The sequence below is a fragment of the Diabrotica virgifera genome, chromosome 2, assembly GCF_917563875.1.
Source record: "Diabrotica virgifera virgifera chromosome 2, PGI_DIABVI_V3a".
Taxonomy (NCBI): domain Eukaryota; kingdom Metazoa; phylum Arthropoda; class Insecta; order Coleoptera; family Chrysomelidae; genus Diabrotica; species Diabrotica virgifera.
In genome coordinates, this window is record NC_065444.1 from 201,592,071 (window position 1) to 201,736,249 (window position 144,179).

The 144,179-nt window shown below is 33.0% G+C and overlaps 1 protein-coding gene across 1 annotated transcript; it reads left to right on the forward strand.

Annotated features, from left to right (window-relative positions):
• The first annotated feature begins 20,037 nt into the window (after positions 1-20,037).
• LOC126880370 (dihydrolipoyllysine-residue succinyltransferase component of 2-oxoglutarate dehydrogenase complex, mitochondrial) lies at positions 20,038-98,957 on the forward strand. The gene is made up of 8 exons (XM_050644192.1): positions 20,038-20,306; positions 20,433-20,518; positions 22,020-22,133; positions 52,037-52,323; positions 73,850-74,123; positions 84,495-84,787; positions 88,255-88,412; positions 98,470-98,957. Exons 1-8 carry the CDS (start codon positions 20,217-20,219, stop codon positions 98,602-98,604), a joined length of 1,437 nt encoding a protein of 478 aa, XP_050500149.1. The 5' UTR covers positions 20,038-20,216; the 3' UTR covers positions 98,605-98,957.
• The last annotated feature ends 45,222 nt before the right edge of the window (positions 98,958-144,179 follow it).

Below are 144,179 nucleotides of genomic sequence, written 5' to 3' on the forward strand. Positions count from 1 at the left end.
TAGTTGGCCTTGGTTTAGAACTAAAACCTTTGGCCACGTAATTGTATAACTTATCACTAACTCAGGTGTAATGTGTAGTGTGTGTGTGTGTGTTGAGTAAGTGTCTTGTTACTTTGCAAAGTCGACGTCATTGTCTTTGCTAAGATACAATTAGCGTCTCTTTGCAAAGACAATGACGTCGACTTTGCAAAGTAACAAGACACTTACTCAACACACACACTACACATTACACCTGAGTTAGTGATAAGTTATACAAGTACGTGACCAAAGGTTTTAGTTCTAAAGCAAGGCCAAAATCAGAGAAAAAAAATTATTTGTGACAGAAGATTTGTGTTTGTATTACATACCATATTTGTTTTTGAAAGCCACATCAATCTACTATTATTGGAACATAAATTATTCATCAATAAATTCATCGAGTTATAGAGTAATAATTGATTTAAAGAGTAGAATAATTCACCTATTAAAATAAACTAACTTCAAATTTATTTATTTATTTAGCGTATGGCTTAAGTATATCACAGAATATATTTAGATTTATGCATTATACAATGCATCACAAACAGATGTCCAATTTTTTTGTATATTCGATTGACCCTTCGGTTGCCATTACAAAGTCTATAGGGTCGCCTGTGTATGCTCTGCGTGGGCAGTCCTGAACAATGTGACTGATCGTCTGTCTTGCAGCGCCGCAGTCACAAGAAGGCGAGGGGAGTTTACCCCATCTGTGGAGGGAGTCGGTGCATCTTCCACAGTTTGTTCGAATTCGATTAAGGGCTGCCCAAATCTTACGGGGACGTTCAAATTCGCCAGGTTTCCCTATGATGTCCGGTAGACTATGGTAATGCGGATCTGTCCTACTTTCCCAATCTTCTCTCCATCGGGTATTTAAGTCAAAGTTGGATTGCTGCAGCGCTTGAGCAGATTGTAGAGGGGGTAACCTGGATCGGAGACGGTTTCCAAGAATATCGGGGATGTCGTTGTGGACTAGAAGCTGGCGACTGTCCATTATTTTGTTATATTCTTTAACCAATGCCTGTTCGCGGCGTAGGTTGGGTGGTGCTATATTACTAAGGATAGGTAGCCACATTGTAGGGGTGGGCTTAATTGTGCCTGTTATCATACGCATAGTACGGTTTAGTTGGGTGTCGACCAGGTGGGTATGCCTGCTATTTAGCCACACTGGAGCACAGTATTCTGCCACCGGATATATCAGGCCAAGAGCAGAGGATCTTAATGTTGATGCTGTGGACCCCCATGTAGTGCCGCAGAGTTTCTGTATTATATTGTTGCGTGTTTTCAATTTTGCTGCTGTTTTCGTCAGCTGTTCTCTGAATGTGAGCGTTCTGTCTAGAGTAACCCCAAGGTATTTCGGGTATTTATTGTGTTTTAACAGCTTGTTATTAAAATACACTCGCAATTCTCTGTTTGCCAACTTGTTGTTTAGATGAAAAGCTGATACTTCAGTTTTTGTAGTACTTGGCTGTAGTCTCCATTTCTTAAGGTAAACTTAAGGTAAAATTTCTTAAGTAACTTCAAAAAATTAGCATCAGAAAATTTATACAAAATTAATATTTATTTTTTTTAAATAATAATAATTATTATAATAGAGCAATTTTCAGATTCAATTAAATAAATTTTATCCACAAAGGAGATAATAAAGTTAAAGGTTCTTTTTATGATTAAATAAGAAATTTTGCACATGATACAGGTTAGCGAAAATTTGATTTTTTTATGTGTTTTATGGTATAATAAATAAATATTATTTAAAAGTTTATAATATGTTGTGTGTTGATTATATTTATTTTACTTGTTTTTCCTGTATAAAGTACCTATAAGCAACCGAGAAATACTAGAAGCCACAATATAACGGTAATTCATATGATAAATTAGCCCTGAAAATTTTTATTTACTGGAAAATTTTATTAAATTTTGATTTGCTTTATCATTAACAATTAAAGTATTTAATTAATTAATTCAATTAATAAAAGTCAGCTCAATCAGATAACAAGCGTAAAGCAGATCATAATAATACTAACCCACAAGGAAAAATGTTTTCCTGTAGCTGGCTGTATACCATATATCACAAGAAAAAGTAGAATCCTTTGTAAAAGGTATATAAATTATTAAAATTCCCTAAAAAGGGCTACATTACATATGCAGAACTAGTTTTCGATCTGATTACAGATCATCATCAGTGCTGAACAGGATGCACACATGCTAAGCCACCAAAATTGAAAATATTTGGGTAGAAACCCTTTAAAATTATACAGTCATGGAAACATTGACTAGAATTGTTATAAATAACATGGATGTTTTAAATATCACATGATTGGGCGCCGGGCACCATTTGACCCTCACTTGAGTTCAAAGGTTCTGCTAACTCACATTTTGAACGGTCGATGGCAACTCGAGTTGCATGTGAGCATCTCTTGTCAGCACTGATGATGATCTGTAATCAGATCGAAAACTAGTTATTACATAATATGTGATATAGCCCTTTTTAGGAAATATTAATAAGTTATATATCTTTTATAACGGATTTTACTTAAATTTTTTGTATGTTACAGTTCAAGTTGGTTCTCAGTTAGAGTTGACTTTTCCTAGTTCGAGTCAACTTCAACTGAAACGAGCAGTAAAAGTTGATTTGAAAAATTTAAATCAACTTTTTAATAGTTAAAGTTGACTCTTCCTAACCCTTGTTAGCAAAAGTAGATTATACAATTATTTATACGAGTATAATCTCACGTGCATTTTTGATGAGTGTGCATCTTTGTTTTGACCGTTTCAACTACTTATTAGTCCAGCCTGTAACGTCGCCCCCGTTAGGTTAATTATTCTGATTGGATTTTTTTGCACAAACTTACTCAAACAAATAAATCCTTATAACAAATACACAGTGTCAGGTCGAAAAATTGTTTAACCAATTTTTGTTAACCAAATTCATAAAAATAATTCTTATCTACTCTACCTCATATTATGTATGTTTTTATTGTGTGAAAATTGTAAATATAGATAGCAGTACATGAAGGGTTTAAAGTGTGCCTGAAGTAATAATGTATTTTAAATGGGATTTACTTTTTCGCACTGTTTTTTAGCACACTTTCATATAATCAAATATCCTTAACTTTCGCCTTGTCATGGTGATGACATGTGAGCAATAAATTACAAAAAAAGTTTTGACAGTTTTGTGGTTTGACAGAAGTTTGAATTTTTAAATATCAAATTCTAAAAAATTGTAAAATAGGAATGTATTCCAGTGACGAAGAGTTGCAGTTTTTTTATTTGATTTTTGGGAAATAAAATATTGTATGAAACTGTGCGTGAAGTACTTTTTGCGCACTTAGACGATGTATAGCACTCGGCCCGCTCGTGCTCTAATAGGCTATTGATTATGTACTATAGAAAGGAACTACAACGTTAACGGGGTTTTATTATTTCATATGGTCAATGAATATATATGAAAAACCGCGGAGTGCTACCATTTAAAGGGGTGCGTTTTTGAGAAATGGGTGAATTAGTCCCTGGGCACAGGTTACATTAGGGTGAGTTCTATGCACTTTTGGTACAAACACGTCTACATAAAAATTGTTTCTGGTTAAATTTCCTATCTAAATATAACTTTTTAAAGTCAAAGATATTTTTTTTACAAAAATATATTCAAAAGAAAAAGCACAAAGAAACCCAAAAGAAAGAAATTTTGTTTTTTGTCCCATAACTTTTGTCCTCGAGGATATAGGTATAGACATTGCTTCACAGAAAAAAAACTTACATATTTTCTCTTTAAAATGATGTTTAGTAAAGGTCATTAGGATTTACAGTTTTCGAAATATGATTTTTCAAAGTTCGCCACTCACAGCAATTTTGGGCAATTTTCCTTGTTATTTCGCAAATATTGTTCTGTAACTTTTTTCTACGTAACTTTAGGTATATGCAGTGGTACATGTAAGAGGAATAGAAATCATTTACCTTTAAAATGGTCTACTGTATAATGTTGTACGACTTCTTTTAAAGAGGTTATCTTTTTCAAGACTTTATACTTTTAAAGAGTTTTTATATTTTTTACGATTATTTTTTAAATTTCCCATTATAACTTTTTTTCTATATGGTATATATTATATAATAAAAAAGAAAGCTTATTCTGTTTACTTTAAAATGGTGTATTATAAAAAATTCTAGGGTTATTTTTGAATAAGATATGCTTTTTCAAATTGTAATAAGTACTTGCAACGATTTTTGATTTTAGGATTATTTTTTAAATTCCTCATTATAACTTTTTTTATGTGATTGTGTGTTGTGATTGAATCTTATTTTTATAGGTAATACTTTGGATCCACTTGACTCGGCCGGGCAAACTTCAAAATATGGATTAATTCCAATATTTACTGTCAAAGCTCCTGCACCACAAGCTTTGCTTGAAAAAATAGCATGTAAATGTACCAAAGGATGTACAAAAAACTGCGGTTGTAGGAAGATAGGAATTAGATGTTCAATATTATGCAAAGGGTGCATGTGCATGGGTACTAATTGTGGGAACTCTAAGATAACTGAGGTGTCAGAGGAAGATATTGAAGCTAATGCTAACGAAGAGATGGACTTTGATTTTGAAAATTTTTTAAATGTCAACGTTTAAATAATTTTAACTGAAGTGATGTTTTTTAAGACTAATGTTTATGTAATTTTTGTAAAAGAAATAATTTTAAATAATACAGGTAAAAAAGATCAAAGAATAGCTCCGTTTCCATTATGTATTTAAATATAGATGATACACCATTTTAAAGAACAGAAAATAAGCCCTCTTTGTTGCGCAATATATAGATAGTATGTATATTCATTATTCATGTACAAGAAAAAAAAAGTTATAATGAGAAATTTCAAAAATAATCGTAAAAAATGTAAAAAATAATATTTTTCTTATATTAGGTATTATATAATATATAAGATATTACATAATAATTTTATTTTATGTTTATATTATATTATAAAAAAATCGTTAAAAGTATAAAACCGTGAAAAACTATAATCTCTTTAAAAAAAGTCGTACAACGTTATACAGTAGACCATTTTAAAGGTAATTGATTTCTATTCCTATTACGTGTACCATTGCATATACCTAAAGTTACGTAGAAAAAAGTTACAGAACAATATTTGCGAAATAACAAGGAAAATTGCTCAAAATTGCTGTGAGTGGCGAACTTTGAAAGATCATATTTCGAAAACTGTAAATCCTAATGGCCTATACCAAACATCATTTTAAAGAGAAAATATGTAAGTTTTTTTTCTGTGAAGCAATGTCTATACCTATATCCCCGTGGACAAAAGTTATGGGACAAAAAACAAAATTTCTTTCTTTTGGGTTTCTTTGTGCTTTTTCTTTTGAATATATTTTTGTAAAAAAAAGTATCTTTGACTTTAAAAAGTTATATTTAGATAGAAAATTTAACAAGGAACAATTTTTATGTAGACGTATTTGTACCAAAAATGCATAGAACTCACCCTAATGTAACCTGTGCCCAGGGACTAATTCACCCATTTCTCAAAAACGCACCCCTTTAAATGGTAGCACTCCGCGGTTTTTTCATATATAGATGTCCATTGACCATATCAAATAATAAAACCCCGTTAACGTTGTAGTTCCTATTAGCTATCTTATTTTGAATATAATCAATAGCCTATAAACATCGCGTGCGTACGCAAAAAGCATACTTCACGAACTGTTTTATAAATAACTAAGTATTTCACTCCAGACAAATTTTTTTAGATTATTTTGGTCATTCGGAGCAAAAAAGGTCTCTTGTGATTTTTCTCTAAAATTGATAGTTTTCGAGTTATACGCGATTTAAAATTTGAAAAATGCGAAATGACCATTTTTAAGGCCTAATAACTCGATTAAAAGCTATTATTATGAAAGTCAGAAAGTCACCTAATCAAAGTTTAAAGCCCCCCTACAAGATCCTGAAGAAATTTTTGTCATTATTTTATTACTAAGCTGTTATTTTTAATTATCAACAATGAGCGCTAAAAGCGTATTGAGGCGGACGTCAATGTGAGTGCAGTAAGATCCTCCATTCCGACCGTCCAATGGTGCATCTCAGTCGCACTCACATTCGACAGCCGCCTCAATACGCTCCTAGCGCTCATTGTTAATAATTAAAAATAACAGCTTAGTAATAAAATAATGACAAATATTTCTTCAGTACCTTGTAGGGGGGTTGTTAAAATTTGATTTGGTGACTTTCATAATAATAATTTTAACTGAGTTATTAAGCCTTGAAAATGGTCATTTTCGCATTTTTCAAATTTTAAATCTCGTATAACTCGAGAACAATAAATTTTACAGAAAAATCACAAAAGACCTCTTTTGCTCCGAATGACCCAAATGATGTAAAAAAAATGTCCGAAGTGAATTTTTTTTTGTGAATTTGTTTAAAAATATTGTTTAAACAATTTTTCGATTACGGTATCACCTGACACCCTGTGGATTCGTTATAAGGACCTCTTTTTGAGTAAGTTTGTGTAACGGGGGCGACGATACAACCTGGACTATAAATATCACGATTTGAACATAATATACAGTAACATTTAATTTCTAGAATCGGTTGTTTGTGTGAATCAACTTTTACTAAATGGCATGGGAAGAGTATACTTTAACTAGTTGGAGTCTACTTTTACTAGTAAATGTTGAATAAAAATCTTCATTTTATTTTATAATCAACTTTTAATAAAACCAGCCGTTTGAGTCGACTCGAACTAGGAAAAGTCAACTCCAACTGGATAATCAACTTGAACTGTAACATATACATCCTATTCGATCTACTCCATGTTAATAGCCCGTATACACGACAATGATTTAACGTAGCGATTTGCGTCCACACGTTCGATAAATCAACAGCAACGAATTGCACAGTCGCATCGCTACGTTAAATCGGTGTCGTTCATACGGGCTATAAGTTGGTGAACAGCGATAAAGTGGGCGAGTTATACAGGGTGTTTCACTGGGAAACGAATATACTTGAATAGTGGATAGTGAACCATTGAGGCGGTTCTAAATACATATACTACATTCTCATCGTTTTTATAACCGATTATTATAGGGTGTTTTATCGATTTTGCCCATTTTTTTCTGGATTCATAACTTTAGAACTACGCTGTATATTTTTTTGATATTTGGTACACATATATCTCATTTAGAACCAAAATCCAGGTCCGGAATAAATAAAAATTATAAATTCATTGTAACCTTGAGACAACACCCTGTATTCTTGAAATTTTTAATATTCGTTTGCATAATTGAAAAGAACACAAAAACTAAATTTACCTAATGGTTTGCTTCAATTTTTTGGCCAGACAGAAATTTTATTGAAATATAAATTATTGTCTGCGTAAAAAATTTATGCGAGCCATTAAACTTAGTTTTTTATGCTCTTTTCAAATGTTCAAACGGGGTTTGAAAATTTCAATATACAGGGTGTTGTTTCAAGGTCACTATTAGGTACTTTATATGTGATTAGTAAATGGGTTGTTTTAATGTAGTTAATAACTATTGATTATTTTTAAAATGAGTATTTGTTCATTAACTTTAATAATTATTTATTACTAAAAGTTTCTATTTTAAAAAGTTTTAATTCCAGAGTTCTTAAAAATTTCAATAAACTTTTAAAATTAAAGTCATTAAATTGTCTGGCCAAAAAATTGAAGTGGAACCAATAAGCTTTAGTTTTTTGTGCTCTTTTCAAATATGTAAAACGGATTTTGAAAATTTCAATAAACATTGTGAATTATATTTCAATATAATTCACAATAAATTTATATTTTTTTAGTCCAGACCTGGATTTTTCTTGTTATTAATTCTTTCATTAGAAAGAAATGGGTAAAGTCGATAAAACACCCTGTAACTCGGTTATAAAAATAGGTGAGGCAATAAATCTAGCATTGTTCAAATTTTATATATTTGTGTATTTTTACTAATACTCGACAAGTTTAGTATGTATTAGTAAAAAAACGAAACTGTGCCTTTTCCAGACAAATAATATGAAATCAGTCTTAGTACATGGAGGTGAAATATGGAAATATAACACAAAACGTTTTCAAAAAATCACATTTTTACATTTTATTGTTTTATATTTCACATTTTATTCACTATTGTTTTATTTTATTCTCGCCAAGTAATAAAAATAGTTATTGAAAAGTTTAGCGTTTTGGTTCTCTTTTTCTTCACATTAACTTATTACGAGGTTGTGTAAATCTGCTTGTTCATGTTCTTTAATCTGGGTTTGTGCCATAATTCTAAATATTGATAAGATTAACTCATTCATCTCCATCTCCGTTGTTCTAAATTTTTGTACTAATTATTAATAAAAAAAGGAACGTCGTCATGAAATGAAAACAAGAGCGTATATTATATTTCAGTTTGTTCAGAGAGTGCCCTAAACAATCTTACAAGTTTCATTCTTATTATAAATCATCAGATTGTATATAGTCGGTTCGCTAAACTCGGACACAACTGGCTAGTGATTTTAGTAAGTAATTTTGCCAATGTTTAGTAAAATTGACAAAAAAATAATTACTAAATGATTAATAATTACTAAAGAGTTAGTAATTTTGGCAAAATTGGCCAAAAGCAAAAAAATTACCTACTAAAATCACTAGACAGATGTGTCTGAGTTTAGCGAACCGACTATATCATATGGAAAGGTACGTTCTAAAGAATCTAAAATAAACGGAGGCTGCTATGGTCCGTTTTTAAACCAAGAGAAGCAATGCAAATTTTACCACGCCGTAATGCTTGTTTGTAATTGGTCCAACCTCAGGCAAGTTTACTCCACTGTTATCAAATTTTTACACTAATATTTATGAAATTTTCACAGTACTGGCATTTCATAGGTTAATTAAGTTATATCGGCGATTTTTTGTGTTTTATGCGTTATTCCTTTAATTTTTAGTCTGCTTTTATATAAAAAACAGTTGTTTTTAGAACTCTAGCGACGTGTACTAGTATAATATAATATTTATGGATTACCGTCCAAGGCCGACATGATCGACCAAAAAAGAAGATGCATTTGGTGATATTTCTAGTGACTTTATTGGGTGTGAATCTGTCTTTTTAGTTTACTCCTCTTGGTTTAAAAACAAAGCTTACTATCGAATCACGATAAGAGCCATAGATAAATAATATAGTATTACCGGATAAGAGCGAGAGTAACGATAAACCCACAAAAAGACAGAAAATATGATAAACAGTTGCAAATGCATAGCGTTGCAAAATGTAGACTGTAGACGAAACTTTACAGAATAATACTAATACTCGCAAACCTCCAAGTATCGATGATTACAATAAATTAATAACAGACTCGGTTAGAAATGCACAACTCAAATGTTGCAAGAAAAATGGCATCAGAAGTGAAAAGATTAGCAAAGATACAAAAACTTTATTGGAAATGCGATGAAACCTAAGCGAGAAAGAAAAGGGAAACAAAAGAGAATATATAAAACTAAATAAAACAATTTCAGCAGATATTATTAAAGATCTGAGAAGATATAATACTATTGTATAGAAGAGAACTAAGGTTTAAGTATACTGAAAAGAGAACTCGCACAAAGTAAAAAAGAAATATACAAGCTGAGAGATAAAGACGGAAAAGCAACAACAGACAAACGGAACATTCTGAAAATAAAAAAAGAGTATGTACTTTGTACGCACGTAAGAAGTTATGCTTCTATTATTATGAGTTTAACGAAATAAATATATTTCGAACAGTTAAATTATATTTTTATTTAAATATTAAACTAAAATACTTAAAATAATACCAAAACTTAAAAATATCGCGAATACCTACATAATTTTTTATGAACTGTAACTGTAGCCTCCCCGCAATTACTTTTCCCTTGATGCATCATAGAAAATCTAAAAAACGGTTAGCTTTTTTACACAAATCTTTAATTTTCTTTTCATCATATTTAATACTAATTATCCTATTCCCAACGAAGACAAATCTAAAGACACAAAAATTATAATAAATATATTTACTAAAAACACCAATATATTTTTTTCACGCTTTATTTGCATTGAGACATACGTAACTTGAAAGATTTAGCAACTAACTTCATACTGTCAGTATGCGCGTACTTCATGATGACGCTTTTATAAAAATTCACTCTCAACATTTTTCCCAATCAGGAAGTGTAACTTCAATAATAGAGAGTTTTATAAAGACCTCCATATGAGTCAAAGACCACAAGATAACTTGGACTCTCATAAATCAGAGGTCTGAAGTACTTTTACCCATTATACAGGGTCAGAAATAAGAGCAGATTTAAAGGAAATTATCCGCTTGGTGATGATGGACTCGTTATTGAGGCACTAAAAATAAAAGGAGAAATATACTATTAAAATCAGTCAGCGAACTATTCTATATAAATGTTTACATGTGGGTACGATTCCAAAAGACTGAAACAATGTGATAGTCTTATACAAATGTTACGCGATTGACTCTACTATTTTATTTATTCATATCTTTAGGCACTAAGTTTAATTTAAATAAAGGAAGACTTACTTATATTATTTTATTTACATCACTTATTATTTATTTTAATAATTACAAATAACATCAACTAACACATCTAATTTATTTACAACTCAAATTTATGATTTAATTAACTAAACATAATAACTACGATAACTAATAAATACATTTCACTAAATCCGATCGAATACAATTATATCACGCGTCGCGGCTCGTTCATTGACTGACTGGCCTGTGATCGGATTCCTGTTCTTAAATACTCTGGCAGCGGTCGCCTCGAAACGCCGTGGAAGATCTGGCCTTTACTCGTAACGCGGAGAAATATCGAGAAGAATTAGGCCGGGTTGTGAGGCGTCACACTGCCCCCTCCTTAAAAGATGGTTCCTCCTGGAACCTTGTCGGGACTGGAACTGGATGCTGGTATCTGCAACTGGACCCTCTTTTACAACTCCCAGTTGTATAAAAGTGACAGGGGACGGTCTTCTCTCCGACCAGTAACTATGCGGATTGCAACAGACTAACACCTGGACCTCGGTGTCTTTAAAAATTTCTTCTACCATATTTCGGATAACTCTCCAGTCTAATTGGCGGCATTCTAACTTTGGCATGGCTAACTTTTGCACGTCGGACTCCAACACGTGCTCTCTCAATTGAATTAATGCATCCCATACATCTTGGTAGGTAGGTTGGTCATGGACAGTGTCTTTTGTTACCAGATAGAATAGGTAACGTGATGCATCTTGGAGTTTCAATGCTTTGCCAGGAGCTGGCAGTTGGCATTGAAGTTCTGCAACTCGACCAAACTTCCTTCGGAAGGCGGATGCCAACCCTCGTGCGTCTTTGATACTGGCCGGGATGGTATGGGCCAGCGAGTAGTCATCGGGAAGTGAGAGAAGATCTCGCTTTTCTTCAGTGGTAACACCATGTCTTGCTTTACCGGTACCTCCGTAGGCACCCATGAACTCTTCAAAGGTAAGGTCAGGTATTTCTCGAACTTGGTTGACTTCCACTTCTTCATCTACGTCGTGGTCTCCCTCGTACGGCGCCAACCGGTTATGGTGGACTATCATCGGCTTTCCCCTAGGAATCTTGCTTATTCGGTAGATAACGTCATTGATTTTCTTGACAATGAGGTACGGACCTTCCCAGAACTGCTGCAACTTGGGAGAACAACCTGTTCGCTTCTTTGGATTATAAAGCCAGACTTTGTCGTTCTCCTTGAAACATCCCTTCTCAGCTTGGGTATCGTATCGTTTCTTCATTCGGTCGCTAGCGATCTGAAGATTAGAACGGACCAACTCATGTATATCGTCCATTCTTCTTCGTAATTCATTCACGTAATCCTCACCAGCAACATCTTCTCCAGGTCGACATCCAAACTCTAGATCACAGGGTAGACGCATCTCACGTCCAAATAGGACTTTTGCTGGTGTTTGGCCAGTTGATTCGTTAACAGCAGATCTATAGGCCATTGCGAAGAACGGAAGGTACTGGTCCCAGTCTCGTTGATGATTGGACACCATCTTTGTCAAATACTTGCCAACTGTCCTATTCATACGCTCCACCATTCCATCCGATTGCGGGTGATAGGCCGTGGTTCTTGTCTTCTTCATGCCTAGTTTATCACAGATTCCTTGAAATAGATCGCTCTCAAAGTTCCTTCCTTGGTCACTATGGATCTCCAGAGGTACTCCAAATCGGCTGATGCAGTCTTTGATTAACACATCTGCAATAGTGGCGGCCTTCTGGTCTGGAATTGCGAAGATCTCCACCCACTTCGTGAAGTAATCCATTACCACCAACATGTATTTGCATCCATTGTCACTTTCTGGAAATGGCCCGGCAATATCCAAAGCTATTCTTTCAAACGGACTTCCAACATTGTACTGTCTCATAGGAGCCTTTCTTTTCCGGTAGGGTCCGTTACTTGTAGCACAGGTAGTACATTTCTTACACCAGTCCTTCACATCGTCGGAACTATTCATCCAATAAAATCGTTCCCGAATTCTCTGAAGGGTTTTCTTTACACCAAAATGCCCTCCTGATGGACTGTCGTGTAACTGACGAAGTACTCCGGCTATTCTGCTCTTTGGAATCACCAACTGTGTTCTCCTCACTGAACCATCATCATTTTCTATTACTCGTTTGAGCAAGCTGTCTTCCAAGATAAATGAGTCCCACTGGGCCCAATACGTCTTAACTACTGAGCCTAGGCTTGATATTTCTTGCCAAGATGGTCGACGATTTTCTTCTTTCCATTTTCGAATCTTCTGTAAAACTGGATCTTTTCCTTGTTCTTCCTTGATCTTGGTAGGCGTCCACTCGTCGTTGACCACTGTTGTTCTTAGTACTGCTGCTTCCTTTGACTCTGTTTTGTTACAATGGGAACATTCTGCTGGACACGGTCTTCTAGATAGAGAATCAGCGTTCCTGTGGCTAACTCCGGCCCGATGCTCGATCTTGAAATCATATTCTTGAAGTCGTTCAATCCATCTGGCTATCTGGCCCTCTGGATTCCTTAACTGCATTAACCATTTAAGGGCGGCATGGTCGGTTCGGATTAGAAACTTCCTTCCGTAGAGGTATTGATAGAAGTGTTCCACTGATTTGACTACTGCTAGAAGTTCTCTTCTCGTGACGCAATAATTTCGTTCAGGTTTTGAAAGCACTTTACTAAAATATCCAAGTACTCGTTCCTGTCCTCCTTGGATCTGCGACAGCACTCCTCCAATTCCCACATTACTTGCGTCCGTATCTAAGATGAACTCTCCTTCTGGCAGTGGATACCCTAATATTGGCGCTGTAATTAAATGCCTCTTCAAAGTTTCAAAGGCCGTTCGGCAGTCTCCATCCCAGCAATAATCCCTTGCTTCCTCTGTAAGTCGCGTTAATGGCTTAGCGATATCTGCGAACTTCTTAATGAATCTCCGGTAGTAAGTACATAGTCCCAGAAAACTTCTCACTTGATGTTTATCAGTTGGTTCCGGCCATTCCTTAATGGAATCGATTTTTCCTTTGTCCACGGCCACTCCTTCTTTGCTGACTATATGGCCCAGATAATTGACTTTACTTTGAAATAGCTGTCATTTCTTGGGGTTTAACATTAACTGGGCAGCTTTAAGTCGATTAAAAACGTCTTCTAAATTCTTCAGGTGGTCTTCAAACGTCTCCCCCAAAACGATTATGTCGTCTAAATACACCAGGCACGTTTTCCAAGATAACCCTCTCAACACATTTTCCATAAGCCTCTCAAATGTCGCAGGAGCATTACAGAGTCCAAACGGCATAACGTTGAATTCCCATAATCCAGATCCTGTCGTGAAGGCCGTCTTCTCCTTGTCCACTGGATCCATTTCTACCTGCCAATATCCAGACTTCAAGTCCAACGTAGAAAACAATTTACTTCCAGCTAATGTGTCCAACGTGTCGTCGATCCGAGGCAGAGGATAACTATCTTTCTTGGTAACATTGTTCAACAAACGGTAGTCCACACAAAACCTCGTAGTTCCATCTTTCTTCTTGACTAGGACCACTGGAGAGACCCATGGGCTCGTAGAAGGTTCTATCACTCCGTCTTTCTTCATTTCTTGAACAATCCTTTCAGCTTCCTCTCTCTTCGCCTGTGGTAATCGTCGAGCTGTTTGACGAATTGGCCTAGCGGTACCAGTGTTAATTTTATGTTTGACAACTGTCGTTCTTCCTGTCTTTCCTCCTTTCGGTACGAATATGTCACGATATTGCCGAAGAAATTCCCTTAATTTCCTTTTTTCTACTTGGTTTAGAGACTGGCCTGCAACTGCAACCATTTGGTCGAACTTGTCGTTGGAATTATCTGATGTTGTCGTCTGACGGATTATGGACGTCACGGGTACACAAGTTCCTACTTTTGTCTCCTTCTTGATGGTCACCGGGTAGTCATTGATATTAATCAATCTCACGGGAATTTCGTTAGCAGAAGTAACCAATTCCTTTCCAATTATGATTCCTCGGCCAACCTCCTCGTCGTGGTTCCATGGCTCCATCATAACAGGTGTTCCTTCTTCTACAATTCCCTGTAGCCGCGCTACGATGATCGTTTCACTCCTCGCAGGCACAACTGTATCTTCTCTAATAGCTGCTAGCATAGTGCTGTCATCATGTGGATGAAGAAATACCTCCTCGTTGCCAACTTTGATTACCCTGTTCTTAAAATCCAATGGAAATCCATGCAAATTCATTACGTCCATTCCTAATATAACATCTTCTTCGATGTCTGCAACTATGACAGTATGGACGAACTTTTCTGCTCCAATCCCTAATTGTATCTGGATTTCTCCGTGGGTGTTGGCATTTTCACCTGTGGCAGTCCGCAGTCGCAACCTCGTTGGTAAGAGTTTCTTACGGCTGTTTATAACTGACGGTCGTATAATGGTCCTGGTCGCTCCGGTATCCACCAACAATGTATACTTTTTACCATTTATTTCTCCATCTACATATACACTATCTTCACGACATTTCAAAGAAGCTATTAGTATGAGATGGTCTTTAGAGTAGTTCTGAGTCGAGGCTGCCCCCCTAAGGTCTGTGCGCTCTCTTATTTCCTGCTGGTGAGTTTCTTGATTTGCGTTCTTCCTTAAACTCCGTGCGTACCCCTTTTCACCACAATTGCAGCAATTCATGGTCTTCGTTTTCTTCGATGTAAAGCCTTTCACCATATTTACCAGCTGGTCAAGTTTGTCTTCATCCTCTTCCTCTTTCACGGTCCTAACTTTACTGTACCCGCCAGAGGCCTGGGTAGCTGAGTCGTATTCGAGGGCGGCAGACAAGACATCGACCAGCGTCTTGTGACGAGCTAACCGCAGTGCTCTTTGCATTTCATGATCACGAAGGCCATCAATGAATGTTTGAACAGCCAACTTTTCCATCATGTCTTCGGGAGCTGTCGGATATGCATACCGTACTAACCTGGAAATATCGACCTCGTATTCTTGAAGAGCTTCATCTTTCTTTTGGCGTCGATTTTTAAGCCGCGCCTGATAGACATACTCCAAATGTTCCTGCCCATAGCGCATGTTTAGTCTCTTCATAAGTTGTTCATAATCATTAGTTTCCTCTACTGCTATGGTCTCAAGTACATCTAAAGCCTCTCCTCGAAGAGCAATAACCAGGTTTACAGCTTTGTCTTTTTCAGACCATCCGTTCGCTCTTGCACCTGCTTCGAACTGTTTCACATAACTGTTCCAGGAAGACTTTCCGTCGAAATTTGGCACCTTAACACGAGCAAGACTCACACTCCCTTCAACTATCGACTGTGGCTCCAATTTGTATTTGGTTTCATCATCTTTAATATCTGTTAAGATGGGTTCCACCACTTTGACCACTTTTTCAGTTTCCTCCAGTTTCTTTTCTATTTCCTTGATCTTTTCTTCAAAAGTAGATTTTATGGACGATATCTTGTCGTCAAAATCCGAAGTTACTTTAGAGATCTTGTCAGTCATCTTGCTTTCAAGGGATGAAATATCACCCGAAACTTTCTTCTCTAACGATGCAATGTCTGTCGAAACTTTCAAAACATCCGAGGAAACTTGGGAAATTTCACTAGAAACCTTTTTCTCTAACGATGTTATGTCTGTCGAAACTTGGAAGATTTCACTAGAAACTTTGTTCTCTAACGATGTAATGTCTGTCGATACTTTGTTCTCTAACGATGTAATGTCTGTCGATACTTTATTCTCTAACGATGTAATGTCTGTCGAAACCTTCGAAATCGACGAGATCACAGCAGCATGCTTGTCTTCAAACAAATAGGTTTCTGGATCTTGACCCTCTTCCTGAAGAGCGTTCTTTAGACGTTCGACCAGATCAGCCTTTTTCCCAGTAGAACTCAGATCTCTTTCTTCCAATTCAAGTCTCAGGTCTGCAATTTTTAGCTTACACAAGGTAGACATGATCACACACTTTATTTATTACGATTTATATTTTATTTATTTTTAAAGGTTCCACACTTTATTTAAACCGAAAATTTACGTTGATATTTATTTCAAGTATCCTCACTTCTGCACCATTTTGTTACGCGATTGACTCTACTATTTTATTTATTCATATCTTTAGGCACTAAGTTTAATTTAAATAAAGGAAGACTTACTTATATTATTTTATTTACATCACTTATTTATTTTAATAATTACAAATAACATCAACTAACACATCTAATTTATTTACAACTCAAATTTATGATTTAATTAACTAAACATAATAACTACGATAACTAATAAATACATTTCACTAAATCCGATCGAATACAATTATATCACGCGTCGCGGCTCGTTCATTGACTGACTGGCCTGTGATCGGATTCCTGTTCTTAAATACTCTGGCAGCGGTCGCCTCGAAACGCGTGGAAGATCTGGCCTTTACTCGTAACGCGGAGAAATATCGAGAAGAATTAGGCCGGGTTGTGAGGCGTCACACAAAACATGTGATAAATATTACTAAATTAGAAAATTCTAGACCTATCAGCCTCTTAATACATATGTATATACAAACCCTTGAACGTACAAATTTATGGAGCAGAGACTTTAACACTGACGTAAAAATCCGCAAATAAAGAGTTACAAAACGAGCTATGCAACGCGCAATTCTGTATACGTGAGTCTTAGAGACCACATAACAAACCAACAAACTAGAACTAGACAAAGATCAGGAGTTCAGGATCAAGAGTCAAGACGCTTGAGTGAAACTGGTTATAGGGTACTTAGATGGAGCACAAGCTGGACGGTAAACAAGACGAATCAGAATGGAGGCTCAGAAGACGACGTAAAAAGAGTATCGGTAAACTAGCTACAAAGTGGCCCAGTGTAGAGAGAGAACACTGGTAAGAACTGAGGGAAGTATATGTCCAGCAATGGACGTGATTAGCTGATTGATGATGATGATAGGAAATATGTGCAGACTTAGAATAAAAGCAGAATAACGCACTACTAAGAAAAATCTCAGACAATTATACGACCAGAACCTCACTCAAAATACGGATGTAAAGTTACAAAGTAGGCACGCATTTACCCTTTTTAACGAAAATTTTAAAGAATTTAAAGTCTGCTATTATAAAACCGAGTCTAGTTTTTTGTTCAACCGAATTTTGATTTGACCATTCAATTTGGATATCGAATAGTGATAGTACCCCATTTGGTCTGCCTTTTTTATTATGTCTATGGTTCAACCACGCCCATGTTAAAATAGTTGCTATGCCAGTAGAAGTCACTTTTACGCTTTCAAACATATCCCGACACCATTTTCTTGAAAATTAATAATGTACTCAATGTTATTTCATTTATTTCCAAAAATTATAATAATCTTTTTGAAGTTATACTTCTTTACGCGCGATATGAGGGTGAATTTTTATATGTTAAAACCTACGATCCGGGCGCATGCGCATTATAACTTTGTTCTGATTGGATGTTCAAATGACATGTCAAAAATTATTCAATATGGCGGCTGTGGCTCAGCTGTGGTTTCATAGAGAAATAAAAAGAATATTGTTTTTATTTCTCTATTTGTGGTTTGATTATTTATGGTTGTTGCGTTTTGAAATTTGTGGGAAAAGAAACAACAAACAAAAGTTAGTTAATAGTTATACTGCTTTTTAAATAGTTTTCATATGTATTTTTGGACCTTTGGACAAGGAAAACTCATTCTAATTTGGTAAGTAGTTTTTATTATAATCATATTGTAATTATACATTTGGATTAGGTTGGAATAAATTTATTTTCTCAAGAATGGGGATTTTAGAAAGAAATCCGAAATTAGGTCCGATTTTTATTTTTAAATTATGATTTTTTGGCGTAGATTTATTTATCTAGTAGGTATGTAATGCTTTGATTTACATACTTAATTTGATTACCAACAAAAGTTCTACCAATCTTCATCTAATATATTGTTTTCTTACTGCTTTGTCATATTTTAATATTTGATTCCTCAAAAATCAAACTACATAAATTGATTGGGTAAATTCAGAACAACTGTCAAACAGTAAAACGTTCAGTTGCCCTATTTTTCCACATGACAAATAATGTGTAATTGGATGAGTGAGTCTAGGCTTCGATTACGAATCAAAGCGTCCCCAAATTCGCGGGTTCGAATCTCGATGCAAGTTTTTATTTTTTTATGCATTTTATAGTATATTTGTTAAATAATTTTTTTCAGAAAATGCGTATTTAAAATTTTTGCCAACAATTATTATTATCGTTCAGAAATCATTTTTTCTTTGTGGCATTTTTCAATGTGTTTGTGTGCGTTTTATTCTTTTATTTTTTTAAATTTTTGGTATTGTCTTAATAAAAATTTTTGGAAAGTAGTAAGTATTAAAATTCGTTTAATATTTAAATGAAATATAAATAAACTGTTTCTTCTTAGCCTTCTATCGTCCACGTTTGGACATAGGCCTCTCCCAACTCCTTCCATCGGTCTCTATCCTGAGCAACATATTTCTAATTCGTTCCGGCTACTCTTTTAATATCATCAACCCATCTCATCTGTGGTCTTCCTCTCGGTCGTTTACTTTGGTAAGGTCTCCAATGTTGTATCGTTGCATTCCAACGTTGGTCTTTTTGTCTAACAGTGTGGCCTGCGAAGCTCCATTTAAGTTTGGCAACTTTTGTTGTTATGTCCTCGACTTTTGTTTTTGATCTTACCCAGTCGTTCCTCTTTTTATCTGACAGTCGTATACCTAACATTGCTCTTTCCATAGCTCTTTCTGTTGTGGCTAGTTTATTCATATTTGCCTTGGTTAGGGTCCAGGTTTGACACCCACATGTCATGATAGGAAGGATGCACTGGTTGAACACTTTGGTCCTCAAATATTGAGGTATTTTGCGGTTCTTAAGTATCCAACCAAGTTTTCCAAATCCTGCCCATGCTAGTCTTGCTCTCCTATTAATTTCCGCACTTTGGTTTTCTTTGTCTAGTTTCAGGATTTGGCCTAGGTAGATATATTCCTGGACTTTTTCTATCTCACTGCCATTTATAGTTATGCGTCTGGGGTCATCTGTGTTTGTCATTATTTTTGTTTTCTTCATGTTTATTTTCAGGCCGACGTATTGGGAGCTGTCTGCGAGTTCCTCCATCATAATTTGCAGTTCCTCGAATGAGCTCGCTATAATCACAATGTCGTCAGCGAATCTGAGGTGGTTTAGCTTCTTGTCATTAACGTTAATGCCATAGGTTGACCAATTTGTCGTTTTGAAGACGTCTTCTAGTTCTAGGTTGAAAAGCTTTGGCCCTAGTATCGCCAATAAACTGTTTAAAGTACATTATATCAATTTCGTTAAAATCACATAATATGTAATAGAAGTATAACTTCTTACGTGCGTTCAAAGTACACACACATTCGTTTTTGTTAATAAATCTATATGTCTTTTAATACCCTTGAAAACCATAAGTTACTACGCCCATGATAAATACTGTAATAAAACTGGAAAGTTCACAACAATTCCCATAGCTGGCGCGATATATTTTTTGACCACTGTCTTTGACGTCTGTCATTGTCATTGTCAATACACCTTGAATATTTCTTTTTACTTTTCAATTTTCTCCTACTCCTACTCTGAATTTAGTGACAGGTTAATAGCACATGAGTTGTTGCTCATAAAATCTGGGCCCCCTAAAAAGAAACATTTTTGTAATATAAAGGGGGTTCGTTGAATAAATACCCCGAAAATGTCAAGTATGTTAAATATAATTATTAAAAGTGTACCCCGATCAACTCTTCGGCATATACTAAAATCTGTAGAAAAGGGTATTCCTGTGGTAAGTGTTAACAAATAGGTATTTAAGGAAGTAACTATTACCAGTATTTTATTTGGTTACATAATAGTTATTAAAATAAACATCCATAGTTAAATGCGATACTAGATTATGTAATCTAATTTACAGGTAACTGCAAATCATAGATGTGTTATTCAAGGGGAGCAGATAATCCGAAAATATGGTATTAATATTAATAGTTCCCACACTTTAAGGTAATGTGAAATTTAAAAATATACCTATCAACAACATACAGAAATATTTTATAAAGTTTTTAATAGCATTATTTGTTTTAGAAAATGATATATTGATAACATTTTTTGTACTTATTTGCCATATACAAGCAGACTTAATCTACCTACATCTTGAATTAAACAGAAAAAACAACAAATCAAAAGTAGTTAAATATTTGCAGTAAGTTCCTTTTCTTAATTACGTCTAAAAAAGGGTTTTTAACACCTCCGCAGCGATTATGAAAAATTCAATTATTATGTTGTAGTATGCTTCCAAGTTGTAATTGACTGGTACTATAGAATTCTGTATTTATATACACCAGTTGCAATAGACTGGTAGTTCTTAAGAAATGTAAGTGCCATCTATGTGTAAATTTTTAAAGATTTATGTGTAGTAAACATATACAAGAAATATACAAACTTGTCGGAAACTCTATCAGTACCAGGCTATTGCATCTGGTAAAGCAAAAACTCAAATTTTTAAGAAATGCATATACACTAGAACCCCAATTATCCGTGCTCCTCGGGACCGGACATGGCACGGATAATTGAAAAGCACGGATAATCCGAACATGTATTTCTTATACATAATACATATGTATTTACGTATACACATACATTATGTACCTACCACAAAAAGATAAAGAAAAAATAAACCTTTCATTACGAGTCTCCCTCTCGGCATATAGAGTTTCCATCAAGTGATTTATGGTGACGTTATTTTGATAAAACCTCAAAAATGGAATTTTAGTAATAGAAGATCATAGCACGGATAATCCACAGCCCGGATAATTCCCACACTGATAATCGGGATTCTACTATAATATTTTCAAATAAAATAAAACCAAATTGAGAACAAAATACATATTTTTCATAAAGTATAAAAATAACAAATGCGAATATTGTTAGCAAGTATAAGTTTTAAAATTTATGCATTGTGTTTAAAATTAAAACATGGTAAACATAAATCAGGTTTTTCCTCACATACGCTGTATGTAGTAACTTTAGTGACCTTTTTATTAGCTTCTTTACTTTTCATTGTATCCCTCAGCTTTTTGAAACATTCCATACAATTTCGTCTTTTTTTTTGCACCAGGCCTTCGGGTTTGGTCAGTATGTGCTTTCTTTTTGAAGACTGAACCATTGTTTGGTCCGTAGACTTATTGGCTAGCTGAAATGTTACTCCTTCACGAAATTTTATTAAAGGCAACTTTGTGTTGTTTATCATATTATAAATTAGAGTTCACTAAAGCTCTCCCAAAAATTAACTCAAAATCAACAACTATCAAAATCAAATTTAAACCACTTTAACATCTTCCTAAGAGCAGTGTAGTAAGCTGTACAATTGTATGTACAAATTGTAGTAATCAAATAAATTAAAAGTCTTTTTGTACAATTCTAAAATAAATATGGATGCTATTAAAACTTTAGAAAATATCCTTTGACTTTTTTGACAGTTGCATCTTATCTTTTCATTTTGTAGATGCAGAAAGTCTACTTCTAGTAGTAGATATTTTCAAACATCCAATGCCTGCTGGGACGTACAACTTGTAAAAGTGCCACCTTTTGCGGACTCTATAACAGAAGGAGATGTTAAGTGAGTATACCATAATAAACACTTCCAGTTGCTTTTTAGTTAATTCACTAATTAATATTTTTTACATATTTTTAACAATATTCAAATCAAATATCTCCAACAGTATTATGTACTTCCATTTTAATATTTGCCTAATTATCTTTTTAAATGTGAATTTAAGTGTGAATCATGTGTTAACAACCCTGGACTGACTGGTGATGCTTTTTATAGAGATTTCCATGCAATGAACGTCCTAGATGTTACAAGTTCTCTTTCTCAATTTAATTGGGATAATTTGTTTAAAAATAAGTCTCTTGATGACATGATCAGTATTTTTTACGATATTATATACTTAACAATTGATCTTTATGTTCCTGTTAAAAAGTATTCAGCAAAGAAATTTCCGGTGTGGTTTTCTCCTGATCTCAAAGTTACGATTATTCAGAAAAAGAAAGTTCACAAAGAATATCTAAGAACTAAATCCCCCACTCTCTTTAATGAGTTTTCTGCATTAAGGGCTCAATGTAAACGCTTAAAACAACAATGTTATCGTGATTACATTGCATTAACTGAATCATCTCTCAGGGATAATATTAGAAATTTTTGGAAATTTGTTAGTAATAAAAATAGCAAACCTAATATACCATCAGTTGTACACTATAATAATATCACTGGTTCTAGTGGTACAGAAATTGTTAATTTGTTTGCTGAATACTTTTCAAAAACTTATAGTGATAGAGATTGTGATTTGCAGGATAATATTTTAGATTCTGGTGACATCAACTTATCACAATTTACTATATCTCAATTTGTCATTTCTATTTCGTCTATATATGAAAAACTTTCCATTTTGGATAGCAACAAGGGGCCAGGTCCAGATGGTCTTCCACCTTCTTTTCTTAAACACTTAAGCTTTTTACTTTCGAGACCTCTTTTTCACATTTTTAACCTGTCATTAAAGACCGGGATGTTCCCAGACTACTGGAAAACTAGCTTTATTACCCCAATACTAAAATCTGGAGATAAGTCTCAAGTGAACAATTATCGTCCGATTAGCATTCTGAGTTGTATTCCCAAAGTTTTTGAGAGTCTTGTTTGTGACTATTTGTCAGCAAGTTTAAAATGCTGTTTTATCGACCAGCAATTTGGATTTCTCTCTAGCCGCTCCACTGAACTTAATTTATTGTCATTTACCGACTTCCTTGTGGAATCTCTTGAAGGTATCCAGGCTTCTGACCAGGTGTGTATAGTGCACCAAAACCTTCAATCTATAGGAACAAGTCATGATGCTCTTCAAGAATTTCTAAACGATGAAAAAAATGTTCTTGCTATGTGTGTGAGCGAACATTGGAAAACCATCGATCAATTGTCCGCATATAATTTGGTGGGATATTCACTGGCATCAGCATTTTGCAGGCAAAATGGATATGGAGGCACAGCAATTTTTTTAAGGAATGGTATAGAGTATGTACATAGAAGTGACATAACCATATTTGGCGATGAAGAATGTTTTGAGTGTTCTGCCGTAGAACTCTCATTTTATAAAAAAAAGGTCATAATCATATGTATATACAGAACAAGCACAAAACCTGTTCATGACTTTTTAGTAAAACTTGAGTCAGTTCTAAATATACTACTGAATGAGCAATGCACATGTTTTATTGCTGGAGATTTTAATTTAGATATAATGAATGTTAAGGACAGTAATGCTAAAGATTTCAGTGAATTGTTGCAGTCTTTTAATTTTGCTCCTTCTATTTTAGAATATACACGGGTAAGTAGGACTTCTCAAAGTTGTATTGACAATATTTACACTAATATAAACGTTTTTGATGCAGAGGTGGTAGGCACTCATATGTCTGACCATACTGCCCAGAAGGTGTCCTTTACTTTGCAAATAAGTGGAAAACTCAAAAAAGTTAAAAAAAGAATTTTTTCAATTACAAATAAAAATAACTTCAAGTCTATGCTTTTTAGTCAAAAATGGGACTCAGTGTTTTTTACCCCTGAATCACTGGTAAATGAGCAATGGGATGCTTTTGTCAGTATTGTTGGGTCTACCTTTGATTATTGCTTTCCTATAGTCTCAGTTCAGCAAAAATGTACGGCAAAAAAAATACTAAAACCTAATCAGCAGGTTGCTGCATGTAAGAATGAGCTAGACATCCTTCTAGTGCTTAGTAGGTCTGACAGGGTCTATAGTGAGGCTTACAAAACAAAGAAGCAGGAATACAATCGTCTCCTGAGCGATGCAAGAAGTGCTCATTATGAAGAGCGTATAAATAACAGTGAAAGCAAATCAAAATGCGTTTGGCAGATTGTTAGGGAAATTAATGGTACAGTTACAGAATATGTCGATCAAACTTCGAATATTAGTGGTAAGCCTGAGGATATTTGTAATAATTTTAACAAATTTGTACTTCATGCAGGTCCTAATTTAATAAAAACTCAACCTCAAGCCACTTTTTCATGCAGTATTCCATATAACACCAAATCTTTTTTTCTTATACCAGTAACTATTTCTGAAATTCTTAATATCATCTCAAAGCTAAAAAATAAAAAAAGTGCAGGTTATGATGGGATCTCGGCGAATCTGTTGAAACATTGTGCAGAAGAGATTGCAGAACCATTGTGCCACATTATTAATAACTCTTTTAAGTATGGTATTTTCCCTAACCAACTAAAGTTAGCTCTAGTGAAACCTTTACATAAAAAGGGAGATAAAACCAAATTGGAAAATTATAGACCCATCAGTTTACTACCGACATTTTCAAAAATTTTCGAAATAGCAATGTGCACAAGACTTATAGCCTTTTTCAATGATGACCACCTAATTGCTGAATCACAACATGGATATCTCAAGGGAAGGTCTGTTGAAACAGCTACATACGAATTCGTGGATAAGATTTTGAATGGATGGGAGAACGGGGAGATTTCCTTGGGAATGTTCCTGGACTTATCAAAAGCGTTTGACAGCATAGATCATCATATTTTGATCAACAAACTAGAAAGATATGGAATTCGTGGCCCTGCTCGGGACTGGATAAGAGATTACCTCACTGACAGACGACAAAAAGTTATTATAACTCGAGAAGGACAACAGTTTTCTTCAGAAGAAGGGAATTTACAACTTGGTATTGCTCAGGGCAGTGTCATGGGACCACTTCTTTTTGTTTTCTACATTAACAATCTTGGTAGCGAAATACTGAGCAGTGAGTCTCACCTTGTAAATTTTGCAGATGATGCAAACTTATTAACATTAGCATCAACGTTTGAGGATCTTCTGAGTATTTCTTCAGATCACTTAAAAACAGCTCAGAATTGGTTCTTAAAAAATAAATTGGTTTTAAATACTGAGAAGACTAACTGTGTTTGTTTTCACACAAAGCAAAATAATGAGATAATTCCAGAGGAGATTGAGTTGGATGATCAAACTGTTGAATTATCAACAAATACAAAATTCTTGGGTATTTACATAGATCAACATCTAAATTGGTCAGAGCATCTGTGTGTTGTTCGCAAGAGAATCAACATGGCATGTTATTCATTACGAGTAATGTCTAAGTATTTGAATTTACAACACCTTAAGACAGTTTATTTTGCAAACATCTACTCAGTGCTCAGATATGGTATTATTTTCTGGGGAGGAGGAACTGATGTTGATAGAGTATTCATTGCTCAGAAGAGAGCAATAAGAACAATGCTCAAGATAAAAGCTCGAAGGACCTGTAGGGGAAAATTTAAGGAGTTAAGATTATTAACTGTGGCAGGGCTTTATATATATGAGTGTTTACTGTTCCTGTTCAAGAATAGGGATAGGTTTACACATTCTGAGCCAAAACACAGCATACCCACTAGGTATGTAGGGCTCAATTTTCCTATACATAGGCTAGTCGCAACAGAGAGAGGACCTACATATTCGTGTATAAAATTTTTTAACAAATTGCCTGTTAGAATTAAATTGCAACAGAATTTTAATATATTTAGAACTGAAATAAAAAGCATTTTATTGGATTTAGAACCATATTCTGTGTATGAGTTTTTAAATCACACATTTTAACTTTTAACTCATAGTATTTGTAATTGTAATTTTGTATGTATATTAGACACTTATTATTCAATTGTGACAATTTGCTGTAAGTATGTTGTTTACAATTTTTTTTAATAAAAGATAAAAAAAAAAAAAAAAAAAAAAAAAAAAAAAAAAAAAAAAAAAAAAAAAAAAAAAAAAAAAAAAAGGTGGCTTCCAGGTTCATGCTGTATACACAGACTTTACAAAGGCGTTTGACCGGGTAAATCACAAGATTTTAATCAATAAGTTGGGGGGTCTGGGTATCCAGGGTGAACTTTTAGAATGGTTGTTATCCTACCTATCTGAAAGAATACAAATAGTGCGTGTTCAGGGTTTTCAATCGTTTGAAATTAAGGTACCTTCGGGGGTGCCACAAGGGTCACACCTTGGACCCCTTCTATTCAATATCTATGTTAATGATATTGCCTCCTGTTTCCACTTTGCTTTTTTCCTAATGTTTGCTGACGATTTAAAATTATATTTGAAAATCGAGAATGATGGTGACTGTCAAAAATTACAATCTGACTTGGATCGGTTGAGCTATTGGTGTGAAAACAACGGAATGGAACTTAATGTTAAAAAGTGTCACTTAATGGTTTTTGGTCGAAATAGAACTCCTGCAAATCATGTCTATACTATTAAGGATTGTCCTTTAGACTCTGTATCTCAGATAAAAGACCTAGGTGTTGTGCTCGATTCCAGCTTATCCTACATCCCCCATATCTCATCTATTGTCTCAAAATCACTTCAACTTTTAGGGTTTATCAAACGTTGTGCAAAAGACTTTCTAAATATCCCATCCATAAAAGTATTGTATTGTTCACTTGTGAGACCTCACCTAGATTACTGTTCATGTGTTTGGTCTCCACACTATAACACCCATATTCTAGTTATTGAGAGAGTTCAGCACAAGTTCTTAAGATTTGTTGCATTTAAACAAAATCAGAGGGTTGATGAAATTAACTATTCTAATATAGAAAAGTCACTCAACATAACCTCTCTCCAAATCCGACGCATGCATAAGGATCTCACAATGTTTTATAATATACTACACTCCAATAATTTTAGTCCTCAACTATTGGAGAAAATTAGCCTCCATGTTCCCAGTAGACAAACGAGGCTAATTCAACCTTTTTACATTAGACCGCATCGCACTAACTACGGACACAACTCCTTCATGTCCAGAACACCTACATTTGCTAACCAATATTCGGAAGGTTTAGATTGTTACAGTTTTCCAAATAAATTTAAAGCTCAGCTTAAAAACTGTGCGTGATAACTTGATATCCTTGTGTTTTGTACATTTTTTGTTAATGTTTGTTATTTATTTAATGTTCTAGTTTGTATGATTAAAGTTTTTAAATTTACTTTAGGTTAGGTTATAAATCTCCTGTGATTAATGTTTATACTGTATTTTAATTGGGTGATTGCCCGTTGATAAATAAATAAATAAATGCTGTTAATTTACACTTAGTCCGTTTACTCACGGTTTTTGATCCAGATTTTAAAGAACCGCTTGAATTGACATGAAGTTTGCCATCGTCAAAGAAAAAAAAGTGATATTGTGCCGATGTGTGCTTTTGTCTTCAGGTTGAGTTTCACCCCTTCTCGGGGGTGAAAAAATATATGTTCCAAATAGGTCTGGAAGCGGAAAAATTGACTAATTCTAAATAACTTTTGTTCTATAGCGTTTTTTCACCAAGTCAATACTTTTTAAGTTATTTGCGAGTTAATATGTTAATTTTTCCACAAAAACCACGTTTTTAGATGGTTTCTCTTAAATTACTCAAAAAGTAAGAAGTATTTTATCGAAATAAACATTCTCAGCAAAAATATAGCTTATTAAAAAGTGAAAAAAAAACCGGTATAATATATATGATGCCTCTAGACCCAGTAATAGCAGAGTTGCAGCTAATAAAAAATAGTTTCATATTCGTCAAATTCCAAATCGAATATTTCAATGAAATAACCAAAAAATGAAGCACTTTTGGGAAAAACTAATTATAGCGAAATTAATCGGTACCGCTTCACATGTTGCTTTACTATGCACAATTTATATGATCTGTAAGTTTCATCCGTTCAAAGTGCTTATTTCTGAAAAAAATTGGTTTTATCATAATTTTTTTTTATTTTGAGAGAATTTTTTTTCAAAATAATTTTAAATTATTTAGGGGAGTGCAATTAGAACGAAAACATGTATTGTTTCGGAAAAATTCAAACAAGCTTATATTTTTCTAAAACTTTTTTTGTTAGTTTATATACATGTTAAAGTAAAAAGTTTTACTAGCAGATTTGGCTGCTAATTGTTTATTAATTGTTTAAACAATAACAATTGTTTTGTATAAGTAATTTTAAAAATATCGTTAAATTCATCATTTTACTTTGATCAAATATGTTTTTATTTTGTTTTTGATTATGCTGAATCCGAATATGGCATTGCAATTTGAAAATTCTTATACAGAAGCTCTTATACAGTGTGTCTGCGTAGCTAGGAACCACATGGAAAACTTTTTTATTATCAATTTTACGAAAAAAACTTATTCTTAATAAAATGCTCTGGATAGTCAAAAATCTAAAACTCAACCATCAGATATCAAATTTTATCAATTTTATACGAGTTAGGTATGTCAAAAATATGAATTTCGTTAAAGAGTAAAGTACCTTTATATTCCAGAATATCAAAAAATGCTATTATGAAAAGTTGTTTGAAATTAGAAACTATGTCTAAATATACAATTACATCATTCTAATCGAAAATTTTTTCTCAAATTACGGATACTTTTCATTTTATTACAATTATGATAACATATTTTATTATCACTTTTACGCAAAAAAGTTATTCTTCATAAAATGCTTTCCCTGGTCTAAAATCTAAGATGCAACCATCAGATATCAAACTTTTTTAATTTTATATGAGGTATGTAAAAAATATGAATTTTTCTTAAGAGTTAAGTGCTTTTATTATTCACCATATTTTAATTAGAGGGATGTAATTGAACACTAAAACAAAAATTTAAAACACCTTTTCTTAATAACAATTTTCGATATTGTAAAATGTAAAGGTACTTAACTCTTGAGTAAAATTCATATTTTTTGACATACCTCGTATAACATTAATTAAATTTAATATTTGATGATTGTATCTTAGATTATATACGATGCAGAGTATTTTATAAAGAATAACTTTTTTTCGTAAAACTGATAATAAAAAAGTTATCAATAGGTTCCAAGTTACGCAAACATACTGTATAAGTGCTAAAAAAAATTTTTTTGCTGAACATTTATTATTGTTGAAGCTTATTATTAAATGTATTTTAGGTAAGTTTTACAGAAAAAAGTTTTGATCACTTTGTATAAACATTTTTTTAGCTGGTAATTTTCGGTTTTTGTATTACATTTTTGTTATTTTTCTTAATTTTCTTAAAAATAAATAATTTATTTCATTTCTAAAGTAAAATAATTTAGTGAATTTTAAAGATTATATCCTAAGCTTTAAAAAAGCACTTATAAAACTGTAATAGATCTGTTCAAACTTGAGTAATACCGTCTTAAAGTGGTGGTAATTCTATAAATCTACGAAGATTGCAAAAATTACATTTTTTGAGACGTCATATCATTTGAATTAAATTTTTGAGATTTTTTTTTAATAAAACATCATTTAGTAAGATGCTTGATAGGTAAGTTGTGCAAAATTAAGAGTTCTATAAGAGAAATTGTATTAGTTACACATTTTTAAATCATTTTTAAACAAAATTCATGTAAGGCTCACTTTCCGCCCACACCGTACTTATGCCCATATATTTTATTTCTTTCTATTATAACCATAAGATAGCTTAATTATTCTTCTTTCATGTTCAATTTGTAAAATTTCATTTGATCCATTAGTTAAAGAATTACATTAAAATAACTCAACCGTGCACTTCTCCGAACGCTAGTTTACAGTGAGCCAATGTTTGTGAGAAGGGTGACTTTTAGCGTTGTAAATAAAAATTATAGAAGCTACATATTTAATTTTAGAAAAATCTTTATATAAGGTTTTTTTGTAAAATTTTCTGAATTTTTCAATGGTCAAGTCAGTTTTTTTTTTCTAAAGTTTATTTAAAAAATCATCTAATTTCGCAGTTCATTTGTTTAATAAAAAATGAAGCACCCACTTCGCGATTAGAACTTTTTGATTTGTTGTTTATTAAACATTTCTTAATGAAATTACAAAAAGTTCTATCTTGTTTGATTTTTTCCGAAGTGAAAATCTATATGCACTCCCCTAATTAGTCATATCAAAAATCTCAAACAGTAAAAAATTGTAAGCTTTGCTTTTCTGAATATTTTGGATTTTTTGTTTTTCTGTAAGATAAAAATTGATATGGGTGTTCAAAATTTGCATACTCTTGATTAGTGGCTAGTTCAAGTCCTTTTAATTACAGCCCTTTCAAAAATTACAGCCCTTTCACCAGTGAAACTTACAGATCATATAAATAATACATATATTTTAATGTAATTAAACAATGATTATATTATAAACAATACATACACGAGTAAAGCAACTTATGAAGCGATTAATTTCATTTGGGATGCTAATTAGGGGGTGATTTTCACGATTTAAAAAAGCCACCCATTTTATTTTGATAGTAACTTGCTTACTTTGATACTCGAAACTTTTTTAAAAAACAAAAATAAACCTTTTTTAAATACTTTAAAAAATTGTATTTAGTTTTCCTCGAACAGTGCTTCATTTTTTTTTGTTATTTCACGTTGAAATATTCGATTAGGAATTTGGCGAATATGAACCTTTCATTAGCTACAACTCTGATTCTACTGGGTCTAGAGACCTCATATGTACATAATTTTTTTTTCTTTTTTATAAGCTATATTTTCCTATGAATATTTTTTCAATAAAATACTTACTTTTTGAGTTATTTGCGAAAACTGTCTAAAAACGTGTTTTTTTTTGTTGAAAAATGAACATATTCACTCGCAAGTAACTCGAAAAGTATGAACTTGGTGAAAAACGCTATAGAACAAAAGTCATCAACGCTAGTAGTCAGTTTATCAATTTCTAGACTTCTTTGAACGTATATTTTTTCACCCCCGAGAATTAGTGAAACTCACCCCAGGGTAAAAGAACAGATCGGCACAATATCACTTTTTTTCCTTGACATGTTAGCTATGTGTATGCCAAATTCCATGTCAATCCGAGCGGTTTTTTTTTAATGTAGAGGTTGTGAAATATTTTACCGTGAGTAAATGGATTAATTACTGAAACCCCTTCACATCCTCATTAATATCACTCTTTTAACATGCAGTTTTTCAAATATTAGAAAATGTAGTTATTCCTATGTTCTAAATTACATAATAAAAAGAATGAACAATAATTATGTTATCTTCCAGCATATCTTCAGCTATTCCAGATCTCTTTGCCATAGAGAACTGAACCATTATCTTCGTCTTTGCCTACCTTACTACTTACATCTTGCACGCCACATTGTTCCATGAGGTTGCTTCATATTCCACCCCTCGTCTTAACTGCTATTGCTCTTAGTGTCTTCATTTCGGCTGTACGTAGCATGCTTTTGGTTTTATTGGTGTCTTCTCTTGATTCAATACCATTGGTCATAACAGGTCTGATGCAAAACTTTGCTGTCCATTCTCATATATGATTTATTCCAGACCCTATCTCTCAAACATCCGGACATGACTGTAGCCTTGTTTATTTGTCCTTGTAGGTCTCTGGCTGGGTCATGATAACTTGATAAATCTACACCTAGATATTTCAACTGGTTTAGCTGTTCTATAAGTTTTCCCTCTACCACGAGCTTGCATCTAATTGGATCTTTTGCAATGGTAATGCATTTTATTTTCTGCGTGGATATGTTCATGTTGAGTCGTCGACATGCTTGGTAGAATCGATCAAGTTCTATTATTTCATCCATTAGCATATTGAATAGAAATGTGCTGAGGCTGTCTCCCTGCCTGATTCCCCTTGGTGTTGGCTGTAGTGGTATCTTTTGATTTAATTTTTGTCGTGTCGTTATTGTTCATTAATTTGTTTTATGACTTCCACAATGTTTGCCGGTATCCTTTTTTGCTCCATTTTCTGTAATATATCGCTAAATTTGACTCTCAAATGCTTTTGTTAGGTCTATGAAGCAAATATGTGTGGGTTTGTTATATTCTATCGACTTCTCTTTTCCTTGTTTCATGACAAATATTGCGTCCGTCGTCGACCTGTCTTTTTTGAATCCTTGCTGTTCTGCTCTGTTCTTTATCTGTGATTCCAATTTATCCTTGAGTATGCCTGTGAATAACTTCATTGTCGTATTTAAGAGAGTTATTCCTCTGTAGTTGTCTAAACATGTTCTTTGTCTTTTTTTAAAAATCGGTATTGTGATACTGGTTTGCCAATCTTGTGGTATCTCTGCTCTGTCTAAGATTTTTTTAAACAATGTTTAGCAATATGAAGCTAAGTTAATAAAAATAAACATGTATACCATTTTTATTCAGTTGCAATGCGAAGGCAAAACAATATTATTTTTCACTTAGAATACGGAGCGCAGTCCAGCACTCTGAATCGACGATTTTCGACTCTTATTGGAGTCTCATCGGAGAGACGTAGGCCTGCTGCTCCATACTCTAAGTGACCAACACCGAGAGTTTATCCCCACACCTCAACTGACGTGAATGGATTAGGTGACTAGCGTCATCTGGCCATTGAAAGGCAAAGTTAAGTTTCCAATCCTAATATCAACATTAATAATATTGAAAAATATTAAAAATATTACTAAAAGATTTTTAAATTGAAAACTTAAGTTAAAAACCTAAAAGTAAATTTAGACAAATGCTTTTATCTGACTGACCTTCAGAGTTGGTCTGTATCCTTCATATGATAAGCACAACTTTTGTTTTTCAAGCTGGGAACCATGTTACCCCATTAATTAATTTATTAACATCGACCTAGTGTCGCTTCAAAATTTAATTGTTAATTGAAAACTATGTAACTTAAAGTTTTATACACAAAATAGTGGGCTAGTTTCAACTACAAAATATAATGTTTCACTGATGATGATCTGATAATGTCTAAAACGTTCTGAAGTTTTATAATCCATTTGGATGATTTTTTAATGTTCTTAATAAGACAATATACCGTTATACAAACAAACTTTTTACTTCTCTGTGTATAGTGTAGGAAACAGAGATTGAACCTTGCAAAATGGACACAAGTCCGGTTTTATTTTTTTTCTGTTATATCAAGGGGTGCTTATTATAAGACTAACTTTTTCTGAAAAAACTTCGCCCCGGAACCCCTCTTTTCACCCCTTTAAAGGGGGTAATTTGTGGTTTTTGCGCAACGTAGCCCTTCCTGTACCTTTTACAAAAATTTTTTTTTATAGAAATATGAAGAGGACTATATTTTCTACGATTTAGTTCCCGACAGTATGTGTCTATCATCCACCGTTTAGCGGGGGTGGCGCCCCAAAGTTGACAAGTTTTTAAAAAAGATGTTTTTAAAAAATATATATTTTTCCCTAACTGTAACGGAAATTAAGAAGAAATCCTGCGGCAATTATTCACAAATAAGTGACTAATTTTTTGGTATAGGTTTCACTTAATTGTAATTGTCCTATTTTTAATTACAGGGTATTACATTTTAAAAAACCCCTTTTTATACCATCTGAACCGTTTATGCTAGAGTAAAAAGACTTTCAGCGATTACCCATGTACTGGTGCTATTTACAAATTTGTATAATGCACCCCCATTTTTCCCCAGAATCACCCCAAAAAAAAGAAGAATTAATAAATCAAGTGATTTTCTTGGAATCCTTCACACACAATGCCCTTTATTAATATGCTTTATATACCATTTTGTGCACGTTATTATTACCCACGCATGGACACCAAAAGCAATTTCCTAGTGCAACCCCTGTAGCCAAAAAATAAATAAATAAAATGGGGGGTTGAAATTTTTTTTTGTTGTTTGCTTTTTGATCCATATGGGCATATGCTTCATCAATAGTGCTTTTCAAAAATATATATGGTTATTGCAACATCCCTGCGGAAACCACCCCTATTTATTTACTCTATAAATTAGGTCCTATTCATTTTTTTCGTATAAGCAACCGTTACGGCACAGTGGCGCCGCGAACCTCATATATGCTTTGGCGGGCTCCAGTTTTTGTTTTTTTTTTCGTCATCTGTTCGTTTTATTGATAAAGTACGTATGTAAAATAAAACAACACAGTGTAACCTACAAATTATGACCTATGCACATTTTACATTCTTTGCTCCCCAAAGCCACAGTGGTGACCCAAAATCAATTTTTGCATATTTTCGCCACCTACACCAATTAATTGCATTAATGCTACCTTAATAGCACAATATTCACCCCTAAGTGGTCGATAAGCAGTGGCGGATCCAGGGAGGTGTGATGGGGGTGATTACCCCCACCCCTCTCAAACCTAGTGATATTATATTTAAAGATTATAAAAATATTAATTTATTTTTATAGAAATACTTATATTATAATTATATTATTTTTATAAGAATGACTTTTTATGCTTTAGCGACAGTGGCGGATCCAGCAATGTTGCCAATTGGCTAAATTTCTATAAAAATAAATGAATATTTTTATAATCTTTGAATATAATATCACTTGTTTGTGAGGGGGGAGGTGATCACCCCCATTACCCCTCCCTGGATCCGCCACTGCTTAGCGACCACCTAAGGGTAAATATTGTGCTATTAAGGTAGCATTAATACAATAAAATGCGTGTAGGTGGCGAAAATATGCAAAAATTGATTTTGGGCCACCACTGTGGCTTTGGGGCGCAAAGATTGTAAAATGTGCATAAGTCATAATTTGTAGGTTACACTGTGTTGTTTTATTTTACATAAGTACTTTATCAATAAAACGAACAGATGACGAAAAAAAAAACAAAAACTGGAGCCCGTCAAAGCATATATAAGGTTTACGGCGCCACTGTGCCGTAACGGTTGCTTATACGAAAAAAATGAACAGGACCTAATTTTTAGAGCAAATAGTGGTCTTTAACCTTGTATAAGTTTTGTTTAAAAATAATGCATAGGTAATGAGAAAATCGTAAAAACATGCTCGCCAAGGGATAGGGGTAGTTTATGCAGTATATTTTCAAGGATAGGGGTGGTTTCCGCAGGGATGTTGCAATAACCATATATATTTTTGAAAAGCACTATTGATGAAGCATTGCCCATATGGATCAAAAAGCAAAAAACAAAAAAAAAATTTCAACCCCTAATTTTATTTTTTGTTTTTGTGGTACAGGGGTTGCACTAGGAAATCGCTTTTGGTGTCCATGCATGGATAATAATAACGTGCACAAAATGGTATATAAAGCATATTAATAAATGGTGTGTAAAGGATTCCAAGAAAATCACTTTATTTATTAATTCTTCTTTTTTTTGTGTGGTTCCGGGGAAAAATGGGGGTGCATTATACAAATTTGTAAATAGCACCAGTACATGGGTAATCGTTGAAAGTATTTTTACTCTGGCATAAACGGTTCAGATGGTATAAAAAGGGGCTTTTTAAAATGTAACACCCTGTAATTAAAAAAAGGGCAATTACCCTTAAGTGAAACCTGTACCAAAAAATCAATCAATTATTTGTGAATAATTGCCGCAGAATTTCTTCTTAATTTCCGTTACAGTTAGGGAAAAATATATATTTTTTTAAAACATCTTTTTTAAAAACTTGTCAACTTTGAGGCGCCACCCCCGCTAAACGGTGGATGATAGACAGATGCTGTCGGGAAATAAATCGTAGAAAATATAGTCCTCTTCATATTTCTATAAAAGAAATTTTTTGTAAAAGGTACAGGAAGGGCTACGTTCCGCAAAAACCACAAATTACCCCATTTAAAGGGGTGAAAAGGGGGGTTCCGGGGCGAAATTGTTTCAGAAAAAGTTAGTCTTATAATAAGCACCCCTTGATATACCAGAAAAAAAAATAAAACCGGACTTGTGTCCATTTTGCAAGGTTCAACCTTTGTTTCCTACACTAGTAAGTTTTTTAAAAATATATTTTTAAATAAATGACAAATTATACAACCAACTTTTTCTTTGACTTTTTGTAAACTAAATTTAAATACATACTACATAAATAAAATATTATCTGCCAATGTTTTTAAAGTCGATCTTGATTTCCTATACAAACATTAAGTTTTCTAAAAAGTGAACAAATCATTATTTAATGGTAAACATAATTACGACATAATTGATAATTTTTTGGCTACTATATATCTAACTTGAAAATATATATTAAAATATTGTTGTTTATGTCGTTTCGAAATGATATTTTAATTATTATAGATATGTACAGTTGTTAAGTTAAAGCTACATACTATACATAAATCTATTACTTGTAAAGTATATACAGGGTTATTCATTAAGAGTTAAAATTTTACCTGGAGATTATAGTTCATTTATTTATTTATTTACGGGAAACCCCCATTAACAGTACAAAAACATAAGTTAAATTTTAAAACAGGTTAGATCTTATAACTAGGTATATCCAAGTTAAAAAACTCAAACTAATTATAATTGTATCTAGATTATATAATATATAATTATATAATAATAATTATAATTGACTTAATGAATCTAGATCATTGAGATAACTAGTACATAGGCTATTAAAAAAATAATAATTTTAAACTATTAAAACAAAAACATTTAAAACAAACCTAATACTATGTAATACAAGATAGGTACCTCTTTAGTTGGTTCAAACTGTATTTAAATAAGTCAATCTGCAGATTATTGGCCAAAGACATGCATCTATCAAGAGGATTATTCACACCATAAGTTGTTCTATGAAAGGGAATTCGAAAAGTTGGTTGTTGCCTTAGATCACGACGTGGTATGTGGAAAGTAACATATATTCTAAGATTCTAAGATTAAATTTAGTTACACTTATATCTTGTGGTTGCTTAAAAAATACAAAGATTTAAAAAAAATTAACGAATTGTCAAAAAAAAATTATACAAAAAATGGTGCGTTTTCGCACCTTTGGCGCTAAATGGGTTAAGAATCTATGTTGAACTCTTTCCAAATAAATCATGTGATTTTGAAAATAAGGAGACCAAATTATTGCACAGTATTCCAAAATTGATCTGACCAAAGAACAATAAACAACCCTGACAGTATGAACTGAAAAGTATTGGCAATTTCTTAGCACAAAACCAAGCATTTTACTACTCTTTACAGCTATTGAATTAATATGATTTATAAAAGTTAATTTCTCATCAAATATGATACCCAAGTCTTTGACAGTAGTAACATATTTAAGTGGTTGATTGTCAATGGCATATGAAGACTGGTATTTGATTATTTTACGGGTAAAACTAATAAAACAACATTTTTTTAACATTGAGATCCAGCTTATTAACCCGACACCAACTGTGTAATTGGTCTAAATCATTCTGTAAAAGCAACTGATCGTCTGGGCCCTCAACAATCCTCCAAAGTTTTAAATCATCTGCAAATATTAAACAGTGACTATGTTTAGAACATTTAACGATATCATTAACAAAGACATTGAACAGTAAAGGAGAACAGTGTCCCCATTGAGGAACACCAGAAGTAGCGAATATAGTTTCAGAGAGGTCGCCACCAATTTTAACATACTGAACCCGGCCAATTAGTGAACTTTGAAACCACAAGACAATCTGATGATGGAACCCGAACTTTTGCAACTTTTGCAAAAGGATCCGATAGTCCACCCGATCAAATGCTTTCGAGAAATCTGTGTAAATGGAATCTATCTGCTTAAACTGTTCCATGTTTTGCAAAAGTCAGTTTGATAATAGAGTAGATTTGTTAAAGTTGATTTATTTTGGCAAAAACCATGTTGTTGATCGGATATTAAACATTTGAATAGCCAACTCAACTGCTTGCTGACTAGGGAATCAGACAGTTTCGGTATTGAAGATTGTATACAAACACTACGATAGTTTTATATAATACTTGATTTTTTTGACCATTTTTAAAAACAGGGACAACATAACTCACCTTCCAAGCATCGGGAAATACAGATGTTTGTAAAGATTTGAACGTGTAAAATATGTATAATCAAATTGATTTTATATTGATTCAAAACCGATGACGCACATCAATGAAGTCAGCCAAAACCTTGCTAGATGCGGTTTGCAATAGTGACCACAAATAAAAGATACGTTAGTTCTGAAAAACAATATCGCAGAAAATATATCCATACTTAACATATTCGCTGCCACCTGACAACTTAAGGCGTTTTGCGTGTGTTATATGCCTGTGCCTCTAGACGTTCATAACCTGTGTAATTAAATAGAATTCTTTTCGTAGTGGTACCATACGAGAATGACTGAATATAAGATGGCAGCGAATGTGTTACAAACGTTTATACCTCTGCAGTAAAAAATTGTGTCGCAAACAAGAATGCCCTCATCCAGGCATTGAAAACAATGCAACTAAGATCATCAACAAACAAACGCCTCTGGTCATCCAAAATATTAGTATTAATATAACAAATCATTAAAAAGTAAAGGTCTCACAAACGAGGAAGATTAAAAATCGATACAGACAGTTCATATCCAAACGAATTGTAAACAAGATCATATAAATATACATAAACAATATTTGCACAGAGATACAACAATACGCCAATTCGTGAATACTGCCGTGCTAAGCCTAAAGGCTAATTAAATAAATATTCCTATAATACTAAGGGCCGGTTGTTCGAACGCTAATCAACAATGATCATTATTAAATATTTAATTACTGTCACCAAAACTGTCAATGTCAACTTTGTTTGGGTTGCTGAAAACATAATTAATTACAATTATGAGATTTATTATTAATTATGTTAATAATTATTGTTATATTAATTGATTATAGTCTCAGAATTGTAATTAATTATGTTTTAACAATTGACATTGACAGTAATTAATTATTTGATAATGATCATTGTTGATTAGCGTTCGAACAACCGGCCCTAAGCCTACTATTTTATTAAGGCGCATTCTCACGGTTCGATTTTAGTTGATCAACTTTAATGGATCAACTAAAATCGAATGAGAATAGCTGTGAGAACATAAATATGTTTAAATTTTAATCGGCCAACCTTTGTTGATTCGACAAAAGATTGATCGAGTCAAAGTTTATCGTTCAAGTTTTGAGTAAATCGACTTTTTCAGACGAGTTGAACCGCTTTTGAAGCGTATGAACATGTGTTGGTCGACTTGAATCACTACTAGTATCTTGTCAGTCTGCGTAAAAAGTTATCCTTCAAATCAACAAAATGAGTTTAAAATGGCCAGAGAGCGTTATGTTTAGATTTTTATATCCTACTGTATCCTCCAAAGCAAGTTCTAGCAGGGTTTCTGAAAGACTACATTCATTTCTTCTTCTTTTAATCCAATTTCGTATCCAGAAACAACGTTTTTATGTTTTTTTATTCCGTCTTAACATAATTTTCGTGAGTTGCTGAATCAGTAAATTACTAATAATATTTATACTTATATATATTTTGCGCCATTTTATTAAATCAATTCTCTTCAATTTTATTTGAAATATTATGTGAACAACAAACTTGACCGATTTTAGTTGATCCACTAAAGTTGATCAACTAAAATCGAACCGTGAGAATGCGCCTTAAGCGGTATGTAGTTTTTAGTTTAATTGAATGAAATGCCTTTCTGTATATTAAAGTAATAAACTACAATAACTACATTTAATTAATCAGGGGATAAGTTTAGCAGATGAACAACAGGGTTTTCGTACTGGAAGATCGTGTACAGATGCAATATTCGTCATAAAGCAAATTACTGAGAAATCACTAGAGTATAATAGACCAGCATTTCTATGTCTGATTGACTTAAAGAAAGCATTTGACAGAGTAAGACTCAAAGATGTAATCCATCTTCTGTATAATAGAGAAGTCCCTCTAGATATCATAAAAACTATTGAGAACATCTACCAAAATAACAAAATGGAAGTCAGAATAGATGGACAACTTACAGAACCTATAGATATAGGCAGCGGAATAAGATAGGGAGACTCATTGAGTCCTATGCTTTTCAATTTAATCATGGATGAAATCATTAAAAACGTCAACAAAGGAAGAGGTTATAGAATGGGAAACAAAGAAGTAAAAATACTCTGCTACGCAGACGACGCAATATTGATAGCCCAAAATGAAGATAGTCTGCAAAGATTAGTCCACAGATTTAACATAAGAGCAAAAGAATTCAATATGACAATTTCATCTCAGAAAACCAAAACAATAGTAATCAGTAAAGAATCAATCAGATGCAAAATAGAAATTGATGGTATCAGTATTGAACAAGTAATGGAAGTAAAATACCTTGGAATTACATTGTCGAGTTACGGAGACCTAGACAAAGAAGTGAGAAATCAAGTACAGAAAGCAAATAGATTGGCAGGATGCCTTAATAACACTATATGGCGAAACCGACATATTAACACTGAGGTGAAGTCAAGAATTTATAAAGCCAGTGTAAGACCAATAATGACATATGCATCAGAAACAAGACCCGATACAGCCACAACACAAAGACTATTAAGTATATTCAAATGGGAAATTAGCCACAATTTTACCTAAAAATGATTTTATTAACGTTTCGAATTAGCTTTAGAACAACACAAAGACTATTGGAAACGGCAGAGATGAGAGTACTGAGAAGAATTACAGGAAATACACTGAGAGATCGAAAGAGGAGCGAAGATATTATAAGACAATGTAACGTACAGTGTATAAACGAATGGACACTAAATAGAAAAAAAGAATGGAACAACCACATAACCAGAATGGTTGAGACACGTGTGGTCAAAATAGCACGAGATAAATCACCAATCGGCAGAAGAAGTATCGGCCGACCGCGCAAAAGATGGAGTGACAACCTTCCATAGAGGTATCAATCCTCCAATGAACAAGCAGAATTGCTTATAAAGAGGAAGAAGAAGAACTACATTTACAATAATACAATTTAGTTATCCCCATCATTGTCCGGTTCATCATTTATAATCGGAATGATGTTGTTCTGAAGCTATTTTCTTGTGGCATTTTTATAATCAAGTATATTCAAATGGGAAATAAGCCACAATTTTACCTAAAAATGATTTTATTAACGTTTCGACGCCCAAGTCGGGTGTCGTTGTCAAAATACAAAATAATATTAAATAAACAAAAATGTTGTTGCTTAGTAAAAAATTCTTCTAATAATTTATTTAATCTGACTCATTTATATCGGCAATTCAGACACGTATTATACATTTTAAAGTAGACGACTTTAAAATGATATTGCCAATATTGATGAGTTGCGTTCCTGGGACGACTTTATTAAAAGATAGTTCATTCGATTACATGAAATCAATCCCAACTCAAGAATATCCGCCACAAAAATCATAGCATGTGATCTGTCTTTAAAAAGACAACCAAATGTAACGGTGGCACTGAAATTCTCGCGTTAGAGATTCCATAGTAAATCACGAGGGAAAACCAGGAAAAACCTCGTGATACTATCCCGACATCGTAAGTATTTGTGTTTACATTTAGTTTACTCTCAAAACTAATACCAAATTCTGACTTGATATTTTAAATTTTAAATAATACTAAAATACTAAATATGTACTAACTCGATATGTTACTGATTTACTAATTGTGGTATTTTCTTTCTATTGACTTCCTCCTTTAATATGGGTAACCACATCCTACTGCATTCTACCGAGGAATTTGCGACACAATTGGATTCATTTAGCATAATTAGAGCCGCTTTTTTGATTTTTCTCTTTTTACTATCTGCTTCTTTTAGGACTATACTTGAATCTCTCCACTGAACTCTATGTTCATTATCCCATGCGTGTTGACATATTTGAGATCTATCAAATTCTCTATTTTTTATATAAGACTGATGTTCATTTACTCTAACGTCTAATGGTCTTGACGTTTCACCTATATAAAATTGTTCGCATTCACAAGGTATTTTATAAATACAATTCTTTGTTCTTTCTTGTTCACTGTTAGGTTTAGTTTTAGATAGAATAGATCTCAATGTGTTTGTTGTTTTGAATGATGTTGATATGTTGAATTTATTTCCTATTGTTTTAAGTTTCTCGGATAGTCCTTTTACATATGGTATTGATATTTTCCTCGTATTATTTCTTGTGAATGTTGTAGGATCCCGTTCTAAGTTGTTCTGTTCCATTCGATCCAATCTTGACAATTCCTTATTTATAAACGATATGGGATAATCATTTTTTAATAAAACAGATGTGACCAATTGTTTTTCTTCTAAAAATGAATTTTCGTTAGAACAAGTAATTTTGGCTCTATCATATAAGGATTTAATGATTCCCTTTTTAACGTTGATGTTATGATTTGATTTGTAATTGAGATATTTGTTGGTGTGTGTTGGTTTTCTATACACTTGAGTCTCATATCCAGTATCCTTCTTTGAGACCAAAACATCGAGGAAAGGTAGGGTGTTATTGTATTCCTTTTCCATTGTAAACTTTATTGTCTCTTCTTGATCGTTTATAATATTCAGGAATGTATCCAACAATTCCGATCTATGAGGCCATATGGAAAACACATCATCTACATATCTCCACCATACTGTGGGTTTTAAATTTTGTTTAGAAATGATATTAGTTTCGAAATCCTCCATAAATATATTAGCCAATAATGGAGATAAAGAAGAGCCCATTGCGAGACCAAAATTTTGTTTATAGAATTCATTATTTAGTTGAAAATAGGTATTATTAGTACATAATGTCAATAACTCCATTATAGCTGATACATTTAGTCTTGTCCTAGTTGTTAATGTATTATCATTTTCTAATTTCGTTTTGATTATGTTTAAAGTTTTATCTAATGGCACATTTGTAAATAAACTGTTTATGTCAAAACTTACTAAAATATTATTTGGATTAAATTCAATATTTGATAATTTGTTTAAAAAATGTTGTGTATTTTTTATAAATGTGTCATTATTATTTGCAAATGGTTTTATAATATTTAATAAAAATTTTGATAGTTCACTACAAGGAGAATTGATGGTACTACAAATAGGTCTAAGTGGAATATTTGCTTTGTGAATTTTCGGTACTCCATAAAAATGTGGTGTCTTACTATAATGAGGTGTCATTAATTTTCTTTGATAGTACGTTAGGTCATTTTTAAATATATTATATTGCAACTCATCAATATTGGCAATATCATTTTAAAGTCGTCTACTTTAAAATGTATAATACGTGTCTGAATTGCCGATATAAATGAGTCAGATTAAATAAATTATTAGAAGAATTTTTTACTAAGCAACATTTTTGTTTATTTAATATTATTTTGTATTTTGACAACGACACCCGACTTGGGCGTCGAAACGTTAATAAAATCATTTTTAGGTAAAATTGTGGCTTATTTCCCATTTGAATATACTTAATCGGAATGATTGACCAAAACTGTGGCCTATTTCCAGGAATTATTTTATTGCTTCCTTGTCTACAATAATTACCTTCATAGACCAGGGAATTTAGCACTAAAAATACCGGAATAAATCAATTTTCAAGTCTCTAGGTGCTGGATCGAATCATGTCGAATAGGGAACTTGCACATTTTTTTTATTACATAATAATGTTCAGTTTTGTATAAAAATGAGATTTTCAAAATTTCACGCTTCAAAAACTCATAATAACTTAGAAGTACAAATTTAAGGTCTTCTTTATCTTAAAATAGTTCAAACGACCCGTGACGTCACAGAGTTTAACTATGTGGTTCCGTTTATGGTTATATTTACGTATATTCTTCTTCTTCTTCTTCTTTAGTTTATTGGCCTCCACCTACTTGGGTATTTGGCCAGCTCGTCGTCGGGGAATACAGGAAAAATATTTATATTCTAATGACATTTATTGTATGTCGTTGTAATAATGTATACCAGTTTGTTGAGATTGGAGTTTGATACAGTTTCTGAAGGAAAGGAAAGAAGGTGTACTATTGAAAATAAAACCATTTTGTAAAAGTACAAATTTTCTATGAATAGTTCAAACGATCAAAAACACTTTTAACGTCACATAACTGTATTTTTTACTGACGTTTATAATGTCTAATTTAAAATTATATAAATATACAATTTTTGTAGAATGTAAACATATAACCCCGTGACGTCAAGACGCGTTTTGGGGTGGCTGGTATAAGTTGAATTTTTAGTCGTCTTTAAGGGCCAAACGAAAGACAAACAAAACTTTTTTTATCTTTGATACAGGTTCTAAATTATGTTCTGTTGTGATTTATACCATTCTTCTCGAATTTAAAATTTTATGCAAGTTTCCTATTGTGTCCTACATCTTAAGTAAAATATAGAGTTAGACTAAACAACTTTATCAAGATTTTGATAATCATTGTGTGGCTTCTACATTTTAATAATTTTTAAAATGACATATTTTTATTTTTGAGTATATCACTGTTCAAAACGCAGTATTATCGTTGCAATAGTTTGTATTACTTTCTTTTTAACGAAAAAACTATTATTTAAACATTATTACCAATGATCATTTGAAGTAATATTAATAGATATTTATATATTGTTGTATTCTTGATCTATTAAAGTATAATCTTAAATAATATCAAGAATCTTCCGATTAGTTGGCTTGTATCCAAATTTCTGCTTGACTCAGATAAATTTAGGTTCCCATTATGTTTTTGTTTTATAAATTAATCTGACACACTATAATACAAATAATAGTTCTACGGACATTATGACTCCAGATTATGGAGATAAAAGTGGCAAATCAATTAATAACAGAGATAGTTGAGCATATAAACAGAGTACACCTACGCCATCAATTTATTATCATTGTATGGAAATTGACAACAATAAAAGACCTCTTATAATTTCTTCTTTATGTTTGATGTCCTTGGCGAATATTGGTGGCTGCAAAGTTTTTTTTTGATTTCTTTATGTTTTCATTGTTATCTACAACTTTTTCGTATCTTTTTAATGCTTTGGCCATGATCATGTTATCTTTGTTCTTCTACATGTACCATATCCTTTCAGAACGTTGATTGCTACCCTAAATAGAATGCACTGCCGCCCTAAATAGAATGCTTGTATCAACCCCTTATCAATATCACAAATTATTTAAATATGATGTTTTTCGTCGTCCTGGACTGCATTTGCTTGCTATTCTCCCTTGCATAATATTTTGTAGCAACCTATATTTGGGACGAGAGAAGAGAGTGGTATAGTTGCAGCTAAGTAGACCTTTTCAGAGCAGCCGCCAATAAGGTACGGATAGCTGTGATGATAGCCAACCTCCGATAGGAGAAGGAACTACAAGAAGAAGATATTTGGGACCTCTTATTACATGTCCGAAATACTCCAGCTTTCTCTTCTTCATGCTTTTCATAATCTCAGTAGTCTGACTCAGACATTCTAGCATTGTGGAGTTTCGAATCTTCTTCACCCAATAAACGTTTAAAATTCTTCTATAGCACCACATTTGGAAAGCTTCAAGGCGATTTAGATCAATTTTATTCACATTCCAGGACTCGACCCCATAAAGTAAGACCGAGAACACGTAGCAGCGAAGTAGGCGAATCCTCAATGCCAATTTTAGGTCTCTGTTACATAATACCTTGGTCATATGGTCATACTTCTAAAAGTGGCTCTGGCCTGCTCTATCATAGATCTAATTTCGCCGTGAGTCCCTGTGATTCGCTGTGAATTTCTCCGTTGTGGTTGTTTATCATTCTCTCTCGCTCGATTTGAAGTTGATCTTTCAAATCTTATCTAAAAACCAAATATGCATTTCGGTTGTGTTAGCTTTTTTTTTATTCTTAATTTGAAAGACTTCCGAACCGTATGACCGTATGTAACTATATTTTTTTAATAGGGTGCTGTAAATTAGTCTTTTGTTGTCCTTGGGTATGGTTTGGTCCGTTTACATACTATTTAGTTGTGGTATAGCTTTCTTATCCTAGGTATTTAGCTACTTTATAGCTCCGTCTAAAATTAGTATCTGCTAATGCTTCAAGTAGGTACCACATTTTTGAAGTTTTTACTACACTGGCACATTTACCATCGAAGAATGTACTACGCTTTTAAAGTAGGTGTTTGCTAGTTTAGTAGTATTTGCTTCAGTTTAAGTGAAGTTTGCGGATGAACGATTTCGGTGTAGGTGTTCTCTTGTTATAAAATGGCACCCTTTATGAATGTGAATGAACAATAATTGTTCATTTTTATCCTCGCCTCATTCTTTTGTCGCTTCGGAATCTGAGTCACTCATTTTTATTTCTGTACAATTATAATAATTAGGTACCTACGTAAAAATGTGAATTCACAAATCACAAGCACATGTAAAACTAGTTCTAATACGATTGGTGTGATGCGCATACGGCTGGCATTATGGTTAGTAGTAGATACGGTATGCGTATGCGACAAAATAAACCGTACTGAAATATATCACTCTTTTGTCGCTTCCGAATCTGAGTCACTCATTTTTATTCCGGTACAATTATAATAGTTAGGTACGTACGTAAAAATGTGAATTCACAAATCACAAGCACATGTAAAACTAGTTCTAATACGATTGGTGTGATGCGCATACGGCTGGAATGTTAGTAGATACGGTATGCGTATGCGACAAAATAAACAGTACTGAAATATGTACTGAGTGGTTTCCTAACGAAGTTCTAACGTATGTGGATGTCGTGTTAATTTTAGGTGCTTCAGGATGGTTCTCAGTTTTCCAGAAAAATTTTTTATCGTGGAGCACTATTTTCGGTCATACGGTAAAGGTCGCAAAAACGGTCCAACCTTACAATCAACAATGGTTTCAGCGGAACGGGGCAACCGGTCACACGGCCAGGTAGCTTCTTCATATATTGCGTGATCATTTTAGGAGATCGCCACTTACCAGACCTAATGCCACCTGATGCCGTACATATGGGAACTGCTGAAGGAGGCAGACCGACCCACCATCTTACATTCCGGGATTGCGGACTAGAATTAAAGATTGTTTTGTGTCAGAGGGCATCTTTAACATGTTTTATCGGGATCGTCGTCTTGAATAATGTTTGCAAGGCTATATCATGTATACTAAATATACAAAATGATCACAAGCATTTCATTATTCATTTCAGTACTAAAGTTTATTTCAATTTTATTTTGCCGCATACTGTACTTCAGGTCAGTAGTAGGTTCTTCTGTTGTGTAACAAAAGCACATACTTTTATGTAAAAGAAAATGCTACAAAGTTGATACTATTTGCTGAAGCAACATCATCTACTACGTTTTATGCATTCCACCCATAACCCATTGTCTGTTACTTGGATTATGAATTAGTTTTAATGTGTGTGTAGACAGCAAGGCTGTGGAATTTTGAATAATGACCTATGACATTGAATCAAATTCGAAAATTGTTTCACAAATTACAAAACTTTCGCGTAAATGTAACTGCATTAGTATTCAAATAGTTTTCAGGAGTAGAATAGTCAAATGTATGTTCACCCGTTTTTGGCTATAATTTTCCTAGGTATGGATTTACAAAATGCAGTTACTTATAAGAACAATTTAATGTTTTTCATAACTTGTTATTAACTTATAACAAAAAAACAATTTCCTTAAACGCTTCCAATATAATTTTTTAAGCGTATCTCATCGAAATATACAGTTTCTCTCTCTTGGTAATTTTTCGAAAAATGCTTCCTTTTTAGTTACTTGCCATTTTGTGGTGAAGAAATGCCTTAATTTGTGATTTTTGGAAATTTTTTTTTTCTAAAAAACTATCAAATTAATTGTAATTCTACAAAAAGAACCAAATATTTCGAATATGTCTTTAGCGAAGTCTACCTAGTGTACCTTCTACAGCAGTCGCGGAGATGCAGACGAGCATTGCGTTAAAATCTTTCTTCAAATTTAAAACTATGTTTTTTACAAGATAGAAACCACTTCTTATCCTTGTCAAAGTATTTTTACGTATACTTGAAGATTTAAAAATTATAAAGCTTTTAGTAGAATTGCAGTTCATTTATAGTTCTTTATATAAATATTCGGTTTTATTCATTATGTATTTCATTTCGATTGGTAATTTTATTGTGTTAGAAATCCACAAGGAAAAAAGTTTTCCTGTAGCTGCTGTATACCATATATCACAAAAAAATTTTTGTTAATTAAAATCCTTTATAAAAGAAATATAATTTATTAAAAATTCCCTTAAAGGGCTACATCACAAATGCATAATGTTTTTGATCTAATAGGTATCATCATCAGTGCTGAACCTAAAATAAATATAACCTTTGAAGTTAAAGCAATTTTTTTTTTATGTTGACTAAGGTTGAAAAAACAAGGTTTGGTTATACCTACTTACAGAATGAAACTTTGATTTAGTCACTTTCTGACTTTCATAGTAATAACTTTTAACCGAGTTATTAAGCCGTGAAAATCGCCATTTTTCGTTTTTTTCAATTTTAAATTGCTTATAACTCGAAAACGATCAACTTTAGACAAAAATTATAACTAACTTTTTTTATCCAGAATGGCCCAAAAAACCTACAAAAAAAATGTCCGAGCGAAAAATATTGATTTATGCAATTTGATTAAAAAAAAATGTTAAAAAAAATTTAACCACTTTTCACGTGGGCGACTTCTTGAACCTTATTCTGGGAATATTTTTCCCGCCGTTTTCGCCTTGTCTGTATTAATAATAAAAAAATTAATAGGCTATTGATTATGTATTTCAGAAAGGAACTACAACGTTAACGGGGTTTTATTGTTTCATATAGTCAATGGGCCTCTATATATGAAAAAAGCGCAGAGTGCTACCATTTAAAGGGGTGCGTTTTTGAGAAAGGGGTGAATTAGTCCCTAGGCACAGGGCGAATTAGGGTGAGTTCTATGCACTTTTGGTGCAAACACATCTACAGGAAAATTGTTCCTAGTTAAATGTACTATCGAAATATCACATTTTAAAGTCAAAAATACTTTTTTTTGCAAAAATATATTCAAAAGAAAAGCAAGAAAAAAACACGAAAGATAGCAATTTTGTTTTTTTCCCCATAACTTTTTTCCACTGGGATATAGGTATAGGCATTGCTTCACAGAAAAAAAACTTCCATCCTTCATCTTTAAAATGGCGTTTGGTAAAAGTCCCTGTAATTTATAGTTTCCAAAATATGATTTTTCAAATTTCGCCACTCACAGCGATTTTGGGACATTTACCTTATTACTTCGCAAACATTGTTCTGTAACTTTTTTCTACGCATCTCTAGGTATATGCAATGGTACATTTAGTAGAAAAAGAAGTCACTTACCTTTAAAATGGTCTATTGTATAAGGTTGTATGACTATTTTTAAGCAAGATATAGTGTTTCAAAATTTTATACTTTTAATGATTTGATATATTTTACTATTATTTTTAAATGTCTCATTGTAACTTTTTTTTTATTGTAAATTTAGGTACCTAATATATTGTGCAATAAAAAAGAAAGCTTATTTTCTTTACTTTAAAATGGTGTATTGTAGAAAATTCTATTTTTAAACAAGATATTCTTTTTCAAAGTGTGATATATACACATGCAATAGGTCCCACTAAGTTGGAACCTTGTGGAAAACTTTTTTAGTATTAACTCTATGAAAAAAAGGTACATATTCTTTATAAAATGCTCTGCATAGTCTAAAACCTAAGATGCAATCATCAGATATAAAATTTTATCAATAGTGTACGAGATATGTTGAAAAATATGAATTTCGCTCAAGAGTAAAGTACCTTTATAATTCACAATATCGAAAAGTGTTATTAAGAAAAGTTATTTTGTATTAAAAATTATGTTATAATATGCAATTATATTCTTCTAATTGAAAAAAATTAAAATAAAATTTTTTAAAATTTTTCTCAAATTACGGATACTTTTGGATACCATACAGATATCTTGTTTAAAAATAGTTCTAGAATTTTTTTCCAATACACCATTTTGAAGTAAAGAAAATATGCTTTTTTTATTTTACAATGTATACACCTAAATGTACAAGAATAAAACTCATAATGAGAAATTTAAAAAATAATCATAAAAAATATCAAAAATCATTAAAAGTATAAAACCTTAAAAAAACATAACTTGCTTAAAAATAGTCGTACAACCTTATACATTAGACCATTTTTTAAAGGTAATTGACTTCTCTTTCTACTACATGTACCATTGCATATACCTAGAGATACGTAGAAAAAAGTTACAGAACAATGTTTGCGAAATAATATGGGGAAAATGGCCCAAAAATGCTGTGAGCGGCAAACTTTGAAAAATCCTATTTTGAAAACTATAAATCGTAGAGACTTTCACTAAACGTAATTGTAAAGAGCGAGGATTGAAGTTATTTTTCGCTGAAGGAATGCATATCCCTGAAACCTATATCCCTGTGGAAAAAGTTATGGGGCAGAAAACAAAATTGCTTTCTTACGTGTTTTTTCTTGCTTTTCTATTGGATATATTTTTGTAAAAAAAAATAATTTTGACTTTCAAATGTGATATTTCGATAGTAAATTTAACATGAAACAGTTTTCATGTAGACGTCTTTGTACCAAAAGTGCATAGAACTCACCCTAATTCACCCTGTGCCTACTGTGCCTAGGGACTAATTCACCCCTTTCTCAAAAACGCACCCATTTAAATGAGAGAACTCTGCGGTTTTTTCAAATTTAGAGGTTTATTGACCATATGAGACAATAAAATCCCGTTAACGTTGTAGTTCCTTTTAGCCCTCTTATTTTGAACATAATCAATATCCTATAAGTAACAATGATAAAAGTCTAAATATTTTATCCCGCTTATTATATAATAATAATAATAATAATGTGAGTTTATTTGTAGCAGATAAATTGTACATGATAAAATAAACTCAGTTCCTCACTGAAGTTGTACATACAACTTCTGCGTGAGGGTTAAATTTTGATTATAAAACACACTAAATGATTTTAAAAATTACAAAAAGGAATCAAAAATAGTCTTTTTGCTCATCTCTCTTCAAATTTGGGCCCCTCTTCTCACTAATTCAGTTACTGAGAAATTTTGTTTATCGGACCTACGAAATCTTATAAAATTCAAGAAAGGATTGTGAATAATTTGCGATGGGACTCCTCTGGTAGGACTTCGTCTTCTACGAGAATTACCTACCATGACTTTTTGATTGTGTTTTAGCAATTTTTACAATAATTTTCACGATTTACAAACTTATAAGTGACGTTTCAAATAAATCATTTTTGACATTTTTATTGATTAATGTAATTAATTTTGTTTATTAACTAATTCTTTATACTCATTTATGTAAACTGTAGGTATATATTATATTCTCCCAATATTTTTTCGCAAACCAGCAACGCGACAGCCGCCATGCCAGTAGCTTAAATGCAGTGTCAATAGCCGCTAGCATCTGTGCATGTACAGCCACTACAAAAGCTAGCTGGTTTCAACACTCTGGTGTTATAATCTGTTAGTATTTGTAAATGTACTGCTTTTCCAAACCCTAACTGATTTCAACACCCTGGTGTCTACAAACGCAAGCATCTGTAAATATGCCACCGGGCACCATTTGACCCCTCACATGAGTTGGACAGGTCCTGAGGTTCAGCGTCCTCACATATTGGACGGTATTGTGTTGGCTTCCTATTTCAAATAAACTAACTGGGCGCTACAAGAAGTTTTATTTTTACGTCATTCTGAAAGTCAATATTTACATACATAATATTAATTCTACCACAGAACATTAGTCTAACAACTGAATGTCCTTAAACTTTAGTATATCTCAAATTTATGTTGTTTATTCTCTTCTAGACTCGAAAAGAAAGTTGGCGACTATGTCGCTGCCGATGAAGTTGTTATGGAAATCGAAACCGACAAAACAGCCATGCCCGTTCACGCACCTGCTGCAGGTGTGATAGCAGAAATTCTAGTCAATGACGGCGACACTGTGAAACCAGGACAACACTTGTTCAAGTTAACCGTTGGTGAAGGAGCTCCACCACCAGCAGCTGCCAAACCTGCTGCGGCTGCTCCAGCTCCTAAGCCTGCCGCCGCCCCTGCTGCCCCACCAGTTTCTCCGCCTCCACCTCCACCATCAGGTAAGTCACTAGTTGAAAGTTTTTGGAGGGGATGAATAAACATATCAAAATTATAGGCTATTGATTATATTATATTCAAAATAAGATAGCTAAAAGGAACTACAACGTTAACTGGGTTTTATTACTTCATATGGTCAATGGACCATACCATATATGAAAAAACCGCGGAGTGCTACCATTTAAAGGGGTGCGTTTTTGAGAAATGGGTGAATTAGTCCCTGGGCACAGGTTACATTAGGGTGAGTTCTATGAACTTTTGGTACAAACATATCTACATAAAAATTGTTCCTGGTTATATTTCCTATCTATTTTTCTATCTAAAGTCAATGATACTTTTTTTTTTACAAAAATATATTCAAAAGAAAAAGCACAAAGAAACCCAAAAGAAAGAAATTTTGTTTTTTGTCCCATAACTTTTGTCCACGAGGATATAGGTATAGACATTGCTTTACGGAAAAAAACCTACATATTTCTTCTTTAAAATGTTGTTTAGTAGAGGTAATTAGGATTTATAGTTTTCAAAATATGATTTTTCAAAATTCTCCACTCACAGCAATTTTGGTCAATTTTCCTTGTTATTTCGCAAATATCGTTCTGTAACTTTTTTCTACGTAACTTTAGGTATATGCAATGGTACACGTAATAGAAATAGAAATCAATTACCTTTAAAATGGTCTACTGTATAACGTTGTACGACTTTTTTTTTAAGATATGGTTTTTCAAGGTTTTACACTTTTAACGATTTTTTATAATTTAGTATAAAAATTAAATATTATTATTATATAATATATTATATATTATATAATATAATATTATATATAGTATATATAATATAATAGTATATTACAGTAGGAAAAATGAAAGAATACCCATGAACGATCATATAAAACACACTCTATTTTCCTGTCACCGTGTCACAAAGAAAATTGACCAGTGCAAGTACATGTAACAATAATTATTACATGTATTTTCACTGGACAATTTTCTTTGTGACACGGTGACAGGAAAATACAGAATGTTTTATATGTTCGTTCATGGGTATTCTTTCATTTTTCCGACTGTAGATATTATATTATACCTAATATAAAAAAATATTATTTTTTACATTTTTTACGATTATTTTTGAAATTTCTCATTATAACTTTTTTTATTCTGCATTTAGGTATATATTATATAATACAGTAAAACCTCGATATAACGAACCTCTATTTAACGGACTTCGGATATAATGGACAAAAGAATCCGGTCAAATGTGAAAAAATTCAAAACGTCTCTGTATTTTGCAAAGAATTTCAATAAAATTTTTTTATGATAGCATTGTGCGGACACATTTTTAATTATAAAAAAAACAGCAAACTTCAAAAGTGCAAATACAACTTAAAAAAAAAGTTATTTGATTATTTTAAACCTATTTTTATATAACGGACTTTCGGCATTAACGGACACTCCGTCCCCCATTTAGTCCGTTATATCGAGCTTTTACTGTATATATTTTTAAAAAGCATATTTTGTTTACTTTAAAATGGTGTGTTACAAAAAATTCTAGGATTATTTTTGAATAAGATAATATTTTTCAAAATGTAATAAGTACTTGCAACGATTTTTGATTTTAGGATTATTTTTTAATTTTCTTATTATAACTTTTTTTCTTGTACATGAATATACTATATATTGCTCAATAAAGAGGGCTACTTTCTGTTCTTTAAAATGGTGTATTATTTATATTTAAATAATGGAAACCGAGTAATTCTCTCATATTTTTTGACCTGTATTATTTAAAATTATTTCTTTAAAAAAAAATTACATAAACATTAGTCTTAGAAAACACCACTTTAGTTAAAATTATTTAAACGTTGACATTTAAAAAATTTACAAAATCAAAGTCCATCTCTTCGTTAGCATTAGCTTCAATATCTTCCTCTGACACCTCAGTTATCTTAGAGTTCCCACAATTAGTACCCATGCACATGCACCCTTTGCAGAATATAGAACAACTAATTCCTATCTTCCTACAACCGCAGTTTTTTGTACATCCTTTGGCACATTTACATGCTATTTTTTCAAGCAAAGCTTGTGGTGCTTTGACAGTAAATATTGGAATTAATCCATATTTTGAAGTTTGCCCGGCCGAGTCAATTGGATCCAAAGTATTACCTATAAAAAATAATAACACACAATCACATAAAAAAGTTATAATGAGAAATTTAAAAAATATTCCTAAAATCAAAAAACGTCGCAAGTACTTATTACATTTTGAAAAAGCATATTATATCTTAGTCAAAAATTATCCTAGAATTTTTTATAATACTTACACTATTTTAAAGCAAACAGAATAAGCTTTCTTTTTTATTATTTAATATATACCTAAATGTAGAAAAAAAAGTTATAATGGGAAATTTAAAAAATAATCGTAAAAAATATAAAAACTCGTTAAAAGTATAAAATTTTGAAAAAGATAACCTCTTTAAAAGAAGTCGTACAACATTATACAGTAAAACATTTTAAAGGTAATTGATTTCTATTCCTCTTACATGAACTATTGCAGATGCCTAAAGTTGCGTAGAAAAAAGTTACAGAACAATATTTGCGAAATAACAAGGAACATTGCCCAAAATTGCTGTGAGTGGCGAACTTTGAAAAATCATATTTCGAACACTATAAATCCTAATGACCTCTACCAAACATCATTTTAAAGAGAAAATATGTAAGTTTTTTTTCTGTGAAGCAATGTCTATACCTATATCCCCGTGGACAAAAGTTATGGGACAAAAAACAAAATTTCTTTCTTTTGGGTTTCTTTATGCTTTTTCTTTTGAATATATTTTTGTAAAACAAAAGAATCTTTGACTTTAAAAAGTTATATTTAGATAGGAAATTTAACCAGGAACAATTTTTATGTAGACGTGTTTGTACCAAAAGTGCATAGAACACACCATAATGTAACCTGTGCCCAGGGACTAATTCACCCATTTTTTAAAAACGCACCCCTTTAAATGGTAGCACTCCGCGGTTTTTTCATATATAGAGATTAATTGACCATATGAAATAATAAAACCCCGTTAACGTTGTAGTTCCTTTCTATAGTACATAATCAATAGCCTATTAATCTTCTTCTTCATGTGCCTTGTCCGTTCCTAACGTTGGTAATTAACATGGCTATTCTGGCTTTGTTTACGGCAGATCTGAATAGTTAGCAGATGACAGTCCGAACCATTGCCGCAAGTTTTGGAGCCACGAATGTCTCCTCATCACTGGACCCCTTCTGCTGTCTATTTTCTCTTGGATGATAGCTGTAGTACTCTATATTTATTTTGCCTAATAACGTGACCCAAGTATTAAAACTTTCTTTTTTTATAATAGGGAACTTGCATAAATTGTATAATTTTAAAATATTATTAAAAACATAATTTAACATGATCTTAAAACGCTTGCATGTAAAAAATACAAATATTTTTAACCCATACGCTTATTACGAGGCCTTGAAAATGCTATAAAATTCAAATTTCTTAAAAGGCGCTTGAAAGTCCTTCTATTGGTCTGACGTCACGGACCACAACTGGGCTACGAGTCGAGCCCGGTTAAACGCGATCAGAGTATTACGAGAATTGTATAACATTTTAACCGTATTTAATTGGAAATTACCAGATATTATTTGTATTCTTGCATAGTTTTACAATCAGTTTATTTAGTTTCAAAGTGAAATTTATAAATCTTTAGAAATTGGTACCTTCTAAAGTGCTTAAAACGCATAAGTAGATACTATTACTCACGAGGGTTTTTCAAAAGAAAGCGATTATAGTCCAAGAAATGGAGCTTAAATAGGACAAAACCTAGCAATTTTTACAGAATGGATCGATTTGCTTGAAAATTTGAAAATAAGTAGCGGATAGTCCAATGATTAAAATCTATATGAGGCCGCAAGGCGCTTTTACCATGGGGGTGGTTACCACCCCATCACGGGGGTGGAAATTTTTTATTTTATTTTGACCGCAAAAGTTGGTAAAAACATTCATTCTAAGCAAAAAACGTTCTATACATTTTTTTGATAAAATTAATAGTTTTCGATTTATTCGCTATCGAAAGTGTTAGTTTTATATCAAAAAAATAAATGTTTTTAATCAGTTTTCTGCAAATAACTCAAAAAGTTTTCGTTTGATCAAAACAACTTTGCTTAACAAAACCTTCTGACCTTCTGTACCTTCTGAAAAAATCAACAAAACTGTTTTTTAAATTTTCTTTAAGTCCAACAGTAATCGCGCTATACTTTATTATATGTTAGCTCTTCTTCGTCAAATGCTAAATGTTGTAGTTTCAAAGTCAAAAGACTGGAAAACTATGCATTTTTCGAGGATAACTTGTTTAAACTAATTTGAAGTATTGAAAAATATCTATTTCCAGAAATAAGAAAAAGTCTTTAGCTCAAAAATTAAGTGGCTTATAATGAAAAGAATGTCAGTCCCTTTTTTTTCAGCGAAAAAGTGATCGGAAGGAAACCCCTAATCACCACCCTAATTAAAATTAGTCATTGACCTTATTCGATCTTCTTTATTTATGTATTATTAATAGGTTCTAGAAGTTTGACTGGCTTAGAATGATTAGTTTTTAAAAAATAGAATCAAAAGTGAATATCGAATTTTTGGAGTTTGGTAAACAATTCCCTTTTCTTCAGAATAGAAAGATTAGCATCAGAGATACGAAAAAATATAGGTAATAGGAAATTGTAGCTTATTTAATTCCCAAGAACTTGGTTTGCAAAAATTTTTCCTACGGTAAAAATTGAGTGAGCTATTCACAATTAAATCTTATAATAACATGCAAAAATCCCCTTTACCAACCCTTTCAAAGTCACGACTTTTTGCTACTGAGGATTTTAAAAGGATTTAATATTAATGGTCTTATAGATCTTATAAAAGCCTACAAAATTCTTTTTTACCAAACTTTCTAGGATAAAAATTAAAAAGGTTACGGTTAAAAAATCAATATATTTAAAAAAAAAGGAGAAATCCAATTGGAAGCATAATAATGTAAGTTAGCGGTGTTTTTAGTCATTGGCCTTATTCATTCTTCTTTATTTATGTATTATTAATAGATTCTAGAAGTTTGACTGGCTAGAATGATTAGCTTTAAAAAAACTGGAGTTAAAAGCGAATAACGACTTTTTGTAGTTTGGTAAAAAATGCCATTTTCTTCAGAATGGAAAGATTAGCATCAGATATACGAAAAAATGTTTTAATATGAAATTGTAGGTTATTTAACTCCCAATAACTTGGTTTGAAAAAATTTGTTCTACGGTAAAAATTGAGTGAATGGTAAATGAGTATATATCGAAAAACATTGATTTTTGGATATAAAACTAACACTTTCGATAGCGAATAAATCGAAAAGTATTAATTTTATAAAAATAATGTATAGAACATTTTTTGCTTAGAATTAATGTTATTATCAACTTTTGCAGTAAAAATATAATAAAAAATTTCCACCCCGGGATGGGATGGCAACCACCTGCATGCTAAAAGCGCCTTTCGGCATCATATAGATTTTGAACATCCACTACTTATTCTCAAATTTTCAAGCAAATCGATCTATTCTGTAAAAATTGCGAGGTGAAAAGCTTCAGTTCCTGGACTATTAGGCTATTCTGGGGATTGTATAGTAAATTTTAATCGTCTTTAATTGAAATGCTAAGGGTAAGTTTAATTTAACTTGGGGATTAAAAATACAAGATCTTAAATATTTACTAATTAATGTAACAGATTTTGCAAATATTCTCGAAGCATTGCTTTCGCTTATGCCGAAATCATCTCCAAGAGACATAAATGTGTGTTCTGTTCTTTTTAGAGTTAAAAATAGATGCATTGTTTGTGTTTTACAATATATTTCTATTAATTGAAACCTATACAATCTAGATCTGTATTGTAACTTCATCACTATACACTTCAGAGACAACATTTTAAATTGTTTTGCTTCCTCTTCTTTCGCATCTTCATAACAAGAAGAATTACTTTCATTTTACCAATAGTCATCACTACCATTTTTGTATCTTCAAATAATCTTTGCAAGTCTTTTAAAGGTGAAGTTCATGCATCCTTATTATGTATTTTCAATGGCGACAACCCGACTGTAACACTCCTTTGAAATTTACATTGAATACCTTTACTTATGATTTTGATGTGAGTCTGTGTTGATGCATTATTCAGTTTTTGAGGTAAAGCTGGTCGGTTTAATTCAGGTCCTGGTTGAACTAAATTTGTGAAACTAGGATCACACTATCTCTTATCATCATTGTCCTTTAGACCAGAGTTAGATGTGGAAGTGGCATCTTCAAGAAGCTGACGTTTAACACTTTTAAGGGCTGCTTCCCCCATGGGCTCAGAAAAAGTTCGTTTTCTGTCTGGTTAACAATCAAATATGTGCGGGACAACACCTGACTTAATAATTTTGGGACCACCCATAATCTTGAATTTATATAGTTATCCATGTCTTGTTCCAACTGCAACAAATAAACAAGTTTAAGTAGGCACATTTCATGAAACGACAACTACCTAATACTTTTTCTTGAAATAGAAAATGTCTTATTAGTATTAGGTACCTAATTAGATAAATACTCACATCGAAATGATCCTCGCAGACATAAAGACCTTTGCTACTTTGTGAAATATCTTTTTTATATCACCTGCATGCCTTTAGCCATTTCAATCGAAGTTTTTGGTTCTACTGGTAGAGTAAAAAAATATTTGTTGGATGTTCTGACAGTTGTGCTTTGGCATTCCGGCACTATATAGTTCTTATATTGCGCAGATTTGTTTTCCATTTTGATAAAGTATATTATACACTAAATACAATAATATAAACACCGAGCAAACAAGACAGATATTCGACACGCACAACTAGCAATTGCAAAATGCATTCAATGCAATAGCTCACCGAACGGGCGAACGAGAACACTGGGGTTGGTGACGTCAGACCCCAGCTCGCGCTTTTGAAGTTGTTTGAAACGGAAATTTTGGGCGCGGAACTATTATCAGTTTTTGTACGTACACTATTCATTGTTAAGATGTAATATTTTGAATATAACATTTTTAAACATTAATTAACAATTTTATGTAAAAATATTTTTATGTGCAAGTTCCCTATTATTCCTACCTCTCTCTTTTTACCTATCCGGCGTAGTGCCTCCTCGTTGTTCACGGTCACGGTCCAGGATATACGTAATATACGTCGATAAACCCACATTTCGAAGACCTCTACTTTTTTCATTAATGTTGCGGTCATTGCCCACGCCTCCATTCCATATAACAAAACCGGGAATACATAACACTTCAGAAGTCGGATTTTGAGAGGTAGGATCCCAACTTGAATTAACTGTTGTTCCTAAGTAGATGTACGAATCCACGTGTTCAATTATTTGTCGTTGGGTCGTTGTTGGGTTTTGCTTACTAACATCCATTTGGTTGTTGTGACGTTTAGTTTGAGTCCGTATTGTGCACTTGTTTTTGTATCTTACTCATTAGGCAACGCAGTTTCTCCATTAGTCCAGAGTAATAAGATTTTTTTCGTGACACATCCCCCTCCAGGCCGAAACCAAATTTTTTGAGTAGTATGGACATCTATATTAATAACCTATATGTTTCCTGCCGCCGATTTTGATGATATACATAGTTATAAACAAATGAAGATAAATAACGGTAAATTTTCGCTTTTTCGTCTATTACTAAAAAGTAAAGCACTCTAAGCAAATTTGAGAATAAGAAACTCATAAATCATATAAATAACTTAGATATGGCGTTCGCTCAATATGTCTATCCTTATTTGTTGCTTAGAAAATTTCAAAATAAGTCATAAATGTTGAGATTTTATAAATGTTCATAACTTATGTACAAATTAAGATCATCATCATCAACCCGTACGCGTCCACTGCTGGACATAGGTCTCCCTCAGCTCTTTCCATTCATCTCTATTTTGTGCGGCTTGCATCCAGTTACCGACAACATGTTTCAAATCATCGGCCCATCTGGTTAGTGGGCGTCCTCTGCTCCGTAGTGCTTCTTCTCGCGGCCTCCACTCGACAATACGTTTTGTCCATCGGTTGTCTGGCAATCTGGCGACGTGTCCTGCCCAATTCCACTTAAGCGACGCGATTTTTTCGACAGCGTCTGTTGTTTTTGTTCTACGGCGTATTTCTTCGTTTGGGATTCGGTCTCTCAGGGAGACACCCAACATCTGGCGCTCCATAGCCCTCTGAGTTACGCGAATCTTGTTCACTACCTTTTTTGTTAGTGTTAATGTTTCGGCTCCATAAGTGAGTACAGGCAACACACATTGGTCAAAGATTTTCCTTTTGAGGCATATGGGCAAGTCCGATTTAAATACATAGTTAAGTTTACCAAACGCTGCCCAGGCTAATCCTATGCGACGTGGGAGTTCGCACGTCTGGTTATCTCGTCCCAACCGAATTTCATGTCCTAAGTACTTATAAGATGCAGTCTGCTCAATATCCATTCCATCAACAACAATATTACGATTTAGCACCAGATTAGTCATTATTTGCGTCTTGTTGATATTAATCTTTAGTCCGACCTCTAAGGAAGCGTAATATAATTTGTTCAACATTATTATTGCATCATCCATACGATCGGCTATAAGGACAATGTCATCTGCGAATCTCAAATGACTGAGCTTCTCTCCATTTATATTGATACCATATTCGTTTAGATCTGCCTTCTTAAATGTGTGTTCTAAAAGGGTTGTGAACAGCTTTGGTGAGATGGTGTCTCCCTGCCGTACTCCTCGCTGTATACAGAATGTATTTGTTTGTTGTTCAGACAGTCTTACGCTAGCCGTTGCCGTTTGGTAGATATATTTGATCATGTTAATGTAGCGATGGTCTATTCGGCATTCTGTCAATGCTTTTAACATTTTCTGCTGGCTTATGGTATCAAATGCTTTCTCGTAGTCCACGAATATCAGTGCCAATGGTTTGTTGTATTCCGCAGACTTCTCTATTAGATTTTTTATTACCAGTAAGTGGTCGTTAGTGCTATATCCAGATCTAAATCCAGCTTGTTCTCTAGGTTGATAGAAGTCTAACTTAGCCTCCAGTCTTTTTTGATAATTTTTGTGAAAAGTTTATATATGTGTGATAGCAAACTGATAGGACGGTAGTTTTTCAGATCTGTTATGTCACCCTTTTTGTGTAATAAAACAATGACTGCATTGTTCCATTGAGAAGGAGTTTTTCCTTGGTAAATGCATTGGGTGAAAAGTTTGGCCAAAGCCTGGATAATTTTATTTCCACCTTGTTTGATTGCTTCGATTACTATTCCGTCATCGCCAGGGGATTTATTATTTTTCATTTCTGAAAGTGCCTTTTTAACTTCATGTGGTGTTACTTCTGGCATTAATTCTGATCCCTGGCTTGTGATTTTGGGCAGGGGCTGATCTTGCCTACAAATTAAGATAGAACCTTCTTATTACACGGAATGCTGAGACTTCTTGTGCTTAAATTATATTTTAAATTTCAAAGCAATTGGTCAAATAGTTTAAAAGTTATTTAATTTTTTTATCCCAAATACATTTTTTTGCAACACTATAAGTCAGAAAATTATGAGGTTACAGTAACACTTCTGACAGTATATGAAAGAAGAACATTTATACTATTAACTTAATTTAAAAAATGACAAAAGTTATTTTTAACAGTGTAAAATTATTTTGCAAAAACATGTCGATTTTTTGCTTACTTATAAACAATTAGAATAACTTTTTAACCGTTACCCGTAGAAAAATTATTTTTTCATATTTAGGAAGACTGAATTTTTATACACATTTAAAAAGAAAAACAATTGTCCTAGGACAATTAGGGACGAAGTTAGCCCCCCTTTTTTAATTCACATGTTTTTGCAAAATAATTTTGCAGTATTTATAATTATTTTTGTCATTTTTTTAAATTAAATTAATAGTATAAGTCTTCTTTTTTCATAAACTATCCAAAGTATAAGTGTAACTTCATCATTTTCTGACTTATAGCGTTAAAAAAATTAATTTGGGATAAACAAATTAAATACCTTTTAAACTATTTGACCAATTGCTTGGAAATTTAGGGTATGATTTAAGCACCAGAAGTCTCAGAATTCAGTGTAATAAGAACGTTCTAAGTTAATTTTTACATAAGTTATGAATATTTATAAAAACTCAAATTTTTAAATTTTAAATTTTTAAAATCCGTTTCCACATTTCAAAAGAGCAAAAGAGTTTATATGTTCGCTTTAATTTTTTGCTCAGACAATTTAATGACTAATTGTGAAATTAAATAATATATTGCAATTTTTAAGAACCCATGAGATAAAAAAGCAGGTTTTTAAACCACTTTTGATGATAAAGTATTAAAAGTTAATGAATAAATACTCATTTTAAAAATAATCAATAAATATTTACTATGTACATTAGAACGACCCATAGTGCTTTTCATCGATTGTCATTTGTTTCGAGCTTCTGTCATGTGTCACATAATATTAATATATCTACGTCATACGTCTTTGGTTTGTATCATTGGTATATTCCAATAACGTACGACGTAGATATATTAATATTATGTGACACATGACAGAAGCTCGAAACAAATGACTGTGAATGAAAAGCCCTATTGGGTAATCACAAGAAAAATTCAGGTCGGATTAACAAAAAAAAAATAAAGTAATTGTGATCTTGAAACAACACCCGGTATATTGAAATTTTCAAAATCGGTTTGCATATTAGACCAAAGCACAAAAAACTAAGTTTAATGGTTCGCTTCCATTTTTTGCGCAGACAATTCCTTTTAATAATTAATTTATGAAAATTCGCTTTAAAACATGCATTTTTTCACGAAAAATTAAAATATTTGATCTTTAATAACTCAAAAAGTATTGATTTATTTTAATAACTTTATTTAAAAAATTTTGCGTAGAATTTGTGTCTATATCGATTTATGGCATTATTTTTAATAATATAATTTTCACCCCCGACAAGGGGTGACATACACCCCCATGCTACAAGCGCAAGCCGGCATCATGTCACCTTTGTTTGTGAAGGTATCTTCTAACTACTCACCAATTTTCATGAAAATCTATGGAGGTTCAACGAAATCGGAGGTAATAGCTCATATCCACCTTCAGTAACTGCTCTAATAGGCAGGGCCGGCGATAACGGGCCTGCAAGGGATGCACTGCAGGCGGGCGCCCCTGTTTGGGGGGCGCCAGAATGAGCTTTTTTCTGCTCGTGTTATGCAAAATACTAAAATAGAAAAATTAATTTTTTTTTTAAATGTGGTTTAAATTCGTCATAATACCCTAATCAGTGTTTGTTTGTTTTGCATATCACACATGTAAAATATACAAAAATATGCAATGTCGCATAGAATTCTTACCATGTAGTAATATAATTTATTGGCCAAAGATATTATATTTCAACCAAACAACTTTGCTCTAAATGAGAATGCTTTGTTTTATTTTCTTCAAATTTCTTGCAAGTTGTTAGTTTTGTATCAGCAGTTATGAGAGGAAATGAATGATTTCTAGTAAAATAAACACGATTGTGATACTGTTTTCTTGCCGCCTGTGTAATTTAAGTATTATGTACTTATTAATAGGTATCGAGTATTAATCCCATAAAAACATAATATTTAAAATAAACATTTTAAGTTTAGTTTAGAGCAGCGGTTCTCAATCTGTGGTACATGTACCACTGGTGGTACATATCATTATTGGAGGTGGTACACAAAACACACAAAAACTTAAAATAGTAGTACATAGTAAGCCTTGATTATACAATCTAAAAATATAGAAATATAATAAAAGAAACTTTAGATGGTACATGACCCATAAAGATTGAGAACCGCTGGTTTAGAGATATTTAGATTTAGTATTATTTCATGTGATTATACCTATACTAATACAGAATAGTTTGTCAGTTGTACTCTGCAGTTAAAGAACCTAGTGTTGCATTCAATTAATATAAAATTATATTCATTAAGTACTCAGTACTATTATTAAATTACGGTTTCACATTACTGCAGAAAATAGTCTTGAGGTTTTAAAGTTATTATTTTTATTTAGTTAAATAAAAATGGATTCAAAAAAATTATCTGGGGCACGAACCGAAGAAGAAAAGCCGAAAAAGAAGAAATGACAAAAAAAATCTTAGTTCTCTTGACCAATTTCTTAAAAAAATTAAAATGAAGTTATTCTGTCAGATCGTGGATCCAATAAAACTGTAACTTCAAAATTACCCAATTATAATTCTAATCCTTTCATTTACCAAATTAAGAACATGCTTGTCAAGCTTAAAAATAAAAATAAAACTACTAATTTTATTTGGGTAAAAGCTCATGTTGGTATAAAATATAATGAGCATGTTGATTCTTTAGCTAAAGCTGCAATAACCTCTTCAGCTGAAATTGTACCAGAGGAGAGAATTTGTATTCCTGACACTTTTTGTATCTCTAAAAGAAATCAAATAGATCGTTGGAAAACTTATTGGCAAACTTTTTGTAACCATTCAACAACACAATATATTTATATACAACCACAAATTCCAAATTCGAGATGGTTTAAGAAATTTAGTAACATCCGTAAATATATAACAACCTTAATAAGATTGAGATTTGGTCATGCTTGTTATCCTACTCATCTTGCTAAAATCAAAATTTACAATTCAGACTTATGTGAAACATGTCAAGAACAAGGAGATCTTAATCATATCTTTTTTAACTGTTCCAAATATATTCAGCATACAGGAACTCTTTTAAGCAGCTTGCAAACGCTGCAAATATTTCCTCCGTACCAAATAAATAACCTATTGGCTACTAATGACAAAAGAGTATATGATTGTCTAATCAAATTTATACATAGTACAAATGTATGTCTGTAATCAATTTTAGCCAATCTCGTTAACCTTTTTTTTACCCAATTGTTTATTTTCCCTCCTTTTCCCTATTTATAGTAATGTCTTTTAGTAATTTTTAAGAGGTTTTTTTTTCTTTTGACTATTTTGATCTGTTTGCAATAGTAGGTATAGATAGACACTTTTCTATTTAGTATTAAGTAAATTAGAATAATATGTTTTTCTTTTTAATCATTTGTATTAGGTTTAATAGTTTTTTTGTATTAGTATTAATTATTATCAAGTTGTATCTGGCTAAATAGCCAAGTGCTAAAGTCACAAATAAAAAAAAAAAAAAAAAAAAAAATAAAACTGTAACCGAACTTTATTTACCGGGGACATTTGCGGATAGGGGAACACCGACTAAGTCAATGCCTCGCTGCCTGGAACACACATTTTTAGGACCAAAGTCCAAAATCAAGTCATTAATATCAGGTAATACCTACCCCTAAAATCAGGTGGTTTAACCACATAAAGTAATACAGAGGATGTCCCATTACCCAGGGCATTCAAGGAAACGTTCAGTACAAAGCATCCTCATCCGTTATGTACTGCGATGGGGTGGGGTGGTGTTATAGCTTGGGGGTCAGATAGATACCCCTCCAGGTTATGGGCGGTCAGATAGGTAGGTCAGTGACCGGTTTGATCTTCGGAAATGTGGGTCTCACTGTTTCATTAAAACACACCCACATAATGTCCCCAACGCTGGGGTTGTACGAGTATCTGCATGGGCGCCCATGCAGGTACGCTGTCAGGGAGGCCATGCCACCCCCTAGTTTTTCGGGTGCTTTAAACTATATACATATTGTCATCCAAAGTATACAAAATGTAATGTGCAACATCTTCACGTCTGGCCCCACCCTAAAAATTTTTGTATGGGCGCCCATAATAATGTGTGTGTGTGTGTGGGGGGGGGGGGCGCCTGGGCTAGTTTTTCAGGCGGGCACCTTATACCTTAGCGCCGGCACTGCTAATAGGCGAGATTCAAAACAATTACATATTACACCCCCGATCTCTATGACCTAACAATAATATCTTGTTTCTCAATCTTTCATTTCTGGCGACTTAAAGTACCTACACGCTGTCACTGTTGAAAAAAATAGTTTTTTTAGTAATTGATTTAGCAGAGTTAATCTGGTCAATTATAGAAAAATAATGAAACGCAACAAATTGATTTTAACGTATGTTTGCAAATCTTAAACGTGAATGTTTTAATCGATATAAATTATTTTAACCCGGCACCTGCCACGTGGCTTTGCAAGGCGTCAACTGCCACGTGGGGATCTCACAGCACCCCTTAACAATTTTCTGTGATCCACTTGTTTAAAAAACAAAATAATGTGTTGAGTAACACAAGAATATAAATAAACATGTTTTATTAACTTATTAGCCACTAATATGTTATAAAAGTTGAAAAATAAAATGAAAAAGGTGTTATAAGCAAATTAGCAAGTACCAAACCATAATAAATGAAGTCAAGTAAAATATCTAAAAAAATTAAGATATAGTGAGTATAGAGTCTATATTAATAATTTAAATCAGTTATTTCAATACAAAATGTAAATTTGACCTGTTTATATCAAAAATACAAAAAAAATTTAAAACATAAAGTGCCAGATGATGACACCCCAATTCGACTTTAGAGCTATAAGTTCAGAGTGACACTAAATAACCACTTTAAACACTAACACATATATACTATATAATATTATAGAAAGCTACTATGACGCACAGCTCGCTTACCAAACTTGAAATACCAAATATTTGATAAAAATATGTTATGGGGTGCTGGTAGATCCCCACGTGGCAGGTGCCGGGTTAAGCAAGATTTTTTTCAAAAAAATAAGGTTCACAACAGACGGACCACGCAGCAGTGCTACGCTGTGGATCCACAATAGTATGTTGTACAACAAGTGAGAAAAAAGACATTTTTCTCACGAGCGCAGTAGTTTGTTGGTACGAGGCGAGTGCCGCAAATCAAGCGAAGGAGAAATATGTAATTTTCTCATGTGTTGTACACTGTACTTTTTTGTCAAGAATTCAAACTTCAAAATTAAATAATTTAGGTCCTTTTAGGTATGTTATATGCATAAATTGAAATAAAATACATATACATGTAGGTATTTAATATTCTTAAAATGTATATAGTATGGTATATCTAGATCCAAACCCAGACATCCAAAGTGAAAGTTATCCTCCAACACCAAATTGTTCTATATGGTCCACACAATGTTCAGAAAAAAGTCACACCATTTTGAGCGTCGGATTTGGGGGGGGGGGGGGGGTAGAGAGGGAGAAATCGGTAAATTCGTAGTTTGTTAAGTTTTTCGTCAATATTTTATTTTTATTTTATTTTATTTTATTTTATTTGGGATACAGACAGGACAAACCCATAAAAGTATCCACTACAGAATTTCAGATACATTTACAATTTTACAAACTGATATATAACTACAAACTAAAAGTAAAAATATTCATTGAAGTAAGAACATAAATACAGAAAATGATATAATATCTATGAACAAAAGAGAAGAAAATAAAAAAAATGAGAAAATAAGCGATAACAAGACTGAATACCCCAAAAGACTAAGTTTCAAGAAAGTGATTCTTCAATAGTTTTTTAATCATATCCGCTTTATGAAAGAAGATATCAATATCCACAACGCTAGACAATTTATTATAAGTATTTGTCATTCTATGAGCAGGTGAATTTAAAAAGTAATTTGTGCATGCTTGGTCCGTAACAAAAGTATAATTATTTCTAGTAGTGTGGCTTGGAGTACGAATTTTCAGGAAATTTATAAGGTCAATACAATCTACATTATTATTTAGGACCTTGTGAACAGATAAGACATCCACAATTTGTCTACTATGCTCAAGAGAAATTATTTTTAAATTAGAGCGAATGCGCTGTCTATCACTATCAGGATAAAATTTCCTTTTACAATAGGAAATAAACTTATTTTGAATGGATTCTACTTTAGAGATGTATACCGAATAACGCGGATTCCAAATAATACAACCAAACATTAAAATACTATTGACATATGCCATATATAACGTTCTAATGGTAAAAGGGCTTTGTAACTCAAAACAAGTTCTATATATGAAGCCCAACTGCTTACTGGCTTTTCTAGTAATATTAGAGATATGTTGATCAAAGAGTAGCTTACGGTCCAAAAGTATACCAAGATCCTTAACGCTTTCTACTGCATGCAATACACAGTTAGAAATTTCATATGTGTTATAGTTTAAGTCAGGGCTGCTGCGAGAAAAATGTATATAATTACATTTTGAAACATTTAAAAACAGGTTATTTCTTACACAATAATCAGATAAATTGTTTAAGTCTTCTTGAAATTGAATTCTATCATTAGGACATGAAATACAGTGATATATCTTTAAATCGTCGGCATACATAATAAATTTAGCAAATTTAAAACAGGCAGAAATATCATTAACATATAAATTAAAAAGTAAAGGACCTAAATGGGACCCCTGAGGCACTCCTGACGTAGTGATCACAGCATTGGATTTAAAAGCTCCTAAAGTTACTTGTTGTGATCTATTTCTGACGTATGAGTCAAACCATCTTAATAAATTACCATGAGTTTCAAAACAAGAATCGAATGATCGATTTTATCGAAAGCTTTACTGAAATCAGTATAAACTGAATCAACGCTTTTTCTCTCATTTAGACTTTGAAGTATGTATTCAATGTATAAGAATAAGTTTGTATCGACTGAACGTTTTTTCATAAAGCCATGTTGTTCAATATTAAGTAGGTTTTTTACGTCATAATAAAGAAAATCAGAAATTATACTTTCAAATACCTTACTAAAAATATTTAACTTAGAAATAGGTCTGTAATTTTCAACTTTGCTTTTATTTCCGGATTTATGAATTGGAATAATAAAAGCATTCTTCCATTTATCAGGAAATTGACCGGCATTAAGTGATTTATTAAACAACAGAAATAAAGGTTCTGTTAGAGATTGTTTACAGTTTTTAATAAAATCAGTAGGTAGCTCATCGGGTCCAGGCCCTTTATGAGGTAAATTTTCAAGTTTATTTTCAATAATTTCGCGAGTAATAGTATATTTACAGATATTTAAAGGCGTGTTAGTGTAAATATTACCAAAATTGCTAACATTACTAGGTATAAAAACAGAAGCAAAGTAATCAGAAAATACGTTACAAATTTTCTGTACGTCAGTAGTAGAGCCCTGAGCAGTAAGCAAACTGTTTGGAAAACTATTGGAATTTCTCTTATTTTTTACAAATTGCCAGAAGTATTTAGGATTTTCAGTAATATTGGTTTCAACGTTAGTTAAATATTTTTTATAATCTTCATTTATTAAGAATTTAGATCTGCCCCGTAAAATTTTGAAGGTTAAATAATCTAAATTATTGTTGTATTTTTTCCATCGACTATGAAATCTAAGCTTTTCTTTAATAACTTTTATTGTAGAAGTAGAGAACCAAAGAGGGTATCTTTTATAGTAATTAGGATATGTAGGTACATGCGAATCAATGATTTTATCAATAATATTATAAAACAAATTTACAGCTTCATTTATATCATTTAACTTAAATTTAGTTTTCCAATCAACTGCATATAAAAGACGGTTAATTTCATTAAAATTCGAGAGTTTAAAATTTCTTCGAGATTGGTTTAAAACCCTAGTGCAAATATTAAAAGGGATATCTACATCAAACTCTAAAGTATTGTGATATTTATCCTCGGGAACTAGTGGATTCGTAGACAAACATACATTTTTTATCAAAAAACTATTGTTAAATATAAGGTCTATTACCTGATTTATTGACATTTGGGTTGTACTGAACCATACCAACCAAAGACATGGTGTCAACTAATAAGCTTGATATAGGATCATTATAATTACTTGGTTTGCAGTGGTCATTCCCGTATAGTAACCATTTAATTTCAGGGATATTAAAGTCTCCACAAATGACAAAAATATCATTAATATTATTTAGGTAGATATCAACAAGCTTATTACAAAAAAATTTAATGCAGCCATGTCTCTGGGAGGTATGTAAACACAACCTATGTGTACTTTTTGTTTATTCCGAGGAGTGATGGTGACCCAAACATCTTCTGCTTCAGAACACCAAGACTCCTCGGAACAGCTAGTAAGTTCCTCGGACACAGCTATAAGAACACCTCCTCCCGTAAGTTTGCTAGAAGAACTTGTCTCCCTATCCCGTCTATACACTTTATAACAAGAAAAAATTTCTTCACTTAAAATTGATGCATTCAGCCACGTTTCCGTCAAACAAATTATGTTTTGTTCACAATTAAGAATATTGCGAAATACAATGCTAACTTTTGAATTTAATCCTCTAACATTTTGATACAAAAAAGACAGATTAGAAACACCAGCCATATCCATAAAAAAAAATACAAAAAACAATCATCCTTTCGCACAAATATGACGCAATTTCTTGTCCAAATATATTTGCATTGTATTAATTTCGCAGCTAGTTTCGTATCTCGTAGAAGTTTTTTTATTTTTAGGGGTCAAGTGTTCATTAACATATAATTGGTCAGATATATTTGCTATTTTCAATCCCCTAAAACTACCATTTTGACGACGTTTTGCTTTTGCGGCAGCCAGAAATGCATCCTTTTTAATTTTTTTAGAAAATTTTACAATAATAGGCTTAGGTAGATCTGTACGAAAAGTTGAGGAACGGTAAAAAGAGTCATCATCACCTTCGGTTATAGGGAGATCGATAGCCGAACCAATTTCGGAAACTATTTTTAAAACATTCTCGTTATCTATAAAAGGAACGCATATCTCAACATCATTGGCTCTTAACTGTTGCTCAAGTGTATCCACTCGAGAATTTAAAACCTTGACCTCATCCCTTAAATTTAAATTTTCTTTTGTCAACTTTTCAATTTCCTTAATCTTGTTAGTAAGAGTAGAAATAGTATTTTCCAAAGTTGTAATTGAATCGCTGCAAAAATTAACAGACTGCAACAAATCTCCGTATTTAATGTTCATTGATGCCATATCCTTCTGAATACTATGCAAAACTTTCAACGTTTGTGACGAGGAGGTTTCCTCTAAAGGAAAGTCATCAGAATCTTCATCAGCAACAATGACCGAACGCCTCTTATCAACTGTCCCTCTGCAATTAGTACACGTCCAAGATAAACCTGGTGTCAAAGATAAACCTGGTGTCCAAGATAGAATTTCTGACAACCACCACATTTCAGACAAGGTGATTTGCCGGTGACTCCTTGAGTACAAAGTACACAGATTGGCATCGTTTAACCAGAAACGATTAATAGTCTATTAAGTAAAAACTAGACGAAACTTTTTACAGTAATTAGTGTATTTGATTTCTGACTTGAAATAGAATTATAACCATCAAATTTATGAATTAATTACTCACATTCAAAATCCATATTTCTAAAACTATGCGGTTTAGCATGAACAACCTTCTATACAAAAATGTTTTACATTAAATTTGACACAAAAAAGGCCCTATGCTTAATCCTTCTAAAATGAACGGTTCCAAAGTTATGGAGGTAGTCTAGTATAATTGGTCCAAAAAAAGGCCTAACCCAGATATTAAAAGCAAAAGTTTTCCTCCAACACCAAATTGTTCTATATGGTCCAGATATTGTTCAGTAAAAAGTTACACCATTTTGAGCGTCCGTTTTGGGGGGGAGATGGGGGAGAAATCGGTAAATTAGTAGTTTTTTTATGTTTTTCGTCAATATTTCTAAAAATATTCTTTAGCGTAAACAATGTTCTATACAAAAATGTTCTACACCAAATTTAAAACAATAAAGGTCCTATACATAATTGTTATAAAATCAACGATACCAGAGTTACGGAGGGTGAAAAGTGGAGGTTTTCGATACTTTTTATATTTTTTGGGCAATTTTTTCTTTAACAGGATTTGCTATTTCAGTGGGCGATGGTCTGTTAGTGATAAGTCCTTGAAGAAACGTCAACCTCACCACCCAAAATCATCATCAATTGCCCAAAGAATATAAAAAGTATCGAAAACCTCCACATTTCACCCTCTGTAACTCTGGAACCGTTGATTTTATAACAATTATGGATAGGACCATTTTTGTTTTAAATTGTATGTAGAACGTTTTTGTATAGAACATTGTTTACGCTTAAACATAGTTTTAGAAATATTGACGAAAAACCTAGAGAAACTATTAGTTTACCGACTTCTCCCCCATCTCCCCCCCACCAAACCGGACGCTCAAAATGGTGTACCTTTTTACTGAACAATATGTGGACCATATAGAACAATTTGGTGTTGGAGGAAAACTTTTACTTTGGATGTCTGGGTTAGGCCTTTTTTTGGACCAATTATACTATACTACCTCCGTAACTTTGGAACCGTTCATTTTAGAAGGATTATGTATATGTATAGGGCCTTTTTTATTTCAAATGTAATTTAGAACATTTTTGTATAGAAGGTTGTTCATGCTAAATCTCATAGTTTTAGAAATATTGACGAAAAACGTGAAAAACTACGAATTTACCGACTTCTCCCCCCTCTCCCCCCAAACCCGACGCTCAAAAAGGTGTGACTTTTTTCTGAACATTATATGGACCATATAGAACAATTTGGTGTTGGAGGATAGCTTTCACTTTGGATGTCTGGGTTATGTCATTTTTTGAATCAATTCTATCATACTAATATACTTTATAATTAATAGTTGTTATATTTGAACAGTTTTGAAAGGTAATTCCTGGTAAGTTTTGCTTCAACACATTTTGTTTGACAAAAATAATTGTGTTTGTATTGTGCATGTTACCGTGGAAACGGCGATCATATGTATGGACAACCCGTGAGAAAAAATAATGTTTCTCACTGCAATGGCCGACTTTTCGAATTGTTCGTTTTGAATGTATGTAAGTAGTGAGAGAAGTTGCACATTGTATAGCATCCATAGAAAAGTAGGCCATTGCAGTGAGAAATATTTTTTCTCAGGGGTTCTCCACACATATGATCGGTAACATGCACCATACAAACACAATTATTTTTGTCAAACAAAATGTGTTGAAGCAAAATTTACCAGGAATTACCACTCAGAACTGTTCAAATATTATAACTGTTAATAAAAAATTGAAATAAATAAAGTATATAAATTTTAAGAATATTAAATCCCTACATGTATGTATTTTATTTCAATATATGCATAATAATTTACCTAAAAGTACTTAAGTTATTTAATTTTGAAGTTTGAACTCTTGACAAAACCGCATCCATAGAAGAAGTACAGTGTACAACACATGAGAAAATGACATATTTCTCTCTCGCTTGATTTGGGTTGATTTGCAACAAACTTCTGCGCTCGTGAGAAATATGTATTTTTTCTCACTTGTTGTACAATATACTATTCCTGTGATGGAACGTCTACTCCACATAAGAACCCATGGTCAATCATCGGAAACTACTTTTGTGGATCCACAACGTAGCGATGCAGCATGATCCGTCCGTTGTGAACCTTAGTCTTTTTATCTACGCCTTTCTTAAAAATACAATTTTAGTTAGATCTATATTTCCTGCAATTAGATACCATTATTTGTGTTTATAATTTTAGCGCCACCCGCAGCTGCTCCCCCAAAACCTGCAGCTGCTCCTCCTAAACCAGCGGCTCCGATGACTTCAATACCTGTCGCCGCTATTCGTCATGCGCAATCCTTGGAGGCGGCCACAGTTAAGTTACCACCAGCAGATCCAACCAAAGAAATCTCTGGCACGCGCACCGAACATAGAGTTAAGATGAATAGAATGAGGCTAAAGATCGCCCAACGGCTTAAGGAGGCTCAAAACACGAATGCCATGTTAACTACTTTCAACGAGATTGATATGACGTTAGTATATTTTTATATGTTCTTTTGTATTTCGATATATAGTGATGGGTGCGCTAAACACCGGTAAAATGACGTAAAATTTGGAAGACATAATACGTCGTGAAATAACAAAATTTGAAACTAGTAGAGGCGAGAAAGTATCGTTAGAAACCTATAAATTTACATTAAAGTATTTAATAGTTTTCCACCTTTAGACGTTAGAGCTTAAGAGCTAGTTGACTTCAGTCATAATTATATGTATGACAAAAAATAGTAAATCCTTTATAAAAGGTATATATTTAAAATCCCTAAAAAGGGCTACATCACAATCACATAACTAGTTTTCCACTGGTTTACCAGTCATCATCGGTGCTTACGTGAAGTTTACATGCTAACCACCAAGATATAGTTTAACAAAAATATGTGGGTCAAAGCCCTGTATAAGTGGTCCGTTAAGGAAACATCAGTTAAAAATGCCAATTAGAGCATGGATGTTTAAACTATTTTAAAATAATGCCCCAGGTAACATCTGAGCTGTGATGTGACTAGATTACATGGTGAAATCATGTAATGTCACATTTCATCATGTAATTAATCTAGTCACACCACAGCTCAGATGTTACCTGGGGCATTATTTTAAAATAGTTTAAACATCCACTCTCTAATTGGCATTTTTAACTGATGTTTCCTTAACGGACCACTTATACAGAGCTTTGACCCACATATTTTTGTTAAACTATATCTTGGTGGTTAGCATGTAAAGTTCACGTAAGCACTCATGATGACTGGTAAACCAGTCGAAAACTAGTTATGTGATTGTGATGTAGCCCTTTTTAGGGATTTTAAATATATACCTTTTATAAAGGATTTACTATTTTTTGTATTACATGGTATACAGCCAACTACAGGAAAACTTTTTCCTTGTGTATTTTTATACGTATGACGTTTAGTAAAATATTTCGTGTACGTCACTCTTTTAATCGAAAAGGAAATTTGAAAATCCCCAAATTGATCAAATGGAGTAAATTTAGTATATGATACGCATAAGTATGAATGTTAATTCGCAAATTCATCAGTTCCTGTAGCCTTGCAATCTCCGATAGGAGTGACACAAGAAGATTAGCTTTTAATTGGTGGCAGCTCAAAAAAAATAAACCCATAGTTAAACAAAATTATAGCAATATCTACGAGGGCAGTCCGATAAGTACTTAGCTTCACCGCCTGGTGGCGCTATCATTGCAAGAAAAATTTACTAACGTATTATGTACATTGTTCCCACTATTGTATTGGGACCGTGCAAGTTCGGAAAAGCGACACCTGGTTTCATAGCTTGGCAACATTTTTCGCACTTTTAATTATATTAGTCCTGGTTGCTGGATAATTGTCGGAAAACGTCGGAATGGGACGTTTCATCGCCGCCGGTTCATCGCCGCCGTTTCGATGCCGCCGGTTCATCGCCAGTCCATTTAATCGCCGGCCGTTTCATCGCCAGTTATAGTCTAAGAGCTAGTGAACCCTCCGACTAACGGTCGTCCTGTAAGGCTAGAAATTTTTCTAGTGATAATTCATAGCACACCAAGGCTAAAAACCATGACCTGGCAGGCCTCAGCGGTGCACGTGTATCTACCAGGTGAATCGAAAAGTGCAAATTTAGGGGGTAAAATAAACTTTCTCCTGTAAGGTTTAAATTTAAGTATATGTTTGAGTAAGTCATTTAGAAGAAATGTGTACAATGACAGGCGATTCTGAAGAGCATAAGACCTTGCCAGGCGAGGGGAAAGATTAGGGGTGTTTCCTAAAATTATTCTTTTTGCATCGAACAAATTTTTTTTAGGTTTTTTGAATCATTCCAAATAGAAAACTTCTTTAGTGATTTTTCTCTAAAGTTAATAGTTTTTGTTATATAAGCGATTGAAAATTGCGAAATCGGCCATTTTTAACCCTAAATCGGTCATTTATCTAAAAATTTCAATGTTGCCAAGGTACGTATATATTCTTTAAACATTGATTGATGAAATCCCGAAGAGTTATTTGCAATAAAATATCTAAAACCCCTTTGTTTTTTTAATTGCCAATCAAGCGGGCGCGTCACTGTAGTATAAGTGAGGACGTTTGAGTTTGCATAAATTCATTATCTCGAGAATGGGCAAATTTCAAGAGAAATCCTCAGACAGGTCGATTTTTATTTTTGAATTAGGACTTTTTGGCATATATATAATACTAGTGACGTCATCCATCTGGGCGTGATGACGTAATCGATGATTTTTTTAAATAAGAGTAGGGGTTGTGTGATAGCTCATTTGAAAGGTTATTTAATTCTCTATTTAGTAATATAAACAGTAAGATAATTATTTATACAGGGTGTACAAAAAAAAATTTTCTTCTATTTGTCAAATTTAATCAAAGTTAATTTAATAAAAAAAAATTTGTACACCCTGTATAAATAATTATGTTAATGTTTATATTAGTGAATAGAGAATTAAATAACCTTTCAAATGAGCTATCACACAACCCCTACTCTTATTTAAAAAAATCATCGATTATGTCATCACGCCCAGATGGATGACGTCACTAGTATTATATATATGCCAAAAAGTCCTAATTCAAAAATAAAAATCGACCTGTCTGAGGCTTTCTCTTGAAATTTACCCATTCTCGAGATAATGAATTTATGCAAACTCAAACGTCCTCACTTATACTACAGTGACGCGCCCGCTTGATTAGCAATTAAAAAAACAAAGGGGTTTTCGATATTTTATTGCAAATAACTCTTCGGGATTTCATCAATCAATGTTTAAAGAATATCTACGTACCTTGGCAACATTGAAATTTTTAGATAAATGTCCGATTTAGGGTTAAAAATAGCCGATTTCGTAATTTTCAAAATTTTCAATCGCTTATATAACAAAAACTATTAAGTTAAGAGAAAAATCACTAAAGACGTGTTCTGTTTGGAATGATTCAAAAAAACTAAAAAAAATTTGTTCGATGCAAAAATAATAATTTTAGGAAACACCGCTAATCTTTCCCCTCGCCTGGCAAGGTCTTATGCTCTTCAGAATCGCCTGTCATTGTACACATTTCTTCTAAATGACTTACTCAAGCACATACTTAAATTTAAACCTTACAGGAGAAAGTTTATTTTACCCCCTAAATTTGCACTTTTCGATTCACCTGGTAGATACACGTGCACCGCTGAGGCCTGCCAGGTCATGGTTTTTAGCCTTGGTGTGCTATGAATTATCACTAGAAAAATTTCTAGCCTTACAGGACGACCGTTAGTCGGAGGGTTCACTAGCTCTTAGACTATTAGTCAGTTGATCTTGTATTATGGGAGATGACAAGACACGACGTTAAATTCAATTCAAAACTTATGACAAATAAATAGATGAAAAATATTATTATATTCATTTACTATTCTATTTCTACTTCCCCTAAATTTGACACTAAACAGTATTAAATTTGTAGTGTTAAATTATATTTTATATTATAAAAGTTTAAAAGTCTATTAAAATATTAAGTATGGCAACGGGAATGGTCATATCTCGCATTTCCTAGAATTTCTATTTAATACTAAAAATAAATAATAAATGTAACTGTCGAAAATTGGTCGAAAATTCGGAAATATATCAGTTAGCGATTAACTTACTGGCGATGAACCGGCGGCATCGAAACGGCCGGCGATGAACTGGCGGCATCGAAACGGCGGCAATGAACTGGCGGCGATGAAACGTCCTAGACCCCCCAAAAGTAATTATGAAAAGAAAAAGTAAGATTTAGGTTATGTTATTAAAAGGTACTGCTACGGTCAAAATTGGAGATAACTACACCGATGAAATCTCCATACAACGAGGAGTCAGACAAGGTTGCACTTTGTCGCCAACATTGTTTAATGTTTACTCGGACCAGTTATTTAAAAAGGCACTTGAGAGACAGCCATATGGAATAAAAATCAAAGGAGAACTACTTAATGTGATAAGATATGCAGATGATACAGTAATTCTGTTAGATAATATTGAAGGTCTCCAAATTCTGCTTGATCGTATTCACGAGGTAGGAGAGGAAATGGGCATTAAAATAAACTCAAACAAAACCAAATTTTTAGTGTTTAGTCGTGATTCACATCCCAATGCAAAGCTTCAATTAAACGGAGTCCAAGTTGAGAAAGTTCACAAAATGACATACTTGGGAACTGTGATAACGGACCAACTAGATCCAGACATAGAAATAAAACGTAGAATAGCAATGACTAAAACTACTTTTACGAAAATGAAGTCATTTCTTTGCAATAATCATTTCAGTTTAGAACTAAGACAAAGAATGGTCAAGTGCTATGTTTGGTCCGTACTTTTGTATAGTGCAGAAGTGTGGACGCTAAAAGTATCGATTATGAACAGAATTGAAGAATTGGAAATGTGGATTCATAGACGGATGCTAAAGATACCCTGGACAGCAAGAAAAACTAATGAAGAAGTACTAAGGAAGGTCAACAAAGATAGAGAACTGCTAAAGACGGTTAAACATCGAAAAACACTTTATCTGGGACATATAGTGAGGGGAAGTCGATATAAAATATTACAACTGATCCTTAAAGGCAAAATAGAGGGCCGTAGAGGTGTAGGAAGAAAACAAGTTTCTTGGTTAAAAAACATTCGTGAATGGACTCAGATATCAAATACAGGACAATTATTCCATATTGCAGAAGATCGAGAAGCCTTCGCAATGGTGATCGCCAACGTCGGATAATTCTGATATGGCACGTGAAGAAGAAGATTAAAAGGTAAACACTTGTATGTAATAAATAAAATGAATTATTAAAATGCAGTACTGCAAGCAACAAATAATTAAATATACTTTTATATAATAATTGCGGATCATATCAATATTGTGAGCAACATATAATTTTTCTTCTTCAATGACAGTAGGTATGAAATATACGTCAATTCGACAATTTCAATTGACAATATGAATTATTTAAGAAAGTTGCAAGATTTCTCCGCTATTCGCGCACGATCGTTTCTCGTATCCCCTCCAAGTACTTGCACACCGCGAATACGGTCCCCACTGCTGTTCAATTTATATTCAGATATAATATTTAAAGAAGCGCTGCATAATTTGGAATGGGGCGTGAAAGTTAATGGAATTCTGATAAATTACAATCAGATATGCAGACGATACAGTTATTTTAACTGATGACCTGAATGGATTACAATGCCTTTTAAATGTCATTGACACAGTGGGAAGAGAGTTTGGCCTAAACATAAACTGTTCAAAAACAAAATACATGGTCTTTAGCTGTTTGGCACATCAAGATTCACGGTTATATATTGATGGTCATAATTCAAAGAGTACCCAGTTTTAAATATCTTGGTTGCCATATTTCTGAACATTTAGACCCAGATAAAGATATAAAAAAATGTAGAATCGAAATAGTCCGTATAACGGCTATGCTGACAAATGTGGCACTCCTTATGAGAGCAAATGCTGCTCGCGAGCTGCTTGATAACGTCAAAAGTAGAAAGATTGCCTATTTTGGACACGTAGTAGGGGGAGACCGATATAATATTCTTCAACTTATTATGGTGGGTAAAATGGAAGGATGCAGAGGAATTGGTAGAAAACAGGCCTCTTGGTTGAAGAATATCAGGAAGTGGACAGAAATAAAGAAGGCAGAGCAACTATTAACAGTAGCTAGAGACAGAGATAGTTTCGCCATGTTAATCGCCAACGTCAAGGGGACTTAATAGGGCACTTTAAAAAGAACTTTTTGATGAGCCACGCCGAGGTGGCCCAAAAACGGCTACCACGAAGGATCACGTGACAAAAGTCCATGACCTCATATACTCTTATTATACTCATATTATACAGCTGACCCAGTAGACATTTCAAAAGAAACGTTAAGAAAAAAGAAAAGGCGTCGGTAATATCCTGCATGAAATTTTGAGCATGAGAAAGCTGTCCGCGAGATCGGCTCTGCATTAATTTGCTCACTTCGGACAGTAAGCCCAACCGGGTGACTACTTTATGTAAGCCGAACTGTTTGGGAACTGCTCATAGCAAACTCAAAACTCATTACGATCCATGGAAAACGACGAACCAACTGTGCAAAGTTTAATGTAAATGATTCATTTAATTTGTATTCTTATCTCAAAGTCACGTTTTAAATATAAATGAAGACAACAATTATTTGTTTATCAACTATAAAATTAAAATTGATTACATTGTGTTTCTCACGTTTCTTATCTCTAGGCAGGTTTGGCAAAAGCCAGGGTTTTTTTTTCGAAAAAACCAAAAAAACCAGGTTTTTTTTGGTTTAAACCAGGTTTTTTTGATACAAAGTATTATAAGTCTAAAAACTTTAAAAATAAATAAATTATTTTATAAAATTAACTAATAAACACTGAAAAAAAGGCAACTTTAAGACAACTTTTACTTTTATTTACACACACAAAAAATTAATATAACAAAAAAAACATCATCAAACGTTATAATATTCAAAATGACTTAGTTCGAAAGTAAGAAAATAGAAATTATTTATCTTAATTTTCTTCCTTTGCGGCAGCTGTAGTAAAAACTTCAAATAAAAACACCAGTTTGGAGGCTCAGTAAAAAAAATAAAAATAAAAAAACCAGATTTAAACCAACTGGTTTTAAGCATGTTGGTTTAAACCTGCCAACCCTGTCTCTAGTAACACGTGATTCACGCGTACTCCGTCCAAATTGAATTGCGAAGATCCTGTGTTCATCCCAAAAACCAACAGACCTTGGTTCGTGACGAGTGAGCAATAGAGATGTTGAAAAAGTATATATTGTTACAAAGTACTCATTACTTACGAATACCGAAAGTAACGATTACTATACAGAGAGGTAAATCGTTACTTTGATTACTCTGATTACTTCGTACCAATCGTATCAGAGCGAGTAACGACTATAGGGCTTTTCATTCACAGTCATTTGTTTCGAGCTTCTGTCATAAAATATGTTGTATAATCCGTGTATGTTAATTTTATACAAGGATTATACGACATTTGACAGAGGCTCGAAACAAATGACAATCGATGAAAAGCCCTATTGTATCTACTTTGATTACTTCGTACCAATCGTATCAGAGGGAGTAACGACTATTGTATCTACAACCAGTACACTTGATTACTTTCTACCAATCGTAACCCAGCGAGTAAAAACAGATCGGTGAAGGTCGTTGTTATATCGGAATACCTATACAAAACACCTACCTACTGAGAAATACGATTGTAGATATGATTACCGGTACTCAAATACAAAAATAACAAAAGTAATCATAGTAATCAAATCATTTTTATCCCTTAAACAGATCGGTGAAGGTCGTTGTTATATCGGAATACCTATACAAAATACCTACCTACTGAGAAATACGATTCTCGATATGATTACCGGTACTCAAATACAAAAGTAATCATAGTAATCAAATCATTTTTATCCCTTAAACAGATCGGTGAAGGTCGTTGTTATATCGGAATACCTGTACAGAATACCTACCTACTGAGAAATACGATTCTCGATATGATCACCGGTACTCAAATACAAAAGTAATCATAGTAATCAAAGTAACGAATACTGTAAATGATTACTTTATACAAAAGTAACGATTTGTAACGAATACTCGAAAGTAACTATAATCAACATCACTAGTGAGCAGGTCGTAAGCTTGTAAGCGGTTCGCCCTACCGTACAAATTAGACGAATATAGCGTTCGCATATGTCTAACCGGCTTTAGAGCTGTGTTTGACGCTGTTTAAGCGGAATCCGAAGGATTTTCTGCGTCGCGACGCGTCGTTTCAACAAAATATGGATTAATGACGACTTGCAGAAATAGCGGTTTCATTTGATGAAGAAAAAAGTGCTCTTCCACTAAGACAACGCACCGGCTCAGACCTTCGCCGTCGCCACAGTCCAATTGGCCGAATTTAGCTACGGATTTAGTTTCCAGTTTTTATAGCATTTGTAGACTACGAAAAAGCTTTCGACACCATAGAACACACGGCCCTAATAAACGCAATGCAAAATTGTAGAATATATAGCAGATACATTAACTTAATAAAAGAAACTATGAAATAAACTACAGCTACATACTACCTAAATCAAAAAGGAATACACGAACCCTGTACCATTAAACGGGGGAGTTAAATAGGAAGACACTCTATCATCCAAACTGTTCACCTTAGTTTTGGAGGACGTTTTTAAAAACCTAAACTGGAAATATACGGGAATAAATATAAATGGCCGCTACCTCAGTAATCTACGATTTGCGGATGACATAATCCTGATAGCTACCGACCTACAAGAGCTGCAAACCATGCTTTTAGAACTACGTACCGAATCTTCTAAAATAGCACTAAAACTGAATTTAAACAAAACAAAAGTCATGCACTCCGAAGAAACCGTGACAATAATAAACGACAAAGTTATAGAAAAAGTTGAGGATTATATATACTTAGGACAAAAAATAATACTAAATAGGGAAATTGAAACGGAAGAAATAAAAAAAAAAAATGAATGTGTGTACTTTGTACGCACGTAAGAAGTTATACTTCTATTATATGATTTCAACGAAATCAATATACTTTAAACATGCTGTTCTGAAGCTATTTTCTTGTGACATTTTTATAATCAAGTATATATTATATATAAACGTTAATAAAATCATTTTTAGGTAAAATTGTGGCTTATTTCCCATTTGAATATACTTGAATACTTTAAACAGTTTCTCTACTACTTTCCAAAAATTTTTATTAAAACAATACCAAAAATTAAAAAAATAAAAGAATAAAACACACACAAACACATTGAAAAATGCCAAAAATGATTTCTGAACAATAATTGTTGCCAAAAATTTTAACTAAATACGTATTTTCTGAAAAAAAATTATATAATAATATACTTACAATCATAAAATCTATAAAAAAAAAATAAAAAATAATATAACTTGCATTGGGCTTGAACCTACTTCCCGTGTATCCCGCCGTACGAGAGTCGAAGCGATTTCAAACTGCACCACCTTCGCGTATACGTCATGTGGGATGGGAATATACACAAACTGAACAACTTTTTGACATTTTGTTAATATGAATTTTTATTAGTTTGATTTTTGTCGAATTAAAATACAACAATATATAGAGTAAGAAAACGATACATTAGATGAAAATTTGTAGAAAGTTTGTTCGTAATCAGATTATGTAAATTAAAGCATTGCCTACTAGGGGTATAGCATAGCAAGTACTAGGTAAGTACATTATTTTTTTACATTTTCCAAATAGGTATGAAGATAATTTTTTATTGGAATACAACTGAAACATTTAGAATTACGTACCTGTGGCTTTTCAAAACTATTTAAAAAGTCACTATAATTATAAATTTGATTTTATTTCTGTCCTCACAACAATAAAAACTAATATACTATACAACATTTTTGTTTACCGATAACCTCCATATTGAACAATTATTGACAGATCATTTCAACACCCAATCAGAGCCCGTATAAAGACTAATACCAAACTGTCGGTGTGCGCATGCGCGCAGATCAATATAAATTCACCCTCAATCTCAATCGCGCCTAAAGAAGTATAACTTCAAAAAGAAGAAAGTTAGCATGGGCAGCATTCGGCAAACTGAACTACATAATACTCAGAAATCAACAAATTCAACTACATCTTAGATCTAAAGTTTTTCATGTATGCGATATAGCAGACTACCCTGCTGTAATTCCAGAGCCGCGTCAGCGGTATAAAACGGGAGACTATTATTATTATTATTATTATTATTTCGATATTAACATGATATGGGGCACAAACATGGACAATCACAAAAAAGAATATGAATATACTCAGAGTCACTCAACACGCAATGGAAAGAGCAATGCTAGGCATATAACTTACGAGAGGAAAACAAACACATGGATAAGACAGAAAAGCAAAGTCACCGATGTGGTTCAAAAATCATTAAAATTGAAATGGGGATACGCTGGATATGTAGCTAGGAACGATCTAAACAAATGGCACAGAACAATTCTAACCTGGAGACCATACAAACACAAAAGACCCAGAGGCAGACCTCCTATGAGATGGGCAGATGATCTATCATCTGCCCATACTGTCTATCATCTCTGAAACGGACTGCTGGGAAAAATTGGCTACAAGTAGACGAAGAAGAAGAAGCTACGGATTGCTGCCTTATCCACCGTATTCTCCCGAATTGGTCTAGATCACTGTGTCAAGTGTATCGAGCTAAAAGGAGATTATGTTTGAGTCCTCTTTTGTAGGCTAAGTACTTGTTGGATCGGACTCGTATATCCAAATTTAGCATGTCGTTGGTAGCTTAATTATCTCACATTTTTAATTTTATATTTAATTCCAGGAATATCATGGCTTTCCGCAAAGAAAACCAAGAGGCTTTCCAAAAGAAATATAACGTCAAATTAAGTTTTATGTCGGCCTTTTTAAAAGCTGCAGCATACGCTTTACAAGATCAACCCATTGTAAACGCTGTGATAGATGGAACCGATATCTTGTATAGAGACTACGTGGACATTTCAGTTGCTGTCGCCACACCGAAAGGTCTCGTTGTACCTGTTGTGAGAAACGTAGAGAGAATGACATATGCCGATATTGAATTGGGCATCGCTGCTTTAGCAGATAAAGCTAGAAAAGGTATGTATATATAGGTATCCCTACAAATATTCTCCTTTTATTTCGTATATCTTTATAAGTTCTTCGAGAATGGCCCAGTGGCGGATCCAGCATCGTTAAGAGGGAGGGTCGATTGGCTAAATTTCTATAAAAATAAATTAATGTTTTTATAATCTTTGTATATGTTACAGTTCAAGTTGATTCTCAGTTAGAGTTGACTTTCGAGTTGACCTAGTTCGAGTCAACTCCAACTGAAACGAGCAGTAAAAGTTGATTTGAAAAATTTAAATCAACTTTTACTAGTTGAAGTTTACTCTTCCTAATCCTTGTTAGTAAAAGTAGATTATACAATTTATACGAGTATAATCCCACGTGCATTTTTGATGACTGTGCGTCTCTTTGTTTTGACCGTTTCAACTACTTATTAGTCCAGCCTGTAACATCGCCCCCGTTAGGTAAATTATTCTGATTCGATTTTTTTGCACAAACTTACTCAAAATCCATCCTTATAACAAATACACAGTGTCAGGCGGTACCGCGGTCGAAAAATTGTTTAACCAATTTTTGGTAACCAAATTCACAAAAATAATTCTTATCTACTCTACCTCTTATTATGTATAAGTTTTTATTGTGTGAAAATTGTAAATATAGATAGCAGTACGTGAAGGGTTTAAAGTGTGCCTGAAGTAATAATGTATTTTAAATGTGATTTACTTTTTCGCACTGTTTTTTAGCACACTTTCATATAATCAAAGATCCTTAACTTTCGCCTTGTCATGCTGATGACATGTGAGCAATAAATTACAAAAAAAGTTTTGACAGTTTTGTGGTTTGACAGAAGTTTGAATTTTTAAATGTCAAAGTTCTAAAAAATTGTAAAATAGGAATGTATTCCAGTGACGAAGAGTTGCAGTTTTTTTATTTGTTTTTTGGTAGATAAAATATTGTATGAAACTGTGCGTGAAGTACTTTTTGCGCATTTAGGCGATGTATAGCACTCGGCCCGCACGTGCTCTAAACATTGCGTGCGTGCGCAAAAAGCATACTTCACGAACTGTTTTGTAAGTAACTAAGTATTTCACTCCGGACAATTTTTTTTAGATTATTTTGGTCATTCGGAGCAAAAAAGGTCTCTTGTGATTTTTCTCTAAAATTGATAGTTTTCGAGTTATACGCGATTTAAAATTTGAAAAATGCGAAATGACCATTTTTAAGGCTTAATAACTCAACTAAAAGCTATTATTATGAAAGTCAGAAAGTCACCTAATCAAAGTTTAAAGCCCTCCCTACAAGATCCTGAAGAAGTTTTTGTCATTATTTTATTACTAAGCTGTTATTTTTAATTATCAACAATGAGCGCTAAAAGCGTATTGAGGCGGCCGTCAATGTGAGTGCGAGTAAGACCCTCCATTCCGACCGTCCGATGGTGCATCTCAGTCGCACTCACATTGACAGCCGCCTCAATACGCTCCTAGCGCTCATTGTTAATAATTAAAAATAACAGCTTAGTAATACAATAATGACAAATATTTCTTCAGTACTTTGTAGGGGGTCGTTAAAATTTGATTTGGTGACTTTCTGACTTTCATAATAATAATTTTTAACTGAGTTATTTAGCCTTAAAAATGGCCATTTTCGCATTTTTCAAATTTTAAATCGCGTATAACTCGAGAACAATAAATTTTACAGAAAAATCACAAAAGACCTTTTTTGCTCCGAATGACCCACAATTATCACAAATGATGTAAAAAAAAATGTCCGAAGTAGATTTTTTTTGTGAATTTGTTTAAAAAAAAATTGTTTAAACAATTTTTCGACACCTGACACCCTGTGGATTCGTTATAAGGACCTCTTTTTGAGTAATTTTGTGCAAAAGAATCGAACTGGAATAATTTACCTAACGGGGGCGACGATACAGCCTGGACTATAAATATCACGATTTGAATATATGTAATATACAGTAACATTTAATTTCTAGAATCGGTTGTTTGTGTGAATCAACTTTTACTAAATGGCATTGGGAAGAGTATACTTTAACTAGTTGGAGTCTACTTTTACTAGTAAATGTTGAATAAAAATCTTCATTTTATATTTATAATCAACTTTTACTAAAACCAGCCGTTTGAGTCGACTCGAACTAAGAAAAGTCAACTCCAACTGGATAATCAACTTGAACTGTAACATATATAATTAAAAAAAAATAAATCACTTGGTTTGAGAGGGGGGCCGATTGAACCCATCGATCTCCCTGGATCCGCCACTGGAATGGCCGTTAAAGTGCACATTTACATATATTACATTTTTTATTGCTCAGAGAATGGGACTAAATATAAATGTTCAAAAGACCAAATATATGTCATTCAACCCGACACCTAAAAGAATAATAATAATTGACGACCTAGAACTGGGAGGTTTCAACACCTTCATATTGGGACCGTGCAAGTTCGGAAAAGCGACACCTGGTTTCTACGCTCTGCACTTTTATTCGCATTTTTAATTATATTGGCCAAGCATATGGTCCTGGTTGCTGGATAATTGTCAAGGCCATAGTCCAAAAAAATAATAAGAAGAAAAAATAAGATTCAGGTTATGTTATTAAAACGTAAACAATTGTATGTATGTAGTAAATAAAATTAGTTATTAAAATGCAGTAATGCAAGCAAAATACAATTAATTACATTTACCTTTATATAATAATTACATATCATATCAATATTGTGGAGTAATATATAATTTTTCTTCTTCATTGACAGTAGATATGAAATATACGTCAATTTGACAATTTCAATTGACAATGAATTATTTAAGAAAGTTACAATATTTCTCCGCTATTCTCGCACGATCGTTTCTCGTATCGCCTCCAAATACTTGCACACAATACTTAGGCTCGCTGCTAACGAAAGATAACAATGTCAGTGAAGAAATTAAAAGAATAATAGTGCTCGCCATTTAGTGTTTTTAATGAATGTTTTAAGACAGACGGCCTCAAAAATACATACATAGAGAAATTAAATTGACTGTACAAAACACTAAGAAGATCAGTGCTAGCTAACATATGGTTCAGAAACTTGGTCACTTCACGGAATGCCAAGAACTGCTCAAATGTTTTGAATCAAAAATCATAAGAATAATATATGGAGGGATAAAAGAACAAGGTTTGTGGCTCATGTGTTATAATTTTGAGTTGTATAGAAGTTTGTATGACGTTGTAAAATTCATTAAACTACGCCTTAGATGGATAGGGCATGTAATCAGGCGAGAGGAAGATGTCATAGAAAAGTTTTTGACCGAAGAGGGCCGATATGACAACTCGGTCTTCCGGACTTACAGAAAGAAAAAGTAGGAATAGCCAAAAAATAATATGTGCGCCTACGCTCTTAATATTTGAAATCGTCGGTTTTTTTGCATCTTACTTTATAATCGTTTTTTCTTCAAATATTGAATTTTTATTATAAAAACTAAATTGACTTCTCAATGTGATGTTCTAGGTCAACTGGCTGTTGAAGATATGGATGGCGGCACTTTTACTGTAAGCAATGGAGGCGTATTTGGTTCTCTTTATGGAACTCCAATTATTAATCCACCCCAATCTGCTATCTTAGGAATGCACGGAATATTCGATAGACCAATTGCTATTAAAGGACAAGTAAGTATAACATAGGGATTTTTTGTCTAGTTAGGCCGTCCGCACGCAGAGCTACTAAAAAGAAACCAGTTGGTAACTGTAGTTACGAATCAGTTACTTATTAGTCACTGCACTTGTATTTTAATGAGCATCCGTACACAGCGCTACTAGTCAATTAGGGGAGTGCATATAGATCTTCACTTTGGAAAAAATCAAACAAGACAGAACTTTTTGTAATTTCATTAAGAAATGTTTAATAAACAACATATCAAAAAGTTCTACTCGAGAAGTGGATGCTTCATTTTTTATTAAACAAATGAACTACGAAATTAGAGGTTTTTTTTAAATAACTCCGAAAATATAAATTTTAGAAAAAAACTGACTTGACCATTGAAAAATTCAGAAAATTTTACAAAAAAAACCTTATATAAAGATTTTTCTAAAATTAAATCTGTATCTTCTATAATTTTTTATTTATAACGCTAAAGTCACTCTTCTCACAAACATTGGCGCACTTTAAACTAACATACGGCGAAGTGCACGTTTGAGTTATTTTAATATAATTCTTTAACTAATAGATCAAATGAAATTTTACAAATTGAACATGAAAGAATAATAACTAAGCTATCTTATGGTTATAATAAAACGAAATAAAATGTATGGTCATAAGTACGGTGTGGGCGGAAAGTGAGCCTTACATGAGTTTTGTTTAAAAATGTGTAACTAATACAATTTTTCTTATAAAACTCTCAATTTTGCACAACTTACCTTTCAAGCATCGTTCTAAATGATGTTTCATTCAAAAAAATCTCAAAAATTTAATTCAAATGATATGACGTCTCAAAAAATGTAATTTTTGAAATCATCGTAGTTTTATAGGATTACCACCACTTTAAGACGGTATTACTCAAGTTTGAACAGATCTATTACAGTTTTATAAGTTCTTTTTAAAGCTTAGGATGTAATCTTTAAAATGCACTAAATTATTTTACTTTAGAAATGAAATACACTAGTTCTTTTTGAGAAAATTAAGAAAGATAACAAAAATGTAATACAAAATCCGAAAATTACCAGGTAAAAAAATGTTTATACAAAATGATCAAAACTTTTTTCTGTAAAACTTACCTAAAATACATTTAATAATAAGCTTCAACAATAATAAATGTTCAGCAAAAAAAATTTTTTCAGCTCTTCGGTCTGGATCCCGCGTATGAAAAAAAAGTTGATTAATAGCAAGCTGAAAATTTGTTAATAGCTTAAGGGTGTCTAGTCGGATAAACTTTGATATATGGGAACACTGGAACAGCGGCAGTTTTAATTGTGGAACAGTTTAAAAATTTGGAACGGTCAGACCACGAAAACGGCACATTTATTTTGTCCGACTAAACAGACTTAAAACTCTCCGAACAGAGATTAAACTCTCATGCAAAAATTAGACTGCTTTTTATCACCTGTCATAATTCCTGTCATTTGACATATCCTACAGGTTCCACTCATTAAAACGCCCATTTGGTGATAAATAGTAGTCTGATTTTTGCATGAGAGTTTAATCTCTGTTCGGAGAGTTTAAGTCTGTTTTGTCGGACAAAATACATGTGCCGTTTTCGTGGTCTGACCGTTCCAAATTTTTAACCTGTTCCACAATTAAAATTTCCCCTGTTTCAGTGTTTCCATATATCAAAGTTTGTCCGACTAGACACCCTTAAGCTATAAACAAATTTTCAGTTTGCTAGTAATCAACTTCTAGTTGAAAACAACATTTTATCACAAAATCAGTTCGGCTTTTTAAATAATAAATGCACCACCGATGCCATCTTTTCTGTACTACATGAGGTTTATCAAGCACTGAACAATAATCTTCACACTGCCACCATTTTTTGTGACTACGCCAAAGCTTTTGATTGTGTAAATCATAACATTTTGATAAGAAAACTAAATTTCTACGGAATTCGAGGTATTTCTTTAGATTGGTTCCAATCTTACTTGGATGATAGGAAACAACTGGTTAGAGCAAATGATACAGACTCTAGTCTCAAAAACATTGTATGTGGGGTACCTCAAGGTTCAGTATTGGGTCCTCTACTTTTTCTTATCTTTATTAATGACATCACTAGTTTAAAAATCGATGGAAAATTCTTTCTTTTTGCTGATGATACCAGTATCACTTGGAGCAACTCAAATATTGCAACTCTTCATGCTACTATAACTTCTGATCTACTTACAATAAAAACCTGGTCTGACTCTAATTTACTCTCGTTTAACGTAGATAAAACAGTAGCATTGTCTTATAAAGGAGTCCTTCAACCCTTACCTCTTAATAACAGCCAGATCAGTACCGTTGATTCTGTTAAATTTCTTGGTATTTTTTTAGACAGCAACCTTAAATGGTCCCACCATATCGATTTGTTAAGGAAGAAACTATCCTCAGCTTGCTATGCTATAAGATCTGTTTCGAATGAACTCAATTTAGCATCTTCCAAAATAACATATTTTTCTTTGTTCGAGTCACATCTTCGTTATGGTCTTCCTTTTTGGGGTTCTGGTACAGCTGCCCAATTCGATGTTATTTTCAAATTACAAAAAAGAGCAATTAGATATCTGTTTGGCCTCAGAAGAACAACACATTGCAGAAGTTACTTCAAAGATCACAGAATTTTAACCCTTCCATCTTTGTATATTTTAGAAACTGTTTGCTTAATTCGTAAACATCTACATGTCTTTCCACCAAGACCTAATCATGACTACTTCACGAGAAATTCTACGTTTGACGTCTATATGCCGACCCCGTCCTCTGAGTTAGTAAAGAAATCTATATTATATTCCGCAAAAAACTTTACAATCATCTCCCTCTACAACTTAAATCTGCATCTTTCCCCAAATTCCGGAAACTGACAAAAGCCTACCTATCTGAAAGACCATATTATTCAGTAGAAGATTTTCTTAATCAATAACTAAGAAATTACAGTACCCTTTGCACAAGTAGTATTTTTATTATCATTTTTTTGTCTATATTTGTTATATGCAGCAGCTTAGCTTTTAAACTTATTAATTACTAGCTAGACTATGCATTTGCAATTTACTTAAATTTTGCAATTGATTACTTCTGTTTAACTTCATTATTATTGTTATTATTGTAAATATATTGACGATTTATGTAATTTTAGTAAATTGAATTGTTATTGTTCAGTTTTACGAAAAAAAGTTATTCTTTATAAAATACTCTGCATCATATGTAATCTAAGATGCAATCATCAAATATCAAATTTAATTAATTTTATACGAGATATGTCAAAATATATGAATTTCACTCTAGAGTAAAGTACCTTTACATTTCACAATATCGAAAATTGTTATTAAGGGGGATGTCTACTGTGTCAAGGGAAAAAACAGGCCGATTTTCCGGATTTTTTTCTAACAAAATATGACTAGTACATTAAATTAAATTAAACCGTCATTTTTATGATATATTCAGTATTTGTAAAAAAAATTAAGTCGAAATATTCAAAATTGCCGTCGTGGCATTCCTTCAAGCGCAGGTCCGTTTTTTTTTAGGTGCCCAAACGGTGTACATGAAATCTCACGTCTGGGTGATTTGAAACAAAAAACATAGTATGGTTATTATCTACATAGTATTGACTCTCGTCTGACGGAGAATTTTTTTGATATCGTTTTTTGTTTACTTGTTATAAACAATAATAACATCAAATTCGGGCAAAAAAATAGAAAATAATTTCAAGAATTTTTTTCCTTTGCCAAAATGTTTTATCGTCAAAATCCTCTGTCAGACGAGAGTCAATACTATGTAGATGATAACCATATTTTGTTTTTTGTTTCAGATCACCCAGACGTGAGATTTCATATACACCGTTTGGGCACCTAAAAAACCGGACCTGCGCTTGAAGGAGTGCCACGACGGCAATTTTGAATATTTTGACTTGAAATTTTTTTTACAAATACTGAATATATAATAAAAATGACGGTTTAATTTAATTTAATGTACGAGTCATATATTATTAGCTAAAAAATCCGGAAAATCGGCCTGTTTTTCCCTTGTCACAGTAGACTTCCCCCTTAAGAAAAGTTGTTTGGAATTAAAAATTTTGTTTAAGTGTTCAATTACATTCTTCTAATTAAAATATTGTGAATAATAAAAGCACTTAACTCTTAAGAAAAATTCAGATTTTTTACATATCTCGTATAAAATTAAAAAATTTTGATATCTGGGAGACCATTTTACGAAGAATAACTTTTTTTGTAAAAGTGATAATAAAATAGTTCTCATAATTGTAATAAAATGATGATGAGTATCCGTAATTTGAGAAAAAATTGAAATTTTTTTTTTCGATTAGAATGATGTAATTGTATATTTAAACATAGTTTTTAATTTAAAACAACTTTTCATAATATCATTTTTTGATATTCTGATAAAATTTGATATCTGATGCTTGAGTTCTAGATTTTTGACTATCCAGAGCATTTTATGAAGAATAACTTTTTTTCGTAAAATTGATAATAAAAAAGTTTTCCATGTGGTTCCTAGCTACGCAGACATACTAGTAACTGTATAAGAGCTTCTGTATAAGAATTTTCAAATTGCAATGCCATATTCGGATTCAGTATAATCAAAAACAAAATAGAAACATATTTGATCAAAGTTAAATCATGAATTTAACGATATTTTTAAAATTTATTTATACAAAACAATTGTTATTGTTTAAACAATTAATAAACAATTAGCGGCCAAATCTGCGAGTAGAACTTTTTACTTTAACAAGTATATAAACTAACAAAAAAAGTTTTAGAAAAATATAAGCTTGTTTGAATTTTTCCGAAACAATGCATGTTTTCGTTCTAATTGCACTTCCCTAAATAGCCGGTCTGTAATGCGTCAGTGATCAGTCGTGATCAGTTTCTAGTTTGTTGTGATATTTTCTATTAGCCTTGCGACATCCAATATTGGACATCGGCCTCCCTTTCGCTCCTCCATCTTTCTCTATCCTGAGCCATGTGCATCCATTTTAAGCCGGCTTGGTGTTTTAGGTCATCTACCCATCTCATCTGTGGTCTCCCTCTCTTTCGTTTATATGTCCATGGTCTCCACTCTGTAATAATTTTATTCTTTTTATTTTTTTAATTTTAAAATGTTTGAAATGTTGTGATATTTTATTAAAGTTTAACACGCGAAATGTCGAAATTCGTAGAACAGGTCTATTATGAACTTATGGGAAATGGCGAAATTGGTCTATTATGAACTTGTGGAAAATGTAATAAATACAAATAATACTAATGTTTAATTTAGCTACCGATATCTTAAGTATTGTTAGTTTAGTCGATTATGTAGTATTAGAATGTTTTCATTTAAAGAAATTAGATAAATGTTACTTCCTTACCTGAGGATTATTAAAATCCTTTCTTCCGCCCCAACACATTCTCGCATTGGAGTATTTTTCTTGTGAATTGCAGGTAATACAAGCAATTTTACTAAATGTAAATAAATTCTTTAGATATGTTACATCCTATAAAATGCAAGAAATTTAGAACCACTTTCTTGTAATACTTTTGCAGCAACAAAGTATCTGCAATTTATATTGTTTTCAATGTAGGGATGAACCCAATACCTAATTTTTTTCTGCTTTTTACTTCTGTTATAATAATGACGAATAATATCTTACATCACTTGAATCACTAGACATTTTTAACGCAATAATAATACTCAATAATATATTATATAAAGCTTTAAAATTTAAACACCGTGTAACAAAGCTACTCGTACAATCAAGAAGTGACTCGTTTTTATAAATTTTCAGGAGTCTAGTATGCGAGTCATAGTTAGTAACCAGCTGGTAATTCTAGTTACCAACTAGTTTAGTTTCTTTTTAGTAGCTCTGCGTGCGGACGGCCTTACTAAGCACCTATTTCATTGCGAACTTAGTCCGATGCAGCGTTTTCTGCAACGGATTTTTATACATATTGCGTTTGGTCGTGCCAATGTGCAATTTGCAATATAAATTATTTACGAAATGAGAAGTTCCAGATCCTTAAATCTGAAAACCTCTCGTGGAACCAATTTCTGGGTACAACCTTATCTCTTCTTCTAAAAGTGCCTATCTTCTAGAGATGTTGGAGGTCACATTGGCCCTTCTTATTCTATTCACTGCAGCTCGAAAGAGAGCCAGTGACAGCCTAAGATTGGCCAGCCAGGATATACGTCTACGTCCAGGGCCTCTCTTGCCTTGTAGAATCAACTGTTGTAGAAAGTTGATGAACACAATTAAAATAAGAAAAGCATCGTACCTGGGCAATATACTTCGCAACGATAAATACTCTGTGTTACACGTAATCATGCAAGGAAGAGTAGAGGGGAGGAAAGGCTCGGGAAGAAAGAAGAAATCTTGGCTGAGGAATATCAGAGATTGGACTAACCTCAGTGTTGAACAGATATTTCACGTTGCAAAAGCTAGAGAAGCGTTTAAAGAAGTGATTGCCAACATTCGTTACAAGACGGCACATGAAGAAGAAGAAGAATCAACTGTAGAAGTCTGTATTTATTATTACGCGTAATGTGGCCGAAGTAAGCCAATTTTCTGTTCCTTACGGTGTTAATTATTTCTTTGTCTTTTCTTAGCCTCTGGAGAATAGTTATGTTAATTGTGTGGTGTATATATGAGACCCTCAACATATGTAGTGCTGTCGCCAGGGGGGGGGGTGCAACGGCCTCTTTTATTCAGATGGACTTAACCAAGTTTTTTTTTACGTATTTTGAGCCGTAGAACACGAATTTTTTGGGTAACAGTTAATCCGGATATCGATAAGATTGTTATAAACAAAGAACCTGAGGAATTACATAACAGATTTTTCGCAAAACAAAACATTATTTTGTATTTTTTTGGTCATTCATTCTAAGCAAAAAATGTTCTTATAAGTTTTTTCGTAGGATGCATAGTTTTCAAGATAAACGCAGTTGAACTTCGCTCAAAAAATCGAAAAATTGCAATTTTTGAACCCGAATAACTTTTGATTAAAAAATAAAACAGCAATTCTGCTTACCGCATTTGAAAGTTCAAGTTAAATTATATCGGTTTTGATTACTTGAATTGCTAAAAATTAATTTCTTTATTGTCAAACAAAGCTGTAAACAAATAGTGTTTTAATGCATGCTATGTAGAAATTGCCTTTTTTTAGGCGCGACTACTCGTTCGATTTTAAATGAGAAATGCATTGAAAACATCACTCAAGCACTATGTGTTTATAGCTTTGTTTAACAATAAAAAAATTAATTTTTAGCAATGCAAATAATCAAAACCGGTATAATTTGACTTGAACTGTCAAATGCGGTAAGCAGAATTGCTATTTTATTTTTTAATCAAAAGTTATTCGGGTTCAGAAATTGCAATTTTTTGATTTTTGAAAGTTCAACCGCGTTTATCTCGAAAACTATGGATTCTACGAAAAAACTTGTAAGAACATTTTTTGCTTAGAATGTCCCAAATAATACAAAATGTTTTGTTTTGCGAAAAATCGCTGTTATGTAATTCCTCAAGTTCTTCTTTGTTTATTACAATTTTATCGACTACCGGATCAACTGTTACCCAAAAAATTCGTGTTCTACGGGTCAAAATACATAAAAAACTTGGGTAAGTCCATCTGAATAAAGGAGGCCGTTGTACCCCCCCCCCCCCCCCCCCCCCCGGCGACCTAAAAACTAGCCTCTAATCGTTTCAAGGCATTGTAGGACTCTAGCTTTCTACTCCGTAGAGGAGGAAGACACTAAACACGTAACATCTAAGAATTCTTATGCGTATATTGGTACCTAGAGATAAGTTGCAGAGAATCTTCCTAAGACTGTTAAAAGAGCTTCTGGCTTTTTCAATACAAGTTTTTATTTCGTAGCTATGATTCCAAGTATCCTTAATATTGCAGCCCAGATAGCATATTGTACTCTTTCTAAGGGGGTATTCTTTACTGTAATTTGGGCGTTTGTGTCGGTATTCTTACTAACGATCATTATTTTGTCTTCTTACAGTTTAGTTTTCGGCCGTATTTGTTACATGCCTCTACAACGAGTATTCTTACTAACGATCATTATTTTGTCTTCTTACAGTTTAGTTTTCGGCCGTATTTGTTACATGCCTCTACAACATTATCCATTATTCTTTGGAGCACCTGCGCACTATCTGCCAGCAATACTGTATCGTCTGCATATCTAATATTGTTTACAAGTTGTCTATTTACTGCAATACCATATTCTGATTCGTCCAAGGCCTCTCTAAAGATGTTTTCAGAGTATATGTTAAATAATGCTGGTGACAGTATGCAACTCTGTCTAACTCCTCTTCCGTCTGTGAAGATTTCGGTCAGTTCATGTTCGAATCGAACTGTTGCTTTTTGTTGAAGATATAAGTTTGAGACCGTTGCCAACTACATGATCAGCTCTGAATCGAAATGAACCAAATTGTCTATTTAAGCGAAATTATAAAAATAATTCGCGTATTGGACGCTGTAGCGACATCTCTTCACTAAATGAGAGGTCCCAGATCCATAAGGCCCGGCGCAAATTGAACCTAAGCGAGACACAACCTGCGTCGGCGAACTGCGTAGACAGTATTGCGCATCCTACTATCAGTTCATGCGTTCGCAGGTCTCGCTTGGGAACGTTTGTCATCGGCGTACAGTTTTCTTGGGCCGTGGGACGCGTGACTTACCGCCAGATGTTTATTTTTACGTGTTTTTGTTTGCGATGGAAGTATCTGAAATGAATACGGATGGCAATACCTAGGTACAATTTATTATGATAAATAAAAATATTAGCATAGTCAACACCCCGAGTGAAAACTGCTTTGTTTTTGTCATTAAATTTTGATAACTTTTGGTAGACTAAATAAGCGGCGATACGAAATTAATAATCAAAGTTATGCCTTTACAAAATCACATTATTAGAAAATAAGATGAAAAATGATTCATTCATGTTACTTAAAACCGTGATCGATAAAAATATCGTATTACCCTCAAATTCAACTTGTCGGCATATTAAATTTTTGTTTATTACATCATTTTTGTTTATGCAAATTAAAAACGAAATATGCAGATAGTGTTATTTTTTATGGCCGATCAGTAGCGGATTGATTATGAATTATGACCTGCAGTAATTGTTAATGATTGCGATCCTGCAGTAACTGTAAATGATTGTGATCCGAGAAGTAAATTGAGGAATATGAGTTATGACCGATCAGTAGGGTAGAGATTATTTTAAATATGTATGTAGGTATTATGTGCAGAAATAAAATACTCAGTGTAAGATATGTTTTTATGCACCCGCTTATGATCAAATTCGATGTTTTCGAAAGTCATACCGCTACGACTACTAGGGACGTGTAAGATATTTTTAAAACGTTACTAGTTACAAGTACGGAAATACCGATTTTAAGTTGCCTACTCAATTCAGTACAAGGATTAGATACATCAGTATTTTGTAATCAGTATTAGTACTCAGTACCACTGAGAACCGGTATCAAAAGTAACCGTTACATGTCCGCACTGATTTTGCCCGTCTCTATTCGCCACGTCGATAGCCAACGGTTGGGTTGGGTTGTGTTCAATATGCGGCACGCTAGAAAAATAAATGCACGGGTCACCCGTCCCGCCGGCGCGGGTTGTGTCTCGCTTAACGCTGGTTTCTTCGAAAGCGGTGCCGACAAACTGCGACCATAATAACGTCATAAAAAACTGTACCATGCAAAATAATAGCGGTGGTTTCCAAGGATGCGTTGAAAGCCACCGCTTGCTGAGCTTGCACATTGCCCCAGTGAAGAAACTTGAATTTTTCACCGTAATCTGACGTATTTCATCGCAGTGCTACGGTCGCAGTTTGTCGGTGCCGCTTTCGAGGAAACCAGCGCTTTAGGTTCAATTTGCGCCGGGCCTTAATGTGAAAACCTCTCATGGAACCAATTTCTGAGTACATCCTTAATCTCTGTCTTTTACAATTTATAAGAAAAGGAGACGACGAATAAATTATTTAAATTCTACGAAATTTCATGCATACGTTTGTCATCCTCTAATGTTTTTGTTTATATTCCAGGCTGTTGTGAGGCCGATGATGTACATAGCCTTAACTTACGACCATAGAATCATTGACGGACGTGAAGCAGTGCTATTCTTAAGAAAAATCAAGCAAGCTGTGGAGAATCCAGCCACCATAGTCGCTGGTCTTTAAACTGCCGTTAAGAGTAATAAAATATCACTTTAATTTTATTTTTCATTGTACGGTTAACGTATTTTTATTTATATTCATACTAATTGGATATCAGTCGTCGTCAACTTTTTATCACTTAATCATTATTAAAGTATTATTGTCAAATATTTTATTAGAAAAGGCTACAGGTTAACGATATCATACATTTGTAAATTATGCCGAGTATAAATATATATACCCCTAAGTTGTACACGCAACTTCTTTTTTGTGTAATATACATGTGCAAATTTTGAAAAGTGTATTTACATTCGATATTATTAGGCTTTGCCTATTTCACTTAATTGTTATTTATTAATTAAATGATTAAACTACAACGTTTTTGTTATACGTCCTTTTTCCTTTTATGTTAATCCGAAATTTGAATATAAGTATGGTTGTCGGCATATCGACCAAAATACACTACTGCAAGAAATTAACGCACCACCTTAAAAATTGGTCATTTTTAATGTCTCGAATTTCCTAATCCTGTTGTCCGATTTAAGTGATTTTATAAACATGTTATAGCCCTTCTTTAACAATATCTCTGTAATAATATTGTTGTTAGACAGGTAAATTATCATTGTGTACCCGGTGTACCAATCAAACTATGATTTTTTCTCAAAGTTCGTGTGACCTATAAATAGCCTCAGGTTTTCTTAACATTTTCTTTTATGATTCATTCGCTTATGTTGGATAATAAAAAAGGAGATCAAATTAGCCAAAGAAAAATGGACGAGAGAAAGGTGCGACGAAATGGAGGAGGTGATATCTAGACACGACTTATTTAATGTGCACAAAAAACTAAAAGAAAAAAGTAACATATTTAAAAAACGAGTTCCCTCTGTACTCGTTGGCAATAATAACAAAATTATTGTAAATGAGCACGAAACAAATAATTGGACTTCGTAAGTCCTAGGTTTTCACCCAAAGTAATCGAAAGTAGAACTGGAAGTCGATATTTGAACGCTTCGTGTAACTTTGTGCCGATTGATAAACGATTTTACTAATTTTGAGTCATTTTTACTAAACTTTGGGTCATCATTGTTTAAACATAAATGATTTCAAAACCGAAACTAAAGATTCAAACTCAACTTTTTAATACGCTTCGATTGATGTGTTACATGTAATATTTCTGCACTTCTGGTTAGAACTTTTTAACCGGAAATGATATAAAAACCAAAATTTTATATTTGTTCTCATCTTGCTAAGGCACGTCGAATGATATCGCTTATACTATTTCGGTGACTTTGAAATAGTTCATACAATTGCTACTCTAAAACCGGAAGTCCGATGTCAAATGTCTCATCTTTAATACCACTCTTCGGTTATAAGATTTTATTTGACACCTCATCTGTCATTCTATCTGCATTAATAACGGAGGAGATAGACATACGGGCAGACAGTCATGAAACCGGAAGTATATATTTGTTCACTTCTTGCGAAGTCGCGTCGAATAATATATCACTTGTATTACTCCGGTGACTTTAAAACAGTACTTCTGGTTGCATTTCTAAAACCGGAAGTCCTATGTCAAGTTTCTCAACTTTCTTGCCATTCTGCCTGTTATAGCGGAGGACTTATATTCGCAGTCGGACGGACAGACGGACAAATAGCCTAGGTAAACTTTCTTACCTTTATTACCGTCCTTGGATTATAAGCTTTCATTTGACACCTCATTTGTCATTCTACCTGATAAAATGACGGAGGAGTTATATTCTCAGGGGCAGTGCCTATCTCGGCCCAAGAAACAGGTAGGTCTTTTAAAAATGTCCCAAGTCGGCGCAAAGATTAAAACTGCCCGATATAAAATATACCCAGCTCGGCTCATGAGATATTAATTGTTACAATCAAATAATTTTACATCTCAATGGAAAAAACACATTTATAGAATAACTTTATTAAATAGGTATATAATTATATATAGTCCAATAAAAATAAAAGCTCATATCAAAAATTATAATAATTTGATAATATTTTAACATATTCTAGTTGCGATAACATATGGTTGTTGCATTCATTAACTTTTGTGTTAATAAAATCAAAGGGTCTTTTTTGAATGTATATTTATAAATTTATGGGGTGTATTTATACTGTTACACTTGCAGTTATTCTTTACACATCTCCACTTTGTTTCACCTGAAGCTAATTTTCGTTTTTGTTCTTTAAATTTATAACGTTCACACACTAATAACAATTTTCGTCTTTGACTAAACATTTCATTTATACTTAAAGATGTCATTTAGATTTTGCCTGGATACTGAACTAGTATTTAATTGAAAGATACATTAATTACACTACGAGGTGTCGACCGAATAACATGCTTTTTAAAACATAGTACAAAAACAGTGACATTAGTGTATCTTCAACTAGAAATAATTGTTTTTGACTACATGAGCAGTGGCGTAGCAGATACCCAAACAGTATATTTTCCCTAATCTATAATTCCAAGATAAATTTGTGGGCCGAGATGGGAATACCCCCTAATACCTACCTGTTAATCTTCGAGCCGAGCTGGGGGGTTTTTTAAATGTACCTGGGGTATCATAAAGTATTAAAGGATTATAGTAGGCCGAGATGGGAATACCCCATTCTCAGTCAGACGCACAGACAGCCTAAGTCAAATTTCTCATCTTTATTACCATCCTTGGATTATAAGCTTTCATGTGACACCTCATTTGTCATTCTACCTGATACAATGACGTAGGAGTTATATTAGCGGTCGGACAGACAGCCTAGATCAAATTTCTCACCTTTAGTACCATCCTTGGATTATGAGCTGTCATTTGACACCTCATTTGTCATTCTACGGTATAAGGACGGAGGAGTTATATTCGCGGTCAGACAGACCGACAACCAGACAGCCTAGTTAAAATTGCTCACCTTTGTTACTATCCTTGGATTATAAGCTTTCATTTGACACCTCATTTGTCACTCTACCTGGTACAATGACGTAGGAGTTATATTCGCGGTCGGACAGACAGCCTAGATCAGATTTCTCACCTTTAGTACCATCCTTGGATTATGAGCTTTCATTTGACACCTCTTTTGTCATTCTACCTGGTATAAAGACGGAGGAGTTATATTCGCGGTCGGAGAGACCGACGGACAGACAGCTTAAGTAAAATTTCTCACCTTTAGTACCATTCTTGGATTATAAGCTTTCATTTGACACCTCATTTGTCATTCTACCTGGTATAAAGAGGGAGGAGTTATAGTCGCGGTCGGAGAGACCGATGGACAGACAGCTTAAGTAAAATTTCTCACCTTTAGTACCATCCTTGGATTATAAGCTTTCATTTGACACCTCATTTGTCATCCTAGCTGGTATAAACACGAAGGAGTTATATTCGCGGTCGGACAGACCGACGGTCAGACAGCCTAGGTAAAATTTCTCACCTTTAGTACCATCCTTGGATTATAAGCTTTCATTTGACACCTCATTTGTCATTCTAGCTGGTATATTGACGGAGGAGTTGTGATCACAGACAGACAGACGGACGTGAATAATTCAAAGTTTTCACATTTTTTCAAAATTGTGTGAAAACAATAAGAAAAAAATGGCAGCTGTATATATGAGTTATGGAGTAAGATGACAGGAATGAGTAAGATGACAGGAATAATATTGCCGAATTCTACCAAAACTGTACTGACGGCCCAGAAATTATGAAATGCAAGGTAGAACACGCTATAAATAATGCTAAAACTAGAAACGCTCGTGGTCCAGATGATACACCAACTGAGTTGCTGAAACTAATAGAGGATGATAACATAAAAGTAGTATGTAGTAAGACTTTTTAATTCAATATATAATACCGGAGTGATTCCCATAGATTGGCTCAAATCCACCTTTGTCGCAATACCTAAAAAACACAATGCGAGAAAATGCTCAGAATATCGATCAATGAGCCACACTCTTTAGATTTTCCTAAGAATACTTCACAACAGAATTAGACGCAAATGCGAAGAAGATCTCGAAGATACCCAATTTGGTTTTAGAAATGCTATGGGAACCAGGGAGGCACTTTTTGCGCTTAACATCCTATTACAAAAATGCCATGACCAAAGAAAAGATGTATTTGCATGTTTCGTGGACTTCGAAAAGGCATTCGATAAAGTACAGTATGTAAAATTAATTTTTACAAACAAAACCAAATTTTTAGTGTTTAGTCATGATCTACATCCCGATGCAAAGCTTCAATTAAACGGAGTCCAAGTTGAGAAAGTTCACAAAATGACATATTTGTGAACTGTGATAACGGACCAACTAGATCCTGACATAGAAATGAAACGTAGAATGTTGTTCTGAAGCTATTTCCTTGTGGCATTTTTTATAATCAACTATTTTTAATGGGAATAAGCCACAATTTTACCAAAAAAAAATGATTTTATTAACGTTTCGAAGCCCAAATCGGGTTTCGTTGTCAAAATACAAAATACTACTGTGGTAGTATTTTGACAACGAAACCCGATTTGGGCTTCGAAACGTTAATAAAATCATTTTTTTTTTGGTAAAATTGTGGCTTATTCCCATTAAAAATAGTTGATTATGAAACGTAGAATAGCAATGACTAAAACTACTTTTATGAAAATGAAGTCATTTCTTTGCAATAATCATCTCAGTTTAGAACTAAGACAAAGAATGGTTAAGTGCTATGTTTGGTCCGTACTTTTGTATAGTGCAGAAGTGTGGACGCTAAAAGTATCGATCATGAACAGAATTGAAGCATTGGAAATGTACCCTGGACAGCAAGAAAAACTAATAAAGAAGTACTAAGGAGGGTCAACAAAGATAGAGAACTGCTAAAGACTGTTAAACATCGAAAAATGTCTTATCTGGGACATATAGTGAGGGGAAGTCGATATACAATATTACAACTGATCCTTAAAGGCAAAATAGAGGGCCGTAGAGGTGTAGAACGAAAACAGGTTTCTTGGTTAAAAAACATTTGTGAATGGACTCGGATATCAAATGCAGGACAACTATTCCATATTGCAGAAGATCGAGAAGCCTTCGCAATGGTGATCGCCAACGTCGGATAATTCTGATATGGCACGTGAAGAAGAAGATGTTGGATAATAAAAAAGTTAGGTACCTACTTGTTTAACAACTAGCCTTGTTTTTCGTCAATACAGGGTGTTTTTAAATAAGTATGGCAAACTTTATTCGGCATGAAAAATAATGATAGTTTGCTTATTAAACAAAATGTTAAGCAAACATAAGGCTATAATTGGGTTTTAATTTCAGTATTTTATAAATGCTAGAATATTCCACAGGGTCACGCGAACTTTGAGAAAAAATCCAGTTTGATTGGTACTCCCGGTATACAATGACAATTTACCTGTCTAGCAACAATATTATTACAGCGATATTGTTAAAGAAACCAATTTACGTCTGCTTTATAGATTTTGAGAAGGCGTTTGATAGAGTTCAACATGATAGGTTGTTTGAATATCTAGAAATGATTGGAATAGATGATAAAGATCTGAGACTTTTACAACATCTATATTGGAATCAAGAAGCTTCTATTCTGGTAGACGGCAAAGAAACGGACAAAATTTGCATTCAAAGAGGTGTCAGACAGGGTTGTGTGTTATCCCCAACTTTGTTTAACGTATACTCAGAAATAATTTTTAATGAAGCCTTTGAAGGACAATGTGGAGTTCGAATCGGGGGAGAAACTATTAACAACATCAGATATGCAGACGACACCGCGATCATGGCTGAAAATATCGAAGATCTTCAATTCCTTATAGATCGAGTCACTAGAGAATGCTCCAATAACGGATTTAACATAAATGCAACAAAGACAAAGTTACTTGTGGTTAGTAAACAAGACGTCGGCCCTATGCAACTAATTGTCAGTGATGAATCAATAACAAAAGTTAACCATTTTAAATACGATGTTGGATAAACGAGACACTAAATCCGGATGAAGAAATTAAAACTCGTATAGAAATTTCAAGAGGAGCATTTATGAAACTTAGATCTATTCTGAGCAACTCTCAGCTGAACTTAGAACTAAGAATCAAGTTCCTAAAATGTTATGTGTATCCTGTATTACTATATGGATGTGAAATCTGGATCATGGTGAAACTGGACATGATGAACAAATTATAAGCCTTTGAGATGTGGTCGTATCGTAGACAGAAGTCTTAAACAGAGTAGGTCAAGGCCAAGAAAACTTGAATATCTGGGGCATATAATGAGAGGTAGCAGATACAGGATGCTGCAGTTAATACTCAATGGAAAGATCGACGGAAAAAGAGGAATTGGTCGAAAGAAATATGCATGGCTCCGAAACCTTCGTCAATGGACTGGCTTATCAGCAGATCAATTGTTACATGCCGCACAAGATCGAGAACGATATCGGCAAATTGTTATGCAAGCTACCCACGCCTAAAAATTTTGGCACGGTACTTAAAGAAGAAGATTGTTAAAGAATAAGGCTATAACATATTACAAAAATCACTCAAACAGGTTTAGGAAATTCGACACATCCAAAAGCACACTATACTTTATTTCACTTTAAGGTACTAGTATAATAGAATAATTAAAAAAAACTCAAAATTTTGTTTTGCATTTTTCATTCCTTTATAGCTTTAAAAATAATCAAAAATGAATATCATAATTATTGTTTTCAGTCTGGTGGGATGTAGAGTAACATTACGTTGTTTTATAGGCCATTAGAGTGAAAACTCGGTCTTTAAAAATAAGTTACAAAATAACCTGAAAAGAACATATTAAATATATTTCAGCAGCATATCAAAAAAGGCTCTTGAAATGTCTTTCTGGCACGAACTGGGGAGTGGACGGTAGAATTCTACTCACATTATATAAAAATCTAATCCGTTCCACGATTGACTTTGGATGCCAAGCTTACCCATCTGCTTCAAACACATCTCTAAAAGTTTTAGATACCGTTCAAAACAACGCTCTTAGAATAATATGTGGTGCATTTAGAACAACTCCTATTATAAGTCTTCAGGCTGAACTCGGTGAACTACCATTAGATTTAAGAAGACAGGAATTAATACTCTCATATGCAGCGAAGCGGTACTCCTTACAATGTTACCAAACTATTTGCCCATCAAGTACTCATCATACAAAAACTCGAAAGTCCCCGAAATTTATTTTAGCAAAATACCAACTCCCCTTCGTTGGCTAATATTTTCTCCTCACATAATAATGGATCTAGTGTCAGAAAATAAAGAAACCAATCGTCATATAATTATTTCTAAATATCAAACCTTGATTTGTCAATTTTCCTCATTCGAACAGTTATTCACTGATGGATCAAAGACTAAACATTGTGCAGCATCTGCCTTTGTAACAGAGAATGAAATAAATATAAACTAGTGGGGACTAATACTATTTTAACAGGAGAACTCTTTGCGATATATAAAGTCCTAAGTCATGTTAGAAAAAGTTCTCAAATTAACTTTCTCCTAATTACAGAATCTTTAAATTCTTCAGAAATCATCTCTAAAATCTATTCCCACCCTGTGGCCAAGATCATTAGACAAAAAAATTGCACAATCTAAATCACAAAAACGTTGCTTTCCTGTGGGTTCCATCTCATATTGGAATCGCTGGAAATGAACTGGCAGATAAACATGCTTGAGAAGCCTTAGGGTGAGAACGGAACAAGTGGGTCGCGGTGGAGGTGGAGGTGGCGGTCGATGTCGATATCCATGTAAAACAAACACATTGTAGCGAATGGAAGAGAACAGAACAGGTAAGTCGCGGTGGAGGTTTAGCGCGATGCCATCCTTGAGGTTTACATCGATGCGTTTGAAAATAAAATGAGTGTGTTTTACATGGATGTCTACTGCGCGGCCTACAAGGATGCTTCCTGTGATTGGTCCGTTCGAAGGCCAGTTGTCATTACCTGCGCTATCTGAGTTGATACTTTTTCTATAACCCCTTTTTTGTATTCAGTTTATTTTTGAATTTATAAAGTAATTAAACTCAGTAAATTTTTGACATATCAAGGAGGATCTGATTATTTACAGCTGACATTTCGTCACTATCATCACTTGACTGACACAACATCGCAAAAGCACAGTCTCTTTGTCATTCAAATTTCATTAAACTACTTCACTTGATAGTGGTTCTAGCTCGACTGACAGCGCAGGTGACCTCCTTGCTATGTGCTGTCGACATCGATCGCGACTTAACTATTAGCATCCACCGCGACCTACACCTCCACCTCGACCCACTTCTTTTGTTCTTACCCTTAGAAGACGCAACTACGGAGATCTGTCCAAAAACTCCAGCGTCAGATCTCAAATCATATTTCCACAGTAAAATAGTTGATATATGGAATAGCAGATGGCATGAAAAACAGACGCAGTTATTTGAGATAAAACCAACATTTCAACCATGGTCTGATAATTCCACAAATCGTATTTCCCAGGTGATCATCTCACGATTGCGGCTTGGTTATAGGCGCCTCACACATGGACATCTGATGACACGAGATCCTCAACAGGAGTGTTATGCTTGTGAGACCCCACTTACAATAAACCACCTTCTAGTGGAGTGCCCGTTACACATTGCGGAAAGAGTTAAATTCGGAATCCCGGACGATTTGAAAATACTATTCTCGAAGTGCGGTTCCAAAGTGATCATTCAATATTTAAAAGCAATAAACTGTTTATACAAAATTTAGTTGTAGTATTCTATAGTCATTATTATTGTTACTAAAACTTTCATTTTCGCTAATAGCCGTATAGGCTGATACGAGTTTGTAAAAAAAGTTGCTAAAATACACTGCGCATCAGAAAAAACGGGCACCTCACAAAATGGGTCATTTTTGATGTCTCAAATTTCCTAAACCTGTTGTCCGATTTAAGTTATTTTTTGTATACGTTATAGCCTTATTCTTTAACAATATCGCTATAATAATATTGTTGCTAGACAGATAAATTGTCATTGTATACCGGGTGTACCAATAAAACTGTATTTTCTTCTAGAAGTTCGGAACACTCTGTGGAATATTCTAGCATTTATAAAATACTGAAATTAAAACACAACTATAGCCTTATTCACGAGTGGGACACCCTCAAAAAAGCGCTTAGTTTTCGAGATACTGACCACGGAGGGCCGAAGGGCCAAGTTTATTCATACTTTATATTTTGCGTTTACCTCGCTACAACTCTGTTCCGTTTTAATATTTTTTTCTGAACTTTTTAAAATATATAGCTCTAATATTTCTGATCAAGTATATTCAAATGGGAAATAAGCCACAATTTTACCTAAAAATGATTTTATCAAAGTTTCGACGCCCAAGTCGGGTGTCGTTGTCAAAATACAAAATAATACTAAATAAACAAAAATGTTGTTGCTTAGTAAAAAATTCTTCTAATAATTTATTTAATCTGACTCATTTATATATTACTATGGAATCTCTAACGCGAGAATTTCAGTGCCACCGTTGCATTTGGTTGTCTTTTTAAAGACAGATCACATGCTATGATTTTTTGTAGCGGATATTCTTGAGTTGGGATTGATTTCATGTAATCGAATGAACTATCTTTTAGTAAAGTCGTCCCAGGAACGCAACTCATCAATATTGGCAATATCATTTTAAAGTCGTCTACTTTAAAATGTATAATACGTGTCTTAATTGCCGATATAAATGAGTCAGATTAAATAAATTATTAGAAGAATTTTTTACTAAGCAACAACATTTTTGGTTATTTAGTATTATTTTGTATTTTGACAACGACACCCGTGTTGGGCGTCGAAACGTTAATAAAATCATTTTTAGGTAAAATTGTGGCTTATTTCCCATTTGAATATACTTGATTATAAAAATGCCACAAGAAAATAGCTTCAGAACAACACTAATATTTCTGAAGACAACGGTACTTGTTTCAAGCTTTTATTCTTATCCTGATAAAGGTTATGAATTTTTCAAAAGAAAAGGTGCGGATTTGTGCATTGCAAAGTTTAATTGCAAAAGTTGTGTAACAAAGTTTAAAATTTAGCTTTTTAATTACGTTCATGTTAAAATAAAGAGTACAGAGAAGTTTTCTCGAAAGTTTTAGATCAAAATGTTTTATAGAAAAAAAAAAATGGTGCAACTTTTAATGTCGCCATTAGAAATGCCCAATATAACGCTTATTTTTCGAGGTACTGACCATGGGTGGAGAATGGCTAATTGGTCTTAGATTATGTTTTTGACCATGATGAAAACGAAAATAAAATTTATTTTAAATTTTAGGTGGGGGAAAATTGTCAAAATTGTAATTGTACCCTAAAAATAAAAAAAAATTAAATCACGTTTTTTTTGCGTTTATCTCGCTACAACTCTGGTCCCTTTTAATACTTTTTTCTAAAGTTTCTACACTGTATATCACTCACTTATTTTGAAGACAATGGTTTCTGCTTTAGGATTTTAGTCTTATTCTAGTAAAAGTTATGAATCTTTTAAAGTACAAGGTGCAGATTCGTGAATTGCAAAGTTTAATCGCAAAATTTGACTGACAAAATTTGAAATGTAGATTATAAATCAAATTGAAAAATAAAACATAAGTACAAAAAAGTTTTCTGGAAAGATTTGGATCAAAATGTTTTATAGAAAACAAATGGTGCAACGTTTAACATCTACGTTATAATCCCCAAAATAACGCTAATTTTTCGAAATACTGATCATTGGTGGTGAATGGCAAATTTTGGTCTTACTTTATGTTTTTGATGGTGCCGAAAACGAAAATCAAGTTTATTTTGAATTTTAGGTGGGAGAAAATTGTCAAAATTGCAATTTTGCCCTAAAAATAAAAAAAAGTTAAACCACGTTTTTCTTAAAATTAAAAGTTGCACCATATTTTTTCTATAACACATATAGACCTAAAACTCCCCATAAAACTTCTTTGAACTCTAATGGTTTAACATAAACGTAATCAAATAGATAAATTTTAAATTTTGTCACTTAATTTTTGCGATTTAACTCTGCAATTCACGAATCTGCACCTTTAACTTTTAAAAATTCACAACTTTTACAAAAAAAGACTGATAGACTACAGTTACTTTCATAGTCTTCACAAAGGTAAGAAATATATGCCGTAGGAATTTTAGAAAAAAAATATTAAAATGGAACAGAATTGTAGCGAGTTAAACGTAAAAATTCGTGACTTAACTTTTTTTTTTCTTATTTTTAGGTTAAAATTGTGATTTTGACAATGTTCCATCACATAAAATTCAAAATAAACCTCTTTTTCATTGTCGACCAAAATTAGCCATTCACCTCCCATGGTCAGTATGTCGAAAAATAAGCGCTATTTTGGGGACGTATAACGTCTATATTAAAAGTGGCGCAATTTTTGTTCTATTAAACATTTGTAACTAAAACTCTCCAGAAAACTTCTTTGTACTCTATATCTTAACATAAACGTAATTAATAAGATAAATTTTAAATATTGCCTCTTAACTTTTGCGATTAAACTTTGCAATTCAAGAATCTGTACCTTGTACTTTAAAAAATTCATAACTTTTACAAGAATAAGACTAAAATCTTAAAATGGATATCGTTGTCTTCAAAAAAGTGAGCAACAGATAGTGTACAAATCTTAGATAAAAATATTAAAATCCTAAGCCTTGGATAAAGTGTGAAGGGAATTTTATTCTCACGATTTCTTTACCTTTTTGAAGTTATACTTCTTTACCGGCGATAGAGAGTGAATTTTTAAATGGGAAAACCTAGCGACCGGGCGCATGCGCATTATAACTTTGTTCTGATTGGATGTTCAAATGACATGTCAAAAATTATCCAATATGGTTGCTGTAGCATAGCTGTGGTTTGGACGTGAACGGTTTGGTTATGTCGTTGATTGATAAATATAGAGTGGTTGTTTAACTGCCTTTTTAAATAGTTTTCATATTATATTTTTGGACTTATTAACATGATTGTTGCATGTCATTGTGGAAGCCCAAACTGTGTGAGTGCGATTTTCAATCGCAAAATTACTGATAAAAACCTATTCGCTCGAAGAGGTAGAGTGTGGATAACATCAATCAACCCGGAACGATTTACGATCTCACTTATTCAAAACTAAAGAATCGGAGAATCCAGTTATTACTGTCAATGATTACTGGTAAGTGTTTTAGAAATAAGTTGATAAAATTTGGTTCCTACATTTGAACATAGCCACTTTACACATTGCAAGTAATTGCGAAATTTATAGCACAAGTTCTTGCAGCAAGAACTTCTGCAATCAGTTGCAACTTGCAACTAGATTTCTGCAATAAAATGATTACAGGGTACAAGTAATTGCATAAGCTGACATGAAATAGACAGACACTTTGACCTAACCATAAATTTTAGGTTATGTTGTTTTTATAAATTAAATGTGATTTTTTAAGTAGAGTTATCAGATATTAGATTAAAAAGGTTGGATTATTGAGAAAATTATAATATGTGTTATATATAACAATTGCAGAAAAATTGCATGAACATGTTCTATTTAGCTGCAACTTCTTGCAGCAGAACTGCAGACTGTCTCCTTATATGCAATAAACCATTAGCTCATGTGATGCTCCAGCTACAATTTGCTTAATCCATATTTTATAACTTTTCCTCAGCTTTTCGCTTTCATGTATCACATTGTTGTTAGCATTAATGGTTCTGATCTGCAATGCCACTTTTTTTGAATATCGTAGTTAACCATATATTATCTGGTAAAGTATCCAAAACCGTTTCTTATGAACTTGGTGTCAGTGTTCTGCTAACTGCAAATTATATTCATATTTACCAGTTTTACGTGGACTCATTTAACTTTTCTCTATTGTTTGAGAATAGTCCGTCCGCTGCAACTTTTCCCATGCGATACGATTCATTTTCAATCAAATTAAGTCAAAACAGGAAGTGGAACGTATGCCGATGTGTGTAGTATATAGTATACAGTATACAAAATGTATATACACATCGACGTTCGTTTCAATTTATGTTTTGATTTAGTTTGATTGAAAAAGATTCATACCGTATGAGAAAAGTTATAGCGGACGAACTATATCTGCATAAGTATGCTCTACAAACTCTACATAAATCACTCTGTTTATAATGATCAGCTATTGCCCAAAAATTATTAAATGAATTGAGTCATTCTTTTTTTATATAATTTCGATTTACATTTAATGTTACATTTATCGTTACATCGAGGTCCCAATTCTCTCATTTACGTTAATTTTACAGTTTTTCTAGTGTATTCTTGGTCAGAGTTCCTCAGTTTCTTCAAAATATTAATTTTGGAAGCACTTGGATCTCTGTCTCTCCTTTCCAAGATTTTTCTTCTTTGGAAATTTTTCCTTAGCAGATGTATCTAATAATAAAACTAATGCCTTTGATGCAGGAAGGGGTTTCCGCTGTTGTAATTGAACATGTAATCCACTGTGAGCATCAGATATAACAGTGGAAGTTAGTTCACTCGTAAATTATATAGATGTTACAATGTGTTTATAAAAATATTCATCAATAATAGAAATTTATAGTATTGTAACATTGGTTACAAAGTTTTTTCCACCGAGTGATTCAAAATTTGCACTTACAATGAGGTTATTTTATTAAAAAACTTTATATTTAGGTACATAAGATAGGATAAAAGCTTTTAGATCAAAATGAAAGTTGTCCTTTATAGATATTATTCAAGCAATAGTTGAAAAACATTATAAGTGGAGTTACAATGTTATTCATAGCAGGTGTAGTTGTGATCTAAAATTTAAATTGGATTAATTTTTTTGTAGGCTATACAGATAAATCAAAAAGTAAACATAGAGGACAATGATGCATTAGAGACTGGCATATCATCTCATACGGACAACACTGCAGGAGAGTTTTTTTATATTTGAACAATTCAGCTTCGCTTCAAAGAAAGTTGGACGCCTTGAAAAAAAAATTAAACTCACCGTTTGGACTTATGGAAGATATTGAAAATGCTATAAAGTAGGGATATTATACGGGATTTGTATATACTTTTGTAAATAATATATTGTATGATATTTTAAAAGAAAATAATGAGTACCACCAGTGTTACTACAAATGGCTAGTGAATTTAGTAAGTAATTTTGCCAATTTTGTAAAATTGGCAAGAAAATAATTACTAAATAGTTAGTAATTTTGCCAGTTTTCGCAAAATTGGCCAAAAACAAAAAAAATATCTACTAAAAATACTAGCCAGTTGTGTCTGAGTTTAGCGAACCAACTATAACTCTTGTTAAATTAAGGTTGAGTTTACACTTTTGACTTGCCTACAGATTTAAAAACATTTTTGTCATAATATACAGTATGTCCCTGTAAGTTGGAACCATAATATGGAAAACTTTTTTATTATTCATTTTACGAAAAATAGTTGTTCTACATAAAAGGTTCTGCAATATCTAGAATCTCTGATTCAACCATCAGATAGTAAATTTTTATGGGTGTTACACAGGGTATGTCAAAAAATATGAATTTCACTCAAGAGAAAAGTAGCTTTATTTTTACAATATTGAACATTGTTATTATGAACAGTTAATTGGAATTAGAACTATATTCTAATATGCAATTACATCCTTCTAATTGAAAAAGAAATTAAAAATTTTTCTCGGCATATATCATCAACATTATTTTCTGTTATTTCAATTATGATAACTTTTGTTATTAATTTTACGAAAGAAAAGTTATAGAACGTTCTGCATGATCTAAAACCTAAAATATAACCATCTTATATCAAATATTCTCGATTTTGTATGAGGTATATAAAAAAACTGTTTTTATGACGACAAAGAAGTATAACTTCTTACGTGCGTACACAAGTACACACACTCTTTTTTTTTTTTGATATTGACTGATTATTGCAGTCGAAAATATTGTATGGAAATGCCTCGATTCCCTTACAAATTATTTACCTCAGCATCTCGCATATTTCGTCTTGTCCGCAAGTGCCCCCAAATTTGACTTGTTCGGAAATGCTCCGTTCGCAAGTGCGCCTACACCAAAAAGAAGAACGGTACAACGTCACTAATTAGAATATCGGTTTATATTTTCTGTCTACTCACCCACTGCAGCCAATTTTTTCATTAAATTTAAAAATAATTAATATTTAGAAAAAAAAAATTACAAAACCCAAAAAAAATTCAGATATGTATAATACAATATTTCAGTTAAATAGTTGTTTTTTAATTCCTGGGTTTGCGGTCTGTTATAAATAAAACACTTGATTTTGCTTAGACGTTTCGGCTGTTTGCCATTTTCAATAAGCACTTTTAATTTTTAATTTCAGAGCTGATAGAAACTTAAATACTAGTTCAAAGAATAGAGGTGGTGGAGTTTTAATTTTAGTTAATAGTAAGTTTAAATCTACGCATCTTACCACTCACTTTATTAATGTTGAACATCTGTTTGTTTCTTTGTCAAGCCATAACGAAACTGTCATTATTGGAGCTGTTTACATTCCACCATCATCAAATCAGGATATTTATGTGGATCATTGCTCTGCAGTAGAGTTTATTGTTGAAAACAACCCTAACAGTAGCTTATATCTTTTTGGAGACTATAATCTTCCACATGCAACTTGGAATTATTCTACTGAGGATGGTCTTTCTGTCTCTTGCCCTGCAGAATATCCTGCATTAACGGTTTGTGAAAGTTTTTCATATTTGAATTTAAGGCAGGCCAATGTAGTTGCAAATCAGCATGGAGTATTACTTGACTTATGTTTTTGTAATGATGATGCTCTGGAATCAATTACTGTTGACACAGCGGTGGACACTTTATTGTCAAACAATTACCACCATGTTGCACTTTCATGTGAATTAACTGTTAGTGATATTAATCCTTTGTCTTGCGATATTCTGTATTATGATTTTAAGAATGCTGATTATATAGCTTTAAATGATTATTTTGCTCCAATTAATTGGGAGTATTTCTTAGCTAATGATGATATTAACATTAGCATTGAAATTTTTTATCAGATTCTAAAATTAGCATTAGATTTGTTTGTACCTATTAGAAGATACAAACCATCTGTATATCCTCGTTGGTTCTCATCTGAACTTAAAAAGTTGATATCTTGTAAGAAGGCAGCTCATGCTAAGTTTAAAAGTACTAACTCAGCTGGTGATTATTTAAACTTTTCTAATCTTCGAGCTCAGTGTAAAACTTTGACAAGAACATGTTATGATAATTATATTTCTAGTACTGATCTGAAGGTTAGTGAAAATACAAAATACTTCTGGAATCACATTAACTCATTGAAACAAGATCACGGTATCCCCAATAAAATGCATTATAATGGTACAATTGCTGAAAGTGGTACAGACATTAGTAATTTATTTGCTACTCATTTCTCTAGTGTTTATAAAAGTGATAATATAGATGTGTCAAATGTGCAATACGATATTTTTAGGCAGCCTGACATTCCATTTATACAATTTTCTCTAAGCGAAGTTTATGAAGGAATTAGCTCTTTAAAAGGTAAACTGGTTAGTGGTCCGGATGGTATCCCTGCCTATTTTTTGATAAATTGTAAATGTAGTCTTTCCAAACCACTAAATTATTTATTTAATTCTTCGTTAAAATTACAACAATTTCCTGTTAAATGGCGGGATAGTTTTATTACCCCTGTATTCAAAAATGGTCTGAAAAATGATATTGCTAATTATCGTCCCATAGTATTACTTTCTGCAATACCTAAATTATTTGAACTGTTGTTATATAAACCCTTGTCATGGTATTGTAAAAATATTCTGATCGAACAACAGCACGGTTTTACGAGTGGTAAGTCTACCAACACAAACTTACTGCTTTATCAACATTGTATCACTTCTGCCTTTGAAAAGAGGTGCCAAGTTGATTCGATTTACACTGACTTTTCGAAGGCATTTGATACAGTGAACCACGATTTACTCTTACAAAAACTCATTAAAATCGGATTTCCAGACTATTTAGTGAATTGGTTGGAAAGTTACCTACAATGCAGGATTCAGTATGTGAAAATAAAAAATTTTACTTCGATTCCTATAAACGCAAGTTCTGGCGTCCCACAGGGATCACATTTGGGACCCTTACTATTTAATATTTTCATTAACGATGTAGCTTCATGTTTTAAATATTGTAAGTTTTTATTATTTGCTGATGACCTGAAATTATTTATGGAAATTTCTGAATTATCTGACTGTTTCAAGTTACAAGATGATTTAAATTGCTTTATTAATTGGGCTACCAATAATGCCATGTCTTTAAATCCACGCAAATGTTTTACAATAACTTTCTCAAGATCAACAAATCCTGTAAATTTTGTTTATAATATTAATTCTGTTCCTTTAGAGAAAATTAGGGAAATCAAGGATCTAGGAGTAATTTTTGACAGTTCTTTGACATTTATCTCACACTTAAGATCTATTACTAGTAGAGCTTTGAAAACTTTAGGATTTATAACTAGAAACTCTAGAGAATTTTCTGTTTCTACATTCAGGACTTTGTATTTATCTTTAGTACGCAGCATCCTATTGTATGTTTCACCAGTGTGGTCACCTCATTATCGATCACATATTTTATCTTTGGAAGCAGTCCAGAATAGGTTTTTGAAAACTTGTCGGTGGAGATTACATATGCCTCAATTTTCTTCTTATCAGAGAATAAATAATCATTTAAAGTTGTTGTCTATTGAAAAAACTTTAATTATTAATGATCTTTTATTTCTTCATAAAATCTTGGAGGGTAATATAACTTGCCCGGATTTGTTGGAGCTAATCAACTTTAAATTAAACACTGTAAATATTAGAGATAAACCATTATTCTCAATTAGTTTTCATTATACCAACTACGGATATAATAGTCCTATACCTAGATTTCATAGACTGGGTAATGAAATTAATAAAACTACAGATCTGCTGGGAGTTAGTCAAACCAGGTTTAAGAACCAACTGAGGAAGTATTTAATGTAATATGTTGTGATATATTTATTTGTTAGGAACCAACTGAGGGAGTATTTGTGTAATTTATGTAATTTTTGTATTTTATATATTTTAAGTATTTTATGTAGGTAATATGTTATTATGATATATTTACTTGTTAGTAGGTTAGTGTTAAAAATGTTTATATATCTTTATATTGTAAAAAGGAGATTTTCCGTTAAATAAATAAATAAATAAACATAAAAAAAAAAAAAAAATTATTAAACATTACACTGTTAACAAACATATTTTATATACCATACACGTAATATTTTGAAAATTTAAAAAAATGCACATCGTGTTTCTCTATGATGTTATGAGAGAATCTCTGTTAACAAAATAAAAACCAATAATCCGTCGTTTGTCACCATTAATCCCTTTATCGTAAAGATAAATAACAGTATGTCGACGAAAAATCCATTCGAACAAATGTTCGTCGACGAATTGTGCATTCGACCAACTGTTTGTCGACGAAGTATTCTCGACCAAGTTTCCTAGACCCGGGCCAATGAAATGCAAATTTTATTTACAAAACACAATCCTGTCGAAAGAAAATTTCTTTCTTCAGTAATAATATTATAAATTGCCCAAAAAATATAAACAGTATCGAAAACCTCCACTTTTCACCCTCTGTAACTTTGGAACTGTTGATTTTATAACAATTGTGTATAGGTCCTTTTTTGTTTTAAATTTTATGTAGAACATTTTTGTATAGATAGAACATTGTTTACGCTAAAGCATAGTTTAAGAAATATTGACGAAAAACGTAAAAAAACTACTAATTTACCGACTTCTCCCCCATCCCCCCCCCCAAACAGGACGCTCAAAATGGTGTAATTTTTTACTGAACAATATGTGGACCATATAGAACAATTTAGTGTTGGAGGAAAACTTTTACTTTGGGTGTTTGGGTTAGGCCTTTTTTTGGACCAATTATACTATACTACCTCCGTAACTTTGGAACCGTTCATTTTAGAAGTTTTTTATTTCAAATTTAATGTAGAACGTTTTTGTATAGAATGTTGTTCATGCTAAATCGCATAGCCTTAGAAATATTAACGAAAAACGTAAAAAACTACGAATTTACCGATTTCTCCCCCCTCACACCCCAAACTCGACGCTCAAAATGATGTGACTTTTTTCTGAACATTATGTGGACCATATAAAACAGTGGTGCTCAGACTTATACTGCGTGGGATCTACCACATGAACTTCAAGCTTCCAACGATCGACTGATAGTAAAAAAAAAAAGTGTGTGTACTTGTGTACGCACGTAAGAAGTTATACTTCTTTGTCGTCATAAAAAACAGTTTTTTTATATACCTCATACAAAATCGAGAATATTTGATATAAGATGGTTATATTTTAGGTTTTAGATCATGCAGAACATTCTATAACTTTTCTTTCGTAAAATTAATAACAAAAGTTATCATAATTGAAATAACAGAAAATAATGTTGATGATATATGCCGAGAAAATTTTTTAATTTCTTTTTCAATTAGAAGGATGTAATTGCATATTAGAATATAGTTCTAATTCCAATTAACTGTTCATAATAACAATGTTCAATATTGTAAAAATAAAGCTACTTTTCTCTTGAGTGAAATTCATATTTTTTGACATACCCTGTGTAACACCCATAAAAATTTACTATCTGATGGTTGAATCAGAGATTCTAGATATTGCAGAACCTTTTATGTAGAACAACTATTTTTCGTAAAATGAATAATAAAAAAGTTTTCCATATTATGGTTCCAACTTACAGGGACATACTGTATATTATGACAAAAATGTTTTTAAATCTGTAGGCAAGTCAAAAGTGTAAACTCAACCTTAATTTAACAAGAGTTATAGTCGGTTCGCTAAACTCAGACACAACTGGCTAGTATTTTTAGTAGATATTTTTTTTGTTTTTGGCCAATTTTGCGAAAACTGGCAAAATTACTAACTATTTAGTAATTATTTTCTTGCCAATTTTACAAAATTGGCAAAATTACTTACTAAATTCACTAGCCATTTGTAGTAACACTGGTGGTACTCATTATTTTCTTTTAAAATATCATACAATATATTATTTACAAAAGTATATACAAATCCCGTATAATATCCCTACTTTATAGCATTTTCAATATCTTCCATAAGTCCAAACGGTGAGTTTAATTTTTTTTTCAAGGCGTCCAACTTTCTTTGAAGCGAAGCTGAATTGTTCAAATATAAAAAAACTCTCCTGCAGTGTTGTCCGTATGAGATGATATGCCAGTCTCTAATGCATCATTGTCCTCTATGTTTACTTTTTGATTTATCTGTATAGCCTACAAAAAAATTAATCCAATTTAAATTTTAGATCACAACTACACCTGCTATGAATAACATTGTAACTCCACTTATAATGTTTTTCAACTATTGCTTGAATAATATCTATAAAGGACAACTTTCATTTTGATCTAAAAGCTTTTATCCTATCTTATGTACCTAAATATAAAGTTTTTTAATAAAATAACCTCATTGTAAGTGCAAATTTTGAATCACTCGGTGGAAAAAACTTTGTAACCAATGTTACAATACTATAAATTTCTATTATTGATGAATATTTTTATAAACACATTGTAACATCTATATAATTTACGAGTGAACTAACTTCCACTGTTATATCTGATGTTCACAGTGGATTACATGTTCAATTACAACAGCGGAAACCCCTTCCTGCATCAAAGGCATTAGTTTTATTATTAGATACATCTGCTAAGGAAAAATTTCCAAAGAAGAAAAATCTTGGAAAGGAGAGACAAAGAGATCCAAGTGCTTCCAAAATTAATATTTTGAAGAAACTGAGGAACTCTGACCAAGAATACACTAGAAAAACTGTAAAATTAACGTAAATGAGAGAATTGGGACCTCGATGTAACGATAAATGTAACATTAAATGTAAATCGAAATTATATAAAAAAAGAATGACTCAATTCATTTAATAATTTTTGGGCAATAGCTGATCATTATAAACAGAGTGATTTATGTAGAGTTTGTAGAGCATACTTATGCAGATATAGTTCGTCCGCTATAACTTTTCTCATACGGTATGAATCTTTTTCAATCAAACTAAATCAAAACATAAATTGAAACGAACGTCGATGTGTATATACATTTTGTATACTGTATACTATATACTACACACATCGGCATACGTTCCACTTCCTGTTTTGACTTAATTTGATTGAAAATGAATTGTATCGCATGGGAAAAGTTGCAGCGGACGGACTATTCTCAAACAATAGAGAAAAGTTAAATGAGTCCACGTAAAACTGGTAAATATGAATATAATTTGCAGTTAGCAGAACACTGACACCAAGTTCATAAGAAACGGTTTTGGATACTTTACCAGATAATATATGGTTAACTACGATATTCAAAAAAAGTGGCATTGCAGATCAGAACCATTAATGCTAACAACAATGTGATACATGAAAGCGAAAAGCTGAGGAAAAGTTATAAAATATGGATTAAGCAAATTGTAGCTGGAGCATCACATGAGCTAATGGTTTATTGCATATAAGGAGACAGTCTGCAGTTCTGCTGCAAGAAGTTGCAGCTAAATAGAACATGTTCATGCAATTTTTCTGCAATTGTTATATATAACACATATTATAATTTTCTCAATAATCCAACCTTTTTAATCTAATATCTGATAACTCTACTTAAAAAATCACATTTAATTTATAAAAACAACATAACCTAAAATTTATGGTTAGGTCAAAGTGTCTGTCTATTTCATGTCAGCTTATGCAATTACTCTTAGACAAGGAAAAAAGAGAGGACGGGTAACACTAATTTAAAACACACGTTCCAAAAGTGAAGCCAGTTTTTGGTTTGTTTGTCACCAGAAACATGGCGGTCACGTCAAAAATAACAATGGGTTGCCAGTGGTGGGTGTTCGTTGAAGGTTAAAATTTCATAAAAAATAAAGTAAATCATCATCTAAAATTCGTAATAAAAACATATGTATGTATTGAAACATATGTACGTAATATGAGCAACTTAATAAAACATTTACCGTACACAAATTCTTCATTTTAAATACATTTCATGTTTTTATTTTAAATACTCAATGCATAACAATACCCCAAAGATACGTCGATGATCAAAATCTCTGGTGTCAGTTTGGCTTCACTTTTGGTCATAGGATTACTCGTCCTCTCTCTTTCCTTGTCTAAGCAATTACTTGTACCCTGTAATCATTTTATAGGGCTTTTCATTCACAGTCATTTGTTTCGAGCTTCTGTCATGTGTCACATAATATTATTATATCTACGTCATACGTTATTGGTAGGGAATGATACAAACCAAAGACGTATGGCGTAGATATATTAATATTGTGTGACACATGACAGAAGCTCGAAACAAATGACAGTCGATGAAAAGCCCTATTGCAGAAATCTAGTTGCAAGTTGCAACTGATTGCAGAAGTTCTTGCTGCAAGAACTTGTGCTATAAATTTCGCAATTACTTGCAATGTGTAAAGTGGCTATGTTCAAATGTAGGAACCAAATTTTATCAACTTATTTCTAAAACACTTACCAGTAATCATTGACAGTAATAACTGGATTCTCCGATTCTTTAGTTTTGAATAAGTGAGATCGTAAATCGTTCCGGGTTGATTGATGTTATCCACACTCTACCTGTTCGAGCGAATAGGTTTTTATCAGTAATTTTGCGATTGAAAATCGCACTCACACAGTTTGGGCTTCCACAATGACATGCAACAATCATGTTAATAAGTCCAAAAATATAATATGAAAACTATTTAAAAAGGCAGTTAAACAACCACTCTATATTTATCAATCAACGACATAACCAAACCGTTCACGTCCAAACCACAGCTATGCTACAGCAGCCATATTGGATAATTTTTGACATGTCATTTGAACATCCAATCAGAACAAAGTTATAATGCGCATGCGCCCGGTCGCTAGGTTTTCTTATTTAAAAATTCACTCTCTATCGCCGGTAAAGAAGTATAACTTCAAAAACAATTTTGAAAATGAAACACTTTATTGCACATTTCTATTTGATAAAAAGTTGTAACTACAGAGAGTCAAGTAATTAAAATCATGTTTTTCATCTTAATTTTATTTGGATGTTGATGCATGTTCATCCACAAGTTTTTCATATTATGATGGTACGTAATTACCGAGGACCAAAAATGCAAGCATCAGTTAGCCGATTACGATACTTTGATTCTACTACCTTAATTTGGGGAAATGCAGACTGACACAAGTATTTTGATCCAAAAATGGTGTGAACTGCAGAGCTACTTACTTGCCTTAAAGACGGATATGTGTCTGGCGATATAAAAGCCAAAAAAAAACGTTGTACTTAAACTGCCGTCAAACGGTCGTGCACTATAATGCCGTTAACAGCTATGATGTCAGTCTTATGATGCGTTTGACGGCATTTTCTTCGGCTGCCGTTCGCTTGGAGGCTGGCCATCTTAGTATCAATTTTTAATAAATAATTTATTAATATTAGAAGATTTTCTTATAAGCGAAAAAGAAAACAAAGTGAAATAATAAAACGTATTTTAATTATGGGTAATGATTAATGATAAATATGTACATAATTAAATTAGTCTTTATTTATTGTAAAACCTGTTGTAAACTAAGAAAAAAAAAATAATTATAGAAATTTAATCCTTTCTTTGGAATGGAACCCTGGATTTATTTGGAAACGTTTTGGGGTTCTTTTTCTTTTGTAGTCAGGCCTTGTCCTTTTGGGCGTCCTCGTTTCTGTACTGCCACTGGCATTTTAATTGTCGACAAAGCAACATCGTTCATTTGAAGAGTTTGGTGAGTAATAGGAAGTTTATTTTCTGGATTTGACTCTTGTATATTCATCATTACTTTCAATAATAACTTGCGTGTCATTTTCAAATACAACTTCATCATTACTGTCAATAATAACTTGCGTGTCATTTTCGTCTGTAACATCTATAGGTGTAAGTAGAACTGTAGAGCTGTATCATTGGCCCACAGTGTTTTGAGATTTTTTAATAGATTAAACATTTGCTCAAATAACATGCCCGTACGTTGTGCAGCTAAATCTGCCAGTTCATTGCATTACAAAAGACATTTTTTCTTCTTTGTGCATAGCAACTTGGTGGTCGATACCCTTGTGTAGTCAATGATATAGACATATTGTCATTAGGTCTACTTGGCAACGCATATTCTGTCGATTCGTTTTCTTAAATCAAAGACGTTAATATTCGTTGGATATTTTTATAATAGTCCGTTGTCTATTTATGATTTACGATCATTTTATCAAAAAGCTCTAATTGCAAATGCCGTGCCCTCAATGCAAAAATATGCTTGCAAGGTAAAATCATTGCAAACTAACATTGCAAAACGCAACTAAAATGATCTAAAACACATTAAGAATCATATTTATGTTTAATATTTATTAAGAACCGGATAGAATAATATTTATGTTTACTTCCCAGTCGCCATATTGACATAATCTTGACGGCCTATAATGACACTTTCCTAAGTCATTCAAGTTTTCCAAATTCAAACTTATTATTCCAACAATAATTAACAATTAGGTATAAATATAAGGCTTGTAACTATATACTGAGACGGGCACTATAATAAAATAAGATAAGAGAATCGTCAAGACCGTTTGACGGCAGTTTAAGTACAGCGTTTAAAATAAGTATCCAACGAACATTAACGTCTTTGATTTAAGAAAACGAATCGACAGAATATGCGTTGCCAAGTAGACCTAATGACAATATGTCTATATCATTGACTACACAACACAAGGGTATCGACCACCAAGTTCCTATGCACAAAGAAGAAAAAAATGTCTTTTGTTATGCAATGAACTGGCAGATTTAGCTGCACAACGTACGGGCATGTTATTTGAGCAAATCTATTAAAAAATCTCAAAACACTGTGGACCAATGATACAGCTCTACGGTTCTACTTACACCTATAGATGTTACAGACGAAAATGACACGCAAGTTATTATTGACAGTAATGATGAAGTTGTATTTGAAAATGGCACGCAAGTTATTATTGAAAGTAATGATGAAGTTGTATTTGAAAGTGAAAATAAGCTGTGTGGTGAGGTGGTTCGTCAAGAGATAAGTAGAGCAGATAACGTGGAGGGGAATATACAAGAGTCAAGTCCAGAAAATAAACTTCCTATTACTCGCCAAACTCTTCAAGTGAACGATGTTGCTTTGTCGACAATTAAAATGCCAGTTGCAGTAAAGAAACGAGGACGCCCAAAATGACAAGGCCTGACTACCAAAGAAAAAGAAAAGGAACCCCAAAACATTTCCAAATAAATCCAGGGTTCCATTCCAAAGAAAGGATTAAATTTCTATAATTAATTTTTTTTTCTTAGTTTACAACAGGTTTTACAATAGGTTTGTTCCAACACGACCGAGAACCGTCACGAAACGGTAATGCTCCTGCGCAGTAAACAAAATCCGTTCCAACAAAAATATGATCGTCATCGGATCGTCCTTCACACTGTTCCAACAAGAATTGTGATCTTTCGGTGACGGTTTCGTGATGATCATTTCAGTAATCGGGCAAACTGGTTGGACTGACTTGCGCACTAGGACTTAATTCTTTAAAGTTTTTGAGCCTTTGATCGACTAAAAGCACACAAGCTGTCACCAATAAAAATGACAAATATATGATTACCGTCATGGGACGATAACAGGGCGATACAATTACGAACATGCGCACAACAAACCTAATAAATAAAGACTAATTTAATTATGTACATATTTATCATTAATCATTACCCATAATTAAAATACGTTTTAATATTTCACTTTGTTTTCTTTTTCGCTTATAAGAAAATCTTCTAATATTAATAAATTCTTTATCAAAAATTGATACTAAGATGGCCAGCCTCCAAGCGAACGGCAGCCGAAGAAAATGCCGTCAAACGCATCATAAGACTGACATCATAGCTGTTAACGGCATTATAGTGCACGACCGTTTGACGGCAGTTTAAGTACAGCGCAAAAAAATACGTATTGGTCCCTCTGGATTGAAGATATATATTTGACATTATTTTCAGTACCTCATTTTGGACGAAAATTAGCTGATTGAATCTAATTAAAAGTAATTGAGTTTTCAGTGGCAATTTTTTTCATCTCTTTACAAGAAGATTTATTAGACATAAATATTACAATATCTGTTTTTCTTAAAATCAGCGAAGTGTATCAAATTCACTACAAACTGCTTGCAGCATAGTCTCCTGAGTAACTCCTGGAACCTATCTAAAAATTTTCCACGGCTCAACCACCTCACATCTGTATGCAAAAGTAAATCAGAGTTGCTAGCTTTCAATTGCGCTTTAAAAAGACGTCGTTGCAAGCTTCGCGCCCTGATTGAATTCACAATTTTTGTTGTCATCTTTATGACGTCTTTCATATTTAAAATTTTGGAACACAAAACTTGCTGGTGAATGATGCAATGAAATGAAAAAACGATGGAAAATCATCGTTAGCTCGACACAGTTCAACACATCCATTGTTAACGCCAGTCATGGATGATGCACCATCTGTTGTAAATACACACTAGTTTATAAATCGGTAGCGGTAGCTCCTATTATTTTACAAAATTAAAAAACAAAACGTTGTGTATATCTTCTCCGCAAATGTTTTCTTTCAGAGGCGTTGTTAACAATTCTTCTTTAGCCAACATATCAGAAAATACCATCCGAATAAAATTACACAACTGGATATCGATTGAGTCGTCAAATTGCAAAGAAAAGTATATTATACACTTCATAATACCACTTTTAACTTTGCTTTCTAAGTTTTTCCCACGATTTAGATATAATACGTCTATAGAGCGTTTCACGTTAAGTATTGAACATTGCGGAGATAGCCGCATGACAGTAACCGTTGGACGTTACAACGGGACTTCTTTGATAGCAGACATAATATATTTTCCATTTGTATTTTTCTGTGAATCGCGATCGACTTCAAAAACTTTGGCGATCGACTCTTTGAGCACCACTGATATAAAACAATTTGGTGGAGGATAAGTTTCACTTTGTATATCTGGGTTTGGGTCTAGTTATACCAAACTAATAATAAAATTCTTTGGGCGATCGTTCCAAACATAATTTCGTTCGTAAAAATATTGTTGAATTGGCAGTCCAAATATCATTCACTATCTTTAATGAAGGTCGTATGACACTTCTAAAGAAAATGGAAGTTATGGGTTGTTCCATTGGCTTCGCTGTTTATAATTACGTACGGGGAAGGACACAGAGATAATTTCCATGGCCAATAAACAAGCAAAGCGTCAACGAGGGAAGGCCGTTTGGATAAAAAAAAACAGAAATAAGTCGAAGAAGATTAATTATTTGACAGTGGTGTACTTTTATATGGCCCAGGCATTGCCGATTAATTGATGGTAAGAGCCAGAATTCAATTTTTCACCAAATTTTCAAAACTTCAAATTACAAAATTTCCAAATTTTCACCAAACTACACTCGATTGCAAAATTAACCGGACACCTTAAAAATGGGTAATTCTTGATGTCTCGCAATTCCTAAACCTGTTGTCCGATTTAAGTGATTTTTAATATGTTATAGCCTTATTCTTTAGCAATACCGTTTCAATAATATTGTTGCTAAACAGGTAAATTTTCATTGTATATCGAGTGTACCAATGAAACTGTGTTTTTTTCTCAAACTTCGCATCGCCCTGTGGAGTATTCTAACATTTACAAAATACTCAAATTTAAACCCAACTATAGCCTCATGTTTTCTCAACATTCTGTTTTTTTGAGTCATTCGCTTATGTTGGACCGTTTTAGGTACTTTAACAGTTAGCCAGGTTTTTTATCAAAACAGTATGTTTTTAAATAAGCATGGCAAACTTTATTGAGTTATTCTACATGATAAAATAATGACAGTTTGCTTTATAAACCTATGCTTTATAAATGCTTAATTTCTAAGATGGAGGGTGTTGAAATTTTTCTTATAAACTGACGATATATTTAGCTTTAAAACCGGTCGAGAGATGCAAATGAAATTTGGTGGGTTTTAAGACGTAGTTATTATACAACTTTTGACATACAACTTAGAATTTAATATTCACCATTGGCGCGCATACGGGTAATATGAGCTGTCATATTACCCGTATGCGCGCCAATGGTGAATATTAAATTCTTAGTTGTATGTCAAAAAATGTGCAATAACTACGTCTTAAAACCCACCAAATTTCATTTGCATATCTCAACCGGTTTTAAAGCAATAAATAAATCATCAGTTTGTAAGAAAAATTTCAACACCCCCTACCTCAGAAACGAAGCATTTGCGGCCATACCGTTTATAAAGCAAACTGTCATTATTTTTTCATGCAGAATTACCCTTTAAAGGTTGCCATACTTATTTAAAAAGACCCTGTATTTATGAAAAACATGGCTAGTTGTTAAATTACCTAACTTTTTTATGGTCCAATATGTACGCGAATGAATCAAAAAACAAAATGTTTAGAAAACATGAGGCTATATTTAGATTTCAATTTCAGTATTTTGTAAATGCTAGAATATTCCACAGGGTGATGCGAAGTTTAAGAAAAAAATACAGTTTCATTGGTACACCTCGTATAAAATGAAAATTTGCCTGTTTAGCAACAATATTATTAAAACGGTATTGTTAAAGAATAAGGCTATAACATATTAAAAAATCACTTAAATCGGACAACAGGTTTAGGAATTGCGAGACATCAAAAATTACCCATTTTTAAGATGTCCGGTTAATTTTGCACCCGAGTGTAGTTAAACTTAAAACGCGTTTTTCTTGAAATATCATTTTTTTAAGTGGTTGACAGTTAATCTCCAGATTGGCTGGAGCGATTTAAATAAATCTTGTTGCGTTTTATTTGTCATTATATTCTGTGTGACAATAAAAATTGAAATATTGTGTGACATAATGTGTGACAATAAATATTTTATTGGGTTTTTAATAGTTGTACTTTTACAAAATGGCACTAAACAACACTTATAATGTTTTCTTTTATTTGTCATAGTTAACCTTCTTTCCTTTCCTTCAAAAACTGTATCAAACTAAAATCTCAACAAACTAGTATTATACAGTTGAGTCAGTGAGTCTTTACCCGTGCGTCATTACCTAATAACCTGGCGAGATAAAACACATACTTTTTATTTAGCATCATTCTCTTCCACGCATGAAATTAATGACAAACCAGCTGCCGCCTCTGTTATTAAGTAAATACACATGTAAATACACATTGTTATGAACGATTTAGACTCAGTGCATTGAAAAGAGATAGGTACAAAGAAAGACGATTGGGGATGTCTTCACATATTTTAAGTACAATTTCTGACGTTTTGGTTTGTTTACTTTTGTGGCTGTCAGTTTGTTGAATTTTTTGCTGTTATTTTGTCGAATTTTTGCATTTTGAAGTTTTTTATAGTATACAAACAGTTGTTTTCACAACTAATTTTATATTGGAGTTAGAAATTTTGTAATAAGTTTATGTTATTTTACGATAAATTTTGACAACGTACAAAGCTAACCTCATTGTTGACACAGTTGAATGCTTGTGTTTAAGGTTCCGCCAAAGTGAATAAAATAACAAAAAGAAAATATGTTATCGAATTTTTTTATAAATTGTTTATTTATTTATTAATCAATGATAATAAAATAATTTATTAAGCTACTTCAAATGTAACTGTAATTATGCACCAAAATTTTAAAGCAAAACTTAAATTTGACATTCTATTTATTTGATAACGTCAAATTTTATACTATAACCCGTGAACGGAATAATATCCACTTGCCGTTGCGTTTAGTAAATTTCCGACTTATTTCGTATGCTTTAAATGATGACGCACGGGTAAAGACTCGCGGACTCAACTGTATATTATTACAATGACATACGATAAATGTCATTAAAACATAAATAAAATATAATGATGTGACGTCACGGGTCGTTTAAAATGGTTTAAATACACAAAAGATTTTAAATTTGTACTTCTAAGTTATTATGAGTTTTTGAAGAGTGAAATTTTGGAAATTTCATTTTCAAACAAAACTAAACATTAGTAATAAAAAATGTGTTTCGTTATAAAGGTGAGGAGGAATGTACGGGGAAGGAGCCCTGGGCATCCTGTTCTGCTCCGCCAACCTCACCCTCTGAAGGGCTTCCTTGAAGGCGGGACATTTATTGCCACTGCCATGTCTACGTGGCTGATTACAAGTTACGCAGAACTCCTCCCCCTCATAGGCCTCCATATGGCATGGCCTGTCTTGCCGCATTTGAGGCAGAGCCCCGTGCGATCAGGTCCGTTGCATTTGTTTGCGTCGTGAGAGAAACTCCAGCACTTCTGGCACCTCCTCACGTTGTATCTTCTTTTTAACTCGCATCTGACCAGTCCGATCTTCAGATGTCCAATATCTAGAAGCTTCCTCGCCACCTGGGAACTGAGGACCAAGGTGGCAGCCTTTGTATCATTTCTCATGGGCCGAATTTGTTTTATAACAAAATTCGGGTCCTATGTTCCTAGTTCCTGCCGGATCGCCGACTTTATTTGAGCTTCGTCCGTGGTAGCTGTCATCCCTCTAATGTGAACGACAGCTTGCCTTTCGGTGCCCACGAGTTTTGCCGTGAGCCCGCTATCCTTACCCATGATCGCACTTTTAATCGCAGTGGCTGTTTCCTGCTTCTTATCCATAGTAATGAGTAGCCCTCCATCCTTGTGCTCCGAAGGCTTTGTATAGCCCTCTTGGCCTCTGTGCTGCCTATCGCCTTCTCCACTCCCTCTAGGAGCCGGGAATAGGTCGCATCTTTTTTAGTCATGATGAAACCATACGTCGCACATACGTTGATTTTAAATAATTAGCCGACCAAAAGTCAAATTTCAAAAGTGACGTTAAAAATTCAAGACACGTCCTAGAGACACCTGATGGTTTGTCTTAACAAAAACTTACTATCCCCTCTCCAGAACTATTCACCGCTCACGTGTGCACGTGCGAATGCGCGCGTATGTAGCTGTTCTTTAATTTTTGTTCTCTTAGCTTAGTAGTCAACTTTTTAAAAATTGTGTCATTTTGCAATATTTTTTTTTTTTTTATTATAATTGGCTTTGGCATGAACCAATTAGCCAGACTTATTTTTTATTTATGAAATATAAATGGAGCATTTTTTTTTGATCCAATATAAATAAATTGATTTTTCAAATTCTCACACCCTAGGATAAATGTTATTGTGTTAGTAAAATGTGTGTGTTTCTGTTTAGTGCATTTTTTTATATGTATATTTTTTTTATTTTTTTTAATTATATTTTTGTTTTTTTTAATGCTTTATTTATGTAGTCTTTTGTTTAGTTTTATTTCCTTTTTTTTCATTGTTTTTTTTTGTTTTTTTTATTTGTTTATCATTTTTTTACTTTTTTTTAAAACTTTTTTTTTAATTATTTTTTTATGTTAATTTTTTCGTGAACACACTTACAATAATATTTTGTATCGCAGAATTGCTTACAATGGTGTTAGTTTTTTACAATTTCATTTTGCAACGAATTAAATGATTATACAAACATTGATATAAGTTAATATTATTACTAAAAATTATACAATTTAGACTGGTTGGCAAACAGAATTTGAGATTTACCATTTCTTCGAAAAATGATTCAATGCTCTTCTTATTTCTTGAACATTCTAGGATTACATGGTTCATATCACCAACTTCTCCGCATGGACAATATGGGTTTTCATCCAGTCCTATTTTATATTTGTACAAAGGAGTCATAGCATGATTAGATCTTATTCTGTTTATTGTAACAATGAAGTTTCGGTTGGTTAATTCATGAAACCAGTTTTTCAATGGTATGTTATTTTGGTGGCCGACATAGTTAAGCCCTGTGACTGATGAATTATATTCTTGCTGCCACAATTGTTTTAAATGTGAAGTAAACTTGGAGGTAAGATCTGTATATGGAACAATATTGGTGGTTAGATGGTAGCCTGTGTCAGTGGCTGATTTGGCTAGTTTATCCACTGCATCATTACCTTTTATTCCTGAGTGCCCTTTAATCCACACTACAGTTATTGTTTTCCTTTGTTTTGTTGCTTCAAAGTTCAGTTTTAACATTTCTGCCTCTATGTTAGTAAGGTTTTTCGATGATTTCAAGTTTGTTATTCGGTCAACTGCACTTTTACTGTCAGTGAATATAACATGATTCTGTGTGTTTCTCGACTGGACGTATCTAAATGCATTTGCTATGGCAATTGTTTCGGCGGTATATATGGAACACTCATCTGGTAGCTTGAACTTGTAATATTGGGAAGAGTTTGCGTCATAAAAGGCACAGCCTACTTTTCCATTCAACTTGGATCCGTCAGTATATATGTATTGGTGTTCAGGCCATCTTCCATTAATGGTTTCTAGAAAGTTTTCTTTTGGGTCCAGGTAGTATGTTTTTATATGTTTTGAAAAGAAAACATGGGGAGGTTCGGTGTAGATAGGTATAGTTTTGTTGATAGACAGGGAGTTAGAGATTTGTGCCAGTGTGGTATAGCTGTTTACTAGGAGTGGAGTAGCTTTTGAGTGCCAATATGGATGGGTGAGTACTAGGACAGTGAGGTCGTGAATGTTACGAAGATAGCTGGCTTCTTTGGATATGGCTTTAGCCATAAATTTATGACTAATTAGCTGCCTTCTGAAAGATAGTGGAGGTTCTACAGATTCGACTTCTATAATATTTATTGGGGTAGATTTAAGATAACCAAGACATATTCTCAAACTTGTGTTTTTCTGGGTCTCTATTTTGTTTCGGTGAGTATGTGCTGCTGTTCCATATAGGTGACTGCCATAGTCTAATATACTTCTAACCATTGTTTTATAGAACAGTAAAGCGGTATTTGGATCTGCTCCCCATTTGGTATGGCAGAATGCTCTCAAAATATTCATAGCGTTCTCGGTTTTTTTTATTGCATGGTGGATGGTATCTTTCCACAGTAATTTTCTGTCTAAATAGAGTCCAAGGTATTTAACACAATTTTTGATTGGAAGAAGATATGGTCCCAGTTGTAACTGTACTTGAGTTATGTCCCTTTTTTTAGTAAAAATACACACTTCAGATTTTTTTTCAGAAAGAATTAAGTTGTTTGAATCTAACCAGTGCTTAACTGACCATAGGTTTGTGTTTAAAATGTTCTGACAATTTGAAATAGTAGTACCGTTGGTGTAGATAACTATATCATCAGCAAACTGTATCATATTCACGTTATTCAAATTTACTTCGAAGTCCATTGTATATAGTATAAAAAGTAGCGGGCTGAGTATGCTGCCTTGAGGGAGTCCTAAATTCGATGTTCGGGATCCTTGAAGATTTTGGTTTAATTTTAGTGAAAGTCGTCTATCGGAGTATAGTGAAATTAAAAATGAGCATATTTCATAAGGTATTCCGATTGATGTCAGCTTATGGTACAAAATGTTTAAATTTACGTTATCAAAAGCCGAGGAAAGGTCAATAAAAACTGCAGCTGTATGTTTCTTTATTGTATATCCTGTCAGTATATCTGTAACGAGAACAGTAATAGCTTCGAGAGTGGACCTACATTTCCGGAAACCATATTGTGAGTTTGGTAGGATGTGTTCAAATTCTAACCATTGTTCTAATCGATTCTTTATTATTCTTTCCAGAGTTTTAAGAATACAAGATGCCAGGGATATAGGTCTGTACGAACTTGAGAGGTCTAGCGGTTTGTCTTTCTTTTTAATAGGTAATATTATATAGTTCTTCCAGCTGTCCGGAATAGGACTTGCACCAGTCCAGATACTATTATAGATTTCTAACAGCGACTTTTTATGTTTAAATGGGAGGTGAAACAGCATGGAGTAAGTAATATTGTCCTCGCCTGGTGAAGTATTATTAGATAGTTTCAACGATCTTTCTAATTCCCACATCTCAAAACGTTCAAGTAAGTACAAGTTGTTTCTGGGAACAGTTTTTAAAGATAACTGATTGTATTCTATGCATTCTTTTGCCCAGTCTGGTGAGATTGTGGCATGGAATTCTTCTATCCAATTGGCTTCCAGATCAATAGGTAACTTATTCTGCTGCTGACGATTCTTAAAACTATTTACCTTTTTCCATATTTCAGTGATGGGAGTTGTCTGATTTAGGCTCTCAACATATTTCCTCCACTGAATTCTTTTTGTTTCTTTGAATGTTTTTTTTGCGATGGCATCAACTCGTTTGAATTCAAGTAAATTTTGTATGTTTGGGTTTTCTTTCCATAATCTGAAAGCTTCTTTTCTCCTATGAGCAATGTTGTTGCAGGTCTCATTCCACCATTGTTTTGGTTTGTGCTTCCAGTACTTATTTCTTATTATTGTTCTTTTCGGGATACAAATGTTTGCAGCTGAGTTTATCGTGTCTATGAAATTGTAGTTACATGCGGTGCTCATTTCCTCTAGTGTTGTCGTGTACAGATTCCAGTTGGCTCTTTTAAGAACCCATATGTTGTGAACTGGACCATAGGTTTGTAAGCCTGAGTCAGAGTTATTAAACTTCATATATATAGGAAGGTGATTGGATCCATGAGGATCCTGTATGACTGACCAAGATATTAAATGTACTATGTCTTGCGTACAAATAGACAGATCAATGGCACTTTTTCTACCTGACGTAACAAGTGTGGGTGCACCATCATTGAGATACACAAGATTGCAGTGATTAATAGCATTGAGCAAAGAAACACCATATACATCATTAAACTCACAACCCCAAGAAAGATGATGAGCGTTGAAATCTCCAGCAATTATAAAAGGTCGTGGTAAGTTTTCGAAAAATTGTATCCATTCTCTTACTTCTATCCGAGTCTTTGGTTTAATGTATATTGACAATATGTACACTGCTTTGTTATTAGGTAGAAGTTTCACTTCGATGCATGTACACTAGGGTGGGCCGAAAAAATTATTTGTTTAGTTTTAATACACAATACCCCCAAAAAGATGCCTTTTGGTAAGTATAATCACTGTATTTTTTTTAGGATTTTTAAAAAAACATCTTCAGCCCTCTACCACCCCTAAAGTGAACCCTAAATCAAAATTATTTAATTTAATTAGCAATACCTGTAAAAAGTTTCAATTATATGCAAAGAGTTCATGTTATTTTTTTTATACATTTAGAATAAGATATTCTACCCTCTACCAACAGATAATGATCTTGAATCAAAAATAAAAATAATAAATTCACAATTATTTCTGAAAAATTGTGTGTAAATATGGGAAACTACTGCACATTTTATAGGGTGTTGGGAAATAAAACAAAATTTGAACTGAACTAAAAGTTTATTGGAAACCGAAAACAAACAAAAATATAAATATCCTATTTTTAAACACACTAAAATGCGAAATAAAAATCAATAGAAAAATGCGTTCATTCAATTTTAAATTGTGCTTTGTTATCGTAAGTTACAAGAAAGTCTTTTGATTTTATTTTAGATCGAATAAATCCGTCTCTGCGTTCTGGCCCTGTAACTAGCAAAGATGATTCCGAAACCAATTTCACACATCTCTCCACAGCTTGCGTGTGGCATGGATATTTTGGAAAGTCAAAGTCTGCAATTATAGAGCTATCAATTAACTGTTTCAGCTCATCATCTGGTATGTCAGCTAACATTGGTGGGGCCGTTACTTCACATTCACTCCAGTTTATTAACTCAAAATACTCCGCAGCATTAAAGTTTATTTCTGGTATTTTAAACTGCCTTATTCCGACTTTTTTCTCTTTTCTGGCTTTAATAATTCTCCGTAAAGCTAATTCTCGTACCCATTGACGATTATCTGTTAACATACATAAGAGAAGATTCTCCGGATGAATATAATAGGAGTTTCGTTGGATAACTGCATCTATAATATTTTTAAGATCATCTCTTAAATATCTTGATAGTGTAATGGATTTGAAAACATGCAAACTGGCTTGTGTGCAACTTGGATTAAGCTTTATAAAAAACCACATTGGTGCATAGACTTTAATTATAAATTGAACAAGATCTTTCAATCTTGATGTAGGATGTTCGGTTCCAACGTAGAGGCGGAGAACTCTATTTGCCATTGTCAGCCATCTGGAATGAGCTAACTTTCCAGGGCTACGATTTGCTAAATTTTCATAGACGTTGCCATTTGATATTGCTTGGCATATGTCGTACAGATATGACTGGTCTGAGCTTAATTCTTTAGATGGTATTGTTAGTTCTGGGAGATCACTTTCAATTATTTCAAAATCTACGATTGGAAGGTGTTCGCATTTTTCCAATAATTTCCCGATCACTCCAGAGAATTGACGAGGTCCAGTAGTAGCTCCATCCAAACGTTGAAATAAATGTCTCAATGGCAACTCATTAGCATGTAAGGCACACACAAACCATTGCAAAGGTCGCTTAAGTTCATTTTCGATATATGTTATAACTCCATTTTTATGTCCAGTATTCACTATGGTTCCGTCACAACCAATCGCCACTAAATTATCCAAACAGAAGTTATTTGAAATGAGAAAGTCTATTATTGCCTTTCCAATTGACTTGGCTGAGCCTGCAGATGGGGTAACGTGCCCCAAATAAACAGAATTCGGTTCTTCTATCAATGACACATGTTCTTCTGCAATAGTTCTTTTATGATATCTCTCACCTTTCTTTTCCTGCACTAAGGTTTTGTCCTTCCTGCCATCAAAGTAAATACTCTTAATGGGTTTATTTGTAGACTGAAACTCATTACTAAGGATATTTCTGTTCTTTTGACGAGCTCTTCTAACTTTATTTTTATCGATTACTTTTGAGGTATCACTATCGCAAATAATTCCCACATCTTTTAATACAGCTGTGGCAACAGCAGCTGCTGACCTGTCAGAAATTCCATATTTGTCACATATGGTACCTAATGTGGGCAACTTTATCCTCATTTGACTACAGGATGGTTTCGACGGTAAATCAATATTTGCAACACTAGGTGAGGCTTCAGATGAAGAAGAATTGTCAGAGTCTGTTGATAACCTAGTGACCTCAGTAGAACAGCTGGGCATAGAAATATTGTGAAATTCAGATTTGAATTTTTGTACTCGTTCTGTTTCTTTTGTTTGTCTCTCCGTCCTTACATTCAACTTTTTAGTTGTTTCACGATCAACAGTTCCTATAGCCATATCTCTAGTGGACCGTTGATCCAAAAGAAATTCCTGTTCCTGCTTTGGTACTTTTCTTGATTTATCACACTTGCATGCAGAAAAATCACACTTACAGGCAGCAATGTCGAACAACTTATCCCTTGTTTCCTCTTTGAAGCTGGTAATCTTTAACTCATATTGAACATTTCTTTTGCTTTTTGGATATCTGATAAGGTTTAAATATTTATTATGATATTTACGTAATAATTGCATGATGCGGTCCTTTGACACGGTTGGAATTGACGCTGATTCCCATATACTTTTGATTTTTGGCACAAGCACTTCACAAACTTCATTAAAACTTGGTTCCTTTCCAAAATATTTAGTAAACTTCAGTTCATAACGAATAAACAAATAACATCGAAGCACATGTTCTATCGTTGGTAAAACATGACAGTTTAAGTCGACTGGGTTACCGAAAATTGGACATTCTACTTTACTTCTTGTAATATTTAATTTTAAAGCAGCCATATTTATGGTCGTGCTAGGTATTCACGCAAATACAACAAACACAATCTATTCGTCTTGGCTTTCAACAAATAAACAATAAACATGCGTTTCACCCGAAAGCTTATTTCGCACTAAGAAGATAAGCGACGACAAGTACCATAACTCTCGACGATCCATCTCAGCCGGGACTGTTCGATTGTATCCGAGGCTTCACGACCAAGACCATCAGTATTAAATACTTTTATATTATATTATTATACTTTTTATGCTTTAAAGTTATACGGAGTTAATTTTACATTTTGTGTTTGGAAAAAGTTGGAAAATTGAGATTTTATTTTAGTTAGAGGGTGGTAGAGGGCTGATAAAATCATTTTAAAATAATAAGAAAAAAACAAAAGATTTATACACGGTAAAAGACAAACTTTGAGCGGTATTGTGTTCCTAATTTATTTATTTATTTTTCAAGGTCACTTAAGGGCTGGTAGAGGGCTGAAGACATTTTTTCAAAATAAAACAAAAAATCACAAGTATTTTTTACACATATACGCATCTTTTTACGGGTATTGCGTTCCTGTTTGATTCGTTTTTTTTCTGAAGTCCAGTTTCGGCCCACCCTAATGTACACATCATTCTTGCTGGTTTCTGTACTACGACTTCTGAAAATAATCTATTGGATTTTACTAGTATGGCTACCCCACCGTAACCATCCATACGATCTGACCGAACAATATTATAACCTTGGAAGTTATAAAACCTTTCCTGTTTGAACCAGGTCTCTGACAAAGCTGCTATGATAGTTTCTGTTGTATTTAAGAGATATTCTAAGTTTTCTTTATTGCCAACTGCAGATCTGCAGTTCCACTGTAATATGTTGAGTTTGTTTATAGCTGAGAAGACGACGAAGTAGTTGGTATATTGTGCACGTTTAATAATTGTTTACTAATTAATATTTGCTGTAAGACTTGTTTAGTAACATTGGGATTATTAGTTTCCCTAAAATTTTTAAAAAGTTCGGTAACAATAGTAAAAATTATATCTAAAATATCAGAGTTTGACTCTGTTTGTAGCGTGTGAGAATTTGAATTTAAATTATTTTTATATGAAGGACTATTTATAATTGGAATATTAGTTCCTGATTGTCTAAAGTTAAATGTGTATTCTGGATCTGACTGTGTCAAGACAGGACTATTTGGTCTCTGCCTTTTGCTACCTTTAGAAGATTTGACGACTGTATATTTATTATGATTACTATTGGCTGAAAATGTGAATGGACGAGTAACAGAAGAGCTATTTAAACTTTGGTTAACAAGAGGGTAATTAGAAGAAGGCAAATTTTGTTGATGAGAATCTTTAATAATGTTATTTGATGTTACGTCTGCATAAGATTTGCGGGGAATTTGTTTGTTGGCATCATGGTAATTAATATTACTATTAGTCATGCATTCTTTAATTAATTTCTGTCTTTTGAATTCTGGACATGACTTAAGATTTGTTGTGAAGTGGTCTCCCATACAACTAAAACATTTTGGGGTTAATGTTGTTTCCTGACACTCTTTTGTATTATGGTGTTTCTGGCAATTGTTACAACGGGGGTTACTCCTACAATGCTTCCCCTGGTGGCCAAATCGCAAACAGTTGAAACAAAGCAGGACTTTTTGTTAATATGGTTCAATTTCTTTCAACACCTTATTAATAGTAACGTATTTTGGAAGTACTTGTGTTTTAAATCTTACTACACACGATTTAGTAGGAACATAATTTATTTTATCATCGGTAACCGTTTTTCTATTTATTCTAGAAACGTTTACTACCTCAAAATTAGAATTTATTTCGAATTTTTTAATTTTATTTTTAAGATATTCATCGGAGAATTCTGTTGAGACATCCCGTATAACACCTTGTCTAATAATAATAATAAATTTAGGTATATAAACATCCAAATTGTTTTTAACAAAAACCGGATCGTCTTTGTTGTCGATAAGGTAATTAGCGTTTTTAGAATCCGTAAATTTAATTCTTAATTTATTTCTGCCAATTGTATCGATACTAATTATTTTATTATCTAATTCTGGGAATTTTGTAAGAATAATGTCACCAATTTTTAATGCATTAAGTTTACCTTTAAGATCGCTATCTTTATTTTCAACATATATATGGAACGGTCCACGGTCATTTATGGTATACTTAAAAATTTCTTTTTGTTTGTCATCGTTAGATTTAATAGGATCGGAAGTACTTACAGTTTGGTTGAGTTCAGCCTTACTAAAACCTTTAAAATTGCTAGGGGATTCCATCTCAACATCTGGACTACTAAGGGTGGTATTGGGACGTCCATCAGGTTCAGGGGGCGGTTTACCGCCCGTGTCCGTACTCATTTAATTAAAAAATAGAAACAAAAACGCGAGTTATTAGTCTATATATTATTTTAATAATTATCGATACTTATTATTCGTATTAGTAAAGCGTTTAGATTACTCGTCAGCACCGGCTATTGATACGTCCGACTCACACGAGAACTAAAACTAGAATGTTTTGCAATATTCACCTTATTTTTCAAAGGAATCGAATAATTTACGTAAGAGTGAATATTTCTTGAAATATTTTAAGAAAGTTTACTGTTATTTTATATTATTTTTAGAGAGCTAAAAGCAAGCCGTTTTATAGTGACATTTTTGTTTAATTTTTTATGTTTATAAGACATTTAGTTATATTATCACCTCCGATCGAGCAATACTATTTTTATTTTATAGCATACTGCATATATTTGGCTAATTAATGGCATACAATTTAGCTGCGGATAGCTGCGGATGCCAGAAATACAGGGGTTTTTAATTTTGCTATATAGGATGACGTCACAAAAATAAAAGTACCTACATATTTGTTTTAAATATAATAATTGCGATTTTTTTTGTTTTAACTACATCTGGTGACTGCTCTGGCCTAAAAATAGTACTCTGTAACTACCTCTGAGACCAAATGGAGCTACAAGATTTTCCTAATTTAGAGGACAAATTAAAATATTTGGAAATTAACTTATTGAACTAATATATCTGATAATTTAATCAATTATTTAAAACAAAGATTTCGAGATTTTAAAACGGCGATGATTGGTTAAAATAGAAATGGTTAAAGACTCACGAAAAGATGCGGTATTTCTACAAGCAAATTAAGATTGGTTAAATGGAACTTTTAAAACTTGTAGAAACCAAATAAATGGAACCAGGTCGGCTTCCTAAATTATTTGAGGACTCCAGTGAAAGGATGAAAAGAAGAAAAACAGAAGAAATACGTTCTTTGCTTGATGGTGAAGCTATCGTTCATGCAACACAGACATTACAGGCTCGTGAAAAAAGGAATGCTTGAAAAATACAAAAAGAGATCCTAGCTAGTGCGAAGAAATACATAGTTGGCTAAAGGAAATTAAACTTCTTTTAACTTCTGACCAGCTATTAACAATTTTAAGAAGCAAGAAACGTGTAGAGAAAAGGATCAAACCAAGGTCATTTTGTTCTGAAACGATTAAAATGCTGTTACCTACCGGGTAACCCAAATACTGAGTCCGATATGTTAGATACCGACTGAGGTATAAGTAAAAACTTGCACATTTTGTATTAATTTTAAATTAAAAAAAAACAATAAAACAATTAAAAAAAAACAATATTTTTCTTTGATTTGTACCAGTTTTAGTAGAAATATGCTGTAAAATAATTTTGGCCGCGTAAATCCATTAAGTAAATCGACCTATGTGCGTCGGCCATTCCCGACGATTTAAATAGCATTGGAGCCGAAACTACGTACCTACCCATCCCCTTAATGCTTTCATTAAAACATCTCTTCCGTACTCATCATCGTGTCAAGCTCTCAAAAGACTGAAATTTGTGCAATCCAGTTTTTACGCAGCTTTCACGTGTAGACAACGGACTGTCTACATACTGTGTTCCCTCTTTTAGTGCAGGGATACCTGCACGGTGTTGAACTGCACAAGCAAAACGTAGTGTGTAGCCGGACCATAAGACAACTGATTTAAAAAAAAATCACACTTGTGAAGGTTTGCTGGTGTGCATTCTCAAATGTCTTTTCAAATCACTTGTGCTAATAAACTGCTTTAAGCAAGTTTCACATCGTACGGTTTTTCTTCCGTGTGCGCTTTTAAATGTGTTTTTAAATAAGTATGTAGCCCGATCAAAGAACACAAAACTTTACGAAAACCTCAAAAAAAATAAAGGAAGAATGAAAATTTGGGATTTTTGTAATTTGTATTTACAAGCTGTATTACCAACCCTTAAAATGTGTAAACTCACCATTATCACAATTTTAAAACTTTTTCTTCGACTTACTCAAAAACTCAAAAACAAACAATCTGGCGCTTACGTTATTCGGCGGACTCATTCAATTGTTGATAGATGGCGCTAATAGTGTTTTTCCGATTATAGACCCATCTATTCATAATTCGAAAAAATGTCTCGAATAAAAAATACTTATTTTTACGTAAGGAATCCAAATCTGTAATTAGAAATTACGGCTCCTATTTAAAATTTTAAAGGTACCCCCACCCCACCTTAAGTGGGTGGTGGTGGAGTGGAGGCTCGTGTTTGATGTTATTCGATAGGTTCTTGAAAAATATTAAATACGTATTTTTTGGTTTTTTATTTGGAAGTCTATTTCTCGAGATATTAGACCATTTCTATAACTTACCTATACTCCAGGGAAATAAGGTTTTTGTCGGGACACTTGAGCAGCCAGGTTGCAAATGGGTTTTTTGGGTACTATATACCTAATACATTATACATACAAAAATGCCCGTCACAGTTCGGACGAGAGTTTTAGTTATTAACAAATAATTGTCAAAAATGGCAGTTTTTTCGTTTAAAACGCTACAGGTAAAAAAAGGATAATTAAATATCTTATTTATAGTATTCTTCTTTTAGTAGATGAGCCAATGTTTAAAACGGCAGTTTTTTAATTTTGGTCCGATCATTTGTTGCTTCGAAAATTGCAAAATAAAACTAAAATTTCGAAAATAAAAAATTTGCTATAACTTTCGCGAAAGTGATCTTACGACTTTTATATTTCACAAAAAGTTGAGTCAAAAAATCCGTATACTGCACAAAAAATTATAAGACGATTCGTCAATTAGTTTAAATTTTATTCAATTTGTTTATCCCAAAGAGCTTTTTTTTGTAATGTTATTGTTCAGAAAATAATAATTACATAGAAATTCTGTGAAAACCGCATTAAAGAACAATAGTCTTGTTTTCAAATTATTGAAGAAAATCGTTAAAAAGTAATTTTTGTCACTACGAAAACATTTTACTAAAGTAAAGTCATTTTTGGCTTGAAAACAATTTGAATAGCTTTGTTAATATTGACTGTAGAGTAAATTTACCTTGGAATTTCAAAAGCTGGTATTTTTACACAAATTTTCCAAAAAAAACTTTTCGCCTATGTTAATTAATTACGGTCAAAGTTAGCCACTTTTATTATTTAATTCACAGTTACTTCAATATACATAAAATTCTCCTGTAACAGTGTTAGTTACCATACTACTCCGAAACGGCTTGGCCGATTTTTATGAAATTTTACAAGTGTATCCTATGGGACTGAGAATAGGTTTTAATCTATTTTTCATACCCATAAGTTATAAGAGGGGTTGCCCCCCTGACATTTTTTTTATTTTTTTGGACAAAATTGTCTATCTTAATTTTATATAATTTAGGATTAAAAAATACATACAACCCTTAATTTACACTTTTCCATCACCAACCCCTATTTGTTAATACACTCCGAGCGTTAACAAAGTGTCAAAGCAAAATCGACCGACCAGCTCATGGTGGCTGTTTTTTTAAATTTTATCAGGACGCTTTGTGTATGTTCCAATGAGACATTTAAAAGAAATGCCGTGTCACGCTAGTGATATTATGTATTAATATAAACAGAAAATAAAAACGCACCTAATGTGATATAAATTCTTCACTTTCCAATATTGATTATCAGTTTGATTTTGTATACATAACCTCACTATCGCAGTTTATGTCAATAAATATTTATTAACGAAAAAGAAAATATTTTGTTGCACTATAAATTACATTATAAATTAATAACTAATGAATTCTAACAATTGTATTCGGTTATTATCACTACAAAGTAAAATATTTAAAAATGAATAACCATTTTCAATTTCGTTGCAAAACGAAAATACAGCCGAACCATATTCCAGTCCAATCAGAGAGTGCTGCAAGCACCTCTACCGATTTCGAAACTTATTAGTCTCTCATCAGGAGGCACATATGCTGCTCTCCCTGATCCAACCAAAACAAACCCCAGCGTGCAGTCCCGAATTGCAACGAACGAAATGGCATAGATGCCCTAGCGGCAACTGCTAGCAAAAGACTAAGTTTTCACTCTAATGGCATATAGCATATCCCACCAGAATGAAAACAATGGGAACCTTCTCTGGTAACACCTCCGAGGCTTCTACAATTTGCAAGCCATACGGATGCTGAGACTAAGGAAGATGAGGGAATTCTACAATTTACAATTCACGTCCCATCTGCTCAGCGCGGTAAAGTTCCAACGAGACTGGTTCCCTTCATACTACACACAGAGTAAATGTAAATCAAAAATGAATAACCATTTTCAATTTCGTTGCAAAACGAAAATACAGCCGAACCATATTCGCTGGGGTTTGTTTTGGTTGGATCAGGGAGAGCAGCATATGTGCCTCCTGATGAGAGACTAATAAGTTTCGAAACCGGTAGAGGTGCTTGCAGCACTCTCTGATTGGACTGGAATATGGTTCGGCTGTATTTTCGTTTTGCAACGAAATTGAAAATGGTTATTCATTTTTGATTTACATTTACTCTGTGTGTAGTATGAAGGGAACCAGTCTCGTTGGAACTTTACCGCGCTGAGCAGATGGGACGTGAATTGTAAATTGTAGAATTCCCTCATCTTCCTTAGTCTCAGCATCCGTATGGCTTGCAAATTGTAGAAGCCTCGGAGGTGTTACCAGAGAAGGTTCCCATTTTTTTCATTCTGGTGGGATATGCTATATGCCATTAGAGTGAAAACTTAGTCTTTTTTTTTAAATATTTAAGTTTAACAAAATAATCCCATAAGACTCAATGTTAAAACGTCCTGACAAAATCTGACAGCGTGTCACGTGACTGTAAGTAGAGGGAAGACGCACGGAGCCAATACGCATCTATATATTTACATCTATAAAATTCTCCTCTCACAGTGTTAGTTGTCATACTCCTCTGAGACCGCTTGACCGATTTTTATAAAATTATATATGTATATTCGGTAGGTCTTAAAATCGGTCGTAATCTATTTTTCATCTCCCTGAGTGATAAGGGGAACTCCCCCTAACATTTTGAAATGTTAGGTGGGGATTTACGTACATAACGTACTCTACAAGACTACGAGTACATACAATTTAAAAAAATTATGATCAAGATCCATCAACAAGCTCTGGAGGTATTAATCGCAGCATATGCTTGAAGAATCAGTTTCATTTTTTGAGTGCTCGGATTTTAATAATTCATTTCCACCGACCACGAATCGATTTTGTTAGAACGTTATTTTTAAAGCTTTATTAACAACTCTGTTGAAGTTTAAAGTTTACTCAAACTTTTACACATAAACTATATACCTTCAACTTCGAAATGGCGCTAGTTGGGTTGCTTAATTGTTATAAACAAAGTAGCTGTCAATTAAATAAAAAAAGTGGCTAACTTTGACTGTAATTAACGTAGGCAAAAAGTTTTTTTTTGAAATTTGTATAAAAATACCAGATTTTTAAATCCCAAAGTAGTTTTAATCTACAGTCAATATTAACAAAGTTATTAAAATTGTTTATGAACTAAAAATGACCCTACTTTAGTATTTCTGATTTCATCTGTTTGATTTCGTACGAGTGGTCGTTAAACCATTAACCTTGGATCTTTTG

Bases quoted from the DNA above. Each gene is read 5' to 3' on its own strand.
- LOC126880370 (XM_050644192.1), top strand. From the start codon at position 20,217: ATGTCAAGTATGTTAAATATAATTATTAAAAGTGTACCCCGATCAACT. The intron at 22,134-52,036 runs GTGAGTATACCA...ATTCTCTTCTAG, and splicing joins ATAACAGAAGGAGATGTTAA to ACTCGAAAAGAAAGTTGGCG. The intron at 74,124-84,494 runs GTTAGTATATTT...ATTTAATTCCAG, and splicing joins TTCAACGAGATTGATATGAC to GAATATCATGGCTTTCCGCA.